The sequence below is a fragment of the Salvia splendens genome, chromosome 17, assembly GCF_004379255.2.
Source record: "Salvia splendens isolate huo1 chromosome 17, SspV2, whole genome shotgun sequence".
Lineage (NCBI taxonomy): Eukaryota > Viridiplantae > Streptophyta > Magnoliopsida > Lamiales > Lamiaceae > Salvia > Salvia splendens.
In genome coordinates, this window is record NC_056048.1 from 10,252,255 (window position 1) to 10,389,764 (window position 137,510).

At 36.9% G+C, this 137,510-nt stretch overlaps 9 protein-coding genes, 1 long non-coding RNA gene and 2 pseudogenes across 11 annotated transcripts; 3 read left to right on the forward strand and 9 right to left on the reverse strand.

Moving 5' to 3' along the window:
• The first annotated feature begins 1,513 nt into the window (after positions 1-1,513).
• On the forward strand, positions 1,514-7,799 carry LOC121774144 (annotated as a pseudogene).
• A 13,069-nt stretch (positions 7,800-20,868) lies between these two features.
• Positions 20,869-23,966, forward strand: LOC121773449. The gene is made up of 5 exons (XR_006044754.1): positions 20,869-21,177; positions 21,270-21,360; positions 22,839-22,870; positions 23,266-23,561; positions 23,627-23,966. It is a non-coding gene; the product is annotated as an uncharacterized LOC121773449 (long non-coding RNA).
• A 1,243-nt stretch (positions 23,967-25,209) lies between these two features.
• Positions 25,210-29,687, reverse strand: LOC121773448 (type I inositol polyphosphate 5-phosphatase 5-like). Its single transcript, XM_042170307.1, has 9 exons — positions 29,605-29,687; positions 29,430-29,504; positions 28,287-28,377; positions 27,323-27,427; positions 26,770-27,250; positions 26,491-26,684; positions 26,008-26,116; positions 25,637-25,785; positions 25,210-25,505 (listed from the first exon to the last, which is right to left on the reverse strand). The coding sequence occupies exons 3-9, from the start codon at positions 28,316-28,318 to the stop codon at positions 25,280-25,282; spliced, it is 1,296 nt and encodes a 431-aa protein (XP_042026241.1). The 5' UTR covers positions 28,319-28,377; positions 29,430-29,504; positions 29,605-29,687; the 3' UTR covers positions 25,210-25,279.
• A 1,103-nt stretch (positions 29,688-30,790) lies between these two features.
• Positions 30,791-35,179, reverse strand: LOC121773999 (2,3-bisphosphoglycerate-dependent phosphoglycerate mutase 1-like). The gene is made up of 8 exons (XM_042170919.1): positions 35,028-35,179; positions 34,243-34,544; positions 33,924-34,147; positions 33,295-33,416; positions 33,046-33,202; positions 32,863-32,964; positions 32,664-32,783; positions 30,791-31,028 (listed from the first exon to the last, which is right to left on the reverse strand). Exons 1-8 carry the CDS (start codon positions 35,141-35,143, stop codon positions 30,978-30,980), a joined length of 1,194 nt encoding a protein of 397 aa, XP_042026853.1. The 5' UTR covers positions 35,144-35,179; the 3' UTR covers positions 30,791-30,977.
• Positions 35,180-45,355: 10,176 nt separating this feature from the next.
• LOC121775471 (protein DOWNSTREAM OF FLC-like) lies at positions 45,356-46,997 on the reverse strand. Its single transcript, XM_042172550.1, has 2 exons — positions 46,753-46,997; positions 45,356-45,924 (listed from the first exon to the last, which is right to left on the reverse strand). Exons 1-2 carry the CDS (start codon positions 46,904-46,906, stop codon positions 45,593-45,595), a joined length of 486 nt encoding a protein of 161 aa, XP_042028484.1. The 5' UTR covers positions 46,907-46,997; the 3' UTR covers positions 45,356-45,592.
• Positions 46,998-50,297: 3,300 nt separating this feature from the next.
• LOC121773493 (inositol-3-phosphate synthase-like) lies at positions 50,298-52,908 on the reverse strand. The gene is made up of 8 exons (XM_042170364.1): positions 52,637-52,908; positions 52,490-52,558; positions 52,218-52,353; positions 51,505-52,095; positions 51,250-51,426; positions 50,936-51,124; positions 50,794-50,856; positions 50,298-50,643 (listed from the first exon to the last, which is right to left on the reverse strand). The coding sequence occupies exons 1-8, from the start codon at positions 52,822-52,824 to the stop codon at positions 50,524-50,526; spliced, it is 1,533 nt and encodes a 510-aa protein (XP_042026298.1). The 5' UTR covers positions 52,825-52,908; the 3' UTR covers positions 50,298-50,523.
• Positions 52,909-76,686: 23,778 nt separating this feature from the next.
• On the reverse strand, positions 76,687-78,618 carry LOC121773954 (protein NEN4-like). Its single transcript, XM_042170865.1, has 6 exons — positions 78,180-78,618; positions 77,587-77,633; positions 77,430-77,493; positions 77,232-77,315; positions 77,019-77,141; positions 76,687-76,924 (listed from the first exon to the last, which is right to left on the reverse strand). Exons 1-6 carry the CDS (start codon positions 78,615-78,617, stop codon positions 76,856-76,858), a joined length of 825 nt encoding a protein of 274 aa, XP_042026799.1. The 5' UTR covers position 78,618; the 3' UTR covers positions 76,687-76,855.
• A 7,421-nt stretch (positions 78,619-86,039) lies between these two features.
• LOC121774173 (agamous-like MADS-box protein AGL104) lies at positions 86,040-88,074 on the reverse strand. Its single transcript, XM_042171088.1, has 11 exons — positions 87,885-88,074; positions 87,745-87,798; positions 87,648-87,666; positions 87,514-87,569; positions 87,364-87,391; positions 87,224-87,285; positions 87,045-87,144; positions 86,913-86,966; positions 86,675-86,820; positions 86,355-86,532; positions 86,040-86,253 (listed from the first exon to the last, which is right to left on the reverse strand). Exons 1-11 carry the CDS (start codon positions 88,067-88,069, stop codon positions 86,170-86,172), a joined length of 966 nt encoding a protein of 321 aa, XP_042027022.1. The 5' UTR covers positions 88,070-88,074; the 3' UTR covers positions 86,040-86,169.
• Positions 88,075-99,999: 11,925 nt separating this feature from the next.
• On the reverse strand, positions 100,000-100,780 carry LOC121775192 (annotated as a pseudogene).
• A 361-nt stretch (positions 100,781-101,141) lies between these two features.
• Positions 101,142-110,252, reverse strand: LOC121775191 (protein CELLULOSE SYNTHASE INTERACTIVE 1-like). The gene is made up of 8 exons (XM_042172222.1): positions 109,951-110,252; positions 109,330-109,466; positions 108,589-108,662; positions 105,011-108,059; positions 102,350-104,894; positions 101,811-102,265; positions 101,613-101,729; positions 101,142-101,529 (listed from the first exon to the last, which is right to left on the reverse strand). Exons 3-8 carry the CDS (start codon positions 108,603-108,605, stop codon positions 101,353-101,355), a joined length of 6,360 nt encoding a protein of 2,119 aa, XP_042028156.1. The 5' UTR covers positions 108,606-108,662; positions 109,330-109,466; positions 109,951-110,252; the 3' UTR covers positions 101,142-101,352.
• A 3,243-nt stretch (positions 110,253-113,495) lies between these two features.
• LOC121774291 lies at positions 113,496-114,994 on the forward strand. The gene is made up of 2 exons (XM_042171190.1): positions 113,496-114,296; positions 114,467-114,994. The coding sequence occupies exons 1-2, from the start codon at positions 113,496-113,498 to the stop codon at positions 114,992-114,994; spliced, it is 1,329 nt and encodes a 442-aa protein (XP_042027124.1).
• Positions 113,570-116,159, reverse strand: LOC121774055. Of its 2 annotated transcripts, none has more exons than XM_042170973.1 (2): positions 115,419-116,159; positions 113,570-113,649 (listed from the first exon to the last, which is right to left on the reverse strand). In XM_042170973.1, the coding sequence occupies exon 1, from the start codon at positions 116,157-116,159 to the stop codon at positions 115,431-115,433; it is 729 nt and encodes a 242-aa protein (XP_042026907.1). In that variant the 3' UTR covers positions 113,570-113,649; positions 115,419-115,430. The 2 variants fall into 2 exon arrangements, with proteins under 2 accessions (XP_042026907.1, XP_042026906.1); XM_042170972.1 differs by lacking the exon at positions 113,570-113,649 and adding an exon at positions 113,838-113,933.
• Positions 116,160-137,510: the final 21,351 nt, after the last annotated feature.

Sequence of the window (137,510 nt, forward strand, 5' to 3'; positions counted from 1 at the left end):
TTCTTACATTATTATTATTATTATTAGAACATATGCTTATTTTATGATTTTAGTCCTATACTTTATCTTTTGAATTTTTGTAATTTTTTTTGATAAGTAGAGACCAATTTTTTTTTCCAATTTGCGACTCAATAGTTGTATTCAACTTCTCTTTTTGACTAGTATAGTATTTAACCCAATGATACCGAGTGACAACATTGACAGGATAAAGTATGATCAAACTATTTGAATTATTTAGTTTTACGTGTTTATTCATTGATGATAATATAGGAAGAATTGAAATTTTATAACCAAAATTATTCTGTTGATAGAATAATAATCCTACAAATATTCCATAATTCGAGTGCTAAGAGGACAATATCTAATTTTGGTAAGTATAGTAGTATTAGATTTTTTTTTTCATTGTGGATGGAAAGATGACCAATAATCAAGGCATGACTGATAAAGTATCCGTTCCTTGTTAATAGAGACATTTCTTTTCGGTACGGAGTTTAAAAATAGTGTGTTAAATGGATGGTGAATAAAGTAAGAGAGAATAAAGTAAGAGAGATGAAGAGAGAATAAAGTAAAAGAGAGTTGTTTTTTTAACAAAAATAGAAATGACTCAATTAACTTAGAACTTTTTAAAATAGAAAAATAACTCTATTAACATGAGAGTATGTTGCAATTGAATAATAAGAGTACGAATAAAGTTACCAATTGCGAACTCGATCATCAATTCAAAAACAAAATCTATGATTGAATTAATTCAAATTAAATTATTTAAAGATCCAAGGCTTCCCAATCAAACCAAACAAATTCTACGAATTTAATTTCATTTGTGGAAGTCGCTATAACTATGTAGGTGGTATTTTTCTTTGTAATGTTTCTTCCACTTGATTGGCAATTCAGTTTTCCAATGTGATTAAGTTGTCATCACACCATTTAGTCAAAATAATGCAATTAAAATGATAATGATATGCACTTTATTTGAATTATTTCCAAAAGTATGTAGGTTGTAAAAGATGCAAACTCAAGAAAAATGAAAAAGCACCAAATTATATACGTGCTCGAAAGAATAAAAATATACCTAAAGAAATATGATTAGTTATCATTTTCTTGGCACATCAAACATATAGGAATATTGATAAACTAATTAATCTAAGATAATAAAATAATAAGTAGCCATATTTGGTTTTAGTTTTGTCCTTATAGACGATAGTTCGTTTTGTAATTCAAATTTAGTGATTGATTACAGTTAGTATATTATGAGTGATGCTACTTTAAGAACATAATATTTGTATTCAAGTACTTGTACACTCACTTATTTAAGGTGGTGATATGAAAAACCATTCATATGATTTGTTTACATTTGAGGGCGTATTTTTTTGTCAGAAATTCAGCAGTAATAACTTTAATTCTTGGAATTTCTTATCATTCGGTGTGACATAAATCAATTTTATTTATCACTTATTTTTTTTATACAATAAAAAAACTAATATATCAGCTCCAATCTCCAATAACTTAGAATAAAATGGAGTGCTCATATTACCAAATGTTGCTAGTAATTGCAGCTGTAATACTCGCAGTGCAAGGCCACTCTTCCGCTACTACAAAGCGTTTGAACTTCAATGTAAGCTCGATCGCTCTACATGCTGCATATATACTATCATATTAAAACTATATCACGTTTACAGATATACTAGTATATACATTACAGGTGGAGTGGAAGAGCGTAACGAGACTTTGCCATACAAAGCCGGTTCTAACACTGAATCGAAAATATCCGGGCCGGGGCCGACTATTGCTGTGAATGAAGGCGACAACGTTCAAGTTACAGTCACTAACAAGGTTGACACAAATACTACCATACATTGGTAAGTTTTTTTCTTTTCTTTCCTTTCCTTTAGATATTTAAACAATTTTGTACTAGTTCTGATTATTAAAAATTGCAAAAATATAAAATCACACACCAATTTTATAGGAGTGGATTATTAGAAAACATAAATTAACTAATAATTGTTGGATTTAGAGTTAATAACTAAACTCTTTTTGGATGTTGCATGAATGAAAGTGTAATAATGGAGTGCTCATTTCAGTTGGAAGAAGCTCGGCTAGAACGGAGTTCGGTAAGCTCGGCTTACCGAGCTGGAACTAGCCTGGAACTAGCCGAGAAGAAGAAGGCAGAAGTCGGTAAGCTCAGCGGTAAGGAAGCTCGGTAAGGAAGCTCGGTAAGGAAGCTCGGCGTTGAGCTGGAATGAGCCGAGAAGGAAGAGTTCGGTTGTAAGCCGAGCCGAGAAGGAAGAGTTCGGTTGTAAGCCGAGAAGGAGTTCGGTTGTAAGCCGAGAAGGAGTTCGGTTGTAAGCCGAGGAAGGAGTTCGGTCTTGAACCGAGGAAGGAGTTCGGTCTTGAACCGAGAAGGTAGAAGCAACCTAGCCGAACTAGCCGTTGGAGCAGCAGTTAGTTAGCTGAGATGTAGCGGTTATTCTTCTTGCTTTCTTGATTCTTCTTGTAGTTAGTTAGTAGCAGTTGCTACTTGATTATAGAGCTTTAAATAGCTCACCGTGTATGTAGTTTAGAGAAGAGTTTTAATCAATAAAGAGTTTTCCAGTTTTCTCTCCAAGTTTATCATCTTCAATACTCAAAGTGTGAGTGTGTGTGTTTTCTGCATTGTGTGATCTCATACAACAGTGAGTGTGTGTGTGATCTTATTGAGTGTGTGAAAGCCTTGTGTGTGCGAATCCTAACAAGTGGCGCAGTCTGTGGGAAAGGGATATTGAAGCTGATTTGCAGAGGATCAAACGGTTTCAGAGATGGCAGCAAGGCTTGATGCAGAAAAGTTCACAGGCAAGAATGATTATGGCCTGTGGAAGATGAAGATGAAGGCGGTTTTAATTCAACAAGGCTTGGCGGCAGTTCTTGCAAAACCAGAGGAGAGAGGAAAGGCTCCAGTGCTTGATGAAAAAGCTCAGGCAAAGATGGAGGAAATGCAGCTCAAGGCACATTCTGCAGTGATTCTGTGCCTTGGAGATAAGGTCTTGAGGGAAGTTCAAGAAGCCAAGACTGCGGTGGAGATCTTGGACAAGTTAGATGAAGTTTACTTGGCCAAATCCTTGGCTAACCGGCTGTATCTCAAGAAGAGGCTGTATGCCTATAGTTTTTCTGGAGATAGGTCCATCATTGAGCAGCTAGAGGAGTTCAACAAGATCATTGATGACCTGGGATCTGTTGATGTCAAGATCTCAGATGAGGATAAGGCCATTCTCACATTGAATGCCTTGCCTAGCTCGTATGACCAGCTAAGTGATGCAATTATCTATGGAAGAGATAAACCTATCACCTATGCAGAAGTCTATTCAGCCTTGATGGCCAAAGAACTCCAGAAGACAGCCAACAGAGGCTCTGCAAGCTCCAATGTTCAAGCTGCAGAGGCCTTGAATGTGAAGAAGTTCAAGAAGCAGAACTTCAAGAAGAAGTTTGAGGGCCCTAAACCCTCAAGTTCTGATGCTCAGAAGGAAACCAGAGCTTGCTATTGGTGCAAGAAACCTGGACATTTGAAGAAAGATTGTCATGCATGGAAGAGAAAGATGGCCTCTGAGGGACACAATCAATCTGATTGTGTGGAGAGTGCTGATCCCCCTGCTCAACTCATGAATATCAGTGATAGTGGGGTCAGTCATAGGTGGATAATGGACTCGGGGTGCAGCTTCCATATGTGCCCAAATAGAAGCTGGTTTCATGATCTTCAAGAAGCATCGGGTACGGTTGTTCTTGGTAATAATCACATTTGTCAGATCAAAGGAATAGGGAAGGTAAAGCTAAGCCTACAAGATGGCTCTATAAAGATCCTAACTGGGGTGAGGTATATTCCAGAAGTAAAGAGGAACCTCATCTCATTGGGAATGCTGGAACAGAAAGGGTTCACCATATTGATGAGTCAAGGAAAATTGTTTGTGAAATCTGGAGATGCAGTGATGATGGAGGCTGACAGAGAGCATATTCTCTATTATCTGAAGGCTAAGGCTGTTGATGGAGAAAGCAATGCAGTGTCAGATGATTCCATAATGCTATGGCACAAGAGATTGGGCCACCCAGCCGAAGGAAGCTTGAAAGAACTCATCAAGAAGGGTCTGATCTCTGGAGATTTCAACAAGATGGACCCCTGTGAGCAATGTATACTTGGAAAGGCTAAGAAGGCACCCTATCCTACAGGTATTCACTCTTCTACAGCCCCTTTAGACTACATACATAGTGATCTTTGGGGGCCTTCACCGGTGTGTTCAATTGGTGGAGGAAAGTATTATCTAGCTATCATTGATGACTATACAAGAAAGTTGTGGGTATATATTCTTAAAGAAAAATCTGAAACACTCACAAAGTTCAAGATATGGTGTAAGGAGGTTGAGCTAGAGAAGGGTAGAAGTGTTAAATGCTTAAGGACAGACAATGGCCTAGAGTTCTTGTCTGCTGAGTTTGATCTGTTTTGTAAAGAGAAGGGTATGAAGAGGCACCGGACTGTTCCTGGTAATCCTCAGCAAAATGGTGTTGTGGAAAGGATGAATAGGACAATCCTAGAGAGGGTGAGGTGCCTACTTCTTGGGTCTGGTTTGAGCAGCAGATTCTGGGGTGAGGCTGTGTATACAGCAGCCTATCTCATCAATAAATGCCCATCTACTGCCCTGAAATCTGAAACTCCTGATTACATGTGGTATGGAGCTCATAGTGACTACTCAAAATACAAGGTGTTTGGGTGTGTGGCCTATGCTCATGCTAGGCAAAGTAAGCTTGAAGCTAGGGCTCTGAAATGTATCTTGCTGGGGTATCAGAGGGGTGTTAAGGGGTATAGGCTCTGGTGTATTGAGCCCGGTAAGCAGAAGGTCTTGGTGAGTAGGGATGTGGTGTTCTTGGAGGATCAGATGCCATACCTGAAAGATAAGCTGGACTCCAGTGAAGATGAGGGTGATTTCTTCAAGGTGGAGCCTGTGGGGGTTGGCCTAGGAGCAGGTGGAGTTATTGACTCAGGGAGTGAGTCTGATTCAGATAAAGAAGAGGCTCCAACTCAGGGCAACCAGGCTGGTGAGTCTATATCAGACTCTATCAGAGACTATCAGCTTGCAAGGGACAGAGTTAGAAGAGAAACAAGGCCACCAACAAAGTTCTCTGATGTTGTGTATTATGCTCTGTGTGCAGCTGAAGGTATTGATGGTGCAGATCCACTCACATATAAAGAAGCTATGCAGAGTAAAGATAGAGAAAGATGGATTGAAGCCATGAATGAGGAAATAGAGTCTTTACTCAAAAACAAAACATGGATTTTGGTGGACAAATCCAAGCTGAATACAGATGAAAAGGGGAGAGTGAAGGTGATTAAGATTAACACCTTGCACAATCCGGCTGACATGCTAACAAAGTCTCTAGGTAAAGACAAGTTTGATCATTGCAAGAAATTGATCAATGTTTGTGCAAGAACTGAGATGAGCCCTCAGGTGGAGAATTGTAATAATGGAGTGCTCATTTCAGTTGGAAGAAGCTCGGCTAGAACGGAGTTCGGTAAGCTCGGCTTACCGAGCTGGAACTAGCCTGGAACTAGCCGAGAAGAAGAAGGCAGAAGTCGGTAAGCTCAGCGGTAAGGAAGCTCGGTAAGGAAGCTCGGTAAGGAAGCTCGGCGTTGAGCTGGAATGAGCCGAGAAGGAAGAGTTCGGTTGTAAGCCGAGCCGAGAAGGAAGAGTTCGGTTGTAAGCCGAGAAGGAGTTCGGTTGTAAGCCGAGAAGGAGTTCGGTTGTAAGCCGAGGAAGGAGTTCGGTCTTGAACCGAGGAAGGAGTTCGGTCTTGAACCGAGAAGGTAGAAGCAACCTAGCCGAACTAGCCGTTGGAGCAGCAGTTAGTTAGCTGAGATGTAGCGGTTATTCTTCTTGCTTTCTTGATTCTTCTTGTAGTTAGTTAGTAGCAGTTGCTACTTGATTATAGAGCTTTAAATAGCTCACCGTGTATGTAGTTTAGAGAAGAGTTTTAATCAATAAAGAGTTTTCCAGTTTTCTCTCCAAGTTTATCATCTTCAATACTCAAAGTGTGAGTGTGTGTGTTTTCTGCATTGTGTGATCTCATACAACAGTGAGTGTGTGTGTGATCTTATTGAGTGTGTGAAAGCCTTGTGTGTGCGAATCCTAACAGAAAGCATATTTAGGCATGGAGTGAGGCAGCTAAGAACAGGATGGGCAGATGGGCCAGCATACATAACACAATGTCCTATACGCAAAGGCAAAACTTACACATACAACTTCACCGTTTCCGGTCAGAGGGGAACCCTCTGGTGGCACGCTCATTTTTCATGGCAACGTGCTTCTGTTTATGGCGCCTTCGTCATCTACCCTCGCCTCCCCTACCCTTTCCCCTTCGAGCCTTCTCCAGTCGTTGAAGCGCCTCCTATTATCTTCGGTAACAACCTAACCTAACCTATCGAAATTATCTTCATCAAATGTATATTCTCCTAAATTTGAACCAAATCATCTCAGGTGAATGGTGGAACGCCGATGTTGATGCCGTAGAAAGTGAGATGAGTCGATATGGCGGCGGACCTAATTCCTCCGACGCCTACACCATCAATGGCTTGCCTGGTCCCTTGTACCCCTGTTCCATTAAAGGTACTAAAAGTACTATATTCCATAATAATAATAATAATAATAATAATAATAATAATAATAATAATAATAATAATAATAATAATAATGTGTGTGTTGGCCTAGTGGTAAAATGATTAATTGCATACACATTCATCCAGAATGTGGAGCGAGGCAAGACCTACATGCTAAGGATTATAAACGCAGCCCTAAACGACGAAGTGGCCAACCATACCCTAACCGTGGTTGAGATCGACGCAGTCTACACCAAGCCCTTCACAACCTCCGCCATCATGATCACCCCGGGCCAAACAACCACCCTCCTCCTCACCGCAGACAAATCCACCGGCGCCTTCGTCATGGCGGCCCGACCTTACCTCACCTCCGTCTTCCCCTTCAACAACTCCACCACAATCGGATACCTAAAATACACAACCACCCCTAGACTCAAACCACAACTAACCCTCCCACCAAACCTCCCAGCAATGGAAGACACTCTCTTTGCCACCCGCTTCACCGACCGCCTACGCAGCCTCGCCAGCACAGATTACCCCTGCAACGTGCCGAAAACGATCGATAATAGGGTGGTCACCACCATCAGCTTAAACCTCCAAGACTGCCCCCAAAACAAAACCTGCAAAGGCTACTTAAACAAACAATTCTTTGCCTCCATGAACAACCAGTCCTTCTCCCGCCCCTCCACCTCCATTCTCCAATCCCACTACCTCAACATCAACGGCCAATACACAACGAACTTCCCCGATCACCCTCCCCACGTGTACAACTACACTGGCGTCGACTCTGTTTCCGAGAACATGAACACGGAGTTCGGGACGAGGGTGGTGCAGGTGGAGTTCGGGGACGAGGCTGGAAATCGTGTTTCAGGATACCAACTTGTTGAATCCGGAGAACCACCCGATACATGTGCACGGGAATAACTTCTTCATCGTGGGGCGGGGGTTTGGGAACTTTGACGCGGAGAGGGATGTTGTGGGGTATAATGTGGTGGACCTGCCGGAGAGGAACACGGTGGGGGGATGGGCAGCGATCAGGATCAACGCGGATAATCCGGGAGTGTGGTTTATTCATTGCCATCTTGAGGAGCATACGTCGTGGGGGCTGGCTATGGGATTTATTGTGAAGAGTGGGAAAGAGGCTACGCAGTGTTTGCTTCCTCCTCCGAGTGATTTGCCTGTGTGTTGAGTTTTTTAGTGTTGGTAATTTTGTTTCCAACGTCTTCTTGTAGCTTTGCTTGAGAGACAATAGAGTAATGAGAAATGAGATTGAGATACTGCAACACACCTCAAACAAACAATTATATATTTGGGCTAACAAAGGGCCTGTTTGATTCATATCATAGGGCTTTACGATTTATCTTAAAATTAGGGTGGAAATTCAAATATGTTCAATCCATTAGTGTGTTAAAGGTCAAAGCATTCGTTATGGTAAATGTTTCAAACTAGTCTAGATTTTCTTTTCTACTTCTGATAATTAGTATGATTGTTTCTTAAGAAATAATACTCCCTCCGTCCATCGTTTGGAGTGTCATTTCTTAGCGGCACGGATTCTAAGAAATGTTAACAAAATTTGGTGGAAAAAGTTAGTGGAATATGGGTTCCACTTGTATATAATTAGTTTTAAATGAAATGTGAGTGAAATGAATTAGTGGAATGTGAGACTCTATCACCATTTATCGTAAAAATGAAATGAGACTCATATACACGGACGGACTAAAAAAAAAACAGGACTCCTATTCGCCGACAGATGAAGTAAAAATATTAAGACGATTCTATTTCAATAGTTCTTGGCCATGAATATGCAAATAGCAATGACTCATGTACTTTGAGTGTTTTTAAGAAATGAGAGATAATGTGGTGGTAGTGATTCAAAGCCCCAACTTATTAGTTGGAAATGAAGCGTTTTAGTAACTAGGTGGTGCCTTTCCAAAATTTTAGTAGTATTTGAATACCACAAAGCGTGCACAGTGCATTATAGTTATGTTGATTGAATAAGTCAATAGTAAAACTCTGAAGAGTTATACACAGAAATACATGTAAGTATGTTACTCTGAAGAAAATAGTGAAACTGGAGGACGACAATAACCATATATGATGACGATGGGTCAACAAAAAACACGAAAACGCAGGCAGGCAGCAAATTTAGAAATAATTAACTAGCTAGAGTTTCATGAAATGGTCCGCTATATAATACACATAGGTTAATAATATGCAGTGAGTTAATTGTTTGATAATGAAATTACACAATAACACCAACCACCAAAATTCAAAATAATTGTAGTTAAACAATAAAACAAATTAAACGTAATAGTAAAAAGGAGAGGAGTGGGGTAGAGATACCATTCTACTGCATTACAGTGAAATTACTGGGTGCTAATAGTAGTACTACTAATTAAGGATTTTTTAGCTATACCTATACGCATTTTCAGAGGCATCTTAGCTCACAAGTGGTACTACTTGAGACCTATATATAATTATGAGTTATTTCAATTTTTCACTCTGCTTTCATCGTTAATTCATCAATTTCATACATTTATGGAGTACTTTAGAGAATCCACGATAAGAATAGCCCAACCATAGCTCAATCATAGCCTAGCCACAAACTCCTCATACCACATCATCAGCACTAAAAATCCTCCTGCCACATCATCAAAACAAGCAAATAGCCCAGCAATAGCCTAGCCACATCACTCAAAATTATACTCCCTCCGTCCCGCACTACTTGCACTTATTTCCTTTCTGGGCGTCCCAAGTTATTTGCACTCTTTCCATTTTTAGTAACAATTTATACCTACAGCCGTAATTGTTGACTTTGTCTATCATTCATTCCTTAATCTCCGTGCCAAAAGGAAAGGTGCGAGTAGTGCGCGACGGAGGGAGTATAAAACAAATAATTAACAATCACACAAAATGCGAAATTAAATTTACGACACAGATACAGGAAAATTCAATTATATTATTAAAATTTAAAAAGTACATTAATTAAAAAATTACATTAATTTTAAAAAAAATACATTAATTAAAAAAAACCCCGCCTCCGTCTCACTCCTCGTCGCTTCCGTCGCCGTCGCCCCCAACCGTGCCGCGGCGGCATTCAAATCGGCTCGCATGCTCACGAGCATTGCGTGAAGAAAACTCTGCATGCTCACGAGCATTGCGTGAAGAAAACTCTTCTCCTCGGGTCAGTTGCCGTCTTCCTATGGGCTAAATTCTTGGCCATCTGAGCCCGCGTTTGTTGACGCGTGGAGAAGGCGAGATCGGCTGTCGACTGGCCAACAGGGGGGATGCCGACTGGACCTCCTGGGACCCCCCGGCGACACCCCTCGATTCCCGTTGCGCCCTCCTTTGACCAACCGGGCGAGTTCGGCGAGCGAACGATTGAGGGGACGGGACCTCCTGAGCACCCCCGGGGAGGTCGTGGGAACCGCCGCTGTTGCCGCTGTAATCACCGGTATAGTTCAGTCGCTGCTTTTTCGGCCAGCCAGCGTCAACACCTGTCCGGAACATCTCGGAGTCTGTCAGCACCTCATAGCAGTTCCAGTAGGTGAACTCCTTATAGAGCCCGGGCACGGGGAAGGCTTTCTCCGCTATCCTCCTGCAGTCCTCGTAAGTTTGGCCACTGCTCTGTATGCGGAGGGCGTTGGCGTACAAGCCCGAAAATCGGGAGACCCCAGCCCTGATTCGGTCCCACGCCTTCCGGCACTCCTCCCCGTTGCGTGGCCTCCCCTCCGGGCAAAATGCCTTGTAGGCTGCTGCTATTTTGGCCCACAAGTTGACGATCCTCTAATTGTTCGAAGTGAGGGGATCATCGCAAACACTCACCCACGCCTTGGACAGCGCGACGTTGTCCGCATCCGTCCACTTCCTCCGTACCTGGTTGTCGTCATCAACCGGCTGCGACGACTCGCTGAACCTTTTGCCCTTCCCCTTGCCCTTCTTCTTTTGGCCGGCCCGACTCCTCCCGTTTGAACGGGAGTTTCCGGAACCCCGACAAGATCAAACCCCAACTCCTCTAAGGAGAAAGTCTCAAATTGCGTGAACTGCGTCTCCGATGGGGTCGATGTGTGCGAAGAAGCAGTCGAAAAATAAAAAATGGGGCAATAGACGTTGTCCCCCCCGGCGTCCCCTGCGTCACGGGCTGCATCGCCGGTACCCCTCCCCCCGGTATCATTTGCATCCCGGGTGCCCACCCCGACATCATCTACATACCGGGATGCATTCCTGGTACTCCCTGCCATCCCAGCATACTAACCCCGCCTGCCATCCTGGGCATACTACCCCCGGCTGCCATCCTGGGCATCATCTGCTGCCACATGTACATGTTGTAGTACCCAGGCATCAGACCCCATCCACCTCCCACGGGTACCGAGGGAGTTTGAGACCCGCTCGTCACTGGAGTACCTTCGTTGTTGTTATCCATTTCGCGTTGTTGCTCTTGTACAGAAATTAAGATAGAGAGAATACTCGTTAAAACAAGCGGTGCAAATGAAAATGACGTGCAAATCGCGTATATATAGTGTTTCAAAAATTAAAACAAAAATCCGCTCGCCGATCCGGAGCCTGCAATGGCGGCCAGCGGATCGGCGAGCGCATCGGCCAGTGCTCGGAAATCGGCGTGCGCTCGCCGATCCGGAGCCTGCAATGGCGGACCAGCCGGGGATCGGCTAGCCGGTCCGCTAGCCGCCATTGTGGATGCTCTTATTGTAAATTGCAATCATCAATCAGGGTTTATTCCACACAGTATACAGGATATATAGTTATTTTCTAGTTGTATGATTTAATGTTGCTACTATTATTAGTTATTGTAAATCTAAAGTTAGGGCATTTATAGTTTTTAAAATTATTTTTGTTTAAATATAGTAAAAGTTAAATATAACTTATAATTATCATAGATAATTTTATTTTGATAACAGTTACTCCGTACATAGGAGTATTTAAATAATACTCCATATATGGAGTAGTAAGATATCGTGGCACAAAAACATTTGTGGAATACAATAATTAATCTCTCATTCCCCAAATGAGAACCAATTAATCGTTTAAATAACCAGTAAAATTTATTTAAATTTTAATTCGTGGGACTTTGCGAAAATTTTTCTTAAATGTATGGTTCCAAATTCTATCCGAAGTGAATTAGAGCATCCGCAACGGTGGTGGGGAAGAAGGCCGCCGTACGTGCCAGCGGCGAGGACGAGGCTCGCGCTGCTGGCACGTCGAGCAGCGCCGTGCCAGCGAGCAGTCGACGTGGCGGCACACGATTGGGCAACGGCATAGCCGTTGCCTTTGAATAATTTTTTTTTAAATAAATTCGTTAATTAATTTTAAATAATGATAAAAAATAAAAAAAATATTTTCCAAATCCCAAAAATATGGCCATTTTTTTGCCCATTTTTCTGAATTTTTTTGATTTTTTTATTTATTTTTTCAAAATCATCTATAAATACACACATTCATCATCCATTTATCACATCAAATCATCTCTCATTCATCTCTCATTCATAATTCTCATACAAACTATCAACACATTCATCTCTCACTCAAAACCTCAAATGGATTTCACCCATATTATGGCGGAAGCGAAGCGTGAAGAACAAGAATACTACGAACAACATCGTGCCGCTTACGAAGCATATGTCTCAGCGAATACCCCCGCTCCTCCTCCTCAACGAACTAGATCAAATCGCCGCTACATCCATCGTGACCGGGAGGGAGCCAACGAAAGGCTCCTTGCCGACTACTTTGCCGACCAGCCGCGGTTTCCGGCAGATTACTTTAGGCACCGTTTTCGCATGTCAAAGCGCTTGTTCATGCGAATTGTCAACACTTTGTCCGCACGTGTTGAATTCTTCCAAATAGGTCCAGATGCAGCCGGCCGGCAAAGTATCACGCCGTTGCAGAAGTGTACGTGTGCCATCCGAAAACTCGCTACTGGGCAAACGACCGACATCTTCGACGAGTATTTGCATATCGGTGAGTCCACTGGAATCCTTTGTCTAAAGAATTTTTGCGAGGGCGTTCCTTCAGCTTTCGGGGATGAATTCCTTCGGGCACCCAGTACCGATGATTGCCAACGGTTGCTTCGTCTTCACGAATCAGTCCATGGCTTTCCCAGAATGCTTGGCAGCATTGACTGCATGCATTGGAGGTGGAAGAATTGCCCGAATGCTTGGAGGGGGCAACACTTAAGCGGTCACAAAGGCGGCGGCCCAACACTTATCCTTGAGGCGGTCGCCGACTACCGCCTATGGATTTGGCATGCATATTTCGGCGTTGCCGGAGCCAACAACGACTTGAACGTGCTCTATTCTTCACCACTCTTTAATGATGTGATGAATGGTGTAACACCGGCGATCGACTTCACCATCAACAGAAATACATACCACATGGATTACTATCTCGCCGATGGTATCTACCCAAGGTGGTCGACGTTCGTGAAGACGCTCCACAACCTGCACGACCCGAGACGGGTTCTTTTTGCGCAGCGTCAAGAGTCCGCGCGGAAAGACGTTGAAAGAGCATTCGGGGTCCTTCAAGCCCGATTCAACATTGTGAAGGCCCCGGCTCGGCTGTGGTACGTGAATAATATCGCCGACATCATGTTCACGTGTATTATCTTACACAACATGATTATAGCCGACGAAGGGCCGAGGGCGGCTAGCTTCTACGACGAGGATAAAGCCGGAAGCTCAACAGCGAGGTCTCCCCCACGCCGAGGTGAGCATACGACGGTTGGCCAGAGGATCGAGACAAGACACACAATGCGCGATACCCGAACTCACATTCAGTTACAAGAAGACCTAATCAACCACATGTGGATGAAATTCGGCAACGAGTAGTGGTTTTTTTAATTTTTAGTATTTTAATTATGTAATTTTTAATTTTTAGGCTTTTAATTATGTCGTTTTTATTTTATTTGTCATTTGTAATTTTATTTAGGTTTTTTTAATGAATTTTATTATTATGGAAATGTTATTGTTTAATTAAATTTTAAATTAATTGTGCTCGTCCTTGCGGAAGAGCACAGCTGTGGGTGTTGTGCTCTTGCCGGAGAGCATGCAGAAAAAGTGGGGCCGGGCCCACAATCGTGCCGCTGGCAAGAGCACGGTTGTGGATGCTCTTAGATTCTATCTTTTGGCGTATGAAAGGGTCAATGACGCGTTTAACAAACGAATAATGCTTTTCTGTATTAATTAATTAACACAAAAAATTATTTGACCGAATTAAGCTGGTTTGAATTTTTCCATTGGTTGTTTAATTACGTAATTTAATTTTAAATAAAAATTTGAAATTTATATACATACATTCTCATTATTTACTTTAAAAGCTTTAATTTCATTTAGAAAGTTACAAGCCATTCATTCGTATTGATCAAAACTCAAAACATGCATATAGATCGAATAAAGTCCGAGGCCAACATAAAGTATAAAATATTAAATCACTTGAGCACATTTATACTTGGTTTCGAATTTCTAAAAGTACATAACTTTACATTTATCAGGAAATGTATCTTGGACAAGTAAGAGGAAGATAACTTAATAGTACATACAACATTTTTAACTCAATTAATACATAGAAATGGAAAAGAGACCTTAAAACACAATGAACGAATTAGTTAAATACACCTTGGTCTAGAAAAAACAATCATGTTATTCCATTTTAGTTCGTTCATCTTATTTCCACTAACAATAATACTTCAATAATTTTTGTTTGTACATCTTTTATTTTATCAATTTAAAATTCATACTGTCTACTACCAAACGAATGTAGCAATATATTGGTATTGGTATACATAAATGTGTACGTATTTCCATATTACATGTAATGACGCTAGTACATATGTATATTAGTTATATAAGTTTAATTATATATTGGTATTCATACAAATATTGATAAATAGTTTCACGAATTCTGTGTGGTTGCATATCAATTTCACAAATAAATGTTCAAATGATTTCGAAATCCTCAATACTATGGCTAAAATATTTTGGCACGACACGAACCCGCACGAAATTAATGAGTATGTATCAAAGCTTATTGGGTCCGTGTGCTTATCGTGTCGACACGATACGGACACGAAAACTTCGTGTCGTGTTACACGTTAAGAAATAATATTAATAATTATAATATTATTATGTTTTTATTTATTTTAAAATTTTAAAATTAAAATTTAAAATTTAATATTAGAAATAATATTAATGTATTATAATATTATTATATAGTGTCGTTATTGTGTCGTGTCATATATGTGTTGTTATCGTGTCGTGTAGACCCGAAGTGGTTCGTGTCGTTAATGAGTTCGTGTCGTTATTTCAAAAGAGAGTTGGTACGTACGTGTGCAGTGTGCTATCCTTGCTTTTCAAAAAGAACCTCATTTTAAGCTTTTCATATCTTTTCTTTTATCAAATAAGATCTTTATCTAGAACATAGTAGTATAAATTAGTGTGACATGATATCATCTCATGGTCAAGATTGTTAAACAATATTTATATACTACAGATTCAACTTTTTAATTTGCTAGTAAAATTCTAACGCTTGACCCACGCATAAAAAATCACATAAGATTAACCATTCATATATCAGTGATTTAATTAATTAATTTTTTAAAAAAACTATACGCTCCAGCATAAATGTTTTATAGTGGAGTACGACATTATTTTGAAAATAAGTTGTTGAAAGTAATGCTTGTTGATTGAGATATTAGCCTTTGCATATATTGTAATTATGAGTTGTTTTCTATAAGTAATATTCTCTTTAAAAAATTTTGGGGGCTTTCAATTATCTAAAAGATTTTACAATCAAACTCCTATGATTTATCAGAGTTGGTGGATGAGATTGACAGATAACAACAAATTACGTGTATTGTTCATTTGCTTATGTTTTTTAAGTTTGTCCATTATTTTTCTGCTACACTATTTTGGATAAAGTGTTGATTTTATATATGTGCTAATTTATTTATTTTTTCTGTTTTGAACTGCGTCTATTCTCCTCCTCTGTTGCTCATGACCATTTCCATGGCTCAAGCATTTGTACGACATCAGAAAACTACTACTTTCTACTGATTTTTAAGTTGTAAAATTGACTAAAATATGATTAAATAAAATGATTTTTTCAGTCAATTTGCTCTTTTATAACGATAACTTTGTGATTATATTGATAAATTAAAGAGCTTAGGAGTTTTACAAAGTAGTAGTTGATAATGGTTTGGTGAATGGAAATCGAATAGGACATCGAATATGCTTACCACCTTAAAATAAAATAGAAATTTGTCACTTGAAACCCTCGTTCAAGTTGTATATCGCTTGATAATATGTATCTAGGGCCAACATGCATGGATTCTTATAATAACAAAGTACAAAAATTATACTCGTAATACATATTTTCTACTCATGTAATTTCAATTTTTATCCATATTCCTATACAATACAAAGAATCCTCCAGTTTTTCGGGCTGATGTGCAACCCGCCCGCTCAGGTCAACCCATATAGCCTTCCACCTGCTCGGGTTAGCTCAAATAATCCATTTACGATTTTGGATTATAAAAAGTCGATCATACCCTCTAATTTTTCGTTTTATTCGGGCTAACCACATCACATTGTGTATTCCCTGTTTTCATTTCAATACATTTTAGTTAGTCTCAACCCCCATAAAGCGTGGTAGCAAACTAACCCTTTCAAAATGTCATCGCAAATATACACGTCTTCTCCATCTTCGTGGGATCGATCCTTACTCCCCTCAATGGCGAATCCAGGATTTTCGGTTAGGGGGTACGAGAAAGAATTAGTGTGATTTGATGTTTTTCAAAATCTGACCTATTTTTTTTTCTTTCTTTAATTTGTTCTTGCAATAAAAGTTTTTATCCTTACTTTTTTTAAATTAAGATTATTCGTTTGATTATTTTTATTTTATTGTTACTATTTAATAACTTTCATTATTTAAAATAATGGTTTTTGGATTTATATTATAGCTATATAATTTAAGCATTTATAGAGTGTGTTATCTTTATTAATAAATAATTTTTTAGTTTATTTGAGAAAATTATAATTTTTAAAAATAGAAAATATAAAAATAAAATGCATTAGAAAAGAATTAAATTGTACCATAATAATTTATAAGAGAAGCAATTGTTCTAGAAATAAAATGCATAAAATCTATAAGAAGAATATAAAATAGAAGCACACAATAAAACTCAATGCAAGCGAAGAAAATAAAAATACATTTAAAAAAGAATTAAAATACTAAGAGGATATATTATTTTTAACATAAATGTACAAAATGGTACATAAAAAGAGTTACTCCATAAAATAAATCCAAATAGACAAACTGGAAGACTCTAAAACGCTATAAACGAAAACATGTCTCCTTGAAATACTAAAACAGAAAATAGAATAAATAATTTATTGGATTCTTCAGGAGTCAAACTCGGATTGCTAACTTTACCGCTAGGCTAGGGTAAGAGTTACATTTTTATGGCGAATGCATAGTATTATTATTTCATTTTGGGGTACAGCTGTGCCCCTTGTTCCTTAGTGGATTCGCCACTGACTCTCCTATACTAGCTATGTTAGTATGCCGTGAATCCGTATAGTTTGCCGTTAGCCGGACGGGGGTCTCGGTCCGACGCATGTGTGCCTATTTATATAGAAGTAGGGCGCATAACTTTGTACTCTGAAAAACAATCTGATTACAATATGTTCCCCGTTTTCGCCCGTGGACGTAGCCAAAGCACATTGGTGAACCACGTAAATTCTGTGTCTCTTTACGTTTCTGTTTTACTCGATTACACAATTGCTCTATTATGTCACAACAAACTAGTATCTAGAGCCTGGTTTTCGAACTAGGGTTTTGAATTCCGCATCTGTTAGGGTTTCTGTGTTAATCGATCTCCGCTCTGAACGTGAAGGTCGACAAATTTACTGGGAAAAATAGTTTCGGTCTATGGCAGATCAAGATGCGATCTTTGCTGAAGCAACAAGGGTTGTGGGCGCCGCTAACTGCAAAAGGAAAGGTGAAAAAGACAGACGAGAAGGATGACGAGTGGGTAACCCTAGATGAAAAGGCTCACTCGACAATCATGTTGTGCCTGTCTGACGATGTTATCATCGAAGTCGCTGATCAGGAAACTGCGGCTGCCCTCTGGACGAAGTTGGAGAGTCTATACATGACGAAGTCTCTAACCAATAAGTTGCTCCTGAAGCAATGTCTGTTCTGATTACACATGCAGGAAGGTACGCCCCTTCGGGACCATCTGAAAAATCTGAATAAAATTTTGTTGGATTTGCATAATGTTGAAGTTAAAGTAGAAGATGAGGATGCTGCTTTAATTCTACTAGTTTCTTTGCATGAGTCGTATGAGAATTTCGTTGATTCTTTTATGACTGAGAAAGAAACTCTGTCTCTGGAAGATGTGCGATCTGCTTTCCACATCAGAGAAGATCGGCAACACGAAACTAGTTCAGCCACATAAAGTCAGGCGTCGGGATTATCTGCTACAGGTACGGGTCATAAGAAATCTGGAAAGAAGAAGTCGAAATCAAAAAGGGGATCGAAAGGTTTCCAGCCCGGCACATCTGCAGATATTGTAAAGAACCAAGGCACTGGAAGTATGATTGTCCGAAGAAGAAAAAGAAAGAGGGCAAGAAAGGGGATGCCAATGGTTCAACAACTGTGGCAGAAGCTGATGACTCAGACTCTGAAGTAAGCCTGACGCTGGTTGCAGATGACCAGCCATACGGCAACGATGTGTGGATTTTTGACTCAGGAGCATCGTTCCATCTGTGTCCGCACAAGGAGTATTTCACCACTTACGAGCAGATAGATGGAGGCAATATTACCATGGCCAACAGTGTTGTCTGCAAGGTGGTTGCCATTGGCTCTATCAAAATAAGGACGCATGATGGGGTGTTCGGCACCTTGAACGATGTCAGACATGTTCCACAGATGACGAAAAATCTGATATCTCTGAGTACCTTTGATAGTAAGGGATTCAACTTCAAAGGTGAAGGTGGAGTAATGCATATTATGAAAGGTTCGAAGGTGGTTCTGACAACCTTGAAACGGGGTAACTTATATATTTTAAAAGGTTCCATCGTGACAGGCTCTGCTAATACTGCATCATCCGAGATTCCGACTGAGTATATGACAAAGCTATGGCATATGAGGCTTGTTCATATGAGAGAACGAGGGATGCAAATTTTGTCTAAGCGTGATTTTCTCTCTGCCATAAAGTGAAGAATCTGGATTTCTGCGAACACTGTGTTTTGGGGAAGCTTCATCACAACAAGTTCCCAAAGAAGGTTGTTCATCGGACCAAGGGGACGCTCGACTACATTCATGTGGATTGTTGAGGTCCATCACGTGCTGAATCTATTGGAGGTCACAAGTATTTTGTGTCAATGATTGATGACTACTCGAGGATGACTTGGGTGTTCATGATGAAGCATAAAGGTGACGCTTTCAAGAAGTTCAAACAATGGAAAATCTTGGTGGAAAATCAGACAGAGAAGAAGATCAAGCGATTGAGAACTGATAATGGTTTGGAATTCTGTTCGTCTGAGTTTAATGAGTTCTATAAGAACTAGGGGATTGTTCGCCACCACAGCAATGAGTTCAATGAATTCTATTAGACATACACCGCAGCAAAATGGTGTGGCAGAACGCATGAATCAGACACTGCTGAAAAGAGCACGCTGTATTCTTTTTCAGACTGGGTTGACTAGGAAGTTTTGGGCAGAAGCAGTAAACACGACGTATTACCGGATCAACTGTGGACCTCACACTGGCATTGATTGCAAGACACATGATTCACTTGGATTTTACATGGTTTAAGAGGGTAGTTTTACTTGGTTTTAATCATATATTGTGTACTTTGAGACATGGTTATAGCTACTTCTCTATGATATTGATATTTTGACCATTTTGTGAAGAATGTGTAGAAAAATGTACAAAATATGTGGATGTGCTGAAGCTTTGGTTTGAGACAGTTTTTTCTAGAGATTTTGAAGTCCAATCAATCCATATTACATACCATTCTCTTCGTCTTCGAAATAGCTTCACGTGGATATCTTAAACGTCTCAATCGGTGTTCGGTAGAAAAAGTTATAACTGTTTTACAAAGACTGCGCGGAGTAGTGACATAGCTGGCGACCCGCCGGGTTCGCATGCAAACGAACCTAGCGACCCGCCAGTAAAACACGGGAAAAACGTCGTAGGCAGCTGGCAACTCGCCAGCTTCGACGCACAACGAACTTGACGACCCGCCAGCTTCGACCGACAGCTTATTTCGCGCCCAAAGTCTACCCTAGGTATATATATAAGAAACGCCTCCCAAACCATTCTGCACGCCTCCTACACAAAAATACCAGTTTTTAACCTAGAAAGAAGAGAAGAACGAGTAGAGGACGGGTATTCATCGCACGATTGAAGACGAGGCCTCCAATCCGCCCAATCCAATTCTAGGAGTTCATATTATAGTTTTATTTTTGTTCAAACAATGTTTTTGAATATTTCTTTGACTTTTGTGATGAACATGAGTAGCTAAATCCTCCGTAGAGTTCTACGTGGGAGATACAATGATTCTTATGTTTAATTGGTTTTCTTTTTCTATACCTTGGCTCATGTGGTTATTTTGACTTCTCTCGTGCTTATACATTTATTTGACTAATCACCTTATAAATGCATGTGGATTTTACTACAATACACGGGAGATGAGTAGTTTAATTTGAAAGAAGAGAAGTTGGCGTCTTTGCCAATATAATCGGGAGATTTGAGCCTTTGAATGAAGCTAAGTATCTTAGGAGCTTTCAGAAGCTGAGAAAAACTTGGATTTGTGAAAAATTGCTTCATTCGGTGAGAACGTGCGTTGCTGATTGATACTAGTTTTCTCACTGTCCCTTCGTTCTTCTCAGGTTTGAATGCAGGTGGAGAAAAAAATTGTGAAATTGTCTGGAAGATGATGACCTACATAGTCTGAATATGTTGCTAATTTGGTGGAACTGATCATAATTTTTTGTTCCTATTTTATAGGTCACTACAAAAAAAAATGCCTATTTTCAAGCACCAATTTGCAAGCACATGTAGTGCTTACAAATTCTAGAAGAATTGCAAGCAAAATCGCGAGCAAAATGCAAAATATTGGTTGAAAAATATATTTCGAGTACATTTGCGAGCAATTATTCTTGTACTCGCAATATAGCAAGCAAACAGTGCTTGCAAACGCGTGCTTTCTTTTTTCATAGAAATTTGCGATATAATTTGCAAACACCTATGAGTTGAGCTCGTAGATATTTTAAATCCCCGGCCAATTATTTGGGCTGACATCCTAAGTCTCTGCATTTCAAACCCTTATTATTTTGCCTCAAATTCTTTTTCCCATTTCTCCGATTTCCAAATTCTCTCTTCGCATTTCTCCATTTCTCAAATTCCCAAATTCTCGTTCCGTGCCGCCGATGTCCTGCTCTGCCACCGGTCGCCCTTGCTCTACCGCCGGACTATTGCTTTGCCACCGGTCGCCCTTGCTCCGCCGCTGGTTTCCTGCTTCGCCAGCAACAGCTTTCAGCTTTCCTTCGGTGAGGTCTCTCTCTTGCTGAATTATTTAGTTGCTTATCGCTCTAATTTATATTGATTCTTTACGTTTCTTCAAATTCAATTCCAATTTCAGTAGCAAGGTTTGCTGGATTTTCTCCAATTCGTCCGATCACATTTCTCTGATTTTCTCTAGATTTTCTTCGAATTCATAAACACACGCTGAGGTAATTGAGCTGCACGAAGAAGTGCATTCATAAACTGCTTTCAATGTGTTTTATTTGATTGATATTCAGCAAACTGCTTGTAACCTCGCCAATGCCAGCATCACTGGATGACCTAGTAAGCTGTAATCGCAAAAAAACTTACATTCTTTGGTCACATAGTTGTTTCCGGTGTTGGCTGTAAATTTCAATTCATTTCACTTCATTGCCATTATGTATGTATGTGTGTTCTAATGTAGTGAGAATTCATAAACACACGCTGAGGTAATTGAGCTGCACGAAGAAGTGCATTCATAAACTGCTTTCAATGTGTTTTATTTGATTGATATTCAGCAAACTGCTTGTAACCTCGCCAATGCCAGCATCACTGGATGACCTAGTAAGCTGTAATCGCAAAAAAACTTAATTCTTTGGTCACATAGTTGTTTCCGGTGTTGACTGTAAATTTCAATTCATTTCACTTTATTGCCATTATGTATGTATGTGTGTTCTAATGTAGTGAGTGTGTATGTATTTTCTTTTTCTTTTTTTTTGTCTTTCGGATACTGTATTACTGAGTAGAAAATTATGCTTATGCGATATGTGTTTTCTAGGTGTTTGCTGCTGGTGTTCTAGATCTTTGATATTTTTAGTTTTTAAGCATTTTAGAGTTTATTTTGTTGCTATGCTTGGCAAGCTAAGTAAATGAGTTGAATTTTTCTTAAGATAATAGTAGATTTTTTCTCTGCAACAGAAGGTGGATGAAATTAGAGCAAGAAGGCTTAATTGGATAAAGAAAGTTTAAGTCAGCACTATTTCTATTGTTAAAAAATGTTAAGTAGATCAGCCTTTAATAAACCATAGGTTTATAATTGAGACAACAAGTGTGTGTTTGGTGCTCTCCTTTTTCTTTCTTGATTCGATTATACTAATACGACATGAATGAAAAGTGAAAAAAAGGAGAATAAGGGAACAATAAGTTGCTATTTTGGTATATTGTGCAACATGAAAGTAGTTTTGTGCTATGTTATTGGTTTTATCTCGCTGTAGTTATATTGAAATACAAAAATATAGAGCACATTCCTGTTGTTATTTTGGTATATCGCAAATGTTTCTCATTAAACATAGTGCTAGAATTAGTTTTCCAAACATTAGTAGAGAAAAAGAAATTGAAAATGAAGGAAGGGCCAGATATAGTAATAGAATATATGTTACTGGTATGAATAATTCCTATTATTCACCACTTTATTGTAGATTTACGTTCATGATGATTGTTCTTCTCCATATTGCCTTAAAAGGACAGACACCAAATAAAATTATTCTCGTATAGTTTTACCACATGTCTTGATTTGAACATTTGACTGCATATGAACTGTTGTAGTATGGATCCTTGGTTATGCCTTTTCTGTTGTAATATCACTTGTTGATGTTGGCTTTGAGGTTTTGCTTCCATTATTTCATGTTTTATAGTTGCTAAGCGTTTGATCTTCTTTGTTTTGCAGCTTACTTTTTGGAGCCATTTTTCGCACTGCAGGTAAACATAGAAATCTTTTTAGTATTTATGCTTTAACATCCTTGGTTCATGGAAACACATGTTATTTTGGATTCTATATTTTGTTTATGGCTAAATTAGTTGAGACCTATACCTGATATTTATGTTTGATGCAATATTGATCTCTATAGATGTATAGCAAATGATGTTTTCTCCTTTAACTCTGTCCACATACTATCTAACTAGTGATATTTATGTTTGATGCAATATTGATCTCTATAGTTGTATAGCAAATGTATTCATTTGAATGTTATTATAATCTTGTAGTTACAATGACCTTTGCTACTTGTTTATACATAGTTCAATTAAAATGTCATTTTCTTTATAGATCTTGTTAGCTCTGTCTGACTCCTCTTTTATCCTCCACTTGTCTTCAGCTGTTGTTATTTCAGTTGGCTATGTAGTAAAAAAATTGCAAAAGTGCGGACAAGCTAGAGTTAGACGGTACATAATTCATATATCAGAACACTTTACTCTTCTACACAATCTTTTAATTCTACATTGGATATTTCATTACTCAAATGTTCCTACTTGTATCTGAGGTCATGCTAATTTTTATGCAATTGTTAAGCTGCTGATACTTGGATAAATAGATTGTGTGTATGACTCGTTCCATAATATACACACGCTCAAGGATGGGTGGTATACGTATAAGAGAACTGCAAACGTTGATGTAAGCAAGTTATATTGCATCAACTCATGTATTTGTTTGTTGATGTAAATATTTTCTTATCACAGGAAATACGAGAGGAGTTGCGCTTAGAATAACGACAAGAAATACATCAATGCGCATCTGAAGTATTTTCTTGATCCTAAACTTAGGATATGTTAATACAGCAGGAAATCAAAGAATTGCGGGAGCTGGTAAAGGTCCTTAGTCAAAAAGTTCAATAGATGAGAAGAAGTGAATAGATTTAGCTTGCGTTAGGTTTTGACATTTATATTTTCTATTCTAGCTTCACGGTTTCTAAGTTGTGAAACCGTGGCTAGATAGTTATCATTTTGGAAGATTCAAATCATTTGTTTGGTTGTAAAAAAATAGTTATTTTTTATTTTATGTAAAATTTGAATTTTTTTATTCTTTTGATTAATTTCATATAATTTAAAAAAAATAAACACTAATATTAATTTGAAAAAAATAATATAGATAAATAAAAAAATTATAGAATTTTCTGAAAAAAGATCAATTTGCGAGCACAACTGTGCTTGCAAATAAGCCATAATTTGGGTTTATTTTCGAGCGCATTGCGAGCACAAGAGAGGTTCTAGGATATTTGCGAGCAAAAAAGGTGCATGCAAAGTAATAATTCAACCACCAGATTTTGAAAGCCATTTTGCGAGCACCGGTCAATGTGCTCGCAAGTTTTCAGCATGTGCTTGCTAAAGTACTTGCAATTTTTGCAACGAGCCGAATGGGTAGCACCCTTTGTGCTCGCAAAGTGCTTGCAAACATATTTGGTTATTTTTAAGCATTTTGGTGCTTGCAAAACACCTTTTTTTTGTGGTGGGTGTGCATAATATGCCAGATTTTGTGGGACGTTTTAGTGAGTACGCTGGATTACCGAGTCTTCAACAAATTTGAAAGAAAAATGAGCTTATTTGGGCCTCTCCAATAGTGTTTTCAAATAAAAGGATTTGGGCAAGAAAATAGCTGATAGGCCCAATATATTAGATTCTTAGGCTTTTATTTTATTTTGGCTAAAGAAGATATATTGATTTCCTTAAAATAACATCCACCGACTTTTGCAGAAAAATAATTTAAATCAAGAGAGTTATGTAAATTTTAAAATTTAAGATGATTTTGAGGAGAGAGAAAGTAGTCGTATGAAATAACATCCACCAATTTTTGTGAAAAATTAATTTAAATCAAGAGAGTTATGTAAATTTTAGATCATTTTGAGGAGATAGAAAGTAGTCGTATGAAAAAACATCCACCAACTTTTGCGAAAAAATAATTTAAATCAAGAGTGTTCTCTCTATGTAAATTTTAAAATTTAAGATCATTTTCAGGATAGAGAAAGTAGTCGGTTTTTAACACGTACACATATATAAGACTTTGCTGATGTATATGGAATAAATTCCATATCCTTTTTTGCACTTTCGTTGTAGTCACAAATTTAAACTGAATTTGAGACTAGTGGTGTCGTGACATGGTGGATTGATAGATGATTTAGTGTGTGTTTTGTGTGATTTTTCATTTTGCAACGAAAAGATATAGATAATAGATTTACTTTGATATCGTATGTTATGGTTTTGTACATCTATGTTATCGAGTGAGAGGAGAAAAAGTAGTCTTAGAGAGAGTGTGAACTTAGGATTAAGTAGTTAATGATATGTACTGTATGAGATTTAAAAGATGAATTACATGTGCACTTAAGTTGTAGAGATGATCTATGGGTTAAACTCGCAAAAATTAGGGGTTTGAGGTAAGCATTCTTCCAATTCGAACTTGGTGGCTGCACATGAATATCCCTTTCTAAATTTGGGGTTTCTGTTGATGAGCTCCACCTCTACTGCAAACAGGCCGAAAACCGGCCTATGATCGGAAAATCTCGACTCTCCTCTCAAGTAGGATAGTTGGTCGATGCCATCGCCGTGCCATAATATTCTATCGCACCTACAATTAAACACATATAATCAGATACCGTGGCCAATCCATCTCTTGATTATGATTACTTTTATCACTAGTTGACATGACTCGAGTTTTAATAAATGTACTAAAAAGTGAGTGGAAAAAGGGCTCCATACCATGCAGGCGTCCTTCGTTTTCTTTTCGACTTGCTATTCTCTCCTGCATATGAATCGGAATTTTGCAAATATTTGTATGTTGGCGCAAATAAAATCTTGCCTTCATTCCATCCACCAAATACTCTTCCAGCTTCTCTTTCAGTATTCAGCTGTTGTTAATTAAGAAATATAAGACAAGACATGATATATACTTATTTGTGACATAATTTAATATGATAAGGCGATGAAACTTCCACGTATTATTGCCTTATCAACTAACTTACATTTGAATAAATTAGAGGATCATGTAGCTTTTGAGGTGAATTAGATGAGCTTTGACCATTTAATTTTTATAAAGATGTCAACGTAATTTAATGAGAGAGCCAACGAACCTGATCTTTTTCCAATAGTGACTCCCAATTACTATTCTCTAGTAGAATTATTGCCTCCTCATAGCTTAATCCGATTCGATAATTTAGATCACCTAGCCAGATCACACGGCTGAAATTGTTTTGGTTTGCAAGGTTAGAAAGTAGACATATATATTACTCCCTCCGTCCCTAATAATTCGTCACCATTTGACCCGGCACGGGTTTTAAGAAATGTAATAGAAAGTGAGTTGAAAAAGTTGATAGCATGTGGGTCCTACTTTTATATATTAGTTTTATAATAAAATGTGAGTGTAAAAGAGTTAGTGAAATGTAGGGTCCACTACCAAAAATGGTAAAAGTGAAATGTGATAAATTTTTATAGACTGACAAAAAAAGAAAATCAGTGACAAATTTTCAGGGACAGAGGGAGTAGTACTTAGAAAGAAATGAAGAATTTTGGACTGTATTGATCAAGTGAAACATGAGTGACCCGACTCAACTTACTCATGATCGGCAATCATTTCGGGGATCCGACGGCTCGGATTCTTGCAAACCCTAGGAAAAGTTATTCCCTTGAGGATTTCGACTACATCAGAGTTTCTCCGAAGCTCGTCCCCCTCTTTCTCCCCGGATGCCAAGTGGCTGCAAACAAAGCATAGGCTCGTTTGGTGCACCGTCATGCTTATTGATATGCATCCCTGCGAATGAATTGAACAAGTCAAGTCTTATTTTTCACATTATTCAACTAAATATTAAGGCTCGGGATACTGATACACTACATACCTTATTACCTAGATAGCCCATAATCCCCCTTCCTAGGCAGGAAACCCTAAGGTGACCGATATTTCTAACAAGATCCCATCTTGCCCAAATTGACAAAAATAACCCTACCATCTGCTTGCTTGCAATTAGTTGGTAACCAATGCGTGTGGGCAACGAAATCTCAGCCGTTGAAATGCAGTCATCTGAGCTCGAATCACAATAGTTCAAGGGGTCGGCACAAGGGTCTCGAAGCTTAGTCCTTCTTCTCGAATCAGACGAGCAATTGCAGGCTTTGAAGAGATCACAATCTCCTCTTAGATTCTTGTTTAGGGCTTTTAAACAATTCTTGCGGAATAAGTTGCTATTGTTACCACACTTTGATTCCTTTTCATGGTAGGGTTTGTTGAGTGCGTTGCTTATTAGGGCTAGCCATTTGGATGCTGGCTCATTGTCTTCAATAACCAGCACATTTCCAGCATTTAGTGGCACAATTTCTTGAAACCTAATCACACACAATTACACGTCAACTATATGTATAAAAACACACTTTTTTTCTGGAGTTACTTGAATTTACCCTAGTACATATAAGTCTGCAGATCCCTCCACTTGTAAGAAATCTTCAAGGTTCATGCCATGATTAGGAGTGTTTCCTCCCACATTCCACGTTCCCACAAAAGCCCTAATTTGTTTTAAATTAAAATATATATATATATATATATATATATATATATATATATATATATATATATATATATATATAGGATTGTGATCAAGATAGAACCATTCTTAAACGTAGAACTATTCTTAAACGTAGAACAAATGCCAAACGGAGGTCGTTAGATCTTTTAATCCAATGGTGTTGATTTGCACAACAACTTCCCATTACAACCAAAACTATTATTAATGGGTGAATGCAGAGAAGTGAAAAAATAAATCATGCATGGACTCTTCTTCGTTTCATTCATTCTTCCATCAACATGTGAGTTTTTTCACATGTTGAGTCCGGAATGTCGTGAAAACATAGTCTAATAAGTATGATTTTTAATCTTGACCGTCATTTTTTCCTCATCCAATGAATAAAATATGTAGAGTTCTAGGTTCTACACTTAAGAATGGTTCTATCTTTAACGCAACCCTATATATATATATATATATATATAAAATGCATTTAAATCCAGAAATGCAGCCCAAATCTTGGCCCCAGGATTAGATGATCTAATGGTCAATAATTAACTAAAAATACGGAATGTCATAATTAAGCAATTTTAGATCATATTATAATATTTGGATTTAATGTCATGCTAAGATCATTTTAGGTCATGCTTTGTTAGCATGACCTAAAAATTAACTAACTATGACCTAAAAGTGCCCTACGTATAATATTGTTTTGCGTTTCTGTATTTAAATCTAGTTTTGCATAGATCAAAACCATATATATATAGATAGATAGATATATAGATATATATATCTTAAAGCTTTTATGTATAGACATAAACAATAAACCTTAAAATCTAACAACCTATTACCTTAGTTCATACCTTATATTTTGCACTAAAGCATGTGGTGCCATTGATGATTGGTTGAGGCTCGGAAGGGTTAGGGTTTCGACTTCGGCCACGCTGTGCCTCTCTGAGAGAGAAGCTCAAGAATTACCATAACCATTTATTCTTATGTTCTTCAACCTCCCATGATAAAAATATATAAATAAAACGTGACGAATATCAATTTCATGACCATGAAGGGGTCAATTTCGACATCCTCCTAATCAAAACTACAAGCATGATTTTTGTGCTTTGTTTATCAAAATGCAATGAATATATCTCTGCAAAAATCACACTGTATATGCAAATTAGTCTTCTGGTAGGTAAGCTACCAAAATACGTAGATTTATGATCTTTGTTTACTTTATACGTGGCGTGCAAAGATTTGGTTATGTAGTAACAAGATCAGACTAGCTGTTGAGATACTACATCATTGGATTTCGAGGATACTCTTCAAAATTATAGGAGATACGAGAATCCATTAGTATCACAACAATAAGTAGGGCTAACAATTTTGGTCGCGACATGTAAATCTAGTACAAACATGTACGGAATTAATGGGTTTTGGTCAAAGTATATTGGGTTCATCATTGGGTTGCCTATTAGGAGTATTATTTATCCATTTTTATTATATTTTCTTATAAAATTGAACTTTAATATTATTCTCTAGTTTCATGTAAATTAGATTTAAGTCACATGAGTTTTTATCATGTAAATTAGACTAAAAATCAGGTTTAATCAGGTGTGTATCATTATCGTGTGTCATGTCAACACGTATTATATTGCATTGTTTACAGGTTCATATCAAACTCGAGTCGGATTCAGATTAGGTTTTGTTGGATTGAGTCATTATCAGGTTGACCCGATAACGATTCATCCTGCCCAATTTGCCAACCTAACAATAAGTAAGTGGAGTAAAAAATTAAATTAATTAATTAGCACCGGGTGTTTGCTTACGAAATTTTAAATATAATTAATGGTGCCCAACAAGATTGATGTCACGGATAATGTAGGATAATACGAGGGAAAATTTTAGATATTGTATTAAAAAGATTTGGTATTTCTGCACATGAATCATTCGTATGAAGTATGAAACAAATGCATGAATCATTGGAGACAAAATATTATAATGATTCTTACCTGAAAAACCTCTTTGGATGAAGTTTGACTCCTCCAGAAAAGCTTTAGTTCTTGACGTAACATTATTATCTGCTTCTGTCTCCAATCCAACAACATAAAAAATAAATCATCTCAATTTTATAACAGAAAATTACATTTTTTATATTAAGAACGAAATCGAAATAAATAAACGCACCAATTTCATTACTATTTCCATCTGATTGAAGGCCTTGTACTTCTGAAAAACTATCTCTGCTATTCGATCTCTTCGAACTAAAAATCCTTGGAATAATGGACTATAATCCCATTCAAATATTATAAATAAACGTATAGTTTAATACCAAAAACAGTTGAGACTATAATTATCAATTCAAGAAATCATCGTTAAATAATGAGAAAAAAATACCTTTAGCGATTTCTTTTCACATCTGACGGAATTCTCAGATGCGGAGGTGGTGGCGGCGGTGGTCGTCATGGCACCGTCAGCACCGCCGTGCCGGCGATCGGAAAACTCGTTCATATAAAAAGTCTTTGAAAAATTAATAAAAGTTGAAGACTCTCAATGTTAATGTACATTTTTATTGTTGGATTTCCAAAATCTAATTTTGGTGCATCAAATCAAGAAGGAAATTTAAGGATTGTGAATGAACATGGGATTCTGCGTATTGACTTTTTGTTTTTTTCCTAGTTGTTACTAGATTTTCCTTCCTTGCTATTTTTCGATGTTTTTTTATAATTAATTTTATTTAGTGTTATTTTGTATAGTTTTGGTTTGAGATAATTTCTGTTGAATGATCAGCTTATGTCGCCTTGTCTTTCGGATTATAGTGGAGGTAAGTGGTTAATACAAAATTGCGGATTGGACTTTGGAAATCCAACACAAACTGAATGAATTATGTTTCTTTTTTGAAATATTACGTTAATTAGATTCCCAAAATGTTTTGACAAAAAAAGTAAATATGAATTACAGAAATTCCATTTTCTCCGCATGGATTTCAATATATTCAAAAATGGAGTAGGAGAGAGCTATAAGTTGGGATGTAGAATTATACGTTTTCCAAATTAAACTATGTTTAACTTTATCTGTTAATTATGTCATGTTTTGAATGATTGAATAATCTATGATGGTTAGACTATGTTTTTCTGGAGCACATAATTTCTTTCTTTCTTTCTTTATCGTTTTGGGAAGAATAATGTCTCTATCACATCTCCCCTTCTTTTTTTTATTACTCCTACTTGTCTCCTATATCCTATTGTAGTATTTTGATTCCATGAAAGATCCTTAATTATTTTATTCAATGCATTTGAAAATCTTTTTTTGCATTAATATTGCAATTGGTCAATGGCGCCACAGATTTTGAAGTAATAATATTCAAATGCAGTGAACAAACTATATATATTTACTTATATGAGAACACATTAATTCATCCAAGAATGCCAATCAGTATCTTCCTAACTTACAAGCGGCCTTGAAATAAGCATAAACCTTCATAAATTACAGGTAAATAATCTAATAAAAATTGACAAAAAAAAGGACTCTGTGTAACACAATATTACGCAGATATCTCCTCATGATTCATTGGGCGTTTCGACTAAGTTTTGTCGATACACGGCCAAGCTCTGCAAGAATGAAGCAAACAATTTCATGAGATGATCTGATCACAAATACACAATGCCAATGTTGTCAAATAGCGGCTATAGCGGGGATATTGCGCTATAGCTTATCAGTTTTTAATGAAAACGCTATCGCCACACCGATACGTAGCATTTTTCTGTGGCGGCAGCCATACCCGTGGCGGTCGTGGCGCCATAGCGCTACCATATCCCGCAATAGCGGTGTTTTAGCCCAATTTTGACTTTTTGGTGCTAATTTTGACTTTTATTGGGCTTTTTATTTTTTAATTTAATTTTGCATAGGCCCAATCAGCCCACCCCAATAATTCTAACCCCAATAATTCTAAACCCTAATTCCTCAACCCCAATCTGCCGCTTTTCATCTCTACTCCTTCAGTCCTTCCACAATCTGCCACCCACCGTCGCGCCGCCGCCGCCGCCGCCTGTTGCAGCCTAGCCAGCACCCGCCAGCACCCTCCAGCCCCACTCAGTGACTCAGCCACCGCCCAGCCATACAGCCCCTCCTATTCACAATCTGCACCCTACAACCCCTCCTATTCACAATCATCCCCACTCAGTGACTCAGCCACCGCCCAGCCACTTGACGCCGCCACCCCCGCGCCGCCGCCGCCGCCGCCACCTACAGCAGCCGAGCACCTTCCAGCAACAGTCCAGCGACCAGCAGTGGCTCGAGCATAAGAGGATGCAAGATTTGGTTTATGTGAAATATAACCAAAAATTGCATGATAGGAACAAGCTTAGTGCAACCGATGAATTTGATCCTATTATTCTCGATGATATTGATGAGTGCAATGAGTGGCTAGTTGGGGAGTTGGATGATGATGATGATGATATTGATGGTGGTAATCATTTGGTTCATGATGACGATGATACACTTGATTGGAACATGGTGTATAAGGCTTCGGGTGTTGGAGAGCCTAGGACATATACTAGGTCAAAGAAGAGGAAAGAATCTTCTACATCTAGTTCAAGTTGTCTTAGAGTTTCTAAGAAAAAAGAACCTATCATACCTAGAAAAGGGAAAGGGAAAAGGAAAAGGCTTGCGCTTGTAGATGAAGAATCGGAAGAGGAAGAATTTGAAGATAGTGTAAGTGGAGATCAAGAGGATGAAGCAATGGAGGATGAAGATGAAATGGATGCCGATGATAGTGATGATGATGAGCTAGAAGACTATGTTGAGCTTGATGATTGATGTCTATTGAGCTTATCATGGTTTTATGTTTTGTTGAACACTTGAACTAAAGACTTTAATTGCTAGACTTTATATAATTGTTTTCTATTTTATGCTTTATTACATGTTTTTAGAGTTATTAATGTTATATTTTTATTATTTTCTAATTTTTTGAATTATATATGAATATATAAATATTATTTTATATATTTAATTAATGATCGCTATATCCCGCCATACCGATACGCTATATCCCTGTGGCATTTTTCGGGCGAACCGCCATGAACCGCTATACTGCTTTGACAACATTGCACAATGCAAAACTTCAATATTGTATAACTGTATAAGCCTTCTTTTAATGTGATATACGATAAATAGAGATATGATTACTATTCAAACACTATTCACAATTGAAAAACAAACAATTACGATAAATAAGGAAAGGTTACCTCTGTATAAGCATAGGCTCCAGCTTCAGAAGATCCATGAGGACTTCCTCTCCTTATGAAGTGTCCCTCTTTATATATGTAGAGCATAGGTACACCAGTTGAGAGCTCTAAATTTATAACCTTTTGACAAGACATAGTATATAAGTAAAAGTGTAAAACGTAGCATTATGTGTGTAGACGGAAAAATGTGAACCCTTACCTCTTCTGAAGTCAGCTTATCAAGATACATAATTATAGACCTCAGTGAATTTGCATGAGCTACGACCATCACATGTCTACCCCTCAAAAGCTGAGGCTCAATCTGTAAGAATATAATTCGTCTAAGCATATAAATCCCTCCCACGGAATGCCTAGAGATCAAAACTATAGGCATATTGCTTACATGATCTTTGAAGAAGGCAACAGCTCTCCCTAAGCACATTTCTAGGCTCTCCCCGTTTGGTGGCTGAACATGATAACTTCTGCGCCAGTTGTAGACTTGCTCTTTCCCATACAATTCAGCTGTCTCCTGCTTATTGAACCCTTGTAGGTCCCCATACCTGTGAGGAAAAAATGACATTGTCAGTTAATGGCAAGAAATGTGAGTACAGTAGATAACGTGATAACGGATAAGGATTAGGTACAGAGTTACATTCTCTCATTCAGTTGCCATGCTTTGATGACGGGAATAGATTGCTTCTTAGTGTCTTCACTATAAATTTGGGTCCATGTCCTTGCTTGTTCAGTCTCGTCATGATGCATAATTATAGGAACCTGATAAATCTGAGTAGGTCAACTTCCAAAGCATGCATATCTCTTTCCATCACGGAATTTGGTTGATTAGCTTGTTAAGTACTCCACTACGTAAGGGGAATAGGCTAAATCTTGAAAATAAGAACTATCAAGGATCTACAATGACCTTTTACAGTTTTACTAGTTCTTGTGTTTGTTTAGGGCCCTCCGTTCAGTTTGAAAGATTATATCTCATGAATGAATATGTAATATGTTTATTTCATATGATTGAATCTCACAACTTAATCCTAGTTGGATAATGATATGATAATGAGTCATAGTAACCAAACGGCACCTTAGTTTCAAAGCTGACAGAAGAAATCTATATTCTTATATTACAACCAAAACCAACAACACCAACTCTGCAGACGATTCAAATTTCAAAGTCAATAGATCATATCTGAACTGTGAAGGTCTTTCATTATAAGAAAACCATGCTAGCAAACATTCAAGTTTGAAAGATATCTACAAGTTTACAACCCAAAATACCTTCATGCAGTGGTGCTGTGTGAGGGCAAGCATAGTTGTCATTTGAGCACGGATCAATGCTGATGTGTAGATTATGTCCAAAGGAAAGTTGCTAATTCTCTTCCCAGCTTCGATTGCTTCTTCCACTCCTCTATTCGTCAAGGGGACATCAACACAGCCAGTGAAAAGATTCTTCTCGTTCCACATCGACTCTCCATGCCGCATCAATATCAAAACAGACTCATCTGCAAAAACATCGAAGGATTCCCCAAGCATCATGCAAAAACAAAAAGAAGACTGCAGAAACATCAACAAACTGTTCCAAATGCAATTTACTCACTCTCTGCAGTCCGAGAACTATATGAATGATTAGAGGAAACGGACGAAACAGGATGCAGCCGTGTTGCCTGGCATTTTGATGATGAACGGGAAAAGTGCAATCTAGCTAGTCTATAGCCATTCCTTTCTCCTACATAGCCCTTGTGATCTCCCCGAAAACCATCTGGAGGTGATATAATGGATATTTCTTGACATCTCTTGCAAGAATGAGAATGGAAACCATCTCTAACTATCAATTTTGAGCTGAAAGAATGATAAAGAGCACTAGTAGCCACAGCAGTCATTCCTCGAAATCTAAAGCCCCTAAACAATCCAACATAAACAGTTTAACATTGAAATCAAGACAAATCATAATAAAATAAATTTGAAAAATAAAAAGGGAAAAAGAAAAACACAACATTGAAATCAATGGATCACAAACAAATAGTTTGAACAAGTTCAACCCCAAATACCAAGCAACACGACAAACTACTGAATATCATCAATTTGAATCCAAATTACGCCTTCACGAGACATAATCAGAGCCTATTCACGCGATCTTTCAGTTTACACACACAAAATGTAGCTAAAATTTGAACTACACAATGAGAGGGAAAACATGAGGTTAGTACCATGAAATTATGATTGCTTCATCCAAAACTACTTAGATTTCAGATTGAATACTACGAGTTCCATTCCAACAACCAAATTTTAGGAAATTCTATTAAGATTCTGCGTCTGAAGATAGAGAAGATCGGATCGAAAACCAAGAAATGTGAGCTAAGAAACGGGCGAAAGAGGCTTTACCAAGCTGAAATGAAAATCGTCGGAGCTTCGGCGGCAGCGGCGGCGGCCGGTGGTAGTTGGAGTAGTAGTCTAATTTCAGTTTTGGTGGGTTGAAATGTGGGCTTCGTTTGTTTCATGAAAGTTCAACCCACTTACTAAGCCCAGTTGCTCAAGTTTAATTTTAGTCGAGCCAATTAGAATTTTATTGACTTAAAGTCTTAAACATTGTCCAACTCTACGTGCTAGTATATTTGGTCAATCATGCTAAAATTTAATAATAAAAATTAAGAAAAAAATATCATACTCCTTCCGTTATACTATTCAATATGAAACGTTTGCATTTTAACATATAATTTTATTTAATTTTTTTTACAAGTTAATAAAGAGAGATAAAAAAGTGGAAATGATGTTGTAGCTATTTAGGAAATATTTCATTTCTTGATGGACAACGAGAAAAACATTTCAATTTTAATGAAATAGAAGGACTAAAATTTAAAGTCCAAAACTTTTTTTAAAAGTTCAAAGATAATACATAATCTCTCTAATGTATAATGAGGAAAATTTATTATATTTATATATTGTAGAAAATTTAACTGGCAGAATTTCAAAATATGTAATCAAATTCAAATATTGTTGGGTTGCAAACCCATCTTACATCGTAGAATGATAGAAGTTGGAAACAATATATAAATATTATCAAACTCCAATTAATTTGAGGTATTTTGGAGTGACTAAAAAATAAATCTACAGACTTATCCCAAGGTGAACAATATCAAAATAATTTACAATCGACGATCATAACAAGTGGTATCACAGCCAATGGGCTTTGAGTCAGGTCTGGATGAGCCCCGATTAGGGTCGGGCCTTGAACGACTCGCTTAGAGTCAGGCCCATGATGACCTAAAGGCCAGGGCCGGAATGACCATGTTCGAGGCAGGCAGTGGCGGACGCAGGAATTTGATACTGGGGGTCCAAACTAATGTTGGCAATTGTTGCATATTTCTATAAGTTTTAGTGTTATTGACGCTAGAAACAGTCACGCGCATGAACAGTACGAAGCTAAAAAATATAAATTAGATTACTAATGACGACAGTGTAAACGTTGAAATAATTGAAGAATAGATTTTTTTAAAATAAAAAGCATAACTTTACTGTGAAGGCAAACAATATCTCATATTGGAGAATGAACAAGAGTTGCAAGCATATAAATGGGCTACCCCAACTCCATTAGTATGAGGCCTTTTGGGGAGTATCCCAATAGCAAAACCGTGAGGGCTTTTCCCAAAGCAGACAATATCATACTAATGTGAAGTTCGAGTGTGCACCATCGATCCCCAACAGTGGTATCAGAGCCCTGGTTCAGGGCAAGGCCTGTGTGGCTCGGGGTTCGGTGGATTGCGCTTGCTACTCCAATGTCTCTGTGTGAGCTCGATCAAGACCTGTGGTGACCTGGTGACCTATAACATGGGGTGGACATGCGGTCTAGGTCTAGTGGTCTTGGTTTGAGGGGAGGATTGTGAGGGCAAACAATATCTCACATTGAGAATGAACAAGAGTTGCAAGCATATAAATTGGCTACCCCAACTCCATTAGTATAAGGCCTTTTGGGGAGTACCCAAAGAGCAAAAACCGTGAGGGTTTGCCAAAAACCGTAAGCGTACAATATCATACTAATGTGAAGTTCGAGTCTGTACCACCGATCCCCAACATTTACAATTAAATTTACGAGTAAAGGCCAAAATTGGTCCTAAACATATGACCATTTTACGATTTTGATATTAGACATTACGTTTTGAATTGTTACATCCTACACATTTCAACTCGGGTCAGACTCAGTCTAAAATGGATGGAGTCGTCAAATAGTAACGGTCAACGTGTATTAACCCGATTTTGACCCAATAAATAATTTTGATTATACATTTTTTTATTATTTCGAAAGTACTAATGATTCATTTTTAATTAATCATTGTTCATCACTCCTCGGCAACCCTAAATCCATAATTTTGGCCCTAATTCCTAAACCTGCGCCCATGATTGGAACGAGCCTTCCATCTTCTTGATTCTTCTTCTTTCTTGGTTCTACTTTAAAGAAGCCTAGTTCTTGCAGCAACCCAAAATTACATTTGCCCTCGTTCGTCAAACCTCCCCCATCATCAAACCGTCACCATTTCTACCACTGCAACTGCCTTCTGCCGGAGCAATCCTGAGAGGCAGTCGCTTATCATTTGTTGGCCCACCAAGAACCGTTAGCGAAAATTTGGAGAACAACCGATAGCAAGAATTTGGGATTCCCCATCTTGACAAATGAATTCATTTTTACTTCTAATTGAGGCGAAAGGTGCATTCTTGAGGAAGGTTCTGGAAAATGTGAGCCAATCGGAGGACGAGGCGGAGGTCGGATGAGGAGTCCCACAAGGAATGAAGAGAGCTGGAGACGAGGCGGTGTTCACTGGAGGAGGAATGGATGGCATAATCAGCGACGGAGCAGCTGAGGGAACAGTAGAGAGAAGTTGGGACATAGTGGAAATTATCGCCGAAAGGGGATAAGGGATGTCGAGGAAGGGAGGAGAAGCAGGCGGAGCAATGGGAGCTGAGGATGGAGTTGTGGAGGACGGCAGGCAGAGTTGCGAGATAAACATGCCCAAAACTCCCTCTTCCGATCATCGATGACCTAACCCATGCAATTCCATCTCCGTATGGATTCATTGCCTATTCCTTTCCTAACATTGCCAACAAATTAGCTTGAAGAAGCAATGGTATTCACTAATAATCAAACTTAAGAGTTTGATTGGGTCAAAATCGGGTTAACACACGTTGGTTATTACTATTTGACGGCTCCAACCATTTTGGACTGAGTCTGGCCCGAGTTGAAATGTGTAGGATACAATAATTCAAAACGTAATGTCTATGACAAAAATCGTAAAATGGCCATAATGTTTAGGACCAATTTTGACATTTACTCTAAACTTACTAATATTATATAATATATAAGCATATTTATGGAGTATAAAATTTATAGTGTGAAAAATATTTACGAATTAATTACTAGATAATAAATTAATTATAAGAATCACATGAATTAATTACTAGACACATGAATTAATCTAGCTATAAGAAAATCTACTATTATAAAAAAATCATAAATAAATTAAGGGACAAATGAACTTATTTAACTATGAGAAAATCCTACTAAATTAAGGGACAAAATGAACTTATTTGGCTATGAGAAAATAAAAAACAACAACAAAGTGACACAAAAATAAAAAATAATATGTGCCAGGGTTTGAACCCGCTACCTAGAAGAACTTGTTATTTGTTGAAAATATGTGGGGGTTCCCATGACCTCATGTGGGTCCGCCTCTAGAGACCGGCCCAGGATACTCAGGTTGGAGTCATGTCTGAAATGACTTGAGGTGCTGACTGCTTTCCGATGTGGGATTGCAAACTTATACCACAACGGTGAATAACGGGAAGTTGAAAGTAGTATATAAGTGATGTCCAACCACAATTAGTACGACCCTTTTGGGAGTGACTCATAAATAAATCCGTGCGTGATTGACCGAAACAAAAAATATTAAACTAATATGCAGTCGACAATCCTAACAAACAACATTAAATACTATTACAAGTGTAAATATTGTTTTTTAAAAAAAACTCCAAACTCTAAATAAAAATTATATTGTTTGATAAATCTTAAATTGTTGAATGGATATTATTAATCTAGATTCTAGACATGTTAAAAATTGCTCCGTATTTTTTAAGATTTATAAAAGAGTAAGGGCAAAAAATGGTCCTAAACATATAGTAATTTTACGATTTTGATCCAGAACATTACGTTTTGAATTATTCGTCCAACACATTTGAAAACGGGCTGGAATCAGTCCATTTTGGACGGCGCCTGGTAAAACTAACGGTCAACGATATATTGTTTAGCCGATGTTGACCGAATTAAACATTTAAATTAGAATTTTTAATTATCTTAAAAATAATACTTAAATACCCAAAATAAAAATAACACTTGTTGATGTCCTCTTTCTTATCGACTTTTCTTGAAGATTACTGCCTGCCACTGTTTTGGATTTAACTTTTTTAATAAGGAAAATTAATTATATGTCGGCGATCGGTAAAATACAGACGGAAGCGAGGGTAGGAGTGGTGGTGGAGGAAAGGGGGCCTGAATGTGACGACGTCGTCGTCGGTGGTGGTTGAGCCGTCGCGCCAGAGGCAAATTGGCACCGCCCCGCAGCTCCTCGCCGGAGCCGTCAACGAGACTTGCATCGCTCCTCTCGCCCGCCTCACCATTCTCTTTCAGGTTTGTACTTATTTATGAATCGCTCAGCATCGTAATCCCTTTTTTAATAGAAGAATAGTACTCACAGTAATAAGCGTTGTTGAATTGAATTGGATTGAATTGTTGCTTTTTATGGTGAATTGAATCAATTGATTGCCTTGCTTTTATAGGGTTTATGTTTACCCTTTTCTTTGTTACATAATTGAGTTGAATTGAAGGATATAATCAGTTTTGCAGCTTCAGGGAATGCACTCCGATGCGTCTAGGTTAGAGTAGGGCTGGCTATAGAGGTGCTTAAACAGTTCTCCTGTTCTCAATTAACCGGAATCGGAATCAGAACCGAGAACCGGAAAAATGGTTCCAGTTCTAACCGTAAACCGAATTACAATTCAATTTTATTTTTATAATTTAATATACTAATAAATCTAACTTAATTGAATTAATATTGAATTGAAATAAAATAAAATAATTTGAAACATCGTTTGATTTTAAGATTTAAACAGGGTTAAATTTGCAAGCTCTGTTTTCTGAAGTATTTAAAATATTTAAAATGTGAATTATTTCCCAAATCTATTTTTTATGAACTAATTACTATGATTAGAACATCATAAGTTTGTTTTTAATTTTCAAAAGAAACAAATACAATATCATTTCATATGATAGAAATTTAATTTTATAACAAATTTATGTAGTAATTCATTTAATATATAATTTTAACCTGTTTGTAAATGATTTATTAACTGTTTCGTATTAAATCAAAAAGTCACAACAAGATCAATTAGTAATGGAAATTCCATTGAATAATTATTTAGAAAAAAAAAGGAAAATGAAACTCTATTTTAGAACTCCTTTTAAAAAAATGCTAAATTTTAGAACTCCTTTTTTTTATAAAAGAATTGCCAACATAAACTAGTCTGATCTACTACACTTGGCATAACTCTTACCCATATATGAATATTATTGTATTGTTGGTTTGTATTTTTTGTGTATTTATTTAAATTTGTAGGTATTATTTATTATATATCTAGATGTTGGATTATTATTTTATTAGTATTGAATTATTTAAAATTATAAATAAATTCGGATAAAAATTAAACATCGGTTCCGGTTCTAGGATTTATGAAAAATTGAAACCGGTTAACATGTCAACCAGTCCGGTTAGAATCGGAACCGGCTGAATAAGCATGCCTAGCTGGCTAAATATACCAAAATACCGCACCTACTGTACCAAAAATATACCAAATATACCGAATTTGTGGTATACCGCAAGTTGCAGTATGGTATGATACCTTACCGATATATTTCGGTACGGTAAAGGTATAGATTTTCGTATACCGCGGTATGCCGCCGCATATATAGTATTTGCCAAAAACTTGGTATATATATTGATTTTATAAAATATATAAAAATTGTTAAAAAGTTAAAATCTCTAACCCTTCTTTCACATTTTGGTTCCTCTGCCCCAACCCCAAACACACTCACGCAGAGATGTAAATCCAGTCCACTGTAATTTGATTGTGGTTTAGTTTTAATATTTTGAACGTCATTTAAATAGGTGATATTTTATTTTATATATTTGGTTTAGGATTTTTTTGGTATGAAACACATGTAAAACGGTATGTCATACCTTATTTTGGTACACCGTACTCGGTATGCCATACATCATTTCGGTATACCGTAAAAGTGCGGTATACCGAAATACGGTATGATATACCGCATGAACGGTATGGTAACGGTATCGAAAATTATCATACCGAATTTTCCGTATACCACATTGCGGTACACCGAAAAATTTGGTAAGGTATAGGTATGACATTTTCTCATACCGCAATTTGTGGTATGGTATGCAGTATTATATTTTCAGTGCGGTATACCGTACCGCGCCACCCCTAGGTTAGAGAAGGCAAGCATATAGCATGAGTTGAGAAGAAAGAGGAAATGAAGGAGTGTTCTTTTTATTTTGGGTTTTTAAAATACTAGTAATTATTTTTTAAAATAATTAAAAATTATAATTTAAATGCTTAATTCGTTCAACATTAACTAAACAACTGTTGACCGCTAGTTTTACATGGCGCCGTCTAAAATGGACTGATTTCGGCCCGTTTTCAAATGTGTTGGACGAAATAATTCAAACGTAATGTTCTGGACCAAAATCATAAAATCGTCATATGTTTAGGACCACTCTCGGCCCTTACTCTTTATAAAATTAAGATGAAACATAAAAGTATTTCGATAAATTTTATGCCATGTTACAAAATTCAAAAAATATCTATGATAAACATGAACTATTCAATTATTTTATCTACTGTTATATTTTCTACGTCGCAACTAAGTTGAGTAGTACTCCCTCCGTCCCATAATATGAGTCACTCTTATTGTGGGCATGAGTTTTAAGAAATGTAAAGAATAGTGGGTTGGAAAAGTTAGTGAAATATGAGATCTACTTTTTTATATTGATTTTATAATAAAATGTGAGTGAAGTGAGTTAGTGGAATGTAAGATCTATTTAACATTTATGGCAAAGTGAGTATTGTGAGACAGGGGGAGTATTACTTTTTTGGATGTCTCAACTAAGTTGAGTTATTTATCTTTTTTTGAAAAAAAAAACGTCTAATCACTCATATTTTATTCTCTCTATTACTTTACTTTTTTTTTTACTTTATTATCTCTTCTATTTTATTTTATCTTCATTGAAATTATTTTATCTTCATTGAAATACCTTTTAATGTATGTATCAAGAGAAATGTCTCTAACTTAGTTTGAATCATTAACTTTCCTTTATTTTGTATGATTATATTAGTAAAAATTTGTAACATTAACTTTTTTTTATTTTATATGATTATTTATTTTTATTAAAATCATCACTGAAGTGTCAAACAAGACTTGAAGAATAGATAATAACTGCATATCCAAATGCCAATGCACCTGACCAGCTCTACTCAGGTTCGAGTTACTCAGATGCAGATTTTACTGTATTAAATTGAAAATTTGCAACTTTAGTCCTATAAATTTAGCAACTATTGAGATCATGACACATATTTTGGTATTGTATTAATATGCAAGTTGTAGCATGGTTTCTCTTATATTATCATGTACTTAAACAGAAAAATGTTGAGATATTAAACTAGTTTTTCCATAAAAATAATTTTCTGTAAATTATTTCAGATGGTAATAGTTTTATAATAATAATAATAATAATATACTTCCTTCATGCCATAAAAATAGAAAATTTGAGAAATTATTTTAATTTTAATGTCAAATAAATAAAGTATTAAAGATATGAAGGAAAAGAGATTGAGATATAGTAGTTAATAGAAAATGAAGTCCATTATATTAGAAAGAAAAATTTATCAAAAATAGAAGTGAACTAATTTTAAAAATAAAAAGAGTATATGTATATAACTCACTTTTAAGTGTTGACGAAATTATTAATAAATTTAACAAATCTTAGAATAAATTAAATGCTATGCATATTTTTATAATATACCTATAATAACAATTAAAATATACTGGTATATAAATTTTGGAATATGGTAATTAAATTGATTAAAATATTTCTATAAATATTGATATTTTCAATAACAACAATTAGAATCCAATATTTGGGGAAAAGAGAAAAATAGTTTGTCACTATATACGATTAAGGTGACCATTTTTAACCCAACCGAATAGAATTGACACAACTCGTTGAGCAACCTGGCTGACATTCTTAGCCATTTCAAATTGAGCTCGATCATCACTGTTAAGTGATCATTTTCATGTAAGATTAAAATAATTTTATTATAATTTTCGATTCTTAGAGCATCCGCAGCAGGGTGCTCGTGGCATGAGCACCTGTCCTGCCGTCGGCGCGGCGAGTACCATGCTCGCCACTGTGCTCTTGCCAATGAGCGCAGCCATGCCAAAGAGCACACTGACGTGGCGCCCTGCGATTGGCCAACGACATTGCCGCTGGCAATTTCTATTTTTTTTTAATCGAAAATAATCCGAAAAAAAAATTCGGATTCCCAAAAATATAGTCGTTTTTCTACCCTTTTTTTAAAAAAATTTGTCCAAAAATCATCTATAAATACACACGCATTCATCATCCGATTTTTACATCAAATTATCTCTCACTCATACTTCTCTCTAGGCCTGTCAAATCGGGTACCCGCGGATACCCGATCTGAAAATTTCGGGTACCCGATCCTGAATTTCCCTAAATCTAATACCCGATCCGAAAATTATTTCGGATACCCAGATACCCGACTCAGGTATCCAGTCCTGATTTTGGATTTTTATTTTATTTTTTTATTACTATTTTTTTTAAGAAAACTAACTACAAACTTTTAGAAATACAACTTGTAGTTCGAATTTTGATACAAACTTGAAGTAGTTCGAATTTAAGAGAAAAAAAACTACTAAAAATTTTTTGAATTAAAAAAATCATAAGTTATAACATCCATCATTCATCCATAATAAACATCACAATTCATACATTTACCCTAAATGTGACTTAAGAGTGGGAGTACATTTAATTATTTAATTTTTAAAATAATAGAATAAATAAATAATTTATTAAATTTTAAAATAAAATTAAAAAATTGGGTAATTTGGGTATACCCGATCGGGTATCGGGTAACCCAATATCCAATAATTCAAAAATCCTATACCTGAACCCAATCCCGAAACCCGAAAAATCGGATATCGGATATCCAATTACCCGATATTTCGGGTTTGGATATCGGGTATCCAATACCCAATATCCATTTTGACACCCCTACTACTCTCATATTTTTTCATACAACTCTCGTACATCTTCTCTCACTCAAATACTCTCTAGATTCAAAATTGGATCTGAACGCCGCTGCCGATATGGACCGGATCAATGAGGAAGCTGAGCGCGAAGAACAAGAATACTATCAACAATATTGTGCCGCCTATGTCGCCCCCGCCTCCGCCCCTTCTCCTCGACGAACGAGATCAAATCGTTGCTACATCCCTCGTGAGCCCATGAAAGGCTATGACTTTAATTATGGAATTTTAATTTTTTAGTAATTCATAATAATAATTTGGGTATTTTTAATGCATTTTAATATCGTGAAAATATTTTTAGTAATTGAAGTATTTAAATTGAATGATAGAATGGTGGGACCCATGAATAGTGTAAGAGCGTGCTCTTGTGGAAGAGCATGAATGTGAGTGTGTGCTCTTGCGGAAGTGCATGAAATTAAAAATGAATAAATGTGGGTACGGGCCCACATTCATACTCTTTGGCAATAGCATGAATGTGGATGCTCTTGTATAGAAAATAAAAATGAAACTATTAAATGATCTCCTATTTCGGAGATGAGTTTGAATACAAAATTGATAAATTATGATTATTAGCACTATAATGTGTGATGAAGAGGTTTAAAGAAAAGAAAGTGGACTAATTTTGTAAAACGTACCAAAATTGTAAAATAACTCTATTTTTTTTAGATGAGATGGAATAATTTTTTTTTATTTAAAACAAATAAACGTACTCATTGACATGGTAATATATGCAATTGCAAAATAACACTAATTTTTTAGATAAGATGGAATAATTTTTTATATATAAAACAAATAAACGTACTGATTGACATGGTAACATCTTTGCATATATTCGAATGACCCATTGTATTAGAGCATCAACAGCTACTGTGACTAGCAATAGCCTAAGCAAAACTCTTCCTCCCACATTATAATGGACTAGCAACAGCCTAGCCAATGCCTTAAGCAAGCAACAATCTAGCCAATGCCCTAGCCAAGCAACAACCTAGCAATAGCTCAGCCAATGCTCTAGTCATCCCGAGAAAAAAATACCAAAAACAACGAAATGAATTGAAAAAAAACATAGAAAAAAAATGAAATGAGAATAGAAAAAAAAATTTGAAAAATTGGCTAGCCTATTTTGTCCACGCCCTAGCTCTAGGGCATTTTTTTCGTCCTTCCCGTTAGCCGCATGCAATGGTGGACGGGCGGCTAGGGCACGGGGCTAGTCCACTGCTGGGGATGCTTTTAGAGAGTGGATATATGAGAACTGAGAAGTAGTAACTGAAAAATAAACATTTGCACTAAAAGAATCATATTCCAATTTCCAACAACAAAGTGAAACATAGACAAGAAATTAGAGACACGATCCGATCTACACCAATAGCGAGCAACTATTGCACAAAATTACACATAACAGAACACCATCATCGTCTCATAACAGAGCAACAACGAAACTAGAAAGTCTACTTACCCAAACATGATGTAATAAAAGATGTTCCAAGAAGAGAAAAAATCTGTCTCAAATATCCTCCTCTGTTTCTTGGTATTTCTGGAGGATCTGCTGACAGTTGGCCAATGGAATCCTCTTGAGGAATCCCATGTTGTTGGCGTAACGAATGCTGGAAGTCATTCCATTGTTGCGGGTGAGGATCACACGGGCGCGGTCGCGACCGGCGTTAGGAGTGGCACACTCGGGGTTTTTGCTCTTCACTAGGATGGCGTCACATGTGTCGTCGCCGCGGTCGCTCGCCACGTCCACGGACCATCGCCCGTCCTGCCCTGTCACAGCCTCCGTGGTGAAGGTGACCTTGTCGGAGTCCTTGCCGCGGCACTCGATTCTCACGGTGGCGCCTGCACCATGTCCGACCGGTTTTAGTATTTATGCAATACATGCTCAAATCAACTTGATGACACACTTTCCCTTTTAATTCGTCCGAACTAAGACGACCATTTCTATTTTTAGTAATTTTTTGTCTCCAATTATACACTCAACCACCATTTTTCTATCTCCAATTAAATATTCAATTCTTTTTTACTCTCCATTTAATACATACACCCGTTCTACCATCTTTTTCCAATTAATCACATTAATCACCACCTGCTACAATATCGTGTCGGCTAAGAAATGTGTATCTTTGTGACAGAGGGAGTACTATTTATGAAAAAAATGAGAGTTCATTTAATTAAAACGAAATAGTCTTGAAGGTAAAGTGAAAGAAAGAGAGACAAAAATTGGAGTATTAAAATAGTTTTAGTGTTGAAATCAAAATAACTTATCAAAAATGAAATCAAAATGAAAAATAGAAGAATATTCCAGGTTGATTAGATGGATTTTTCAATTTCTTTTCTTAAACTTCCAACACTTGGTCATACTAGCTTACATTCCATTCTAGTAACTCATTCTACTTATTTGATCACTTTCCTTTACGTTTTTTAAAATCGAAGTCCGATCAACAAGTAATGAAATCAATTTAGGGAAACAACAGAAAAAGATGAGCTCAATTCAATTAATCACATCACTGAAACAGACAACAAAAAATGACTCCAAAACCCCCAACTACATAGTAGAAATCAAGCAATTAATGCTCAAGTTAACATAGATCCAAAAAATTAATCCAAATTCAACTCAAATCTGGAAAGCCCCAAACATGTAAGAGAGAAAGAGAGAGGATTACTGACCGGCCATATACTCAGTGGCATCGGTCTCGTAGCCGCAGCGGCAGGTGTCGCAGTAGACAAATCCCTGCAAATGGAACGGCTCGCTCACCAAACGAGCGCTCACGATCGCCGGAACGACGCATACAGCTAAAAGCACCACCAAAAATCTCGCCATTTTCACTCGCAAATTATATGCGCGGCGGTGGAAGAGAGAGAGAGTGAAGATTGGGGGTGTGTATGTATAGTGTGGGGCGGCACACTGCGAGGTCGTCACATGGGCTGTTGTCATTATAAAAAGCACTGTAGCGTCGGTGGAGTTTTTAAATTTCTAATTAATTAAATTTGTTTCAATTTAATCAAATTAGTTCTATAATTGAGGAGGTGTGGCCAGGGTTAGATTTATTAGGGTGTCCACTATGGGAGCGGCTCGGCGGTCGCCGAAGAGGGGTGTGGGGCGAGGCGGGAGGCGCGGCGGTCATAGTGGCTGGGGTGGCCGCCGCGCCTGAGGACGGGGGAGGGGGGCGGAAACGGCTTCGCCGCGTGCGGGGCGAGGACGCGGCTGGTGGGGGTGAGGCGCGCCTATAGGCGCGGCGGTCATAGTGACCGCAGCTTCCGGCGCGGCGGTCGACGCATGCAAAATTTTTTATTTTTAAAATGAAAATTGATTATAAAATTTGGGGGCTATTGGAGGTGTCCACTATAGTGGCGGAAATAGAATTTTGGGGCTATGGACAAAAATCCGGGGCTATGGACAAAAAACTGGGGCGGGGCTATTGGGCGTGTCCACCTTATAGTGGACACCCTTATTATTTGGATAAATTTATGTGATTCCTTTTCCAACTAATTTTAGAATTTGTGATATGCACATTGGTAGTAAGATTAAATTGAGATTGCATTGCATGTGATGGAGGCCAGGCCAGCTAAGCAAGTTTTAAGAGGTAGACCCATGATAAATGATTTTAAGTTGACCCGGTTTATGTGATTAATCATAATTGTCAATCAGTTAGATACACGATTAGATCTTGCATACTAATCGGCGAAACTCATTAAATGCACATGAATTGGTGTAATATGCCCCGGACCCGGCCAATTAAAAATTAGTACATTATGATGAAAAATTAGTTGTAATTTGTAATCTCATACCATAACCCAACCCATTGGATTAAATATAGTACTACTAGTATTTATTAATATCAGGTTCATCTAACTTAAAATAAACATATAGTAATACTTTCATATGATACATACAGCAGTCTTCGATTTCTTTTTTTTTTACGTCTTGATGTTATATTTTTCTTTATGGAATAATTATTTTGCTAATAAATATTAATTTTTAAATTGATAATCTTTTGTTATGAGTAAGTACAAACTATAATAGGGAATTTGTGAGGCCGATAAAGTATATTATACAAATATTACATGTAAATGTCAGAAAAATATAGTACTCCCTCCGCCTCCGTCTCAACTAAGTTCAGTCGTATTCCTTTTTAAGACGTCCCAACAAAATTAAGTCATTTTCCTTTTAAAAAAAACAAAACATCCCATCAATCTTACTTATTTCATCATTTACTTTATTCTTTCTTTATCTCTCCTACTTTTTTCTCTTTCCTATTTTATTTTACTTTCATTGAATCCATTTAACACAATTTGTTGATCTTCATGCCTAAAAGTTTTGTATTAACTTAGTTGAGACGGAAGAAACACTATTATTTAATTACTCCAATAATTAGGAGGGCGGCCCTAAATCTCATGCCTTAGAGCATCCACAACCGTGCTCTTGCCAGCGGCACGGTTGTGGGCCCGGGCGGTACTATTCATGCCTGCTCTCTGGCAAGAGCACAACACCCACAGCTGTGCTCTTCCGCAAGGACGAGCACAATTAATATAAAATTCAATTACACAAAAACATTTCCATAATATTAAAATTCATTTAAAACCCACAATAAATATTACAAATGACAAATAAAATTAAACATTGCATAATTAAAATCCTAAAAATTAAAAATTACATAATTAAAATCCTAAAAATTAAAAATTACATAATTAAAATCCTAAAAATTAAAAATGACACTACTCGTTGCCGAATTTCGCCCACATGTGGTTGATTAGGTCTTCTTGTAGTTGATTGTGGATTCGAGTATCGCGCATTGTGTGTCTTGTCTCGATCCTCTCGCCAACCGTCGTATGCTCGCCTCGGCGTAGGGGAGACCTCGCTGTTGAGCTTCCGGCTTCGTCCTCGTCGTAGAAGCTAGCCGCCCTTCATCCCCAAAAGCAGAACGAACGCCCTCGCAAAAATTCTTTAAACATAGGATTCCAGTGGACTCACCGATATGCAAATACTCGTCGAACATGTCGGCCGTTTGCCCAGTAGCGAGTATTCAACACGTGCGGACAATGTGTTGACAATTCGCATGAACAAGCGCTTTGACATGCGAAAACGGCGCCTGAAGTAATCTGCCGGAAACCGCGGCTGGTCGGCAAAGTAGTCGGCAACGAGCCTTTCGTGGGCTCCCTCCCGGTCACGATGGATGTACCGTCGATTTGATCTGGTTCGTTGAGGAGGAGGAGCAGGGGTATTCGCCGCGACATATGCTTCGTAAGCGGCACGATGTTGTTCGTAGTATTCTTGTTCTTCGCGTTCCGCTTCCGCCATAATATGGGTGAAATCCATTTGAGATTTTGAGTGGGGGATGAATGTGTTGATAGTTTGTATGAGAATTATGAATGAGAGATGAATGAGAGATGATTTGATGTGATAAATGGATGATGAATGTGTGTATTTATAGATGATTTTGGGGAAAAAAAAAATAAAAAAAATCAAAAAAATTCAGAAAAAACGGGAAAAAAACGGCCATATTTTTGGGATTTGGAAAATATTTTTTTTTTATTTTTTAGCATTATTTATAATTAAATACCGATTTTTAAAAAAAAAATAAAAAAAAGTTTAAACACAACGGCTATGCCGTTGACGAATGGGAGCGCGCCACGTGTGCGTCCGCTGGCACGGACGTGCTCGATACATCGAGCAGCGCCGTGCCAGCGGCGCGGCTGCAGCGGCGGCGGTCCTGCGCCTTGCCAACGGCGCGGACGGCGGTGGCGTCTTTCGCCACCGCTGCGGATGCTCTTATTCCGTGAGATAAATGGGCCAGGCTATCCTAAATCTTAAATCAGCCAATTTTTAAACTAGTAGTACTAATGATATGATGATGGCAAAGAATAAATCCAAAAACAAACTGTATTCAGCTGGATTCGAGAGGATTTTTCGCATCATTCTAAGCCAATTTACTTTTATATAATTATTGCAGTTTAGTATCAGTAGTATATGTTTAAATAAAAATAAAAATAAAAATAAAAATAAAAATAAAAATAAAAATAAAAATAATAATATACACCGAATATATTTAGCCTGGTCGCCACTTTATAACTTTTACAATCATAAGTTCCAAGCCACGATTTCATTTTACTTTCAGTTAATTTGTATAATGATTGTTCATCTACTTTTTAATGAGGAAGCCATCTCCAATGTATGAATGTATACAGAAAATGACGTACTAATACAAAGGCCATTTAATAACACTTTTCTCTGAATTGAACAGATTAACTTGGAAATAAGAGCAATAGTTACATACAGACGAGATGGATAGGCTCAGAAAGAGCTACAGCAAATAAAATACACTTGCAATAGCTAGGAAAAAAATAGACTAATAGGAAAGAAAATTAAAGGGAAAAGGCAGTCTTATAATAAGAGTAACAGATAAGAAAAGGATGATAAATTTGTTGAAGCTACCATGTTCACTTGTATTCCAAAATCATGTTGTTTTCGGGAGCCAATCCAACGCAAGCCCTAAATATGTTCTCCAGCATGGCCCGCTGCTTCGACAAGGCGTTCACCACCGGTGTCCCGGGAGGCACCTATCCATACACATCAATTAAGAGTATATATCATCAACTTGTTTGAACATGGACCACATTTTTCTTTTCTTATCTACACGTAACGCAATATAGTCGCAAGCCGTCTTAGTCATGATTACGGAGAAAAGAGAGTTTTTGTAGTGTACTTACAAGAGGGGCCTTGGTCAGATAGCTCAGGATGGTGGCCACAGGGTGGAAAGAGTGGAATTTTGTCTGCAATAACAAGTTAAAGTGAGTGATTATGAAAAAATATGATTTACTATAAAATTAGTGTTGAGTATTAGTAATTAACCTCGTCTTCGGCTTTAAGCTGAATTCGAGTGCTAAGCTCAGCAAGAAGGACCAAGTCTAGAATGATGGGAGCTGCAAGCAGAGAGTCCTCACAAGTGTTGTGCATTACTATGGTGCTTTTGCCTCCCAAGAAGATCTCCGACGTGTACTCATCCATTGCCCTCTTACTATCTCCCACATACGGCACATACTACAAAATCATATCATACTATTTATAAACCTTCTTTTCAACTATATAAACAATGCACACAAGTATACTACTACTACTACTATAATACGCCAAAAATGGTAAACCGGGGACGGAGGGAGTAGTACCTTAATAACAACAACATGGTCAGGGTGTTCGCCAGGCTCATAGAGGATGCCGTTGCTAGCAACCATGTCATCCACGACGTTGCTCTTTGAGATCTCCTTGGAGCGGAAGGTTTGAGGGGCGGAGAGGTTCATTCCGTCGTTGTTTCCCAAGTGATTGTAACTCACTATTGAGGTTGGCTTCAATACACAAAATGTAACATTAGAAATGAGTGATTTTGAACAAATTGTGGTTCTTGATGATTTAATTATGAATACCTTAATACCAGCCCCAACTAGGAAATCAACTAGAGCAGATTTCATCTTAGTCTGTCCACTCTTGAAATCATCTCCGCCAATCAAAGTGTTCCTACTAATAGCCAGCTCAATCAGCCCCGGGACGAATGTGTTTTGTGGGCTCCCGTTGATAAAAGGCACATTCTCAAGAACACAAGCAATTCCAAACAGGGTGGAGGGGGAGATCTCGGATTCATTCCTCTCCAACGAGGCCATCAAATTCTCAGTCGTGTCGTTGAGGCCGACAACCACGTTGCTGTACCTCTCGGTGTTGGCGGTCCACAGCACCACCACCCTGTCAACCTTGTTCTTCTCCTTAAACTCCCTTATGTCTTTGATGACTTGCTGGACTTGCTCCTTCTTGGTCCCCTTGATCAAGTTGTTGGCACGCGCCCCCTGATTGGCTGCGATGAAATCCGCGTTGTAGATCCCCGGGAGCGGGACCATGTGCTCCATGTAGGGCCGGAGCTGCCTTTGAAGATCAATGTCTAGCACTTTAGCCCTCCCCATTGCATCCCCCAAATTCATGTCGCTTATGTCCCATCCCCCAAAAACGATGTCGTCCGGGTTCACCTATTCCATTCAATTCAATCATTACTCTTTTTTTTGAAACGAACGAATTCCATATGTAAATTCCACATTAGGCAATTAAACAACAAAACAAGGTGATTAAAAGGATAGAGAAATATACATACCATTGGGAGCAAACTTTTGAAGGGAGCATAAATCTCTTCCCCATTGAATGACCCGACCCGAATAGACGAAGCCTGGGTCAGTGACCCGAAATAGTTAGCCTGCTGCACCTTATCCTTCGTCGCCCACGAAATCCCCCTGATTCAACATTCACACATTCCATTTCTCAATTTTCATCACAGATCTTTCAAAAATTCAATCTTTTCCCTGATTCTTCATCAAAATCGAATATTCATGAAATTAAATAGAAAAAAAGAAGAAGAGAGAAACTCACTCGCGATTAGCGATGACGCCAGCAGTCAGAGTTGAGCCGTTGTTCCCTCCCCACCCAACAAGCATAACCCTACAACAAAATTAAATTAAAATTCAATTCCATCATTAAAAAAATCCATTATACAGAAAAAAATAAAATTAAAATTACCCTAATTTAGGGACACGGGCGTCGGTTCTGAACTCGTATTGAACAGTTTTGGGCTTGACGGTCCACTGGTAAGAGCCATTTTTGTTCTCGTGAACGAGCTCGGTGGTGTCGTAGCTGTAGACAGAGTGAATCTCGGTCTCTGTGTAATTCACGTTGGGGCTGTCGACTTTGAAGCTCTCGATAAACATTTTGAATCTCTGATTTGGGGAAAAAGGGGAGAGTAATGGTGGTATTTGCAGAGCGAAACAAGTGTGTGTTTGTTTGAAAGGAAGGGCAGCGAAGCATGCATAAATAGGCAGGAGAGGCGGACACGTGGCGAGGGCTTAGTGGGCGTGGCCCCATTTGGGGAAATTAAAGTGAAGCTTAGCCATGCAATATTTTTTATAATAAAATTTTTGATCGTTTATTATTGTTGGCGATAATTATGCGTGTTACTAATTTATTGAGTTTATATAGGCTTGTTTACTCTCATGTGTAAATCATGATGTGACTTTTTGAATTTACTGAAGTAAAAAGGTGCATGATATCCGGTCCCAATCCAAAATTTTCACCCAAGAACATTGGAGAAAATATGAAAAAGTTCCCTATTTTATTTCAGAATTATAGTATGATAGTACAACGGTTTTATAAATAAACAGGGAGTAGTTAACAATAACATATTCATTCGTCTTTTTTCAAATAATAGTCACATTTTTTTTATTAATTTTTCTCTTTTAGAAAATGGTTCTCAAAATAATACTCTATTCACTTTATTTTTATTTCTTCTATTTTATGCATTTTATATTAAAACTAATCACGAAATGAAAGCACTAGACGATAGAGTAAACTCGTACCGGAGAATAATGGCGAGAAATCGCCAGATAAAGGAGGTCCGTTCGCGGAAGGAATTCCGTCGAGCAACTAATGAACAAAGACGGAAAAGTAAATTGCAGAAAATAAAAGACGATAAAGAGATAAATTGTATTTCTTCAATGATTCCTATTTTATAATACTCCCTAATAACCTAACTTAGTGATCAAGAAATAGGAAAGATACGCTAAATCAATAATATATGAAATAATAGAGATATGGAATATTCCATAGATATACTCGTATCAATGTCCTTAAATTTAGAGCATCCACATCCGTGCAGGCCCGGACCCACTTTTATTAATTTTTTACTCCCTGCTCTTCCCCAAGAGCACAATACCCACATTCATGCTCTTCCGAAAAGACATGCTCAAGGGTCCCACCATTCTATTATTCAATTTAAATAAAAACATTTCCACAATATTAAAATGCATTAAAAATAGCCGAAATACTATTAAAAATTACAAAAAAAATTAAAAATTTCATAATTAAAGTCTTAAAAATTAAAAATTACATAATTTAAATCCTAAAAATTATATAATTAAATTTATAAAATTAAAAAAACTCATTACTTGTGGCCGAATTTCGCCTAAATTGATGATGAATGTGTGTATTTATAGATGATTTTAGGATTAAAATTTTTTAAAATTTTTCAAAAAAAATTTAAAAACCGGTAATAAAACGGCTATATTTTTGGAAATTCGAAAATATTTTTTTTTTTTTGGTATTATTTTCGATTAAAAAAAATGAAAATGCCAACGGCCAATAAAAACGTGTCACGTCGCCCTGCTCAGTGGCACGGACGTGCTCTATGTATCGAGCAGAGCCGTGCCATTGGCAAGAGCACAACAGCGGATAGGGGCGTGTCGTGCCAGCGGCATGGACGCCGTCCTCCGCAGCGAGCACCGCTGCGGATGCTCTTAATATTTTTAAGAGATAAGAGTATAACTTTATGGGTTGTATACAGATTCAATTCCTCCATATTAGTCAAATAAACATATTTATAATTTTGGTTTTCGTAATTTTATAAGGTTTAGGAGATAATTTTATAAAAGTTTCGGTTAATTAGATAGGTATAAGAACTAAATACAAATGGTAAGCTCAATTATGTCTCTAATCCTAACAAAACCATAAGAGCATCCGCAATGGGCGGACGATGGCACGCCTGATGGCGCGCATCGTCCGCGCCATGCATCGTCCGCACCCATTGAGGGTGCGTGCCATAGGGCGCGGACGATAGTCGCGCCCTATACTTCGGTCGCGGAGGATAGCGCGGACGATGGCCATCGTCCGCGCCATCGTCCGCCCCATTGCGGCAGTCGCGGACGATGGCCGCGGACGATGGTCATCGTCCGCGCCATCGTCCGCCCCATTGTGGAGGTCGCGGACAATCGACTCGGACGATGGCACGCGGTTTTGATTTTCTATTTAAATCTCGTTTCTCATTCAGTTGTGCATACGAACATATCGACTATCTCTTTACATATTCTCTCTCTACATCCAACCAAAATGAATCTCGGTGACGACACCAATAGTTCTAGTTCGTCTAAATCCGGTGGTTCGCTTGACGAAGCATTAGATGCAGTCGTTGAAGAGACCATGGCGGCATGCTATGCGCAAATGCAGCGCGAGAAGGAGGCGATGGCTGCGGCGGCGGCAGCGGCGGCTGAGCAAGTCCATTGGCCTATTCGACATAGGTCGTATGTCCGACGCGACCACCAGGAAGCTTACAGACGTCTGGTTGAAGACTATTTTGCCGATCAACTGCGATGGGGCCCGACTGTTTTCCGCCGCCGGTTTAGAATGTCTAGGTACCTATTTCTCAGCATTGTTCATACATTGTCTTCACGTGATGAATACTTCACGTTTCGGGAGGACGGCATCGGGAAACCCGGCCTTACACCATTGCAAAAGTGCACGACTGCTATTCGTCAGTTGGCATACGGCACCACGGCGGACCTTTTTGACGAGTACCTCCACTGTGGGGAGACTACAGGCCGCGAGTGTCTGAAGAGCTTTTGTCGGGGGATAGTAGAGGCCTATGGCGACACATATTTGCGCAAGCCGACAACCACTGATTGCCAGGGTCTGATGCAGATGCACGAGAGGGCGCACGGGTTTCCCGGGATGCTCGGGAGCATCGACTGTATGCACTGGGAGTGGAAGAATTGTCCGACGGCGTGGAGAGGCCAATTCACAAGTGGATACAAGGGCAGCCACCCGACGATGATCCTCGAAGCCGTCGCTGACCATCGGCTCTGGATCTGGCATGCTTACTTCGGCGTAGCCGGGTCGAACAACGACATCAACATCCTCAACTCATCCACCCTCTTCACCGACCAATGTAACGGCAACGGCCCGGCCATCGAGTTCACTGCCAACAGACGCCAATACCATATGGGGTACTACTTGGCCGATGGCATCTACCCACGGTGGCCAGTTTTCCTAAAGACGGTCAGCTGCCCAATTGGTGAGAAGAGGGTTTTATTTGTGCAAAAGCAGGAGGCGGCGCGGAAGGATGTCGAGCGGGCATTTGGGGTGCTCCAATCACGGTGGGCAATTGTGAAAGGGCCGGCTCGTTTCTGGTACAAGGAAGTCATGGCCGATGTCATATATGCGTGCATAATCATGCACAACATGATAGTCGAGAGTGAAGGCGGAAGCATCACCGACTGGAATGAAGACGGCCGTGCATCTAGCTCTTCCGGCACATCGACCGACACACCCGATAGAGGGTTACCGTTAGGCTTCGAAGAGGTTCTATCTAGACAGACCTCAATGCGCAACCAACAGGAGCATGCACAGCTCATGAGTGACATGATTGAAGAAGTGTGGGCTCGTAACCGCCGTCGCTGAGTTTGCGTTTTTTTTAATTCGCATTGTAATGTATTAATTTTTATTAAATGAAATGAAGTTTATGAAATTCGTATTTTAATGTATTATTTTTTTTTAAATTCGTATAGATTTTATAAATATTAAAAAAATGATAACGTGGTGCGCCTTGGGGCGCCCCACTGTAGGTGGGGAGGTACTAATGCCCTAAATTTAGAAACACCTATTCCGGGAGTAGTATCGACCAACAAATACAAATCTATGAACAATATTATGTTGCACTTGCACCAATAAAATAATCACAAATATCGCCCATTTTATGTTGAAAGAACATAAATTTAATAAATAGACATGTGTGGGGTGGCCTTCAACGCGTGTCCACCATGAATGCGACTTCATATATATCGCCCACACCGCTTCCAAAATCTACTCCACACTTTTTCCCATTCCCTTTTCACTTTTTTTTTCCTACTATGATATTTAATCATACTCACCACTTCATTTTAAATATAATTAAATAGATCATCACTCTGTAAAATTAATTTGTGGTCTTGGATAAAAATAAGAGTTTCAAATTTTGAATTAATATACTTTTACAATGAATTCATACATGTTTAACATAAAATTTATGGTTCCTAGTTTCTATTTTAATTTTTTAAAAGGATTATAATTTAACTTTTCCATTTGAGCTCATAAAAATAGAAAATGTGTGGTTGACAATTGCCCAAGGGCCTTAGATTATACATTCTGAATTTAATTTGTAATTCATATTGATAATGATAGTAATAAATGTAAACCATGGTTGTGAAAAACGTGATAATCAGTCACGATACACCTTCACTATTTGCATTAAATATTGTTTTTCCTTTTATACATTAAATATTTTTCTTTCCATTTTTGTCATTTTCTCTAAATGTCTTTCAAAGGTATGAGCTTGACAATGACGTGCTAGTGATAGCAATAATTGACAAGTTGGTTTAATTATTTATTTTCCAAGTGACTGAAAATTAAATATGGAGAATTTTATACTTTAACCGAATTGGCATTTTAAGTGAACGGAGCACACTCGTTTAAGTTTATGTATGCTTTTATTAATCCTACATTTGCAGTCTATATCCTCATATAAATATGATCATTTTACCAATAACTATTTGTCACATAATCTAGTTGGTTGAGTTGGGGCCGTGGGGCATATAATTTGAATTTGAAGGATCATTTCTAAAAGTCTCAAACTTATCTCTTACATTGGGTTTATCGCGTTAGCCATTTGCAATAGGGATAACTGCCTTAAAAGTCATCAACTTTGTCCGAATTCCGGTTTTTCCCACGAGCTTCAAAATTGGCGTATAAAGTCACGAACTTTGCATTTTGTCGCCGATTTCCCATGATTGGTTTTCCGGCGAAATGGTGAGCTGACGTGTCGTTTTTAAATGACGTGGCGTCTCGTGGCCGCTTAGATGGACAACATTTAGTGAATGTGAAAAAATAAAAAAAAATTAAAAAATAAAATTAAAAAACAAATAACAAAATAGTGAATTCGGATCGAGCACCGTCTGCATCCTCTCGCTCGCCGGAAACCGCCTCCGGGCGGCGAACGTCGGCGATAGCGGCTCCATAGTGATCACGTTTACTCTCCTCAATTTTTTCAGGCTCTGGCAATACAAACAGAAATTACTCACAAAGTAATTGTTCCTCTCATACAACTTATCCCCAAAATAACGTCGAAATTTCAACAGAAAAGGAAATCAATAGTTTTGAACCAACTGTAAATCAGTTCAATTCCTGCAATAATTTAGCCTGAATTACAAGTAAGAGGTCGAATTCAAGGGAATTACTTTCAACTGTGGCAAGGGCTTTGCAGTCATCAACCGCGGACTTCTCTTCCGCCGCGGGAGGTGGAATGAGAGGAGCTTCAACCGCCTCTGGCTTTGGCGGTGGGGCCTCGGAGCAGGTCTCCGGCGCAGGTGTGGGGGTTCAACGCGCCTTATCAGCTCGAGGGGAGGTTGAGAGAGGGGCCGGGGCGGCGGAGGAGATGGCGGTGGAGGTCCAGAGCGGCGACGTCGTGGTCGCCGCCACTGACGGGTTGCTCGACAATCTGTTCCCCGAGGACATGGAGGCCGTCGTGGGGCGATGCCTGTCGGAGGGGCTGGAGCCGCAGATGGTTGTGCGTGAAACGACGTCATTTTGGGGCCTTTGAAAAGGGATGAAACGACGTCGTTTTACGATTTTCCGATGCCGGACACGTCAATATTCAGGCATGCCACATAGGATTTTGAGCTGCCGGAAAACACAGGGTCGGGTCGGGTTGGGAAATACTAGACAAAATGCAAAGTTCGTGACTTTATACGCCAATTTTAAAGCTCGTGGGAAAAACCGAAATTCGGGCAAAGTTGATGACTTTTAAGGCAGTTATCCCTTTGCAATATGGTATTTTTGTAGATAATATTCTTTTTGGGATTAGTGTAACAAAAAACCTACAAAAGCGTTAAAATAGGCAAAGTGCTCGCTAAAATAGAATTACCGAGTATTTACGGGTTTATCACTAAGTTATTGAATATTTACAACAAAAATGGAGTATTTTGTTAGTAATTTTTTGTACTCCTTATATTACCGAGCACTGTGGTGATATGTAAATACTACAGTAAGTTTTTTGTAGTGTATGCTAATTGCGAGTGATGTAAATCAAATTGTTAAGTAGTATTTATTTCTCAAAGTTTAATGCTATTTTTAATTATTTAATGTACTCATCGTTTGGTTATTTCACCCATATAGGTAATTATGGTTGTAGGAATTTTAATCCAACTGTAAAAGGGCCTCATATACTCACAATGAAATAACATTTACGTTCAGGAGAGTTTGGTGATAGAAGTTTATGAGATTTCATCATATTATTAATTGGTGATAGGAGGAGAAATATACAAGATTAGGTTTATGAGATTTATATAGTGATTTTAGTTTTTTTTTACATTGATATGAGTTAGTTATATTTTTATTTTTGTTTCACTTGTCAACCCTCTTCCTTGACCTTTAAGGTGAAGAGTGAGACTTTTTTTTTTCTGATTGGTGGGATCAACCCTCTATTTAATTGGTTCAAATTTAAAGTTCAAATATAATTTGGGTTAGATTAGAAAATATGATGGGATAATAGATCCTAGTGGATCATAATAATAAATTAGTAATGGATTTTTATAATGTGGAGTAGGTTTAGATGTGGTAGGATTTGAATCCTATGATGTAAGTATCTAAATTCTCGTTTTCCGATTTGTTTGCACTACTAAAAAGGCGAAGCACATGGCCTTTTGCTCGGCAAGTACTGATGGCGTATGACAAATACTAAGCACGTTGGTGCTCGATAATTCTCGAAATTTTACCCTTTTTAAACTGAATTGCTTTGGCTTTGTGAAGAAAAGTAAATAGAGAAAGTGAGTAGAATGTGAGTCTCATTTAAAATATTAGTTTTATATTAGATTGTAGGTGTAAAAAGATAGTGAGATATAGGATCCGCATACTATAAATGAAATAAAGTAAATGGTTTGGAAAAAACCAAAATGGTAAAAGGGTTCTTTAAATCGTGGACGGAAGGAGTAAATGTGTTCGTTGGGTGACCGGTACTTAATTAGCTAGCAAAGTCTATGCTCATTAAAAGCCCCCTTTTGTTGTATTGAGAAACAAATTACTAAAATTGGCTATAGGCGTGAGTCAATTGAAGAATGCAAAAATGTATGTCTATCATTATTTTTTTCACTTGGTAATATACTCCACCAAATATTTTTCAGCGTATAAGCCGTTATCAATCACTTTCAATAAGTACAATTTTTTACTTATAATTCCAATGTATTTTATTTCAACTTATTATTATTATTATTATCATTACCATTATTATTATTATTATTATTATTATTATTATTATTATTATTATTATTATTATTATTATACAAAAGGGTGTTGGAATTTACATGAAGAATAATGGGTGATGGTGGGGAAATCTAAGTATAATTGGTACTCTTAGCATCTGGACCAAAAACCAAAATAATGGACCTCTAATTCAATTTGAGGTTGATTGTGACTAAAGCTAATTGGATTGATAAATAGGTACCATACAAATAAATTGCTGGTTGTTTTTTCCTTATAATAGAATTGGTGTATAAGTTGCAAAACACTATACATAAAATAAAAAATTGAAGAAAACTTGAGAAGAATCCAAAATGGTTGAGGAATGTGGACATCATTTGAGTAATATTTTGAAAACAATTAAAATGAAAGTTTTCAAATTTTGTGTTACAATTATTGTCCCAGTCAATCACTTATCGCATACCAATGGTGTCCACTACTATTACCAGTTTTAACACCATTTTTATTGGCACTTATTAGAGAAAAACCCTCTTCCACTTATTGGGACTTTTGATGATATATATTATGACAAAAAAAAAAGATTTACGTCAGAAATAATATAAGCAATGTGTTTATTTATTTGTGTGGTCTTTTAGGATGAACTTGTAAAATAGCATGAAAATAATACTCCTTATGTTTCCTAAACTTTTGAAATGGTACAAATTTTAATATAAAATTGATAAAATAAGAGATATAAAATGAAAAAAAAAGTGTGTTAGTAAAAAATAGATCACCTTATTAGAAAGAGAAAATTTTCTAAAATGAAAATTTTCTATTTTTAAGAAACAAGCCAAAAATATCATTTTTAAGATATAAGCAATATGTTCATTTATTTGTGAGGTCTATTAGGACTTAAACTTTTAAAATAGCATGCCTGGTCATAATTGTGATCAAAATAAAAGTCAAGTTATATGTCAAACTGCATAATTAAAAATACGGAAGGTCAATTTTAGACAATACGAATGTCATTTGTTAGAAGATACTTTTAGTTCATTTTATAAAATTCGATTTGAAACATACGCAGACTTTTTTAAATCGTTTAAGGTCATCTCTAGAGGTGCCCAAGGTTTCCGGTTCCGGCGGTTAACCGTGAAATCCTAACAGCCGATTACGGTTTCGAACCCAAACCGTGAGAATTTACTCGAACCGAAACCGTTGATTTTAGAACCGTGGTTCGGTTCAGGTTCAAAAGATTTCGAACCGAAACCATGCCGGAACAGCGAAAAACCGTCGGAAAACTGTGAAATCGAGCCGAAACCGCAAAAACCGCTGAAAATTGGTGGTTCGGAATCGTGAAAAATCGTAAAAAAATCACCGGAAAACCGCCGGTTCGGAACTGAAACCGAAATCGGCGGTTTTGTAACCGCGAAACACTCTCGCGGTTTGATTCCGGTTCGACAATTTCAAAAACCGAAACCGGCGGTTCTGAACCGTAACCGTCGGTTCCGAAACCGTGGACACCTCGAGTCATCTCTGTGTTTTTAAACCCGAATTTTCTAAAATGATAAACATACTCTAAAAATGATCTGTGATATCTGAAAATAACCTTCATTTTTTTATTTTAAATTTTGACATTCAGATCAAATTTTGCATATATATCACAACCCTGAATTCATTTATTACATCATTGAATCTATTATAGATTTTCATGTAAAAAAACTAAAGAAACCAATTTTTTAATAATAATATTCCTAAGTGGGATATAAGAGGTTTTCTTAGTAATATATCCATATTTCAATGTGATAATACTATTATCATACAAACTTAATATTGTACTTATAATTAAAGATGACATTATACATTGTATAATCTTAATATACTATCTCTGTCATTTAAATATAGAAATTTTTGAAATGACACCACTTTTAATACATAATTAGAAAAATACTAGGAGAGATAGATTACAAAATTATTGAATTATTATTAATGACGAATGAGTTTCACTTCATTAAAAATATTAATGTTTTCTAAAATAGAAAGTGTCTAATTTTAAAAATTGGATTAAAATAAAAATAGTTATTATTTTTAAAAGACGAAGGTAATACGCGCCAAATAAATGGTTCTATCAAGAATAGGATGACCGTTTTTAAATTGGCTTGCCTTGGCCTAGGCCTTGGCCTAGGCCTATTGGGGTGTCACATTCACGAATTACTAAAACAAAACGATAGCCAAAATTTTGTAACAAAGAAAACAAAGAATAAAAATTGCTACCACTTAAATTGTCTGTGGCATGTGCTCACTTGCCATGTGTGGGCAAGATTAGTAATCACAGTAACAAAAACAAACTAGTCTACTCTACAAAGTTCCACAATTTCATATAAAAACTAGTCTACTTCGTAAAGTCTAAAGCAGCATTTCTCTCATGAGTTACAAGTGGACCCTGCATTGCCATAGTTGAGGAGTTCCCAAACTGCATAATCATGTGAATGCTTTCTTTACCAAAAACTATTTATATATATATATATATATATATATATATATATATATATATATATATAGGGGAGCGTTATTCTCCTATTCATCCTTTAGATCCTTTATTCTTCTTAATATAGGCCGTTAGATCTCATTCATCAACGGTCCAGATGATCAGCATTATTACACTATAATGGTGCATTATTAGTCGGTGTGCATTATTCAACTGAAAATCTGCATTATTACACAATAATTGTGCATTATTAGCCGGTGTGCATTATTCAACTGAAAATCTGCATTATTAAATGACACGTGGCACCAATCTAACCGTCGGATGACAAAATCGTGAGGCTGAGATTAAAAAGAACAAAAAACAAAAGATACAAAAAGGAAATGAATACATCCCCATATATATATATATGTATATATATAGGGGTGCATTATAATGATAACCCCAATTTATGTAATAACTCTATAACTAAATCTCCACCACACATTTTTAAAATATGTGGTCTAGATTTAATCTAACAAAACTATCATTTTATCAAATAAAACTATCATATTTCGGTTATATAAGGGCAAAATTGTCATTTCGTTATGAAGCTTGACCTCGCTCTCTCAAACACTTCCACTCACAATCTGCCGCGAAATGATGAGAAGAAGTTCAAACTTGATGAATCATTCTCCGATGATGAGAAACGACGCTATCAGTATCAGCCATTTCACAGAGCAAAATTCACCGGTCTTCTTAAGCAGCAAAAGCAGTCGAAATTGGGGGAAATGTGCCCAATGCTTCAACGGCACAATTTCGACAGCGGCGTGGAGAGAGCATAAAAAGCAAGTGCGTGTTAGTGTGTGAGAGAGAAAGCGAGAGAAAGAGGAGGAGGAACCCACCGTTACATGGTGGAGCTAGACTTTATACCGCCATTGTCGTCTCTTTAATTTGTTTCTCTTTTTCTTTTTCTTTTTTTTTCTTTTTAAGGGAATTAACTGAAATTTGTTGACGATGTTTATAATTAGAAAATTATACAGCAATCACAGTTTTAGTCAAACATGTAAATGACTTTATATTTTGGGAGGAATCACATTATGATAGTTTCAGGGGATAAAATGATAGTTTCAGAAGGTAAAATGATAGTTGCACTTGATAAAATGATAGTTTCAGGGGATAAAATGATAGTTTCAGAATGTAAAATGATAGTTGCACTTGATAAAATGATAGTTTCAGGGGATAAAATGATAGTTGCACTTGATAAAATGATAATTTCAGGGGATAAAATGATAGTTTCAGAATGTAAAATGATAGTTGCACTTGATAAAATGATAGTTTCAAGAGATAAATAATAGTTGCACTTGATAAAATGATAGTTGCACTTGATAAAATGATAGTTTCAGGGGATAAAATGATAGTTTCAGTGGATAAAATGATAGTTTCAAATGATAAAATGATAGTTTCAAATGATAAAATGATAGTTTCAAATGATAAAATGATAGTTTCAAATGATAAAATGATAAAATGATAGTTTCAAATGATAGTTTCAGTGGATAAAATGATAGTTTGAAATGATAAAATGATAGTTTCAAATGATAAAATGAAGCATAATACTACTATGAATATAAATAAGCATAATACGACATTACACATATACTACTATTTCGTTAGTTTGTTTACATATATTTTGCTATGCAATTAAAGTCTGGCACGCGAAATTATGGAGGTTTGAATTAGTGAGTCCACACAACTCACCATTTTCAATATCATATTTAATCAATATTTTGAATAATTAAAATGGCACGTGAAATAGTTAATGCTTAAAATTTAATTTTTTAAGTATTAACTATTTCACATGTATACTTATAAAATCAAATTCAGTTGTATATAATAGTACTTTTTTCTGTTTTAAAATCACGTATTTCTCCATAATTTTTGTCCGATTTCAAATTGCATACGACATGGCAGCTGATTCGATTATCAGTTTTGATTTGGATTTTACCTTATGAAACTATCAATTTACTCTGAAACTATCATTTTACTTTCTGAAACTATCATTTTATCCCCTGAAACCATCATTTTATCAAAGTGCAACTATCATTTTACTTTCTGAAACTATCATTTTATCAACTCAGAGTATCATTCTATCAAGCAAAACTATCATTTTATCAACTCAGAGTATCATTCTATCCGGCAAAACTATCATTTTATCAACTCAGAGTATCATTCTATCCGGCAAAAACTATCATTTTATCAACTCAGAGTATCATTCTATCTAACCAAAACTATCATTTTATCAACTCAGAGTATCATTCTATCCGGCAAAATTATCATTTTATCACCAATAAGGAAATATTTATCTTCTTCGAACAAACACGAAATGCATTGAGTTGATGAGCAAAAAAGAGCTCTTCTGGTTTCCTTTTTCTTTTTTTTTTGTTTTGTCACTGTAAACTACTATCATGCAAATTCTCTTTCGTTGTCAAATAGGGTCACCTCGCTTGCGTGTCTAGTTTGTGGGGGATTTTTAACAACTTTTATGAACAAAACCATTAGGCCAAACTCGTGCAGATATGTGTCTTCACGTAACTGTATGTGAGATGATATCATGTTTTCTCTATTTTGTAACCCTTACAATTATGGCGGATCAATTTTTCAGCTAGCTAGAAGGTTTTATTAGGACCCTTTTTCGCAATTATTGTAGCTCGTGTACAGGGGCGGACACAGTAAAGGAGAGGGTATGGCAAAATGAGAGAAATGACATATTTACCCCCTGCGCCTTTTTTATGAAGTAAATCTAAGTTTGAATCTCAGCCACAAGATTAGAAAATATGTGTAGTCCAGATTTGGTTATAGGGTTATCACACAAATTAGGGGTTATCATATGATCACAACTCTATATATATATATATATATATATATATATATATATATATATATTAGAGCATCCGCATCGGTGATCGTTGGGACGGGCGGCGTCCGTGTCGCTGGCGTGGCAACGCGCTGTCCGACGCTGCGCTCTTGCCGCTGGCGCGGCGCTGCTCGATGCATCGAGCACGTCCGTGCCGCTGAGCAGGCTCACGTGGCGCGACGGGATTGGCCAACGGCATAGCCGTCGACATTTTCAAATTTTTTTTTAAATTCGAATTTAAGTTGAAAATTTGTTTTTTAATTAAAAAAAATATATTTTCCCACTTCCCAATAAATTATATCCGTTTTCTCTCCACTTTTAATTTATTTTTCAATTCTTTTCCCCAAAATTCACATTTTCATCTATAAATACCCTCATTTCCACACAAATAATTTCTCACCACACTACACAATTCTCATCTAAATTCTCTCATCAATTCTCAATCTTTCACTCTTACAAAAAAATTATTTGGCTCTGGCGATCACCCCTCCGATTCCTGCGGTTGGAACCACGAATGGTTCGGCTCACAACCATTCCCTAGTCCGAAAACGCAATTCTCAACCCCTCCTCAAACCCAAGGTTCTCAAATTTCGGGTGGCTACCGGCCTTACCCGGTGGACGACCAAGATTCCCCCGATGGCCGATATGGGTGGGCACCCGAACTCAGATCGGGAGGGAGCGGCGACACTCAAACTCCTCCTATTCCTACTCCTACCCCTACTCCTCATGGTGTTCGTGTTCAGGGTCGTGGCGGTGACACTCACGTCCGCACCCCATACACTTCGGGGGAGATGGATCAGTTATGCAAATCCTATCTGGTAATCTCCGAAGATCCGGAGGTTGGCACGAACCAAAGTGGGGATAGGTTTTGGTGGCGCGTCTCTCACCAGTACAATGCAAACCGCCCGGATGGAACCATCAAGCGCAATGAGAGTATGGTGCGCAATGCCATCTTCAGAGCCAACGAAGAAATCCAAAAGTTTCAAGGGTATTACCTCCAGGAAGAGCGGTCGGCGGGGAGTGGCAGGAGCGAGCTCGACATCATCAGTACCGCCTTGGCGACCTACCAATCCCAACATTACAAACCATTCAAGTACCTCAACGCTTGGCAGGAGGTGCGTGTGCATCCGAAGTATAAAGGAGGCGTATCATCCTCCTCCAGCTCCTCTAGCAAACGATCGAGGTCGGTATCCCTATCTGACGCCGGCAAGGATGAGGTGGGTAACCAGCTTGCCGGAGCTAACTTGGGTGTCCCCGACGCCGGCCCGAGCAGTTCCCAATGCCGACCACAAGGAAGGAAATAGGCGACGGCCAACCGCCGTCGTGCCGCTCCCGCTCCTGCTCATGCTGGCGCCCCCTTTGTGCCACCCCAACCCCCCACCAACTCGTTGTGGACTCTCTTGGCTCAACTCAATATGACCGAGACGTCTCACATGTCTCCCGAGCAACTTGAAGCCCATCGGGCAATGATACGAGGTCTCCGACAAACATTGGGGATAGGGCCTGAAAACTAGTCTTCCACAGGGGTATTTTTTTAGCCTTTAATTATGTAATTTTTAATTTGTAGGATTTTAATTATGTATTTTTTATTTTTTAGGATTTTAATTATGTAATTTCTATTTTTTAGGATTTTAAGTTTGTAATTTTTAATTTTTAAGATTTTAAGTTTGTAATTTTTATTTTTTAGGATTTAATTATGTAATTTTTATATTTTTTAAATTTGTAATAGTAGTTCGAGTATTTTTAATGTATTTTTATATTGTAGAAATGTTTTAAGTAATTGAAGTATTTAAATTAAATAATGGAATGGTGGGACCCTTGAGCATGTCCTTGCGGAAGAGCATGGATGTGGGTGTTGTGCTCTTGGAGAAGAGTAGGAAATAAAAAATAATAAAAATGGGTCCGGGCTCACATCCATGCTCTTTGGCAAGAGCATGGATGGAGATGCTCTTATGTTTATGCATATATTGATTTATAGTACTCCTAAATTAATGATATCTAAATGCGTGATCACATCGTCGTTTTAGAGACCCCACACATATAGTTTTGGATACTTAAGAGCATTAACAGTGGTGCGGATGTCCCGGTGGACATCCCCGCAGACATCCCAAAACAACTTATGCCACGTCATACGGACATCCCACTGCGGATGCCACGTCATACGGACATCCCACTGCACAGTGGCGGACATCCCGACGGACTTCTCACAAAAAAAATTCACAAATTAAACAATTTACGTAATTAAAATTTCGACACAAATACAGTGAAAATGAAACCACTTTATTTAAAAAACATACTTAATTAAAAAAATACATAATTATTAAAAAAATTACATTGTTAAAAAAAACCGCCTTCTCACTCCTCGGATTCCCCGCCGCCATTCCCCTCGTCGTCCCCGCCGCTGCCACCCACCTCGTCGTCACTCTCCGACATGTCTCCGAACCCCAAATCGCGCCGCATACTGTTGATGATATCCTTAAGCGACCGCTTGTAATGGCGGTAGGTCGATTGGCGCCATTCAACCATTGCACGTAACAAGGTTTCATGTGCCGCGATGCGGGCGAATGAGGGGTTCTCGGGATCGTTTAGGGTGGGTGCTGCTGATTGGGCCTCGCCGGATCCGCTGGCGCTTCCCCTCGCCATCCGCGCCGTTGACTTTTGCCCAAACCAGCGACGGCGGCGGCCCGACGATGTGGGCGTCGGGAACTCTGCCTCGGCGGGGGGAGTTCGTGGGAACCAACACTGCTACTGTACTCCCCGGAGGCGCTGATCATCGTCCGCTTCGGCCAGCCAGATTCAACACCCGCAGTGAACTTGGCCGAAGTCTGAACCACAGGATAGACCTCCCAATATTTGAATTCCCTGAACCCTTGTGCAGTGTCGATGAACTGATGATGAGACAGGAGCTTCACATCCTCGACAGACATGCCGCTGGTTGCCGAGCGGAGGTTGTTTGTGTAAATGTCGGCAAATCGGCTGAGCTGCCTCCTCAGCCGCTCCCACTATTTCCGGCATTGCTCTCCGTTGTGAGGCTTTCCCCCTAGCGGTTTGAACTGGAGGTAGCTTTGGCTAATGAGCCACCACATCCTGTCGATGTGCTGGTTAGCCCCGACGTACGGATCCTCCACCACATTGATCCACGCCTTCGCCAGCGCGATGCACTCCTCCATGCTCCAGATGGTCCTCTTCTTCCCGCTGGACCCCTTCCCCACCTTAGTGGCCCCGGCCTCACCACTGTACATTGGGACGAGCAAGGTAATGCCCCCGTCCCCTGCCCCTCCCTCTCCCTGGCCTCCCCCTCCTCCCTGTCGCCGTTGGTGCGTCGGTGGGAGAATCCCGGATCGGAGATAGCTCCAACTCCTCAAGCGAGAACATCTCGATGCCAGTGAACTGAGTATTGAGAGGAGTACTCGGCGGGTTGTCTAGCGCTAGTAAATCCATATAGTGCTGATAGACGTTGTCCACCGGCGATTGGGGGACCCCCTGCCTACTCCCCCCGCAGCGCCAGGCGATCCCTGCATCATACCTGACATCATCATCCCGGGCATCTAGGGCATCATCCCCGGCATTCCGGGCATCATCCCCGGTATTTGGGGCATTCCTGGACTCGCCCCGGGCATCTGAGACATTTGGGGCATCATCCCATACCACTGCGGGTACATGTTGTAGTACCCGGGCATCATCCCCGCCGCCGTTTGGGATTGGGGTATCATCCCTGGCATTTGGGGCATCGCGGCGGACATCGGCGTACTACCGCCGATAGGAAAATAAGGCGCCTATGACTCGCTCGTGGCGGGGGAATCGCTATCGTGGTACTCCATTGTTCTTCGAAAGAAAAGTATTTTAGAGAGAGAGAGATACTCATTAATACAAGTGGTGTGAATGAAATGAAGTTCAACAATACGTATTTATAGAATTATTAAAAAAAGAAATTAATGCAATAATCGGGACGTCCGCGCGGACGTCCGTGGGAGTCAACACAATGGCTGACGTCCGCACGGATGTCGCGACGGATATCCGCGGAACGCCGCGGAACTCCGGCACGCCGGTCGGAATTCCGCCGGGACGGGCACCATTGCTAATGCTCTAAGGATATTGATATGATTTACTATACATAGGAAGTTGCCACGTGCATTTTGGAGACATAAGTTGTTTTCAGTTTAGTATAACCAACAATTATCTTAAAATTAAATGATTGAGTAATTTCCAATGTATATATTTATTACAATAAAGCTATGCAGCCACATTATGGACAAGTATAAACCGGTTTAATCAATAAAAAATTATTTTTTATATAAATGCTGGTTCAATAACAATTAAAAATACTTTCATATTCTTTACTAATATTACACCTTTTTTTCCCTCCCTCAACAAATGGCGCCTGTTTTTCCCACTACCATTTCCTTATCGGTAAATGGCGCCTGTTTTTCCCTCTCCCATTTCCTTTTTTCTTAATTTTTGGTATAGAAGATAAGTAATGGCAATGACCCACATTTATTAATTATTTCTTATATTATAGGATTCAGTTTATTCTCCAATAAAAGGATATCTATTGATGTGTTGTGCACAATATATATTTAAATAAATGCCCAAATTAATCCAATATCCGCTGCTAGCTTATCTAATCGTCTTTCATAGACTGTAGCATAGCGAGTATATGCGCTTAAATACTTATAAACAAACGAATTATCAAACTTTAGAACTTAAAATTTGAAGAAAAACAACTTTTAAGCAGTATAAATTATAATATAGCATAAAACATACTCCCTCCGTCCCGGGCTACTCGCTCCTTTCCTTTTCGGCACGGAGATTAAGGAATGAGTGTATAGGAAAGTCAAAAATGACGGCTGTAGGTTAAATTTTTTACTAAAAATGGAAAGAGTGCAAGTAACTTGGGACGCCCAAAAAGGAAATAAGTGCGAGTAGTGCGGGACGGAGGGAGTATTAAGGTATAAACTTGCGCCAATACATTTGCACACTTACTTAATCCAAACAAATCAATGTTCATAAACTCCAAATATAATTAATTTAATTAAGTGCATTAAGCATAAGAAATAATGAATCAAATATTTCCCACTGATCAATTGTATACAAGATTTAGTTGAATCAATAAATTAAAATCCCCAAATTGAATCTAGTATCAAAGATTAATCAGAATCTTCAAATTGTATCAAATTAAGCTAATATTGAGTTGTTTAATCTATACATATATAAAAGTTGAGTTTTGGGAGCATTTTGGGAATTTAAAATTTTGGTTTGGGATTATAATATGCCATTATAAATATTTAAATGAAATTATAATGTGTACGGTTTTTATTGTTGTTATAATAAATTAATAATTTCAGGGAGTGGAAGTGGAAAAGTTATAGATAACGTTAAAATTTTCAAGAGACATGACAGTTATGATCAATTATTTTATAATTAGGTAAATAATTTGTTGATCCAAAACTAATTAACAGTAATAATAAAACGTATGCCAAAAAAATGTCATTGTGGAATATAAGGAGTTTGTGGGGTATTTAGGAAATACCAAATACTGTAGCATTACAACACTTGAATTTAAGTATTTATAAATTTTAGGTAAGATTTGTAATAAATCAAAATATTGGTCACCAAACTAATTCAGGCGTTTTACGGAGTAACGCATATATACATTGAAGAATTTCAATCATTATAAATTAAATACACAAAAGTCATATAAAAAGTTTGTTGGATGCGTTAGTTTCATTTTATTTTATTTTGTACATTAATTTGTTTGACATCAAAAAGAAATTAAAGAGGAGTGTGGAGAATTTGATGAGGCCGTTACGGGTTTTTCTCATCCAAATATCGATGCCATTTATTATTTGCTAAAAATTTGATGTTATATTTCAATTGATTTAACAAAGGATTGCAACTTTCTCACATTATGCACGTTTTGCCTTCATTAATGTAGACAAATTAAGCGCAACAATAATATGATCCAAAATCTTTCATTAAATACAAAGTTGTATTCACTCTTATTAGTAACGTATATATTTATATATAATAAAAATAATTGAATTTCTTTAGTATAAATTATACACAAATGCCTATCATAGCCAACTTATTTTCTCTCTATAAATATTCTTTCACCCAGCAAATTTATTCAATCAAAATATCAGATTTGTGGTAGAGGGTGACGGTGTCGAGAGTGAGGTAGATGCCTTTAATTGAGTGTAGCAGGGTGAGTGGCAGAGGATATGAGAAGAATGAAGACCAGAGAGTGAGCCGTCTCCTCTTCTTCTTCCCACATGTTTATGCCATTAATTTTCTATACTTCTTTCAACTTCTTTTCACCTATAAATTCTGGTATAGCTGATGATAATGGATATGGATGACCGCTTGCAATTTGCAAAATCTCTTATAATCTGCCGAGAAAGGATTGCTATGCGAGCGGAAGAATGGATTTAGTATTGTGATCAGTGACGTTAACATACTAGACATGGACGGTTTCAAGCTTCGAGAGCGTGTCAGCCTGGAGATGGATCTTGTAATCTGGCGAAGGAGGAGAACTATTTTCTGTTGCAATGTAAATCTAATTTCGAATTATTTAATTTTCTTTTTTCTGTGATTTGTTTCCTACTTTGACATATTCTTGACTAAAAAATCGCTGTCAAATATCACAATGATCAACAAATCATCATTTCGCTTAATTATGCATGTCATTTTACGAGATGATGGAAGAGGGGAGCAAACCTCTAGGATAAATAATTTGAAAATAATATTTTACCTACTTTAGAAAAAACAAGAAGATGAAGACTCCTGAATGGTGCACATTATAAAATAAAATGAGCAACTATGGTCAAATACTTGAATGTATATATATAGAGTATTAATTTATTTACCGTATGTTGTATTGGGTGGAATATTTATATGATAAATTGAGAGAAAAACAGTGATAATAACATATTTAATAGATTAATTTAGGTAAATTAATTATATATAGATGATAATATAATTAAAAGATTTTACTAAAACTGTACAATTTATTAATTAAATTGTATACAATTTTACCATACTTTTTTCTTTCATCTATCCTTATTTTTGCATGTTCTTTATTTATTTTTTTGTGTATTTTAAACAAAATAAGAATCTATTACTATATAATTAAAAACTATTTATAAACTTGAATGTGTTTACAAGTTCAAGAATGATTGAAAAAAATTAAAAATAATAAAATGTAATACAAAGTTTATTAAATAAGCAATCTTTGAAATAATATTTCACTCAAATAAAAATAAACTAACGGGTACTGATAAATATTTGTTGTAAAGAGCAATAATTTTTGGAACACTTTTTAAAAGTCTTGGTTGAGTTTTTAACAACACTACATAGTTTTTATATTTTTATTTATTCATGAATTAATTAAAACTAAATCAATTTTGTTAGTATTGGCCTGTGATAGCTAAATGTTTTCTTCAAAAATATAATTATTTCATACTCCAATTTTTATAATTTCCTTTTCTATTTTGCTTTTTTCTAAGTATTATAATACTTCTATTGTTTTTTTAATAAATGTACTCTATAATCAATAGTGTACAATAAGTTAATACTTCTATGGTTGAATATTTATGAATTTTGGGTATCATTGCAATTACTTAAATTTAAAATAATAATTTTAGATATAAATTTAGAATCTTATACGACAGTTTCATATGTAGTATAAATGTAATCCTCCATAATTGAACAGTTACGTTGACTAAAATATTGATTTTATAACAAGAAGAGGCAATGTGAGGTAAAAGCAATATTAAATGTTTGTCGGTTAGAAATATAATTTTACTCAACTAGGACGGAGGGAGAATTTTATTGATATTTGACTCATTTGTTGGTCATGATGAGTATATTTTAAAGTTAAGGGTTTATGATTTAGGTTTCAAGGTTTGAGTTTTAGTATATAGGGTCACTATATTGCAATGAAATGAAACTCGACTAGGAAGTGTCTCACCAGTGCAATCTTAAATTATTGCAATGTAAACTTGCTCCTGCAGTTATAACTCAACGGTTAATTCATATTTTCACAGAATTAAAAAACATTTTTTAATTTTAAGTCTGATATTTAAATGTCAAGACAAATAAGTGTTGAAATTTTAATGTAATCGTATTGACATTTTAAAGAAAAGTTAGCATTTAAACGCACTCTTGTGGCCATGTGGGGGTTATTGTGATTGAAAAAGTATAATCCAACGTAAGAATATGTCGAATATTCTTTTGTTTATCATTTCACAAATTTTATTTCGCATAATGAAATAAATATGAAGAAATTAAAATGATCCGTGCATCGCACGGGTTTGATACTAGTTCAGTATAATGTAAGAGAAAATAACGTCTACATAAATTAAATACACACAATACCCTTTAATTTAGCTATATTTTTAGGATATAATAAATGACTAATTTGTCTCAGCATATATTTTTAACACTACCATGGTAGGAATTTTTTTAATTTAGATTATGAATAGTATTAATTACAAAATTACATAATTTAATAACTAAATAATTTTAAATAATTTTACTACTATATATTTTTTCAAATACTTTTTTATTTAATCATTTTATAGCTTAATATATGGAGTACATTTTTTTGCCTTTTGTGTTATTCTCACATAACTTGTTTTCTTGTTTTATTAAATATCCAAAAAAATATATTATGTAAATATTTATATTTGTATTTATTTTTAGAAATTAGTATTTTTCCATTTAAGAAATATTGACCATTATCTCTACCTTAATTAAAATGGAGGGTGTTTAAAAAATCAATTAAAATAGATAAATTCTGATAATTGCTGAATGAAATTATGAAAAACCTAATGCTTAATTGGATCTAAAATTTAATTAAGTTATTCAAGTAGACCTAACATTCAATTGACTAGTTTAACTGAATGAAAATTTTCAGTTAAATTGTTCAGTTAACTCTAATATAAAGCTCTATTGTTCAAGTCAATATAAGTTCAATTGAAATGTTTAATAAAATCGCATATTCAATTGAATAGTTCAATCAAATAAAATATCAAACTATTTCCATTTTCCAATCGTCCAAATATTTGCATTTAACTATTAATTTGATTAATACAAAAATCTGTTGAGATCTGTTATTGATTAAATAGTAATTTGAACATAGTTAGTTTGAAATCACAAAATAGATGGATGAATTATTAAATTATTCTAATTCAACTATTTAATTAGTAAAAAATTATAATGAGAGTAGCATTTGGTTTATAAATCGTACTCTCTCAGTTCCACAATAATAGAATCATTTCATTTTTTACCGTCGTTTTAAAAAAAATAATTATATATAATTAAAGTAGAGAAAGAGTAAAGTAAAAGAGAGAATACTATAGAAAAAACTAGTCTTATCTACACTATTCTCTCTTTTACTTTACTCTTTCTTTCCTTTAACTATTTATAATTATTTTTTTAAAATAAATTTTTACTTTACTCTTTCTTCATTTTAACTATTTATAATTATTATTTTAAAATTAAGTTTTGAAATGACTCTACTATTTTGAAATCGGGGGAGAATTTAAAGGTGACTAAGCTCTAATATTACAAAGCAATTAGATTAAGCACATTAGTCTCTAGAGATTGATTACGTATCCATATTTTATCTCGATAATTTTCCGATCAAGTTTCCTGCAATAATAAGTATTAAGTTATGAGTTTATGATAAAAATTACAATAAATCATAGTACTATATAAAATTATATGGAGTTGTCAGGTATAGACAAATGTAAATTCTTTCGTAACTAAAGTTACTAGTACTTTTTATTATAAGTAATAGTAGTAATATTTTTTGTATTTAGAATTTGTATAGTTTATCACCGATCGATTTTCTTTAGTTGGAGTTTATGATTAAAAAAATCTTTCTTAAATAGAGCCATACAATTACGCAATGAAGTCAAGTTAATGATCATTAATCAGTTGAATAATAGTACTATGAAATTATGAAATTAAGCATAATGTGTGACTTTATTAGAAATGTAAATTATACATGTACATACTACTCCTAAATTTTAAAATTAATTGAATTAAACTAGAAATTGGTTTTGATATCTGATATATTATTCTATTTCAATAAAAAAGAAAAGATTCAAAAAATATATGACTAATTTCCACGTGCTTTCGAGCTTGAATCAAAATAATTATACAATATTTAATAAATCATAAATATACAAGTATTTAAATTAAAATTTTAATATTTTTCTAAATAGTTGCGCAATTATTAATTTGTTTTAAGTTAGTTAAATTTAAAAAGATTTTTATTGTTGTTAAGATAGATCAATTGACGTATATATAATCCAAATTAATGCACTCATCACTCATGTACTAAGTTCCTCCATTAAAAGCAAAAGCAATAGTACTATTATTGTTAGATTTAAGATTTGTGCATTAAAGTTTTATTGGAACTATAAAATGTACAATTAATACATAATTTCAATTCAAATTTGAAAAAGCAAGAAAGAGGGTTAAGAAACGAAAATTGAGTAAAGGTTAATAAAGTCCTTTCAATCTATGCACTAACTATTATTAATATTTTAATATATAATTAATATTTCAATTTTACTAATATATCCTTGTCTGGCGGAACATATTGTAGTCATTTAACATCACTCTATTCATTAATATAAATTTTTTATAGTTCATCTTTGAGAATTTTTATTATATTCCTTGTTCTAATTATATCTAAGTTGTACTTTGAAATGATGACTTCGGATTATGGTTTCCGAATTTGTGATTAACAAACTGTATTTCAAGTCCAATAAACTTTCTTTTTTTAGTATTTTCAGAGTTATGTTATAAATTTATATAACAGGTTTTTAGTTATGTTAATTTATTCCCTACAAAAATATACTATACTCTTTTTTATTGTGAAGGCCTAAAGTGTATGGGCTTTACAATTAAATAACTTAACCAAGCTTATGCCTAAAACAAATGGGTTCAGAATATCTATTATTTGGGCATTTTATTCGCATTAATTAAGATATTAAGCCGAGTCCAAAACCTTTTCAAATTTAATGGAGTAGTAATAGGAGATGTCTAATTTACGCTCTGCCTTTCTTTAGTGGAAAATTTAAATAAATAAATTTCATAATAAAGGAGTAGCATTTATAGTTTTATATATAGTGGGGCATTTGCCCCTTCTAGGATCCACCTAAATTAATCATTGCAATAACCAATATGTTTGAGATTTTACATATGTACAGAATATTACAAAAGAATCAATGAATCATGGGAGATGAAGTCGCCAGTAATCAACCCTAATATCTTTCTAAATCTAATAAAAAAAAAACTAAAGAATTTTTGTTCTTGATCACCTAATCAATGATTGCGAATGCTTCAATAGATTACTGCATATTACATTTTTCACTCTAGCAGTCATCTGTCACATACATGTAAATCAAAATGTCAAAAATGTGACAAATTTGGACAATAATAATAGTAATAATAATAAATTAAAAAATAATTTCACAAACCTTTCCAAGACTTTCTGTAGCATAAGGTACAGCCCTCTGATATCCTGCAGAAGTTGATGGAGGCGATTTTCTACTCGTCTTTTCTGAACCCTTTATATTCAAACTAGTTGGGCTAGACGATTGCTGCAAAATTTTATGTTTTCAGTCAATAATTATGTCGCATTTTATGTGTTATATTGATAAAATAAAATAAGAGAGAAGTTTGTAACCTACCAATAAGGATTTACTTCTTGTTGTGACATTGGGGCTATTTGTCTGCCATTGCCAATTCAATGCATTTGGAGGAAGACTCGATTCCTAAAACCAAATTCACATTAAATTACATGTCACAACTTAATTAATTATCTAGTACCTACACTTGATCCTCTTTAATTAAAAAAAATTCTCCTAGCTATATTCCAAAATAAATACCAGAAATAACACGGTGGCACAATGCTTCAACACCTCCAAATTCATTCTCACATCATCCAAGCTCCTAAAATGCCAAAGCCAAGACAATAAGCATTTCTCTTTCCATAAAAATAAAATAATAGTAGTAGTAATATTATGAATTACTAATATTGAATACCTGTGCTTCTGCTCGCCAAGACCGAAATAATCAGCCAAGGTCGCCATCTTTCAAACAAACATAAAACCAATATCACAATACGCACAAAAAATAAAATACAAATTGAAGGTTACAAAAAATAAAAATAAAAAAATATTGGGATATTATTGGTCTTAAATATCATTAATTTTGGACAAACTCGGTATTTTCTACAAATTTGAAGATTGGTGGTAATCTTCAAACCCGACAATTCTACCCGGCATTTTTAATCCTATTACACACATTTTATTCAACGTCAAATCCAAGAATTAAGCCTCGATTACGTCGTTTCATATATAATTTAGACCAAGCCACGTAGATTTCACGGCTAGGCACATAGAATCAAAATGAAAAGATTCTATTTGGGCCGGGTCAGGAAAATTGCTCACTTGCAAAATTTGGTGGTTTTTAAGACCATTTTCAAATTTCATAGAAATTATCAGAATTCGTCCAAATTTATTATTTTAAAAACCAATATCCTAAAATATTTCTTAAATGTACCAAAATAATGAGCCATACCATTAAAATCATTGTACAAATATTTTTATATCTATGTTATAATTATAAAAACCAACCTTCATATTCCCAGCTCTTCTCCCAAACTTCTCCCTCAAAACTCCCAAAGAATCAATGATTCCAGCAGGTGACGGCGCAGGTTTATCAATATCACCAAACATTTCTTTGATCCTAACACAATCGAATCTCTGAATATTATGCCCCGCCCAGATTCTCCCATCTAGAATCTTGAATATCTCGTCGGCCACCTCGGCAAAGGGTGGCGCCGCTGCGGCCTCTTTCCGTGTGATCCCATCGGGCCGGGCAGGGCGGGCCCCCACGCCCGACAGATCGCCCGGCCTGATGAGGGTGCAGTAGCTCTCGAGCTCCACGAGCTTGCGAGGGCAGACGACGATGGCGCCGAACTCCTTCACCCAGAACCTCTGGCCGGATTTCTGCGGCACCGTCGTCTCTAAGTCGAAGAAAACGATCTCTGTGGTTGTCTTTGGAGCTGCCATTTTTTTTTGGAGTTTGTATTGTTTTATTTTGGAGGGAGAGAGGGGTTTTTAAATGAGGGGTTTTGAGTTTTGCATGAAGGAATATTCTTTGAGGTTGATTGTCTTGTAATTCAAGTTAGTTTTGGTTAAGGTTTTTGGAGAAAGTTGTCCTTAGCTTCTTGTTGAGGACCTAAGTTTCCTGTTTCCAAGGAACACAATTGCTAATATTAATTATTCATGTAAAATCCTAAATTTTAAGTTTGGGTTTTGCATACCTATTTTATAATCCGTCTATAAAAAAATTTATTCTAATTTTGCAACCAATCAAGATTTTAATTCTAATATGTCTTGATATTAATCATAGACAATAAATAAAAGTCTTTGATTTAGTATAAAATATGATGTTGTTTAGTGCCTAAAACATGGCATAGTTTTGGTTGACATCTGATAGTGCCACGTAAGTAAGTTATCAAGATATGTTAAGGTCGAAACCCTGATTGGTGGTTGCAAAACGAGAAAAAAAAATCAATATTTCGATTGCAAAATCAGAACAAATTAATATTTTTATAATTAATAGGCGATGTGCAACATCAGAATTTAATGAAAATTTTAGAATTTTCAGAAATTACTTATAAATAGGGTAAATGGCATTTGGATATACTCAGGGAATGGTAAGGAAAAAAAACTTGGAAAAGGTTAGTTAAAATCTTGATTCACTATATTCCATGTTGAGTAGGCTAAACGAAAATGTACACGGAATACTATTGCTTTCGAGGTGGGGCTCTGCGTGCAGACGTGGCATTCAAGTACACGTTAACTCTTCTTTGACTTGTCAAATTGGGTAACCTTTATTTTAATTTGTAAATATCTAATATTCAAACTCTACATAAACCTAGCAATAATTAATTCAAATTACTAAGGATTGTTTTCATACACACTTTATAATTGTCAATTGTAAATTTGCGATTGTTATATTTACACATTCTAGGACATTTCTTTTACTTCTCTTGTGAGTTCTTATACTTTGCGCTATTAATCATTTCATAGTAATTTACTTAAAAATAGTACTCGTAGTATACAGTATGATGAATAATTCAAAATTCAATAAATAACTGAAATGTTTATTTCTCAATAATCCAATATCAAAAGATATAATTTAATGCACCTACAAATTAATTAATTTCTGTAAAAAGAAATTGAACAGCTAAAAAGTTACAACAAAATTTAAAAATTTCATCTCCTCCAACAAATTTCGTCTCCAAAAGCATCCCCGGGAACAAGGGCAACCTACAACGAAGAACAAAGTTGTTTACTGCCCTAGTTTAACTATAATTAATGTTGATTTTTTTTTCTTTGATAAACCATGACTCAGGCAAGAAACGATTCACCCTCATGCAAGTTTTTATGGTAAAAATATGAAAATTCAAGCTAGTGTTTTTGAAAGATAAGGATGCACCTCATCTCCAGGGGAACACACTGCAACAACTGATTAAAGAATGCTCTGTTTTTGCAACGTTGCTCACCAAAATTTGGTCGGGCGTGTAGGATAACTCATTCTCCTCTGTTGTCATTAAGAGTTAAGCTAGGCTCGAATAAAGTCTAAGCCCCAAGCTCAACAACTAAGCCAAAAGAACAATTCAAAGACCAAGAACTTAGCTTGCTTTTATTTTACTACTTAAGCAACATATGTGTACGGGGCTAAAGCAACAATGACATGACAAGTAAGAGTATCGTATCCTACATAGACTAAGTGTATCAACTTAAATTCTAAATTTTGATCCAAAAGAATTAAGCTAGGCCCGAATAAAGTCCAAGCCTCAAACTCAACAATCAAGCCTAAAAGAACAGTTCAAAAACCACCCAAGACCAAGGGCCCACGGATTTAGCTCCGGCATGCGACCACGATGAAGACGGGCAGGCGGCAGCGCCCGTGTGGGCTTTAGAGCATCCACAACGGCGGCGAGCGGACCAGCTAGCCGATATCCGGCGCTCGCCGAACCATTGTAACCGGCCAGCGCCATTTCGGCGAAAAAATCGGCGAGCGCTGGGCGATGTGCTCGCCGGTCCGCTCGCCGCCATTGCAGGCTCCGGACCGACGAGCAATCGGCTAGCGAATTTTTTTAATTTTTGAAACACTATATATACGCGCTTTGCACGTCATTTTCATTCGCACCACTTTTTAACGAGTACTCTCTCTTTCTTAACTTCTGTACAAGATCAACAACGTAAAATGGAGAACAACAACGAAGGTACTCCAATGACGAGCGGGTCTCAAACTCCCCCGGTACCCATGGGAGGTGGATGGGGTCCGATGCCTGGGTACTACAACATGTACCCGTTGCAGCAGATGATGCCCGGGATGGCAGCCGGGGGGAGTATGGCGGAGGAGAGTATGCCGGGGTGGGCACCCGGGATGCAGATGATGCCGGGAGGCGGACCGGCGACGCAGAGGACGCCGCGGAGGGTACCGGCGATGCAGGGGACGCCGGGGAGGGGGGGAAACGTGTCACTACCGCCCTTCTAGGGTATAATAAATGCGGCGATCGCGACTTAACAGGACTTAAATGCAATCGAAGAAAAGGGGCTTGGGTTTTATAAAAAGGGGTTTGACCAAGGAAATAAATGAACAATAAATCAAGAGAAAAGGGTAACGCTTTGACAGATAGATCAAAAGGAGAAAACAATTATCATCATTGGTATTCAAAATAATACGGGTTCAACGTACTTCAAAACGTATCCTGTCTTTAGATTCTAAAACAGAACTCAAAATAGTGTCAAGATCAAATAATAAGTAAAACAGGTTTCAGCGGAAGCATCCAAGAGAAGAGTGAAGTTATGTGTGAAGACACAACGACACTCACAGATCAAAGATAAACAATTCATTCTTCAATTAACTTGCTCAACACCACCATACTCTCGCCGCCGCTCAACCTGCACATAGGGAAAACACATGCACGGCTGAGTACTATAAAGATACTCAGTGGACTTATGCCGAAAATATTTTCATAAAAATTATTATTTATCATGCCATACATACGTAACCATCGGGGTTTAGCTTTAGAAAGGCACGAGGCACTCAAAATCATATCCCATTGTAAAAGTCGACTGATTAGTCATTTTCCCATAGACGTTAACCATATCTGCCAATACATGACTTGGAATGTGGCCACAAACCAAGTCACTAGACCGGCCAGCCCGTATGCTAGCACACAGTCTACCATAGGTGTACACTAATCCAAGTAGGGTTTGCGGCCCTACGAGGACCCGAATTCGATTTAAATAATAGTGGCGAAGCCACATCAGATAGGCACGTTAAAATCAAAACACGGCATGATAAACATAGTTGCATTTCCATCGATAAAATCTTTAGGACATTGTCCTTATTTAAAAGAAAGCCCACCTCGACTGCTTAGATTTCAAGTATTTCCTTCCCCTTGCTGTCACGCTGAGAGCGCGAGTTATCACCTTTAAATTATGTGTATCACAATCAGTCTCAAATACCGACCCAAAATCATGCATGTCCCCAACGTTCCCCTTTTTCCCATCAATTCATTTTATCAACACGAGGAAACATCATAGCATATATCAACGTACAACACATCACTACATCGTAGAATAGGTTCCTTAACACATATGCATCATGAATATCATTCAAAACTTAATCATCAAGATCATTTGAACGTAGTAGAAATCTGGTAGCACAGCGCAATCGTTTTGTAAAAATCATTAAAAATTCATCCGACCTCCGTTTGGGCTAAAATTTTACCACAATACAGTAGACACATCAAAGATCATCCAGTTAAATTTTCACATCAAAATCTCATCTTTAGGTCGGTCAAATAAAAAACGGGACCCATTGGTCGAGAAAAACAATTTCGGGCAGAACTGTGCAGTCAACTTCAAAAATTCACTAAAATTTCATCTTTCGTCCAAATAGGTTGAAATTTACACACAACATAGAAAACACCTTAAAGTTTACTCTGAAAAATAATAGAACAAAAAGGAGTTCGTTTGGTCAGTCAAACACGCATCAGAATCTACTGTCCGAACACTACAGATTTCATGCTTCACAATTCCGAATTAGGGTTTTATCCTCATTCATCCAAACACAACCTTTTTATGCTTCCAACACACAACCATGCTTAAAAAGGTTCTCACAATCATGTTTTCATATAATCACACATCATTCGCCCATGATTCATTTAGACTTCACACAAATTCATTCAAAACGCATATTCACAAATTTGTTCTCTTTCAAACACGAATTCCCACCGATTAACTTCCTAGATTTGAAATCCCTACACTCACTATATGCATGAGGGAGTCAAAACAATTTTTGAATGGAGTGGATGAAGAAAATAAGTTCAATTATACTTTTCTTGATTGAAACGATCGGTAGAACAAGGTAAAATCTTGATTCTTCAACGATTTCTTGGCAAGGGATGAAGAGATTTTGAGTGAAAGAGAAGAACAAGTGGTAGAGGAGTGGAGAAGAGAGGAGGCGTGTAGGAGGGAGAGAGGAGGCGTATAGTGGCTAGGTTTAGGGTTTTCTCTCCTCTCTTATTTATAGAGTTAGAAATAAAATATCCCACAATTAAATAAAGATTTGGGAGAATATGAGGGAATGGAGAAAATAGGCGTGAATGTGGGGGAGAATATTTCGAAATCTTGGCTATTTACTTAGCGTATGATTTAATTTGGTATTGTCACGGAGTAGAATAAGATAATACGGAGCAGAATAAAATAATAAAATCATACTATTAAAATAGTGAGTAGGCGATTTTTATGTTCCTCCCGCAAGGAATCAATTTCAAAATTTTAATTGAATAAGGTAAGGTAAGATTTTCTTAGATATGCTAGGATATTCATTATTTATTCATGGAAGGAAATAAATAGGGGATCAATTAGTATGATAAATAATTCCTCATCTCCAAGATTAGGAGATTTTCGAAATCTCCATGGGCAAGCATGGGGGTCGATTTTTCTCATGGAGAGAATAAGGAATACTCGGACTTTGGATTTAATTTGGATAATTATCCCAAGCAAATAATTAAATCCAAGAAAATAGAATTCCTCTCCAATAATTAATAGTGGTCGAAAATTCCAAATAAAATGGGCAAGATAATTATTGATGATCCTATTTAATCTCACTCACCCTTAGGAAAATAATTCACCGCAATATATATATTTCACCCCACATCAATTATTCAAATAGCCATGTCATAAATTCAACCATTTTCACTTCCACCACATATTCTCAACACTTTGACTTTTCAATGGCCTTGTCATATGTTCCACATCTTTGACTATTCAACAGCCACGTCATATGCTCAACGGATTTGACTAATAAAATCAAATCTCAATTCCAAAACGCAATTAGGTCACACAGAAAACATGCAATTAATTCACTCGTCAATTAATCCACATACTTCACGGCATTAAAACATTTAATGCAAAATTTTAGGGTTTGAAAATTAGGGTTCAAAAAGTGGGGCATTACAAAACGTCTATTGCCCCAGTTTTGATTTTTTGACTGCTTCTTCGCACACATCGACCCCAGCGGAGGCGCAGTTCACGCAATATGAGACTTTCTCCTTAGAGGAGTTGGGGTTTGATCTTCTCGGTGTTCTGAAAACTCCCGTTCAAACGGGGGGAGTAGGGCGGGGTCGGGGCCCCCCAAAGAAGAAGGGCAAGGGGAAGGGCAAGAGGGTCGGCGAGTCGTCGCAGCCGGTTGAGGACGACTGCTCGGTACGGAGGAAGTGGACGGATGCGGAGAACGTCGCGCTGTCCAAGGCGTGGGTGAGTGTTTGCGATGATCCCCTCACTTCAAACAATCAGAGGATCGTCAACATGTGAGCCAAAATAGCAGCAGCCTACAAGGCATTTTGCCCGGAGGGGAGGCCGCGCAACGGGGAGGAGTGCCGGAAAGGGTGGGACCGAATCAGGGCTGCGGTCTCCCGATTTGCGGGCTTTTACGCCAACGCCCTCCGTACGCAGAGCAGTGGCCAAACGGAGGATGACTGTAGGAGGATAGCGGAGAAAGCCTTCCCCCAGCCCGGGTTGTATAAGGAGTTCACCTACTGGAACTGCTATGAGGTGCTGAACGACTCCGAGAAGTTCCGGGCAGGTGTCGACGCTGGCTAGCCAAATAAGCAACGACTGAACTATACCGGTGATTACAGCGGCAGCAGCGGCGGTTCCCACGACCTCCCCGAGGGTGCGCAGGAGCTCCCGTCCCCTCCATCGTTCACTCGCCAAACTCACCCGGTTGGTCAAAGGCGGGCGCAACGGAAGGCGAGGCGGGGCTCCGGGGGGTCCCAGGAGGTCCAGTCGGCATCCCCCCTTGGCCAGTCGACAGAGGATCTCAAATTCTTCGCGCGTCAACAAACGCGAGCTCAGATGGTCAAGACGTTAGCCGAATGGCGGGCGGCGACGAACCCCGAGGAGAAGAGTTTTCTTCACGCATTGCTCGTAAGCATGCATGACGATTAGAAGACCGGGGGGCACCGGGGGGTTCCGTCGGAGACGGTGACGGGGGCGACGGAGACGAGAAATGAGGCGGAGGTCGGTTTTTTTTTTAAATAATGTAATTTTTATTAAATTAATGTATTTTTTAATGTAATTTTTTTAAAATTAATGTATTTTTTTAATGTACTTTTTTTAAATTTAAATAATATTATTGAATTTTCCCGTATCTGTGTCGTAAATTTAATTCCGTATTTTGTGTGATTGTCAATTATTTGTTTTATATAATTAGGAGTGATGTGACTAGGCTATTGATGGGCTATTTGCTTGTCCTGATGATGTGGCAGGAGGATTTTTAGTGCTGATGATGTGGCAGGAGGAGTTTGTGGCTGGGCGAAAGCCATTGTGGATGCCCTTATAGCTCATCATTTGGGTACATAATTAGTACAAGTAATAATTTAGCCTCTTATATACAAGATTAATGAATGTTATTTTTTCAATATGGGATCAATTAACATACACATTAGTTAATCTTAAAACTCAGTATTATAGTACATTAATTAGTTTATAAAATTAAATATAGTAGAAATTGATTTTGATTTAGAAATTATACACGATATAATCTGTATCATAAATTAGAATAGATTAATATTTGGGTTATGTTGTCAAAATGATGTATGGAGTAGTATAAATAAAACATACACTTTCAGGAGAGTTACACAATATGGTTTTGAGCTCAGAATTCCTCAAGAAAAGCTTGAACTTGACGTAGAGATTCGGTTTGGGCCCTTGACTTTGAATTTTGAGCCCAAAAGTAGTGACTTCAGCTATATTTCAATTTAAGACCTTTATTATAGTGCTATGTCTTCAAGAATGTAATTAATTCCAAAACACTTGAACAGTAATATGCCCTTGATTTATGTAAGGTTAAAGAAAACTAGGGTGAGCCGAAATGGAGAACAGCATCTTATTAAAACAATGTACAAACACTCTGAAAATCTTGATTTAACAAGGGAAAACATATGGTTTCACAAAAATGATAGTTTTAATCATGTGGGTATGTAGATTGATAATTTCTCTATTTTGGTTATTGATCTTGATTATAAACTTATAGATGAAGTTCACTTGATGGTAAGAACATCCTATGTTCATCTAGTCCGGCTAGGGTTTCGTTCGAACCTTCTAGTACATCCTGCAATTCGCAACATCAAAATGTAGTCCATTAGCCATTCTCGTGACAAAAATATGTCAAACATACACATATTGATAAGAAACTGAAAAAAAAGTGAGAACCTTGAAATGAGTGGAGTTCTCTGGCTGCAGTAAAGAAGTGTAGTGGTTCTTCGACGAATGGAACTGTTGAAAAGCATCATTGCTCACAACATTGTCCGAACATCCTTCGACGGTTTGGGCATTCTCATTTCCACTTGTTTGAGAAACGGACTCATACATCGTTGGCGATGATTGCTTCCTAAATTTATGATCAAACCATTATTTAATTAGTACGGTTTGGATTTTGATTATTATGTTACATTTACTTCAGTACATGTCATGTTTCACTTCATCGATACACATAATAAACGTGCATTAGGGATTATGAAAAATGCGTATACCTTAGAGTGGCGGAACATGCATCTAACCCGAAATTAATGTGCTCAATATTGGTAAGCTCCATTCCTTGATCGTCGTCGTTCTCCAGCAAGGGCTTCGCTCCATTTGTATGTGCTTCGGTTATATATTGTACAACTGTATTTATTTGCTTTTGCAAACAAATTTTCATAAAATTACTTCTTAGGGTTACTATTTTGTTGAATAAAACTTGCTACAAAATAAAGAGTATTAAACTTGCACCTGTATGGTGTCTTGGTAACTTGATTGCTGGCCTACTTTGTTCATGAGATTCCTCTGTGATAACATTATTAATTAAGGGTAGAATTTTATACTCAATTTTTTTTTGAAGAAATGAGATGAGATAACACTTGCCTTTCTTTGCATGACACGGCGTAGGGCTTCCTTGAGCCTCACTTCGCAGAGTTCGAAGTCTCCTACACTCGTAAACATGTCCAAATCTGGCTCGAACACTCTGTCAATCAACACACAACCACATTACTATACAAATCAAACCACCAAAACATTTACTATCAATTTATTTTTAGGACCACCTAAGTTCTTTCTGAGTTTCCGCAACTTCTCTTTGCAAATTTTGAATCTCTTTTTGTATTTCCTGAAATTTCAAAAGAGACATTATTTTTTAGTATTTCAAATAAATCATGTAGTATCTTTTAGGTTAAATTTTGCATACCTCAGTATCAGAGCCAGGAGTTGCGGCACTGGAAAATATTAACAACAAATATCACTATCACTACAAAATTATAAACATACTTCCATTGGATGATAAAATACTTTTCCAATAAAGATGAAATTTCCATAATTTTTTTAAAAAAAAAAGTACCTTTGCATAGCTAGATCCTTTTCAGTTTTTATTTTCGTTAGTGTATTCACTATTTGCTGCATCAATGGGAAAAATAGAGTTATTAATTCCAAACATATAAAACCATTATTGGAATACTATTTGATTTTATATACCTCTCTATTTGCAATAATCCTGCACTTTCCAAAAAACACATTGTTATGTTGCAATAAATCAGAATTAATGAAAGAAAATATAGTCTAAGATGCTCACCCTCCTCTATCACGATCGGAGAGATTAATGTAACGATATATCACATCCTCAACTCTATGATAAAAAATGCAGCAATGATCATTAATATTGAATAATAGTAGAAAATATATAGGAATATTAATCTGATCAACGGTAATTACCTTTTCCTACCGGAAAAATGGCTGAGTCGGCCGGAAGGGGAGAGCATGATTAAAGTGAGATCAATATCACATAAAACAGCAATTTCGTAGGCCTTTTTAATGAGGCCGTATCGACGTTTGGAGAATGTGACTTGGAGATTGGTGGTATTCTCTATTTTCTTGATGGGGAGCTTGCTTCGTCCCATTTTCACTTTTTTTTGCAATAATCTTTGCGAATTGGAAATTGTGAATATTTAGTTTAGTAGGAAAAAATGAGAGGTTGATGGTGATTATTTGTTGGTCAAACCATCTCTTAACCGCAGCTTATAGAGTGGAGAGGTTGGTATATTATTTGTGAGAGATTCACTCTAAGCTTACCATCTAATCATATTAGATCATATGCTACGACCATATATATAAGTGTGATTAATAATATACAATTTGGATCTTAGGTTATATTTGTTAAATGGGGCTGGGCCGTCCCAACTTGGGGCCTAGGCAAAGTGGGCTGGACTGCAACCGGTTTCTTTCTGTAATATATTAATTATAAATTAATTTGGTAATTAAATTTATAATTTTAATTTTTATAATTAATAGTAGTTAAGAATTTAATGGTAATATTTCTTTTAATTTTTTATTTTCTAAAAGTTTAAGAAAAAAAAGGAAAAGATGATTTGACATATAGTGATTGAAAAGTGAAGTGAAAAATATCATTCCATGCACTCAAACTATAAGAAAATATCATACCCAATACTAGAGAGAGATAGAAAAAATATCATATCCAGTACCTACATATCCCATTTTTATGAAAAGTCCAAAAATGCGTTCCATACTTTGGGGGCATTTTTTATGCAAAATTGTACTCCCTCCGTCCCATTAAAGATGACTCACTTTCCTTTTTAGTTTGTCACAACCAAGATGACCCATTACTAAAATTAGAAATGTCTTTATCTCTACTTTATTCCCTCTTTCTTAATTTACTCTCTCCACTTAACACACAAAATAAAATTGCATAAAATCTCGTGCCACCCAAGGAATGGGACATCTTCCTTGAAACGGATGGAGTAATAAATAGTGAAAAAGTACTACAAATGTGATTACACCTCAGTCCAAAAACTACACATAATATTTTTAAAGTCGATAGACTATTAGCATACAAAAAAGCAAAGTTCAGGGACCATTTGCTTAGATTCACTGATATTTAGGACTATCATAGTAGTACAATTCTTTTGTTCTACTTCAGTTTTAGTTATTCATTAAATCTCATTGTTACAAAATCTAGTTTCAACCTAAATACCATTATATATTTATTTATCTTAAATTTATATTTATACTTATATTTTCATTTTAATGAAATTAAACTAATTACTACGATTAATTTTGAAAATTAATATTCTCCTCATCCCTCATTATGTGTCACAATTTTCCATTTTGGATGTTTCTTATTAATTGTCTCAGTTCACTTTCATTAAGTAATTGCCACATAGATAACTAATTCACCCCACTCACATTTTAGTAAAAAACAAATATATAGAAGTATGACACATATTTTACTAACTTTTTTATCTATTTTTATTTATATTTTTTTAAATCCTTGATGGATTAAAATGAGACCCATAGTATGGATGGATGGAGTAATATATAACTAAAAATTCGATTTCAATAAATCAAAAACAACAACATTGAAAGTTGAAATATGAATAATATGAAACTTAAATTATTTATGTATATTTTTATAAAGAGTAAACTGCATATTTACAAATTATGAAAATAAATTGTACTAGAGGTATTTGTCTCTTGACTAAAATTTTGTATTTAAAGTACTTGAAAGCTGCTACTTCTCAATCTCTCTTTTGTGGTTAGTGTCTCGAATTGCATACGATTGAATTAAGCGAAAATAACGTAGACTGATCAGGAGGATGTCAATCAACTGATCCAGAAAGTACGCCTCAACCTGACCTGCAATTTCTCACAAACGGATTAAGCGGTGAAAGTTCAACTCCTAAAGATCTATCCACATGCTATCGGGTGTGCAATCCTAGAATGAGAAACCTTCAAAGCCTTAACCCACGATACTATGAATTAGTAAGGGGTAGTAAGGGTCGATTCCCATAGAGATGAAGTGTTTAACGTTTGTTGTTGACATTTTGGAGGATGGCTGCTGCCACGCTTTAAAAGTGGGTTAATATTTATCCTACTTGACTGACAAGGGATTAACTAACTGATCAACTTGACTCGACTATGCTAGGAACTGAACTACCCACGTTAACTCCTAACTGATCAACCTAGAAATCAAGACGATATATGCGTTGCGGTAGAAAAGTAACTAGAGCTCGAATCTACGCTAACAACTTGTAATACATACGAGACAATTATACTGAAACTTTTCCAAAATAGCCAAATTAAAGGTAAAAGCAAGGTGGGGACCAAATCCCTTAACTAACGAATTCTGAAAAACTGCCTAAAAGCAAAAGGTGGTTCCAAAAAGCTAACTACTTCATCTTCTTCATGTTGTTGATGAGAAACAAAGCACCAATAGGATTTCAAACACCATAGGAGCAGAGCACCATTTCGCAAACATGTGAACGTGTAGAATAAACTTAAAACTGCGGATCTACTCTAACGGATCAACTGGAATCACGTAAGAAGTAAAATCAAGTCATAATCATGTTGAACAAAATAGAGCTATCCAGATCTACGAAATCGAAATCAAATCCAACACAAATCCACCATCATCACAGCAACATCAGACATCAATACACTAGATCTAAAAATCCTACAACGACCAAATCTAAAATTCATTCACAAGCTGAAATTCTACATCTGCAAACCAAACCTCCCCAGAAAATTGATCGAGAATACTTCTAACATAGATTAAAACAAAATTCAACAATCTAGCTCAAACACCAACACTTCCAACAGATTCGGCTCAAATATAAACAGCAAGACAAATAAGTGAAAACAAAACAGTAGAAAACTTCATAACATCAGGCACGAGTTCAACAACCAATTCAATGTCAGCTTCGCAAACACGAAGTTTAAGAACCAAAGGAATACTTCAAAACGAGAGTGTATCAAACAGAAATTTATAGAAATTGTTTCTTCGCCCACGCAGGACGGTGTTTCACAAATTAAATGAAATCAAACCACCACCATAGCCAGATTAACCCCCCTCCAAGTGTGTACAAAATTCCTGAGAAATGTGAGCTTCGGAGAGTTCCGCTCAAAAAGAAGGAGCTGCCTCATTCTTCTATTCTCCTCACTTATATAGGGAGGCTTGAGGCTCTGATCCCTAGGGCAACATGTCTTGGAAATGTCGGTTGTGCCCCTTGCAAAAAGGACCCTAAGAATATGCTCATTTGTCTCCAACTGCTCCGTTCGTGATTCTCCTTGATCAACTCGCCAGAATGTTGTGGTTCGCTCCATTTCTATTTGATTTCGCCATCTGCCCTGTTGCTCGAAGCAACCTTCTTGTCCTGGCAGATTTTTACACACCTGGCTCAAAATTACACGTTAGTTTCCCAGAAAACATATTTACCCTAGAACAAATGCATGAAGCGGGCCTTATCAAACTGCTCACACTTAAACCATACTTGTCATCAAGTATGAAAGACAAGAATAAAGAAACAAGGCAAGTTTCAATGCATGGTTCCCAGTTGACAAACACTACAAAAGCAAAAAACTCGACATGGACTGACTCTTACAAAGAAAAAAAAGACTCAAGATACACAAAAGATAGAAACACATTAGCACATATATGTATCAAACTGGTTTAACTTTTGGCAACCGTCCCCAGAAGCTTAAGATCAATCCAATTGTTTATAGTTTTAAATTCCTTCCCCTCCCTTCTTCTATCTAATCAGTTTATTCGTTTGTCAAGATAGCCTTTATCCTTACCACTTGTTGGATTCACTCGGTCACTCATTCCTCACCAGAAATGTTAGGACCATTCTCTCATTCTTTTGCCACACCACTGATGCCTTGAGTTCTATTGATACAGAGTAGTTCCTTAAGGTCTTTCTCTTGGTTGTAATGTTGCTGGGGGTTATAACGTCTATAGGTAAGAGTCCTAGGGGTCCTAAGTTCAAAAGATTGAGTAAACGTATGAAGGACATGTGAACTTAGGGACAAAATTAGAACAACCTCCCTATTTACAACTCAAAATTCTAAAAACTTGGAGATGTCCCTTGTCCATTTTGGCCTTATTTCTCATGGTTAGGTTTACATTTCTACCTTCCATGCATATATTTTTTCTATCCTCTCTTCTTTTTTATTTTTATTTTTCTGGGCCAGGTTACATTTTACTCCTGCCCTATTTTTTTTTACAAAATTTATGTTTTCTTTTCTTTTCCTTGCTAAGACTTGTACATATATTTTCTTTTTGCTTTGTTTGGCTATTTTTTTCTATTCTATCCCCTATACCCATATTGGTGAGTTGATCCACTTTGTCCCCTTACTCACATGGCATGAAGGCTCACGGTTCCAAAGATTAGAGACTTTCAGAGTGGGCTCAAGTTAGGCTACTAGGGGGTGCCCTTATAATGAGGCAGATTCAGCAGATTCGAAAGAATTAAGCTCAAGTGATTATTCCTATTGCCGTTAGTCCTCACTATTCTATGTCATTTTCCTCTTAGCATCAAGTGGTAGCCTCTCTCTATTTTCTTAAGTAGAAAGTGTTCTACCCTAGCTTCTAACTCACTCTTTAGAGGTCTACGCAGTTGGTTTAAATTAAGGTTTTTTCCATCATTATCACTTCCTCCAAACTGATTTTAATTTGTTAAAGGAGAGAGTCTCACAAATCAACATGTATCCTACCTTCAATCACTAGTACTAAGGGAATCATGCCTTTTATTCTATCAGTTTACACCAGAAACACAAAAATCCTAAAAAAACTAGCATTCGACATATAACTGACTCAATGGGCTAACACTTATTAACACTAACTACACTAACCGTTCCCCCCTCCCACTACATTTTAGCTTGCCCTCAAGCTAACTTGATGAAGTGGAAAACATGGTACTTAGTGTTCAAACAGATAAACATAAACTTCTCACACTTAGACCAAACAATAGGCTAAGTGGGAGAAGACAGAATATACACATACAAAACAAATACTAACAGACATATGCACAAACAAACTTCCCAAGCATTGGGCTAAGTGGGAGAACATCCACCAAACAATTACAGGTAAAGAGACACATGCTATACACATAAAACTTCTCATACTTAGACCAAGGAGTGTGCTAAGTGGGAGAAGAACACATATGATAAAGACATAAAGTAAACACACATGCATATACAAGAACTACCTAAGGCAAGACCTATGATTACATAAAATTTATCTTGTGCGCTCTACCTTGACTTTTTTCAGAGCCGATGGGGTTGACTCTTCTGTCTTCTTCCTAGGTGGCTGGTTGGTGGTGGAAGTGGTAATCTCTTTTATCTTTCTTAGGGTACTCACTAGCTTACTCATTTCTGGCTGGACAATGGTGGTTTCTGGGGTAGGCGGCAGAGGTTTCTCAATCGCTGGCAGTTGGCTCCCTCCGGACCCGGAGGCTGAGTACTGGTGAGATGGTTTAGCATTCTCCTCCATCCAAGAGACCACTCTCTCCATAAGATTGATGACCTTGATCATCTGCTCCGTCTGATTTTCCAGCAACTTCTGCTGTGCCGGATTTGTGGCATCCAGCTTGCTCACCATTGCTTCCATCTGACTCTTCCACTAGTCGGGTACGTCCGCTTCCTCTTCTTCTTCCTCAATCTTTATCACTGCCACTCCTGGCTGCCCCGCCTCATAAAATTCAAATCTTGACCCCTTTGGTTTGATGAGCCTGGTATTGACGAAAAAGGTTAAATCAAAGAACCCTAGGGCATCACACATAACCAGGGGCAGCCTCGGCCTCGGAAGCTCCATCACTATGTTTCTCTACAGATAAGCTCCAAAAAGATGACATGCATACAGGTGGTGGACTGGGTGGGTAGCGGTTGTATTGCAGGCGTGGGCAATCCAGTAACCCAAATGAACTTTAATTCCTTTAAGCATACACCACATGAAGTATACTTCCGATGTGGTGATTGTGGGGTTCGCCTGCCCGAGAAGATTGTAGGCTAGGAACACTTGTGCAAGTCTGAGGACTGGGTCGATAATCGAGTCTCCCTTGGAGAAGCTGGTTCTGAATTGGTCTGCTTCATCTCGTGGTCGAATACTCTGAAGCGTATTGCTATCGGGTACAAGTCAGTGGCGGTATTGAATTGGAAGGAAGTGAAAAATTCCTTCGCTAGGTCCACCGGGACCTCCTCCGTGCTATGCTCCAGAAGCCATTCAAAGTCAATCGCTCTTATATATGCGAGGAATTTCTCCTCGGACTCCATTTTTCATAGAGATGGGATATGTAGCCTCTTTTCGGACTTGACTTTCTTCCCCTTTGTCACTTGGCCTGCACAGTCCCTCGCTTTGTTTGGGTCCTTGAACTGGACCATAGACTCAAACAGCTTCTTGTTAACTCTCACAACCAATTTTTCATGTACTGACTCAATCTCTCGGCTATTTTCCCCCATTGTCTCCTCTTCCTCCTTAGATTCGTCGTAGGGTTCTTAGGTCGGGTTCTCCTGGGGTTCCTGAATGACCACACTCGTAAAGGCCTGCCTTGGCTTCTTCTTCCTCCGGGTCGTGATTGATTTCCCTGTTCTTTTCCTTTCGGCTGCTTGCATCTCATGAACTACTTCAGATGCGACCTCCTCAAGTGTGTACCCAGTTCCTTCTATCTCCAGTCTTTGGGCTGTCCTCAAATTCCTTCTTGTCGCCCTCTCGTCAAAAGTCTCCTCATCATCACTTGACTCTTCCTCATCCAACAGCACAATGTCCTTTGCTTCCTCACCATTGACAGGTTTCCTCTATTTCTTAACCGATTTGTCCTCGCTTTCTCTTCTTTCCTCCGTCTCATCACCCTCTGCTTCATCTTCATCACTTTCTTCGGTCTGCATATCCTCTATTCCTCCACTCTCGTCAGGCTTATCTTTCTCCACCTTTTCATCCCCCCCTGATAGGCCTCCTCTTCCTCCGCCTCTGCTTCCCCTTTCTCTATTACTTCCTCCTCATCTTCTTCGTTTTCTTCTTCCTCAACAGGCTCGTTTGCGAGTGAGGAGGCATGAGAGGTGGTCTGGGTATCGGTTAGGGTTGTGGTTTCGATAGGAATCGCACTCATTTTCCCTTCCGTGCTGAACCGCCCCATCATGTCCTTAATAATCTGTAGGTATGGCTCATTCGCGAACTCCTCAGGTGGTTGAGGCGCAGAGGTGGTTGGAGGTGGTTTTGTCACCTGTGATGACGGCGGAGTTGCGACCTCTGGTCGCGGAGTGGCTGGTATCTTTCTGGTCCTGACTCGCGTCGACCGCAGTTGTGGGTTGCTTTTCTGAGGTGGTTTTCCTGGTGGTGTTTTGCCCATGGTCTGTTGATGAGTGATGGACGGCGGTGGAATGCGGCTATGCTGGAAACTGAGAGAAAGAAAATTATGAATTTTGAAAACTTAGGATAGAAAGTAGTGGTGTAGTGGGAAATGTGGAGATGGAAATGAAAAAAGGAGAAATAAAAGGTGAGAGAGAAGGAGGTGAACGATTGCAATGTGGTAAGCAACTGTTCACTTCCTGCGCAAATTTTGAAATTCAAATTTAAAAAATTTCCCTCCTTTTTTTACCTCTTTAAGTTAAAAGCAAAATTTCCCTCCACACGGTGTATTTATTTTCCTTTTTTAGACATTTCCCTATATAGCTACTTGGTAAATACTTTGAAAATAATTTTTTTTGCTCAGATTTTTTTCCCAGGGTTAATCAAATTAATATGTACACTTATTCGCAGAGTTCGTAAATATTCTGGGGATTCACTTGACCCATTTCGTTGATCAACATATTAACGTCCCACTGATCAAATAGATTTCCCGGAATATTTATCAAACTGATCCACTAGAAAGGCAACAAAGTATGCGCAATGGTGTTTCTCCCACTGTGCATACCCCCTGAATCGTTCACATTCAACTTAACCCGATGATTATTCCCTAGAAAAGAATTATAAATCAGATCACTTCCATGAAGTTCCTCGGCTCCATTAGTATGGCTGGCACAACAGTGTGTGGACCAATCCATTCTGACTTGAGCACACCTGACATCGGCTTCAATCTGGACCGGAAGAGTAGTACTTCCATCTGTATTGGTACCCCTTGAATCTTAAGTTCATGAAGTTGCAGTTTCCTTTCCTCTTCACCGATCTCAGCCACAATGTCCACTGGAGATAGTGGATTTAAATATCTCGCCCAACTGATCAATTTAGGAGATTCTTTAACAAAATATGATCGTTCTCCAGGGGAAAGATCCGATATAACTTCTTCTTCTCCAGTTCATTCTTTCCATGTGTTCTCTTATTGGTACATCATGCATGGTGTCACTCTTCTTTTCTTATGATTCTTGAAAGTTCCTTTAATTTTCCTCTTTTCCATGGGACGCATGCTATGTTTAGAGGAGTCCCTGCTCTTGATCTGCCCAGGCCATCGTTCTCGCCTCCTGAAGGTAATGGCCGTCAAGACTTCCTTGATTGCTTCTTTGATAATATGGTTAGTACGTCCCTTTCTACCTGTCAGATCACACCATCCTGGGTCATTCGTTTTGTCTAATAGCTCCTTCTAGATCATGACTGAAATGCTGCCCTTCGGTATTGCCTTTTCCTTTTCCCCTGCCCTTCCAACTGTATACTCCTCTATATCTTCACTGAGTGGAAGTACTGTTGCAGTTGGGAGACAAGGTATATTCACCTTAAATTTCCTAAATAGCAATGAGAGCAATACAACATGTCATCATACTGCCAAGTCCAAAGAATGGACAAAAGACTGAGATATTCCAAATTTCCCAACAACGGAGTAGAAACAAAGAGTGATTGGAACATGAGCTCATAGAGGCTGGAAGGCAGCCATAGAAACAGCCGCAATGTTTACACCAAAATAGGCATAGATGCCCTACTTACAAGCTCGAAAGAGAGCTAAGATACAACCCAAATTAGAAGCTCAACTTCCCAAGATTTCAGGCACAAAATGCCAAGGCTTGAGGCCTATATAAGCAGCACCCATCTCTCTTCTCCCCACAATTCGATACCACAAACTCACATAAAATCAAGGAATATCGAAAGGAGAGGAGGAGGAGCAAGGAGAAGTTTTGAGGCAGGACATCAGTCCACAACCAAGAGGAATCATCAAAGCTAGGCAAACCCCACAACACCACCTCTGCATCATGTAGATCAAGTAGATAGAACTTAGAACCATAGTTGCTCAAGAACCAAGTTCGAACAATAGCAATATCGACTGCTAGAAACAACACAATAGGCTACTGCCCAAGCACATAAAGCTTTAAAAGGCCAAGCTTTGGAAGGAGGACTTAGCTTGAGAATGAGGGGTTGTCCGGTGACGAGCGAGTGCCGATGTAGCGGAGGCGGGGCGGTCAGCAGCTTCACTCGCCGAGGCTGGCGGCGTGAGCGTGGCGGCACCCTGGAGCTTCCCCATGCAGCACCTGAAACGGCTAGCTCACGGAAGAAAGGCGATGCCTTTTGTTCTTTCCCCGAATCGACAGCTCCGCAGAGTGATGAACCTGACGGAGAGCTCGATGGAGAGAGATCTCGACGGAGAGAGCTTGAAGGAGAGAGCTCAACAGAGGGATCTGGCGGTGCTCTGGCGACGCAAGTGAGACGGCGGTTTTCACAGAGAGGGGGAAAAGTGAGAGAAGTGGTGGAGGCAAACAAACTCAGAGCTACTCTAACGGATCAACTGGAATCACGTAAGAATTAAAATCAAGTCATAATCATGCAGAACATAACAGAGCTATCTAGATCTACGAAATCGAAATCAAATCCAACACAAATCCACCATCATCAAGTGCAAACAAACTCAGATCAGCAACATCAGACATCAATAACTAGATCTAAAAATCCTACAACGACCACATCTAAAATTCATTCACAAGCTAAAATTCTACATCTGTAAACCAAACCTCCCCAGAAAATTGATCGAGAATACTTCTAACATAGATTAAAACAAAATTCAACAATCTAGCTCAAACACCAACACTTCCAACAGATTCAGCTCAAATATAAACAGCAAGACAAATAAGTGAAAACAAAACAGTAGAAAACTTCATAACATTAGGCACGAGTTCAACAATCGATTCAATGTCAGCTTCGCAAACACGAAGTTTAAGAACCAGAGGAATACTTCAAAACGAGAGTGTATCAAACAGAAATTTAAAGAAATTGTTTCTTCGCCCACGCAGGACGGTGTTTCACAACTTAAATGAAATCAAACCACCACCATAGCCAGATGAACCCCCCTCCAAGTGTGTAGAAAATTCCTGAGAACTGTGAGCTGCCCCATTCTTCTATTCTCCTCCCTTATATAGGATGACTTGAGGCTCTCATCCCTAGGGCAACCTATCTTGAAAATGTCGGTTGTGCCCCTTGCAAAAAGGACCCTAAGAATATGCTCCTTTGTCTCCAACTGCTCCGTTTGTGGTTCTATTTGATCAACTCGGCAGAATGTTGTGGTTCGCTCCATTTCTCTTTGATTTCGCCATCTGCCTGGTTGCTCCATGCAACCTTCTGGTCCTGGAAGATTTTTACACACCTGCCTCAAAATTACTTAGTTTCCCGAAAAAAACAGAATTTTATCCCAGAAAAAATGCATGAAATGAGCCTTATTAGTACTTTTTCACTTCTAATTTTCTCATTTTATTTTTTTTTCTAGTTTAACGACAAATTTTATCATTTCTATTTATTTCTCTCTCACCTTATCTTCTTATTTTCTTTATTAATTAATACTCCACGTAATTAATAAAGTGATATATTTATATCTTTGAAATGGTATGATATGATTAAGAAAGTCGTGCTTCAAAGTTTACAACAGCAGCCGGTTTCAATTAGTGCTCTGCCTATCAAGATGATGTCCAAATGCACTGAAAATAGCACCAATGTCTTCATTTTCAAAAGAGCTTCACGTGAGTATCTTAAATACCTCAATCTGAGTTCGGTGGAGGGAGTTATGGCCATTTTTTGAAATCCGCGCATTGCAGAAAAGTACCATGCGGCCGGGTGAATTTCAAGGCGGATAAGTCACCCGGCCGGGTGTCATTTTTGGACTCCATTCTGCTTCAGCGGGTCACCCAAGCTAGAGATGCTCAAGGTTTTCGGTTTGGGCGATTAACCGCGGAACCGTAACCGGCTGTTCCGGTTCTGAACCGGAACTGTGAGATTTAAATCGAACCGAAACCGTCACTTTTGGAACCGTGGTTCGGTTCAGGTTCCAAAATTTCGGAACCGAAACCGTGCCGGAATCGCCGGTTCCGGGCGGTTCAAGACGGAACCGTGAAAAACCACCGGAAAACCGTGAAACCGTGCCGAAACCGCCAAAAACCACTGGAAACCGGCGGTTTCGAACCGTGAAAAAACGTAAAAAACCGCCGGAAAACCGGTGGTTCTGAACCATAACCGTAACTGCGAAACACCCTCTCGGTTCGGTTCCGGTTCAACAATTTCCAAAACCGGAACAGGCTGTTCCGAACTGTAACCGCCGGTTCCGGAACCGTGGGCAGCTCTAACCCAAGCTATAAATAGTATTTTTCCTCATTTTTCCAAGTTAGTTGATGATTGAATTAGAAGCTTGAGAGATTTGCTTCCCCTTTAAGGGTTTGTATCCAATTCCTAGTTTTCTAGGTTGCTTTTCTCATCAATTGCTAGTTCAAGTATGAAATTTCCATCAATTGCTAGTTCAGGCATGGATCAAGTAGAGGTATACTTTGAGGCTTGTGGATTTCTTGAAGGTTTAGCCATGGATGTTTGTTAGCATGGTGTAAGTGCCTTAGTTTATTCCATTAATGACATTTATCCCTCTTTCTACATTATCCATTGCTTGATTTTCTTTCTTTTTGGTTTAGATTCATTATATTTTTGTTGGATCTACTTTGTATCTTTTGTTTGTTTGGGAAATTGAAAATCACCACAAAAAATTAGTAAGATCAAACATCAATGTGGGTTTTCCTTGAGAAATGGATCTCACAATATTTGGATCCTTATCATGGTACCAAGAGATCCACTAATGACAATCGGCATTATTGATGTCAAACATTAGGATTAACAATACTACTATATACAAACATGTCCAAAACACGTCAAGATCACCCAAACCCTAAATAATTTAATTACAATAAAAACAGCGTACATGATCGATCTATCAAATTATTAAGTACTACAACCCAAACACATTATTAATTTATTTGATCCAAAACTACATGAGGGAGCATGCATTTGGATTGTCGTCGCTAAACATAGCCATGTAGGGATCGTCCAACTTCACGGCTTCCGCCGAGTACTCGACTTTTCTAACAAAGCCCGGGGGCGCCTTCTTGTCGTAAGCTTGGGGCGCATAGGGCTGTGCCACCAGATTATAGGGCACGTACGGCCAAAATGCTGCCTTCTTTCCCGTCGATTTCGCCTTCTTGAGCACCTTGCCTTGCTCTACGTACCCCGTCACCGTCACCTTCTGTTGCTTCATATTTATCTCCATAGACTTCACTCCTTCAACCACCACGGACCTAATTAAATTTCTACACAAAATTACATTTTTTATAGCCAAATGAATATAAATTTAAGGATTCCTACATCAACCACCACAGACCTAATTAAATTTCTATGCAAAATTACCTTTTTTATAGGCAAATAAATATAAATTTAAAGGTCAAGATACCAGAGAGAGAAGACAGGGCATTCTTGACTTTGAGCTCACAGCCATCACAGTCCATTCTAACCTTGAGGTTTACAGCTTCTTCCTTTTGTGTTTGTTGCTGCTGCTCATCATTTCTGAAATGTATTCTAATGTTCTTGATGCACCCATTTTTTTTTCAAGTAAAAACCCATCAAATTCTACAATGGACCAAAAGATATTTTAAAATGGACCTTTCTCTAACCATTATTTTTTATAAAAGACTTAATCTTATTCCTTTCCAATCAAATATTTTATGTCACGAATTGTCTTCTCTCGAATGTAATGTTCTTTCCCTCAATTTCAAACATCAATTCTTGAAGGAGTATTAAATTTTCCAATACAATGTAGTGGTGAAAGGACTATTTTGACAAATTTCTCTATTTTTAAAGTTTTTTCTGTATTCTTTAGTAGTAGTATGTATGTATGTATCAATTCGACTCATTTCTTTTTATGCCCAACAAGATCACAATTACATTTTCTTGCCTCAAAATTTCAATGAAAGAAAAACGTTACTAAAACCTAAAAATCAAATTTCTCGTACAATAAAACGACGACTCAAATTACAAACAAACAGCCGTTTGGCACAAAATGAATTGCTAGAAAAGATTTACCAAAAACTATATACACTAACACCATAAATTATCACAAACCAAAAAAATAAATTAAAGAGCAAATCTGTATCTTTTTGTGCATCAAATTTGCTAGTTTACCTCAGCTTGGCCTTCTTGGTCCTCTTGGGGCTTGTTAGACCATTGGAATTCTATTTCCAGATTCCTGGACGGGCCACTTTTGCTCTCCGGCAGCAGCGTGTACTCGCCCGCAACTGCACCTAGCATCACCACCCGATCGATCTGGATGGTTACCTTCCCGAACGAGCTCTGCAGGTAAAGAAACAGACCCAGTTAACACGGTGGAAACGACTGAACGCAATGTGTAAATCATGTCACTAGATCTCATTTACCTTTCCCATCTTGCTCTTGTTCTTGCATGAAATGTGAAGCTTCTGGCCTTTGGGAGGACTCTCAAAGGACCACGCAAAGCTCTCGTCCCACTCAGGGTTAGGACCGGTTGATACAACCTAGACCATAGGACAGTTGAAGTAAAACAGAGGGCGCTTGAAACGAATTTGTTTGGTAACGAGTGGCTGTAAAATACATACCTTAGTTTGGCGAGGTGGTGTGTTTCCGAGGGTTAGCTTACAGTAAACACTAGCATTCCCGACAGATTGCCTCATGTTGCTTCCTCGCTTAATAATGACCACTAGTGTGCCGGGCAAACACTGCAGCAGAAACTCAGCTTTCTCCTGAAACCGAGGCGGCCCTGATTGAATCAAGTACTGTAGAAGGGGTATTGCATCTGCAGCAGCAATGGATTGCGCTCGAGAAACTTCAGCTGGGCATGCTGACCATGCTTGCCTAAGAAGGAATAGCGCATCCAACGCAGCCTCTTGAGTTGCCTCTGAGTTAGTCTTAAGAGACGCGACCAGATGAGGAATGCTTAGTGTTGCTGGCTCCGTTGCTCTAAGGCGGGGGAAGTTGCCAAAAAGTGCATTCAGAGCCTTCATATACTCTTCATTTACCGTGCCAGTAGCCCACAAGTCTTTCTCAATTGCAGCTGGAGGAACAGTGAAAAAATTAGGTCTTTCGTTATCAAGAAATTAAAACTCAAGCTAGCTCCAAATGAGGGAGGTAGATATACCTGTTATAGCTCTCACAGTTTCGCTTGAAGCGTATTCTTGAATGGTGTTGTTAGAGAAAAGAAGTTTGACAAACATAGCTGCCTGGATTGACGTTTCAGGGTCGCTAGAGCTGATCAGATCAAGCACGACCTGAACGCCACCAGCTTCTGCAACAGCCCTCTTATTTGATCGGCTGTACATAACCAGGTTCTGCAAAGCACATATAGCTACTACTTTCATTTCCTCTGTAGGTTGATCTTCGAGGAGATTCACCAATGCACGACATGCTGAAATAGCATCTGCTGTTCGGGCAAGAGCCTCGTTCTGGAATAGATCACCTAGGGCGAGGGTGGCTAGTAACCTCGCCTGCTGACCTTGCGTTTGAGGATCCAAAAGGTATTGGGATAACGGCAAGATCGCAGCTTTGGTAACTTTAGATTCCCTGATCTTCACGTTGTTCAGTAACACCTCGAGTAATCTGGCAGCTGTTTCCTCGCACTGATGACTTCTGAGAAGGTCCAGAAGCGCTTCGATTGCCCCACTTTCAGCCATTGCTTCAGCACTTGTAGAGTCGTCGCTCTCCAACACGAGAAGAGCACTCAGAGCACCAACAAAAGTGCTCTCTGTTCCTGAACGCAGCAACCTGACCAGCACTGCAACGGGTACTTCCAAATAGAACTCGGAACTAAATTGCAGGATGCTAGATAACACAGAAGCGGCACACTCCCACAAAGCATGAGGGAGAAGAGGATCTGAATGAAGTATGACACTCGATAGCTGGGCTACACCACCCTCTTTTGCAATTTCATTTGGCCATATCGTTGCGACATTCACGAGAGCACGAACAGCTCTCTGTTGCAAAATAGGAATGCCGGAACCAAGAAACCGTACCAGTGGAGGGATCACCTGCTGTGTCAGAGGATCTTTCTGAAGATGCTCCTCCAACAGCAAATGGGAAAGAAGCTCTGCTGCTAACTGTTGTACTGCTGAAGCAGGAGAGTCGAGCAAAGGTAGAAGGGGTTCAATGGCTTGTTGTGACGTAAGGGTATAATCTTCACGGCACTGTGGATGCTCCAAAATATTCACAAGAACCTGCAGCGCGCTATGTTGTCCATCAGGTCCAAACTCTGATCTTGTCAGCAACTGGAAGAGAGGCTCAACCACTTTTGCTGCGGAAGGACCTTTTGCAATGCTTGCATTGTTTGTGAGTATTCTAAGCAATTCAGAAAATGCAGCGCAGAGAAAATCAGGAGCTTCATGAAGGATATCAAGCACACACTCTATTACTCCAGCTTTCACCATTTCCATCTTACAGGCTGGCCTATCTTTACCCAACTTAACCAGAGCTCTTGATATAGCTTCATGAAGCAAATAGTTCCGACCGTATAGGAGGCCTACAAGTGGGATGACAGCACCATGGGCAGCAACGAGTTCTGCCAGCTGGTCGTCGTCAAGAAGCTTATCTAATGCACGAACAACAGAATTGTGAGCTGGGCTATACTCAGAAACAAGCAGAGAAACCAACGGTTCAACACAGCGGGCTGCTGCTAAAGTGGATCGCATTCTTGTGTTGCCAAAAAGCACACAGCACAATTCAGCAGCATCTCCCTTAAGCTCCATAGAGTAATTCGACGAAAGGATCCTGCACAGCACGTCAACTGCATTCATCTCAACATCAGCAACTGCAAGGGCCTTCGCTGGGTTTTCATTCAGCAGTCTGATCAAGGCAGCTATAGCAGCATGCTGCTCTTTCTCCAAACCAGTACTCAGAATTTCCACCAGAGGCTGAACCGCTTGCCTGGCAGACTCGGCATTCCTTACATGATCAGCAGAAAATAAGTTTTCCAATGCTTTAGCAGCACTATATCTTGCTGCTCTTCCACCCAAGCGCAAAACTGCTACAAGTTGACTGACAGCTCCAAATGCCGATTCGTGTCTCCTTATCTCAGCTGTGCTGAACATAATGCCCAGTAAATCCGTAGCGGCTTCTTCATATGCATCTTGGGGGCCAAGAGACAGATACTTCGTCAAGCCTTCCAAGGCCCCTGAATCTACCATAGCAATTTGATTTGTAGGGCAATCTGTAGCCAGCTGGTTTAGAAGTCCCAGAGCAAGAAAAGGTGCTCCAGGGCGTTCTGGAATTGGTTTAAGCAAATCCACTAGCGCTGGTATAGCTTTCCGAGAAGTAGCGCCAAGCCTGATGTCATCAACCCTGAACAATCTCTCAAGGGCCACTTGATCAGGATAATGAACCAGAGCAAACTCATCTGCCAATTCCAAAAGGTCACGTATATCAACGTCAGCACAACCAAGCAAGGAAATAAGTCCCGCCGGTGCCCCTGAATTTGCAACCGAGAGAAGAGTCCCCCTGCTCCCATTACAAACGAGACTTGCTACAGCATGTGCAGCAAAATATCTGTTTGCCCCCTCTTCTGTCCTCAACAAACTAGCCAGTACCGGAATCACTTTCATAGTTGCATGAGCACGTATGATATCTCTATCTTGGAACAATATTGCTAACAATAGTGCACAAATCCATATGCTACCATCCTCCTTATAATCAGCCTGAAGAAACAAAAGAAGAAAAATCAGTGCCAGTTTTTTCTAGACTGTGCCAGCAAGGATGTGCATCAGAATTCAAGCCATGTAGTGCACTTAAATCAATAAAATAAACCACATACCAGAGAGTTATGCGAAAAGGATTCAGAAATTTTGTCGGTGAGAACTTCAATTGCACCAGCCTCCATGATCTCAACTTTGCTTCGGTCATCGCGACTAGCAAGGATAGAAAGAAACCAAGTTGCGATATGCACACTACTGATGACCGATGTACTTTTCTCAAAGTCATCTTCACTTTCTTTTTCGGTCATCCTGGAGATAGTTACGATATCCTTGCAAGCTTGATCGGCAGCAAGGCAAGATTCTGAAGAAGCTAACATTCCAACAAGGGAATGAATGAGTGATCTACTCATATTAGGTCCATTCAAATCTTCAACTACTCGTTGATAATTGACTTTGGCAGTGCATACGAGCAGTGCAGCTCCTCCAATTTTGATCCTTGTATCTGAGGAACTGATCACCCTTCTTGTAATAGATGAAATGCATCCAGGGGCACAGGCAATAGTATTTCCAAGAATTAGTGGCTGAGCCTGGGCGAGCCGAGATAATATTTCAATAGCCTTATCCTGCAACGATGGTGCGGCATCAGCAATACATGAAACTATTGGGGTGATGCCAGTGGGATATTCAGCAAGAACAGCCCAAGCAGGCTTTACTTTCTCACCATCTCCTATGGATCTGGAGAGAAAAGCAAGTGCCTCTAGTGCCTCTGATGTAGCAACTGATCCACTGTCTGCAGTTTCAAGGAAAGAAACTATAGCAAGTACTGTTCCATTACGATTCACACATTCAGTTAAAGAAGAATCAATCTGTCGAGAACGAAGAAGGCGGGCAATTGCTGCTGCTGCATGGATCTTGCTAGTATTTGAGCCTTCACGCAACACTGTAGTAGCAGGTAAAATTATTTCTTCTGAGATAGCTTTTTCTGAAGATTCATTGTCTAAAAGGAGATTGGCCAAAGCACAAACTGCTTGCTCTGCCACCTGCAGTACAGAAGAGTTAGCAAGCACCACTAACGTAGGCAAAGCACCTCTAGCAAGAGCAGCAACATCACGGTTCTCTTTAACTGAGAGAAATATAGCAGCAAGGCACCGAGATACTTCCGCTAAGATGGTTACAGATTCAGAACTCAAAAGTTTCATGACTGATCCAAGAGTCTTAGCAGCAATGTTAGTTTCACGCAAGTCTTTTCTGACATTAAAAATTCCAGCAAGAGCCAATGCAGACCTTGCCTGAGTCTCTTCTTTGAGAGAGCTCAATATTTTAATCATTGTTTCAATTGCATCATTTTCTGCACTGCCTTCACGCACCATATCACTTAGAGGGGCCACACAGAGCAAGCTTTTTAATGCATCTAACACATAAATTTTGGACTCAGGCAAGTCGCTGACTAATAATGCAGTGAGTTGGCTGATCGTTGCTGTATCTGACTTGTGAATCAAATGATTTAAAGTCTTAGCAGCAATCTCCTTCCCATTGGGTCTTCCATTCTTTAATAGCCAGAGTAGAGCAGGTACAGCGTCAGCACTTTCAACACAAGCACGTATATCCTCACTATGATTACAGAGGTTACCAAGGATTGTTGCAGAATCTTCTTTGGCTTTAGCAGACCCAGTTTCCAGAATTTGAACAAGTGGAGGAATACCACCAGCAGCAGTAATAGCCCATTTGCTATCATCATTTTCATGGGACAGAAGGCAGAGTAATGCAACAGCACACTCTTGTTGTTGCTCCGATGATAGACTAAGAAGAGATATTAAAAGTTGAATCCCTTCACGACCTTGAAGGGCCTGCCACAATGCACCCTCATTATTGCAAAGAATAAGTAAAGATCTTATCAACTCTTCTTGAACTTCATCTGTTGCCATTGTAATCAAACCTACAAGCAGCCTCTTTGCATCAGAATTTGCAAGTCTGCTTGCTAGTATTCCATTACCGTACAAACTGGCAAGGGCTTCTATTGTACGCTCCTGGATCAAAAAGGGCATCTGAGTTTTGAGCTGCTGTAACAATGTCTTCTCTACCTGTTCTGGGTCTGATGCTCTAGCATATTCAGCTTTGCTATCATATATCATCAGAGCAGAAGCTAATGCACCTAATGTGTCAGCTACTTGTGCAGGAGATGAACATGATTCGAGGCTTTGACCAAGACTTAAGATGACATAAGACAAGCCACCAGATATATTTGCAAGAGCACACATTGCATTCTCTTGCAAAGCTTGGGCAAACTCGCCCTGCATGAATTCTTTAGAAGGAGCTATTGTAGCATTTATTAGAACAGGAATACCATTGGCATTAGTGATCTCCCGCCTGGCTTCTTTGCATTGTGCAGAAAGAGATTTAAGAGCAGAAGCAGCTTCAGCTCTGAGTGGAGCTTCATTATCCGGCCCTAGTAGCTTGAGGAGCAGTTTAGTAGCTTCTGCAGCCAATATTTTAGAACAAATAGATGCATCTTCCATCATCATGGATGCAAGAAGAAAGCATACATTTGCTTGAGTACTTGATTGCCCTGTTGTAAGCAGTTTAACCAGTACATCAACCCCTCCAGCTTGAACTGTTGCTGGCCAAAATCCCTCGGTGCTGCTACAAAGATTCCGTAAAGCTCCTGTTAGTAAGTGATCAACCTCATTTCCTGCCTTGAGTCCCTTATCCAATTGTTGCCACAAGGCAGGGACAACTCCTTCTGTTGAAAATATTTTTGATCCGACGTGATCCTTTGCACCACCTTGCGACACAGCATATATGGTCTTTGCTGCTGCAATTTGGCCTTCTCTCGAGTTTGACTTGAGAAGACCAAGCAAAGGGGGAATACATCCTCCAAGTAATACTTTCACCCGTAGTTCATTCTCTTTGCACATAGAACCCAACACTACAGCAGACTGTATCTTAATCGCAAGTGATGCAGACCGAAGGAGAGATACGAGAACTGGAACCGCTTGAGAATGTGATCCAACTGCACCTAAAGCATTTTCCCTTGCGTTGATTAACTCAAGTAATTGCCTCAAGCATTTCTCTTTTTCCTGTGATGATGAGGAACTCTGCCGCAGTTGCTCAATACATTGTGCAACACTTGCTAATGTTCCATCTGGGTCCTCCATGTTATCTCGATCTCTGCAGGTAAATAAATCTCATTAATCGTGACCATTAGCATAATTAACCTAAACATTAACTAAAATGAAATTGAGCAGTAAATTCAGAGTTGATATCAAACTTTTTTCACTACATTAGTATGCAATATAACGATTTCCTAACCAATAGAATCATAAAGCTACAGTTGTTACATATGAGAAACATTTTTAAGTTGGTTGTACCATGAAAATTAGTTAACATTGAAGGCAAAAGAAAGCTCCAATAATGAAATGCTACACCATATCTAGCATTTACAAAAAGTTAATCACCACAGATAAATTAGGGAGCTATTAGAGACTAGAGTTCAGATTAATTGTGAAATATTTGATAGGCTAAGGCAATACACGGAGGGTCAGAACGTTTATGTCTAGATATTAGGAACGAGTTCCAGCATTAAGTAACAGCTTTCAGTTCAAGCTTCAAAGCACATATGACTTATCAACCTTGAAGAACAAAATAGAAGATAAGAAACTCAATTCTGTGCATGGGTCAAAATAAAGAAACTACTAACCTTGAACCCATTTTCATGAGTGAGTAGGGGGTTGGAGGTTCTGAGTCATGAGGTCTACCTTCCCCATATCTCTCCTACAACACAATATATAAAAATCTCAAACTAACATTAACAAAGAACCCTGAAAATGGACACTTTAGGAAATGGAACAGGAGCACACAACCAATCAAATTTAAGTGATAATAGCATATATGTGCAGCCTAACAAACAATATATTGCAGGTCTCTTGGTAGAAAGCAACATCAGGAATGGTAAATATAGAAGCTACAGAAAGCATATACATTTCAGAAGCCAGTCATGAACTTCTACCTATCACTTTCAAGGAACTATGAGTTCCTAACTCAGAGTAGATAATGCATGATATGCAACATAGTATAGTAGAAATAAGCAATTTTAAGAATTTGTCTCAAAGCTAAAAAGTAAGAAACTAATAATCTCCGTCATAAATTAAAATTATAAAAAAAGAAATGAAAGATGTAACTACTTAAGGAATCTGTTTAATAAAATTTTCCAATATGAAATATGAATAACATGCAGAGAAGAAATAATAAAACAAGTGATTGTCGAACAGGAACAAACAAACTATGAGCAGTGCATCTGATCTGTACACTAGAAACATAATCAGAAAATTTTCATTTGGATCCAGATTTCCAGGCAGATCAGCAGATTTTAAGGTTAAACCATAGAGCCAGTCATAACTCGCAAGACAAATAAAAGACTAGCTGAATCAAGAATGCTTACCGCGTCATTGGAGGGAATGCTACCATTAGGTGCAGCGACCCTCCATGCTATTGTAGCCGCCAGCTTGCTGCGATTCTGAGATCTTCCCTTCAGATCCAAATTTCCCCTTCTCACAGGCAAAAGCTAGCAGCCGCGTCCTGTTGAAATTACAAGTCAGCCTCAGCACATCAAGAGTTGATCAGAGACCAAATCAAACACCTAACTATTATCTCTCAATGAAGTTCGTTTGATAGCACGAACAAAATTACAAATACAGAGAAATGCCAGCAATCTCAATATCAAAATCCAACTGAAACGCCCCTCACTAAAAAGGGAACACCTTGCCTATTTAGAAATCAAATTGGAGTAGGGATCAAGTATTAATTTAACAGAAGGTTGCAATCCAATTGAAATTGATTGACTAAAACAGTATCACAGTGACTTGTGGAGAGAAAGCGAGAGCTTCCAATCAAATCAATAAATAGGAAATAAGCAAAACCTATTGAATTGCCACTAAAATGGTTCGAAAAATCATCAGATCAAACACATCCACGCAAAAACAGTATATCCGGATGAAATACTGCGCGGCAACGGGAAATGTGAGAAACAATAAGATCAAGCAGATGTGGGGAAAGCTCTTACTAGATTCAGCGGAAGCGCAGGAAGATTTCCTTCTCCGACAATGATGGCGAGCTGGTATAAATGTAGAGCGAGAATGGCGATATGGAATCAGCTCTATCCCCCTCTGTTAGCAACTCTCGTCCTCGCTCTCTCTCTCTCTCTGTAAAATGAAATCAATTCGAGAGTTTCGTAGGTGACAAGCGAGGAAGATAGATTGCTTAGAGAGAGCGTGTGTGTATATGTGAGAGAAGAAGAGTGACAGTGTGTGTGGAAGATGAAGATAGAGACAGAGAGAGCTTTGCTGGGATGGGTGGCGCACCACCGACAGCATTCATTAATTTCGGCTCGGCTCGGCTCGGCTCGGCTCCGTTTAGCTGACTTCTATAGTTAATTAATTTACTAGGTAAATAAATATTAATTACTTCAAATTCTAGACCAATTAAATCATAGGTTAGACTACCTTAAGGACCCGTTAGTTTTATAGCACGGATATAGTAGGTTTAGGACTTTAATCCTATATATCATTCGTTTTATAGACCGGATAAAAACTTTCAAAGCCCGTCGGGCTTTAGAAAGCCTATCCAGGCCCGCGTCCACATCAGCATTTTGCACCTTTACTATTATCCATAAAAAATGTGTGGGTTATACACTGTTTGAAATAGATTTCCATCTTCTACCCCTTTCATTCACTCTCTCTTTATCAATTGAAGTCGCCTCTGTCGGTATGATGCTTTGGCCGGCGACGGCTGTGCAAAGGTTTAGTGGTCGCCGGTGCACGACCGCTCTCTCCACTCGGCCGCCGACACCCTCCATCAATCTCTATCTCTCTCTCTATCGATTGAAGTCGATGTGTTTCTCTTCTTTCCGCCCAAAAATGGTCGGCGACTGTAGCGCAGGTGTCTGGTGGTAGTGGTTGCTGGGCATAGCTGCCGACACACCTACCTTCGTCGTCTTCTTCAATTTTGGCAGATCTGAGACGGTGATGAGGTTGGATTATTGATGTTCCAAATCTGAGCTTCGATTTTCTGTAAATTGCTTCAATAAATTTGTTCAATCGTCATTTAGGCCACCGATGTTGATAGATGATTTGTTCTGGATTGAGCTTCGTGTTCTATGAATTCGTTGTTGCTGCTAGAAGTTTTACTCAAATTGTGGCAGTGATGATTTCTTCTAAGATCTTGAGCCTCCTGTTGATTTCTACGCTAATCTGAGAGCTGCGAAAGTGGTGTCCGTTTGAAAATTTGTGAAGCATCACTTTGCCTTCTCTAATGTGTAAAAACCGAGCTTATTTTCCCTTCTACTCCATAAAATCATAAATTAATCATTGATTATTCTGAATTTTTTTCGATTCTTCTCCATTGCTAAGATGGAATATGCTCGCTAATTTAGAAAACACAAAAAATATTAAATCATTATGACTATAAGTATTTTCTCATGTAGTTGACATTTCAGCTATAAAACTATTTTATTATTTTAATTTATTTTTTTCATTTGTTGAATTATTGCATTGTAACTATATTGATGATTTATATCGCATGACAATTTGGAATGAAATATTAACAAAAAAAAACCAAACAAGTTATGAAAAAATAATATGAATGACAAAAAAAACTAGATACTAAACTATAAAATGATCAAATATAAATTTCTTTTAAAAAATAAATAGTACAGTACGTTATTAAATTATATACTAGTATTTATTTTATAATTAAAAATAGTAATTTAATTATGTAGTGTGTTAGTCAATATTACTATAAATAGTTAAAACCTAAATCAATGATATTTTCCTAAACTAGTACAGTTAGAAATATCCAATATAAATTACTAAGAGTAAATTAGTCATAAAATTATATCCCCAAAATAGAAGTAAATTAAAGGGTATTTTGTATATACAATTGTTGTTAATTTATCTTTTCTCAACTTTAAATTTATTAATTCATTTGCCCATTTCATTCAACAAGTAACATTATCTCATGTTCTTGACCCATCTTAATTATGTACGTACATAACTTTTACAGTACTATATAGAGGATTGTTTTATTAATTTATTTGAAATTATAGAGAAAACAAGTAAATGGAGTTTTGAATTTTATGATATTAAAATTTTCTATAGCATTTAATGTATTAGAATCATACTTCACTATGTATATTCTATATTTTAAATGGTCGATTAGATTATCAAAAACTCTAGAAGTTAATTAAGGTGTTTGTGAAACACATTATTTTCTGTAGAAATATAATATACCAATTAAATTATTTTATCATCTTAACTTCGAGCTCTCAAACCCATAACAAATCTACAACTCTCTCACACACATAGACATAGTGACATACAATTATTAAGGATTGTGTAGCTTAATTAATAAATTAATCAATTTCAGTGTGACAGACCATGTGTTCCATTTATTTTGTTAATTATAAGTAATCTTGATTCTTGAATCCCACATGCAGTAGGAAGTCGATGTCCAGACCAACATGCCAATCATCTTACAAATATTATAGAGTAATAGACTTTTAATATTATTACTGTATTACATATACATCTTATACTGACATTTTGCCTGATGGGAATAAATAATTTCCATATTATTAACAACAATCAAATGGAAACGTGAGAAAAATCTTTAAATTTAAAACTATCTTTATACTTCTTGTCTTCATGAATAATACTTCATCTGTCCCACTATAACTGAGGTGTTTTTTTTCAACCGTGGTTTTGCGAAGATGTTAATAAATAGTTAAAGTGAAGAGAAAATAAAGTTAAGAGAAAATAATATAAAAGATGGTCGTATCTACATTATTCTCTTACTTTACTTTCTCTCCACTCTAACTATTTATTATAATTTTTACAAAACAAAGACAAAAAAGAAACGCATAAACTTATAATGGGACGAAAGGAGTATATACCAAGCTCATAATAAATAAATACAACTCCGTATCATTTACTGTCATAATATATCAACTTCATTTATAAATAAATAAAATGGAGTTGATATAATCAAAATCTTTAAATTTAGAATGGTACTCCCTCCGTTCCATAGTAATAGAATTATTTTTTCATTTTGGCATTCTATAATAGTAGAGTTATTTCTATTTTTTAATAAAAAGTACTCCCTCCGTCCCATAAAAGTTGAGTCATAACTTTTGGGCACGGAGGTTAAGAAAGGAGAGATTAGTGTTTTAAGTGGGTTGCTAATAAAGTGGATAGTGGATGAAGTGATTTGACAAGTAGTAATATTTTAATACATATTCTGGAGTAATTTTATTTCTATATGAAATTCAAATCTGACTTCATTTTTACTTTTAATTAATTTGTGAATTGAATTTCACTTTATAATTTAAATTACTAATTCAATCTACTGTAACAGTAAACACACTTTTTAAATAAACAAACATTTCATTGAATAGACTGCCGTCGAATACATTTATCAATCCATTCAAAAATTTTAGACTGCCGCCAATGGAAAACACAAAAATATTCAGAAATGGCGCCTACAAGTTTTCCACAGACTTCTATATATATCTTCACAACTTCATTTCTGCAATTTCATTACAGCATTTGCAGAATGGGTCACACGGAGTATTCCACAGAAAAGAAGAACTTGGTAGTCCAATTCATCCTCGGAAAGTGCGTGAACGGAAAACCCCCTCGTGGCACCATCAAGGAAGCTCATCAAAAGTTTGGTATGTCAAGACAAACTATCTCAAGATATTGGAATGCTGCAAAACAACAACAAAACACAGGTAATGCAATACAATTAGTGAATAGGAAGAAGGTCAAACATGCAAAAAGAATTCAGTTTGATGTCACCTTATTGAAAAGTCTGCATTTTTCGAAAAGATCCAACATTAGAAGTTTAGCGATTGGTTTAGGATGCAGTAAATCGACAGTAGGGAGGTGGGTGAGAGCTGGGCTGATTAGGTCACATACTTCAGCAATACGGCCTGACTTAACAGCCCCCAACAAGCTTTTACGATTGACATTTACACTAGAAGCCATAGAACTTGACAGAATGTTAAACAAGATCTTGTTTAGGAACATGCACAATACTGTCCACATAGACGAGAAGTGGTTCTACATCACTAAAGGATCCCAACGATACTATTTGGCACCGGAAGAGAATGAACCACATCGCACTTGTAAAAACAAAAATTACATCTCGAAGATCATGTTTATGTGCGCTGTTACCAGACCACTGTTTTCAGACAATGGAGAGGTTCTATTTGATGGGAAAATAGGCATTTTCCCATTCACGGAACAAGTTCCAGCAAAAAGAAACAGCAAAAACAGATACGCAGGTACTTTAGAGACTAAGCCTATTGCAAGCATCACCAAAGAGGTCACTAAGCAATGCATAATAAATAAGGTAATGTATGCATTCTATATATGCACAATCTGTTGCATTTCAATGCATCAATTATTTGATGATACACTGAAAATCTTTGCATATTTGTGCAATAAAGACAGACATATATGCATTCCATATAATTGTGGAATAAATGTTTTGATGCATGCTTTTGTTGTTTATGGATTCAGATCATCCCAGCTATAATGGAGAAATGGCCTGAAGGCAGAAGTAAGTTTATCACTATTCAACAAGACAATGCAAAACCACACATTGCAAATCATGACCCAGATTTTAGGGCTGCTGCCACTCAAAATGGTTTCAATATACAAATAGTGCAGCAACCCCCAAACTCACCCGATACTAATGTGAATGATTTGGGTTGGTTTAGAGCAATACAGTCATTGCAGTTGCAGACTACATGCAACACCCTAGATGATTTAGTTAAGGCAGTGGATATGTCTTTCCATGACTTATGCCCTGTGACTCTAGATAATGTATTCCTATCATTGCAAAGTTGTATGCTAGAGATAATGAAGGTGAAGGGCCAGAATTGCTACAAAATTCCACACATGGGGAAAGCATCATTAAGGAGAAGTGCACAACTTCCTGAGAATTTACAAGTTCCACTAGAGTTGGTCAATGAATGCATTTCTTATCTCCGAGCAGAGGGTAGCGCTGAAGGATTGGATACAATTATCAGGGCTATAGGTATGTGAAGACAAAGGTTGCTGACTGTGAATATTAGTGCATCTATGTTTTGGTATAAATGGATTTTGTAATGCATAAGATACTGCAAAAGCTTATGTAGAATGTGTTTTTGTAAATGGATTTTCTAATGCATAGGATAATGCATAATCAGTTTTTGTCAATGATTTTATAGGTCAGCAGTTGATGCATGATGTGTTTTTATAAATGAATTCATTGTTGCACACACACACCATATAAACCAATGCACACACGAGCCAAATAACCACAACAAACACCAACGAATTAATCTATGTAGCCCCAACAACCACAACATAATAATTCATCCAACACACCACAACAGCAGCAACAAATTAATCTATGCAGCTCCAACAACATATTAATTCTTCAACACACCACAACAACACCAACAAATTAATGAAAAATCCAACTCACCAAGGAAGATTGTCAAGGCTCGTTAGATGGTGGATTTCCTGGATAGTATCTTGTATAGTCACTTCCAAACAGAGCTGCACAGTGTCTCTCAGCCTCTGCTACTGCCCTATCCCAACTTTCACCTTCCATAGGCCATGGGTGAGGAGGGAGTTCTGAGAAGTAAGAATCATATATGCTCTCTGATCCGTGCTCTTCCTCTTCGTTGACTGAATCATTGTAAATTCCCAAATCCATCTTACATTTGTCGATCCAGCCACCAAAAAGCTCAGATTCAAGTGGGGGTGGCATCACTGTGAGGGGGCAGCGAGGTTGAACCCAACTATCATCATTTCGATTGTTCTCGATCACAGTACAAAGAGGATCGAGTGAAATCGAGGCAATTGGAGACGATGGGCGTTGCACCGTGAGGGGGCGGCGAGGATTCACCCAACCCTCTGCATTTGGGTTACAATTGTCTGTGGTGCAGAGAGGATCGAGAGAAACTGAGGCTGGAGACGATGGGCCAACGTTTCCAGTGAGCTCACCGCGCCAAGGGTGCTGCACCGTGAGGGGACGGCGAGGATTCACCCAACCCTCTGCATTTGGGTTACAATCGCCTGTGGTGCAGAGAGGATCGAGAGAAATTGAGACTGGAGGAGATGGGCCAACGTTTCTAGTGAGCTCGCCGCGCCAAGGGTGCTGCACCGTGAGGGGACGGCGAGGATTCACCCAACCCTCTGCATTTGGGTTACAATCGTCCATGGTACAATTGAAATCGAGAGAGATAGGGCGGGTAGAGATGAGGGCTAACGCCGCCAACGTTCCCACAACAGCGACGAGGCAATTAAGGGGATGAAGAGAAAGCTTTAGGGGAAGAGAATAAAGAATCGATGAAGAGATGATGTTATCTGTGAATATAGGGTTTTCCAAAATGGAGAGAGAGTTGTTGAGATGAGAGAGAGGGGGGGGACGGATGAAATGAATGTGGTGGTTGGGGTGGGTGATTTTTTTTTTCTTAAAATTGTTAATCACTGATTAGATTTTAATTGTAATAAGGGCATCATTAATTAATGTGTTTAAAATCCCTAATTTTTACCCAAAATGGAAATGTATCAACTTTGTTGGGACAATCCAAAGAGGAAAGTGACTCAACTTTTATGGGACGGAGGGAGTAACACATTTTTCTCACTCTTACTTTTTACTCTCTTACTTTATTCTTTATACTTTTCTCTCTCTTCTAAGTATTTTATTATCTTTTTATTTAATGCATTGCATACTTTTTTTCTTAATTTTTGTGTCGAAAAAAATGTCTTCACTACTATGGAACAGATGAAGTAATATATATCAAGCCCATGATTAATAAATACTAATAATTTATATCATATATCAACTTCATTTATAAATTAATAAAATGAAATTGATATAATTATATTATATCAATTTCATTTTTATTACTATCATTTAGATAGTAAATACTAGAGCTATAAAATAACGGTTCGACTATAACCCCAAAATGTGTGACCGGCTCCCATCATCATCTTAGGGGGTGTTCGGTTTACAAGATTGTATCCCACAATTCAATCCCACAAAGATACGAACCAAGTACTTGTACCTAAATTATATAATAAACAAAAAAAAACTATACTACTACTACTTTAACGAAAGGGCAGGGAAAAAGCCATAACGCCATGATGAGGAATCGAACTCGGCTAAAACCTGTGCAGAAGTGCTTCAGCAACCACTAGAGCACTTAACATTTTTGAAATTGTAATATAAATATTACAATAAGAACACATTATTTTGGGTACAATTGTACCCCTTGTTCTTAGCTGCATACGCCACTGATAAGCATCGTGTTGGTTTTATATTCCCCGCAATTTATCATTGTATGAAGAATTATATCAGGTTTTGTTTGGTTTGATGGATAAAATAATAGTGAGATTTAATATGGCATAAACAAAGATGGGCTTTATCTTTAGACTAAATTAGTATTGAATGTATATTGTTGTTTGGTTGCCAAGATTAGATAATTTTAGTTAGATGTTTAGTTAGTAAAATTAATAACAAAATTAGGAATATTAATTGAGATTAATTTGATATAATAAATTATGAATTAATTTCAATTATTAATTAACTAATTGAAGTATATAATGATTATTTATATAATAAAATCAAATAGTAAGAAAAAAATTATAAATTATGAATCAGTATTAATTAACTAATTAAAGAAATAAAACGTATTAATTAATTATCTAGATAAATCATACTAGTATAATAGTACTTCCTTCGTCCCATAATAGATGTCACACGTTCTTTTTTAGTTTGTCCCACAAAAGATGTCACATTTCCATTTTTGGAAAAAGTTCTCTCTCACATTAATATAAAACTATATTTTCTTTCTCTATTTAACACATAAAACAAAAGCTCCTAAAATCTCATACCGTCCGACAAGTGTAATATTTTTTATGGGACAGAGGGAGGGAGTCTATTATTAAATCTTATACAACCGTCATCTACTAATAAACAATTCTCAAATTCACAAAATAAAGAAGCAATCAACACTTGGAAACTATTAATTCTACTATCTATAAATAATAAAAATAAATTATAAATCAAAAGCCCAAAATTACCAACAACAACACCACCACCACCACCACCACCACCACCACCACCACCACCACCACCACCATCATCATCATCATCATCATCATCATCATCATCATCATCTCTTCCCAAAAGAAAGTAGAAAAAATCCAATCTTGATCATTTTTCCATCGACAAGAGAAATAGAAAAGATGGAGAGAGGGGGAGCAGAGAGAGAATAGAGAGGGCAAGCGTTGTGAGACTAGTCGTTGGTAGGGGTGGGTCGGTACGGCATACCGTACTGACCGTGCCATACTGCATACCGTACCGACCGTGCCATACCGCATACCGTACCGAAAATTACGGTATGTCAAAATTTCATACCGATACCGTACCGAATTTCCGGTATACCGTAATACCGTAATTTTCGGTACCGTTACCATATCGTAATAACGGTATGCGGTATGGTAACGGTATACCGAAAAAAAACCTATTGTATCCAAAATATTTATAAATGTAATATATATATATATATATATATATATATATATATATATATATATATATATATATATATATATATAGGGGTGCATTATAATGATAACCACAATTTCCGTAATAACCCTATAACTAAATCTGGACCACATATTTTTAAAATCACGTGGTCTAGATTCAAACTTAGATTTACTTCATAAAAAAAAAGCGCGGGGATAAATATGTCATTTCGCTCATGATAAAATTTACGTATCCAAATTTCGCTCATTTAATTTCTGAATTTCGCTCATATTATCATTTTATCAGTCAGTCAAAAGTATCATTTTATCAACTCAGATTACCATTCTATCCGACAAAACTATCATTCTATGCAATAAACCTAACATATATCATTTTATCATTTTATCAGTCAATCAAAAGTATCATTTTATCAACTCAGAGTATCATTCTATCAGGCAAAACTATCATTCTATGCAATAAACCTATCATTTTATCATTTTATCAGTCAGTCAAAAGTATCATTTTATCAACTCAGAGTATCATTTTATCAGGCAAAACTATCATTTTATGCAATAAACCTAACATATATCATTTTATCAGTCAGTCAAAAGTATCATTTTATCTACTCAGAGTATCATTCTATCCGGCAAAACTATCATTCTATGCAATAAACCTAATATAATCGGCACAATACATAATATACAAACCTACAAAGCAGTAAACGTATCATTTTATCAACTCAGAGTATCATTTTTATAAGGTTACTGTCCTTTTATCCGCTTAGATTATCATTTTATCAGGTAAAAGTATCATTTTATTAAACAAAAATGTCATTTTATACACAAAAAATACCTATCATTCTATCAGCTGAAAGTATCATTCTACCCGGCAAAACTATCATTCTATCGGCTGAAAGTATCAATCTGTCTGGCAAAACTATCATTTTATGCAGTAAACCTAACATTTATAAGCTAAAAGTATCATTTTATCAACTCAGTGTATCATTCTATCCGGAAAAACTATCATTTTTATAAGGTTTCTGTAATTTTATCCACTTAGATTATCATTTTATCACGTAAAAGTATCATTTTATTAAACAAAAATGTCATTTTATACACCAAAAATACCTATCATTCTATCGGCTGAAAGTATCATTCTACCCGGCAAAACTATCATTCTATCGGCTGAAAGTATCATTCTATCCGGTAAAACTATCATTTTATGTAGTAAACCTAACATTTATAAGCTAAAAGTATCATTTTATCAACTCAGAGTATCATTCTATCCGGCAAAACTATCATTCTATGCAATAAACCTATCATTTTATCATTTTATCATTTTATCAGTCAGTCAAAAGCATCATTTTATCAACTCAGTGTATCATTCTATCCGGCAAAACTATCATTTTATGCAATAAACCTATCATTTTATCATTTTATCAGTCAGTCAAAAGTATCATTTTATCAACTCAGAGTATCATTCTATCCGGCAAAACTATCATTCTATGCAATAAACCTATCATTTTATCATTTTATCAGTCAGTCAAAAGTATCATTTTATCAACTCAGAGTATCATTCTATCCGGCAAAACTATCATTCTATGCAATGAACCTATCATTTTATCATTTTACGTGATATTTGGCGAAATTCAGAAATTAAATGAGGGAAATGACAGTTTTACCCCCGCACTTTTTTTATGAAGTAAATCTAAGTTTGAATTTCAAAACTATCATTCTATGCAATAAACCTATCATTTTATCATTTTACGTGATATTTGGCAAAATTCAGAAATTAAATGAGAGAAATGACAGTTTTACCCCCGCGTTTTTTTTATGAAGTAAATCTAAGTTTGAATCTCAACCGCATGATTACAAATATGTGTGGTCCAGATTTGGTTATGGGGTTATTACGATATTTAGGTGTTATCATATGATCACGACTCTATATATATGTAATATATATATATATAGGATAGTGATCAAGATATAACTAATCTTAAGTGTATAACTAGAGAACAAATCTCAGCCACATATCTTAATGGAACAAATATTATTTATTTTAATAATACAAAATAGACCAAGGGTATTTTTGGAAATTACATTATGAAATTTAAATATGAAATTACAATATGAAATTACGCTGCCGTCGTTGATCGTGATGAGCTCCTTGATCTCCTCGATGCTGCTGTAGTAATCCTGCGGATTATCGTTGAAGCGGGCGTAATTCGAGGAGGAATTGGAGGTGCCGGCGTCGTTGAAGAAGAGGTTTTGGTGGTGATCGTCAATTCCTTGGAAGGAGAAGCTCTGGTGGCTGATATGGCTGCCATCGGAGGAGCTGCAGCTGCCTTGATCAAGCGCCAACACATTATTGGGGTTGGTGTAGGCATCACACAGTGGGGGTGTTTGTGCGTGGATTCTCCGATATCTTCTCCTCCGCGTCATTCTCCGATATCTTCTCCTCCACCACCTTCTTCAGCCCCGCCGTCACGTCGGCGATGGAAAAGTACTTTTGCATCTGAAGAATCGGAATCCAATTCAACCTCCGGTGGTGAATAGCCGCGAAAGCCTATTCGTGCGCCGCCCCGTCCTCCAGCTGCGTCAGGTGGCCGCAGAGCGCGTCAATAATCGTGTTCGCTGCAGCAATTAACGTTCACAAATTCTAATCACATTTTATGACATTTTAGGATGGATATCCTGGGTGGTCAGTCCTCTACGAATGTTGAGCTCCGTTCTTTAAAAAGCTAATTTAAAAAGTTTAACTAAATCATACCAATGTTATGTCAGGTATATGTATATCCAACTCTACATTAACTAAATAAGTGCACTTGTAACCCCATCCCAAATGCTCCTCTCCTTTTGTAATGGTGTTTCCTACTGATTAACAATCATTTCTAGGTTTTATTTTAGATCTGATTTAGATTTGTATTCTTTGTAGCTTTCGAACGAAGTGTTTTCTGAACAAGAGTGAAGTGTTTTCTGAATAAGAGTGATGTGTTTTGTGAACAAGAGTGAACTGAAATCAGAATAATAGTGATGTGTTTTTGTGAACAAGAGTGAAGTGTTTTCTGAACAAGAGTGAAGTGTTTTCAGAACAAGAGTGATGTGTTTTTGTGAACAAGAATGATGTGTGTTTGTGAACAAGAGTGAAGTATTTTCTGAACAAGAGTGAAGTGTTTTCTGAACAAGAGTGATGTGTTTTGTGAACAAGAGTGAACTGAAATCAGAATAATAGTGATGTGTTTTTGTGAACAAGAGTGAAGTGCTTTCTGAACAAGAGTGAAGTGTTTTCTGAACAAGAGTGATGTGTTTTGTGAATAAGAGTGAACTGAAATCAGAATAATAGTGATGTGTTTTTGTGAATAAGAGTGAAGTCTTTTCTGAACAAGAGTGATGTGTTTTTGTGAACAAGAATGATGTGTTTTTGTGAACAAGAGTGGAGTGTTTTCTGAACAAGAGTGAAGTGTTTTCTGAACAAGAGTGATGTGTTTTGTGAACAAGAGTGAACTGGAATCAGAATAATAGTGATGTGTTTTTGTGAACAAGAGTGAAGTGTTTTCTGAACAAGAGTGAAGTGTTTTCTGAACAAGAGTGATGTGTTTTGTGAACAAGAGTGAACTGAAATCAGAATAATAGTGATGTGTTTTTGTGAACAAGAGTGAACTGAAATCAGAGTAAGAATTATGTGTTTTGTGAACAAGAGTGAAGTAAAATCAGAATAAGAGTGATGTGTTTTACTAGTTAGTGTGGTGAAGTTAGAAAAAACGCAGGAAGCAAAATCGTCTGGGACTTCAAAGAAACTGGTTACGTTTCTTTCTTTGATATATACATAGTTTATAGAGATTACTCATCTTTATCTGCATCTCTTCGTTTTGTCTCTTTTAAGTCATATGATTACAGCGATTGATGATAGGTTTTATACTCATCTTATTTTCGGTTTCTTGTTAAGTTAACATGACAAAATATTGTTGTATACTTGTATTGGTCCAAGCGGAGATCCTTGTGAGAACCTTAATTTTTGGTACTGATTCAAAAACTATAAAATAAAAGGATGTCGGTAAAGGCAGTTAAATTGGGGCCCACGACTCCCACCTTCAGAATTCCAGAAAAATCTCTTCTTTATCAGAGAAATAGGGCAATCATCGTCGACGGAGCAGGGAGCATCACCGGAGCTGCGCGAAGTGCAATCACTAGTTGCTTCAACTGGAGCCCTACCATCTCTCCAGAAATCATTTCCTCTTCTCTCCGATCCACAAACTCAATCGATTCCTCTCCCATCTCTGCGGGTATGGCTTCTTATCCGCCGCCTGCTTCCGCTTGCTCGGATTCTCGGAGCTCAACGAAGAATTCGTTCTCAAACAAATTGAATTTGTGAATTTGCCAATGAAATTATTTTGGCTGCAATGACAATTATACCCCCGCCTTGTTATTGTGGAGTAAATTTGTGATGGAGGGAATTAATTTCTCCTTAAATTAGAAAATTACATGTATTAATACTAGCCCTTGATTTTCTTGATCTTGTGGCTATGATTTGTTCTCTAGTTATTTGGTTAAGGGGTGTTTGTCATAGATCATGACCCTATATATTTATAAATATATATATATATATAGGGGAACGTTATTCTCCTTTTCACATCTTAGATCCTTTTTCCTTCTTAATATTACGCGTTAGATCTAAGGCATCAACGGATCAGATTGATTCTATAAAACTGGTTCCGTGTTGCATTATAGAAGGTGGTTGTATGCATTACAGGGTTATTATTGACATTTGACGGAAAAGTAACTGCCACATTTTAGTATCTGCGAATAATGCACCACATGGTCACGAGTAATGCATATAATTGACTATATAATGCACAATATGTGAACTGCAATGCATACGAATAAGATTTACCATGTTATGATGTTTGGACACACGTTTCTTGTTTCCCCTAAGGGTTTAATAAGCTTAGGGGCTAGGGTATAGTACGTAGACACGTATGTAATCTTCACATGGTAACGAGTAATGGATATAATTGACTATATAATGCACAATTTGTGAACTGCAATGCATACGAACAAGATGTGTTGTGTTATGATGTTTGACACACGTTTCTTGTTTCCCCTAAGGGTTTAATAAGCTTAGGGGCTAGGGTATAGTACGTACGCATTAATAACAAATTATAAAACGATACGAATAATTCACCAAATTGTCACGAGTAATGGATGTTATTAACTATATAATGCACAATATGTGAACTGCAATGCATACGAATAAGATGTACCATGTTATGATGTTTGGACACACGTTTCTTGTTTCCCCTAAGGGTTTAATAAGCTTAGGGGCTAGGGTATAGTACGTAGACACGTATATAATCTTCACATGGTAACGAGTAATGAATATAATTGACTATATAATGCACAATTTGTGAACTGCAATGCATACGAACAAGATGTGTTGTGTTATGATGTTTGACACACGTTTCTTGTTTCCCCTAAGGGTTTAATAAGCTTAGGGGCTAGGGTATAGTACGTACGCATTAATAACAAATTATAAAACGATACGAATAATTCACCAAATTGTCACGAGTAATGGATGTTATTAACTATATAATGCACAATATGTGAACTACAATGCATACGAATAAGATGTACCATGTTATGATGTTTGACACACGTTTCTTGTTTTCCCTAAGGGTTTAATAAGTTTAGGGGCTAGGGTATAGTACGTAGACATTACTAACAAATTGTTGTTATTGGAATATACGTCTGTGCATTATCTGGTTTAGGTAGTGCATTATGTAGCTGTTAATTGTCATTATCTCAGTATATTATGCATTATTAGAGGTATTGTGTATATGGGTTAATCAACGGATTGAAGATTACATACGTGCATTTAGTAATGTCTACGTACTATACCCTAGCCCCTAAGCTTATTAAACCCTTAGGGGAAACAAGAAACGTTTGTCAAACATCATAACATGGTACATCTTATTCGTATGCATTGCAGTTCACATATTGTGCATTATATAGTTAATAACATCCATTACTCGAGACAATTTGGTGAATTATTCGTATCGTTTTATAATTTGTTATTAATGCGTACGTACTATACCCTAGCCCCTAAGCTTATTAAACCCTTAGGGGAAACAAGAAACGTGTGTCAAACATCATAACACAACACATCTTGTTCGTATGCATTGCAGTTCACAAATTGTGCATTATATAGTCAATTATATCCATTACTCGTTATCATGTGAAGATTACATACGTGTCTACGTACTATACCCTAGCCCCTAAGCTTATTAAACCCTTAGGGGAAACAAGAAACGTGTGTCCAAACATCATAACATGGTACATCTTATTCGTATGCATTGCAGTTCACATATTGTGCATTATATAGTCAATTATATGCATTACTCGTGACCATGTGGTGCATTATTCGTAGCGGTTTCCAGCCATTATTAGATTACTATTGTACCCTCATAATGCACAAAATAGGACAAATAATGCAACACGGGATTAATTACCCAATGTTGATCTTGACCGTCCATTTCTCTAATCTAATGGCTGATATTAAGAAGGAAAAAGGAGGAAATATAGGAAAAGGAAATGAATACATCCCTATATATATATATATATATATATATATATATATATAGAGAGAGAGAGTAGTGATCTAAGGCAAATGCCCCTTAACCAAATAACTAGAGAACAAATCATAGCCACAAGATCAAAGAAATCAAGGGCTAGTATTAATACATGTAATTTTCGAATTTAAGGAGAAATTAGTTCCCTCAATCACAAATTTACTCCACAATAACAAGGTGGGGGTATAATTGTTACTTCACAGACAAAATTACAAACATGGAGATGGAGGGGAGCACCCTGTTGGGCGTGGTGGAGCTGAACGAAGGCGGATCGGTGTCGGATCTGGAGACGGAAGGGGATTTCCTGGCGGATCGGTGTCGTCATCCAAAGCGTTCCATCTATTGCAGTTGTCGTGGTAGAATTCTTTGAGAAATTCATGCAAAGATATGATCTCTGTGGATGCAAATTCAAGGATTTCTCGACTCGAGGAGGGAATGGGAGTGTGAGAAGAGTTAAGAAGGCGATGCATTGTTTGATTCAGAGAAATCACAGCAGCATATGCCCATTTCTCTCTTGGTAGATGAGTTTGAAAGAAAAAGAAGTGATTGAGAAGTTACGTGTTTAAAATTTCAAAATTTATTAATAATAATTTGAATGTAAACTAATGAAAATAAAATAATAGTAGTAATACTACTACTAATAAACTAACAACGAAATTCTAGTTTTATAGCACTAGCATGTGATTGCCTGACTGTCTTTGAAATGATTCTCAATATAAACAATAGTTAAGTAAAATAATACTAAGAGAGATGTGTTTTGTAAACAAGAGTGAAGTAAAATCAGAATAAGAGTGATGTATTTTGTGAACAAGAGTGAAGTAAAATAAGAATAAGAGTGATGTGTTTTGTAAACAAGAGTGAAGTAAAATCAGAGTAGGAGTGATGTGTTTTGTGAACAAGAGTGAAGTAAAATCAGAGTAAGAGTGATGTGTTTTCTAAACAAGAGTGAAGTAAAATCAGAATAAGAGTGATGTGTTTTGTGAACAAGAGTGAAGTAAAATCAGAGTAAAAGTGATGTGTTTTGTGAACAAGAGTAAAGTAAAATCAGAGTAAGAGTGATGTGTTTTGTGAACAAGAGTGAAGTAAAATCAGAGTAAGAGTGATGCGTTTTGTGAACAAGAGTGAAGTAAAATCAGAGTAAGAGTGATGCGTTTTGTAAACAAGAGTAGAGTAAATCAGAATAAGAGTGATGTATTTTGTGAACAAGAGTGAAGTAAAATCAGAGTAAGAGTGATGTGTTTTGTGAACAAGAGTGAAGTAAAATCAGAGTAAGAGTGATGTGTTTTGTGAACAAGAGTGAAGTAAGATCAGAATAAGAGTGTTGTATTTTGTGAACAAGAGTGAAGTAAGATCAGAATAAGAGTGATGTGTTTTGTGAATAAGAGTGAAGTAAAATCAGAATAAAAGTGATATGTTTTGTGAACAAGAGTGAAGTAAAATCAGAATAAAAGTGATGTGTTTTGTGAACAAGAGTGAAGTAAAATCAGAATAAGAGTGATGCGTTTTGTAAACAAGAGTGAAGTAAAATAAGAGTAAGAGTGATGTGTTCTGTGAACAAGAATGAAGTAAAATCAGAATAAGAGTGATGTATTTTGTGAACAAGAGTGAAGTAAAATCAGAGTAAGAGAGATGTGTTTTGTGAACAAGATTAGAGTAAAATCAGAGTACGAGTGATGTGTTTTGTGAACAAGAGTGAAGTAAGATCAGAATAAGAGTGATGTGTTTTCTAAACAAGAGTGAAGTAAAATCAGAATAAGAGTGATGTGTTTTGTGAACAAGAGTGAAGTAAGATCAGAATAAGAGTGATGTATTTTGTAAACAATAGTGAAGTAAAATCAGAGTAAGAATGATGTGTTTTGTGAACAAGAGTGAAGCTTGGCTTTTCTTTCTTTCTTTTAAATAACAATTCTTTTATATTATATAAATAAATCTGTAGAAATCATTTAATCTAAATTGAAGTAATCACAATTCACATGTAATAATTGATTGCCTTCATTTCATACATAATCAAAACTAATGCAAATAAACCCGAATGCCTCAAACTCAGGGCAATCAAAACTCACTGCCTTTTGTGAATTTTATGAATCAACTTTAAACTAAGCAAAAAAATCATCATCTCCTCATCATCGCCCGCCCTAATTTCCAGCATCTCCGCATCGAGATCGGCCAGCAAATTCGTTACAAATCCACAGAATTCGAACTCCACGCCTATTGTTTAGCTAACTGCGCCAATTTCCACCCTACCGCTGCAAGGCATCGCAGTTATCGGGCACCGGCGAGTGCCACGGCGACCGCGGAACTGGCGACGGCGTTGCTGCTGATGATGCATCAAAATCCGCAACTCCCCCTCCAGGCTGCTCCGGAGCTCCCTCTCTAGCTCCACGTTTCTCTGCTGAAGCGCCTCCGACGCATCACGATGGCGGTCAGAGATCGGCACACGGTGGCGGTCAGATTGTGGAGTAATTTGATCGCAGATTTGCATGTTTTGATCGCAGATTTAAATTAAGAAAGCAATTTCCAAAATTACCCTCAGCATATTTTCTATAATTAAAATAAATAATATTTATTCCATTAAGATGTGTGGCTGAGATTTGTTCTCTAGTTATACACTTAAGATTAGTTATACATTGATCACTACTCTATTTATATATATATATATATGTAATATACATTTTTTAAAATTTAATATAATATATATCCAAAATATTACATTTAAATTTTTTAAATTTTAGAGAATTCTATTTTTAATTTTTTTAATATAATATATATATATAAAAATGTAATATATATTATAACATATTTAATACTAATAGATATACATATGTCATTTCGCTCATTTAAATTTCTGAATTTCGCTCCATTCTTTCTCTCTTTCTCAGTTCGATTCTTTCCTATTCTCCGCGATTTGGTTTCAGATTTCCATAATCTCCAGATTTCCATAATCTCCAGATTTCCTTCCGATTATTTCCATAGACTCCAGATTTCCTTCCGATTATTTCCATAGACTCCAGATTTCCTTCCGATTATTTCCATAGAGATTTCCTTCCGATTATTTCAATAGACTCCAGATTTCCTTCCGATTTGGTTCATTATTCAATAATCTCCAGATTTTCATTGATTATCTGTTCAATAGCTGTCAGAATTTGCTTCGATGGAGAACGTAGCAAATAACGAAGGTAACAATCATTATCTATTATTTAGCTTATTGATTGTGTTCATATTTTATTTTATTGATTGTTTTGATTCATGTATTGAATTTGATTTTTGATGAATATTAGCTGCCGATTGGTTTATGTTTCTGATGTACTGAAATTCTTATTTAATTAAATTATGTATTGCCGTTTTTGTGTTAAGATGATAGTTTGGGCTTATAAATTTTAGGTTTGCATCATAAAATGATAGTTTTGCCGGATACAATGATATTCTGAGTTGATAGTTTATGGTGTATAAAATGATACTTTCGGTCTATAGAATGATACTTTCAGCCGAGAGAATGATAGTTTTGCCGGGTAGAATGATACTTTCAGCCGATAGAATGATAGGTATTTTTGGTGTATAAAATGACATTTTTGTTTAATAAAATGATACTTTTACCTTATAAAATGATAATCTAAGCGGATAAAATGACAGTTAGCTTATAAAAATGATAGTTTAGCCGAAGAAATTGCATATAAGCTGATAAAATGATACTTTAACGTGACAAAATGACATAAAACTGATAAAATGATAGTTTTGCCGGATAAAATGATACTTTCAGCCGATAGAATGATAGGTATTTTTTGTGTATAAAATGACATTTTTGTTTAATAAAATGATACTTTTACCTTATAAAATGATAATCTAAGCGGATAAAATGACAGTTAGCTTATAAAAATGATAGTTTAGCTGGAGAAATTGCATATAAGCTGATAAAATGATACTTTAACGTGACAAAATGACATAAAACTGATAAAATGATAGTTTTGCCGGATAGAATGATACTTTCAGCCGATAGAATGATAGTTTTGCCGGGTAGAATGATACTTTCAGCCGATAGAATGATAGGTATTTTTGGTGTATAAAATGACATTTTTGTTTAATAAAATGATACTTTTACCTTATAAAATGATAATCTAAGCGGATAAAATGACAGTTAGCTTATAAAAATGATAGTTTAGCTGGAGAAATTGCATATAAGCTGATAAAATGATACTTTAACGTGACAAAATGGCATAAAACTGACAAATTGACATAAAAATGATAAAATGATAGTTTCTGATGATAGATTTTCCTGATAAAATAATACTCTGAGTTGATAAAACGATACTTTTACTGATTTGTAGGTTTGTACATTCCTGTTTGTGATGATACTTTGAAGCCAATGATTGGTATGAAATTTAATACATTAGTAGAAGCATATGGTTTCTATGAACACTATGCCCGTTCAGTTGGTTTTGGCATTCGTAAACTGGGCAACAAATCAGTTCATGGTATTATTAAGTGGCGGTATTTGGCTTGCAGCAGACAAGGCTCTAAGAGTTTTATACCTGGTCATGCATCCAAATCAACTGAAGTGTCTGTTAAGAGGTGTAGGTGTCGGTCGTTTAGGTGTGAATGTCTTGCTAAGCTCAACTTGAGATATTTTTCAGATGGTATTAGCAGCGGGTATGAGGTTTATCAGTTTGTTGAGTATCATAACCACTTAATGGTTGCGGATGAGCATAGGCATTTTATGACGGTCAATCGCAGTCTGGATCCTATCCATCGAAGTTTTATGGAGGATTGTGGCAGGTGTAATATTGGTCCCACTCAAACATTCAAACTTTTGAAGGAGATAATGGGTGAACCTGAAAATGTTGGACGTGATATTATTGATATTAGAAATGGTTATCGTGATATTATGTCCAATATTGATGGTTCAGATGCTCAAATAATTTTTGATTATATGCGTTCTCAAAAGGAATTATCTGATGCCTTCTATTATGAAATTGAGGTAGGATCTCATGGAAAGTTAACAAAACTCTTCTGGGCTGATGCTATTTCAAGACGAAATTATCATATGTTTGGAGATGTAATTTCATTTGATTCAACATACAACACTAACAGGTATATTACTTTTGTTGCTAAAAGACCTAAAATGATACTTTTTGCTGATACAATGATACTTTTTGCTGATACAATTATATTTCAGTGGATACAATGATACTTTTTGCTGATAAAATGATAGTCATAGCTGATAAACTGATACTTTTGTATATGCATGAAAATATAACTCAGTTTTATGTTATGTTTTGAAGGTATTGCATGATTTTTGCTCCATTCACTGGAAAATATAACCATTCCAGAGCAGTTACATTAGGAGCTGGATTGTTATCAAGTGAAGGCAGAGACTCATATTCTTGGTTGTTTGGCTGTTTTGTTCGATGTATGGGGGTTGCACCCAAAATGATTATCACTGATCAAGATTGGGGGATGAAACTTGCTGTTCAACAAGTACTTTTACAAACAAGGCACCGATGGTGCATGTGGCATATTATGGTTAAGGTGTCAGATAAGTTGCCCAAATCATTGCTTGGTAGTGAAGATTTCAAAAAAGAGTTTAATGTATGTGTTTGGTCTGATTTGTTAGAGCCTGATGAGTTTGATATAATATGGAATGATATTATGGAACAGTATGGATTAGAAGACGTCCACTGGTTTGGATCGATGTTTGAAGATAGAGAATTCCGGGTTCCTGCTTATTTTCGAGATTTTCCCATGGGGTCGCTTCTTAGGACTACATCGATGTCTGAATCAGATAATAGCTTTTTTAAAAACTACACAAAGCCTCATGCAAATCTTGCACAGTTCATGAATTTCTTTAACTGTGCTATTGGAGATCAAAGGAATGCCAATTCACGATTAAACTACTTGGATTACTCAACTATTCTTGATTTGTCAACCCAATTGCCTATTGAGAAGCATGCATCTACAATCTACACTGATAATATTTTCAAACATGTACAACAGGAAATAAGTATGGTATGTGAGATTGTTTTGATAACTGTTGAGGATAACATCAAGATGCATAAGGTCAAGGACCAATATGGTAGAACATGGGATGTTAAGTATGATTGTAAGCAAGACACATTCGAGTGTAGTTGTAAGAAGTTTTCCAGAATTGGTTTGTTATGCTGTCATATATTTTGTTTGTTGAAGAATAAGTCTGCTAATCTCATTCCTGAGAAATATTTTGGTCGAAGGTGGTTGAAGAGCTCTTTACTAAAGGCAGCACATGGTCTACCATCTGAGGAGATACAACCATTTGAATGTGTGCTCCATTTTTAACCTTATTGTAAAAACTCTATTTTTTCAGTTAGAGAAATGATAGTATTTATTGTAATAATGTTATCTTTTACCTTGCAGATTTGGATGAAAAGCAGGAAGTTAAGAAAAAGTTGTTCTCCAACTTTTATCGATTAGTCCAAAAGTCTGAGGGAAGTATGGATCATCTGTCTTTGTTATGTGCTGGTCTTGATGATTTGGAAGAGCATATATTTGGAAATTGTGCAATACCTTCAGTCATTGAAAAGAAAAAGATGGTTGAGGAATTTTATGAAATGGCAGTACCTGATGTAATTGATGTACATCCTCCAGATGTTGTTAGAACCAAAGGATCAGCTAGTAACAAAGTATCAAAGAGGGAGAGTGCAATAAGGAAAGCAAATAAGCCTCTACGACGGTGTGGTAAATGTCATGAGATGGGTCGTCATGATTCAAGAAATTGTGGTAGAGTGAATGAGAAGACAGATTGAAGCCATTTGATATAAAATGATACTTTCAGCCGATAAAATGATACTTTCAGCCAATAAAATGATAGATATTTTTGGTGTATAAATGATAGGTTTACTGTATAAAATGATAGTTTTGCCGGATAGAATGATACTCTGAGTTGATAAAATGATAAATGTTACGCGCAGCACATAAAATGATATTTCTAACCTATAAAATGACAAAATTATACTTGCAGCCGATAAAATGATATTTCTGACTGATAGAATGATACTTTGAGTTGATGAAATGATACTTTTGTTTATAAAATGATACATTGGTCATAAAATGACACTTTAACCTGATAAAATGATAATATAAGCTGATAAAATGACAGCAACCTTATAAAAAGATATATAAGTTGAAGAAATGACATATAAGCTGATAAAATGACATAAAAATGATAGTTTTGCCGGATAGAATGATACTTTAAGTTGATAAAGATGATACTTTTGGCTTATAAAAGTTAGGTTTACTATATAAAATTATAGTTTTGCCGGATAGAATGATACTCTGAGTTGATAAAATGATAAATGTTACTCGCAGTAGATAAAATCATATTTCTAACCTATAAAATGACAAAATGATACTTGCAGCAGATAAAATGATATTTCTGATTGATAGAATGATACTTTGAGTTGATTAAATGATACTTTTTGTTTATAAATGTTAGATTTACTGCATAAAATGATAGTTTTGTAAGGGCAAAATTGTCATTTCGTTTTCAAATTGGCGCGTCGATAGAAAAGGTGAACTAGACGCTAAATTTAATTTCTTTGACACTCAAACCCTCCAATTCGCTTCCAAACTTTCCGATCGCATTCAAACCGTAGTTTCTTCAGTTTCGAAGGTAAATCCATCCAAAATTCTGTAATATGACGTCGGAAAACCCTCAAGCATCATCGAAGAAAGGTTGGATGAAGTTTTTTACGTATTTTACTTTTGTTTTTGCTCGATTTTATCATTTTGCCTGTGATTCTCCTTTTTTTTATATTCTATAGTTTTTTATTGTAGATTTAGAGTTACATATGACAGCATGATGAATTTACTTCGAATTTACTTCATACTTGGTTTTGTATCATCAATACATACCTTGTTCCATATACTAACTCAGTGGTTTTTAGATTCTAAATCAGCGGTTTATTCGAAGAAGTTTATCATTATTTAGTATCTCAGTGAATAATTTTGAGCTATATTAAGTGTGTATTCATGAATTTAACCACTTTTTTTGTATATCTTCCAGCCTCAAAGCGTGGGAGCTCACAAACCAACGATGAAGAAAAAATGTTTTCCAGAAAGAAACAGAATAAAGGAAAGAGTGTTATGGAAGTACCTTCGTCTGATGAAATTAAAAGTTCAATTTGGGAGGCTGCAGATGCTATTAGTAAAATGATGAGGTATATAAAGGATGCTCCAGGAAATACCAATAACACCAATTGCTTCAAAGTTGCAGCTATAAATGCACTAAAGATGGTTGGTGTTGAGGTTGATCAAGGGGAGCAAGCTGTGTCTAAGACAATTGAAAACATGACACAAGCTATGGAAGAGGATCAAGAAGATGATCCAGAATGGATTCAGCTTATGGAAAAAATGATGGAAGCCCATGATGAAAAATGCAAATTAGTGAATGAAGGCACATCAATTTTTCTTGATATTAACTTGGGAAAGAAACCAGTAAGTTGAAGATTTGGAAACAATTTATTTACTTTTTTGAGTTTTTATTCTTATGTTATATCACGTTTCACTATTTGCAGGAGACAAATGATTATAATCCTTCAACCGAAATAGTAGTTTACAATCCAGAAAAGGTAAGTGTTAAGCAATGATATATATCATCCATTCACCAACACTTTTAACAAACATGAAGTGAACTATATGTCTTACATAGTGAAGTTTTCATATCATTCTTGCCCTGACAGGCAATTGCTAGGATTGAACAATTGGAGAGGATGGTCCAGGCCAAAACAAAGTTTACCTTGAAGGAGTCACAAATCTTTTTGTGGATTATGACAACATATGAATCAAATGAGTAAGATTTATATTATAGTTGTGATTTAGAAGAAAAATATACAAAAGATGTGCTAACATACACACATATTTGAACAGGGACGCCATAGTGTATGATGATAATGTCATAACGGTAACAAAAAGAGAATTCTGTTCACTATTGCCACGTACTCTAATAGAAGTGGGTGTGATCAATGCATGGGCTTCTTATTTGAATAATATGGAAGGATACAGGGCTCTATCTTCATCAAGGCGCCTCTTTTTCACAACATACCCATCCGTAAGAATAATATAAATTTTGAAAAATAAATTGCATGGTATATGTTCATTATAAAGCATGTCTATATATATGCTTGTCTATCATCTTTATCAGCAGCAGCATCAGGAAGTTTCTCTCCTAATACATAAAAGATTTCAGTGTGTTAAACGATTTATGTCATTATATAAAGTCAAAGTATCATTTTATCCACTGAAACTATCATTTTATCCCCTGAAACCATCATTTTATCAAGTGCAACTATAATTATATCAAGTGCAACTAGTAAGTTTATCATTTTACCCACTAAAATTATCATTTTATTCCCAGAACCTATTATTTTCAATTATTTCCATCCAGATTTGACTTGTCTCATCTTTCAGCTGTATACAATTGTTGACCGGCCTTATGGGGTCGACCTCATGACTCTGATTGATAGATTTTGTGACAATGTACAAACTGAGGTTGAACAAATTCTGTATTTCAAATGGGACGATGTAGATTTGGTAAATACTGAACACAATTGATTCTTTGTTATATTACTAATTGTTTTTGTTCTGAAATTATTATTATTATTATTATTATTATTATTATTATTATTATTATTATTATCTATGTAGGTGTTCTTTCCAATATGTGCTGCAGAACATTACTATACCATATGCTTCAGATTTAGTACTAAAAGTATAGTAGTGATTGACAATTCGAAGAACGCTGACGATGAGGACGTATTAATCAAATATGGTGGCATACCTGAAAACTTGGTAAGTATACATGATATATAGTGAAGTATTTTTGTGATTACAGTGAAGTATAGCACTCTTTATAGTGAACTGCATTTGATATTCATAATGATATATTGCAGATATTGTTTTTTTGTCATTTTTTGACAAAAATGGGGTATCACAACCAAAGCAAATCAATAAAGGATGCGAGCATAGTAAGGCTCAAAATGCCTTGGAGTACAACATCAAATGTAGAAGATTGTGGAGTTTTTTTGATGCAACATTTGGAATGTTATTATGGTGAGCGTGAACAAGATTGGAATTGTGGATTAACTGCAAAAAGCAAGGGTATACTCCAAAGACTAAGAGCAAAGTATTGCAGTGCATTATTATTGTCGGAAAAAAAACCATGAGTCATTGAATAACTTATCACTAGCATCAAAGCATTATGAAGAATATGGGAAAACAAATAATACAGATGTGGAAAAAATGATTGTAAACTTCAAGCGTTCATGAACTATTGTAGAAAACTTCATTTAAATTCAGTAGCAAGTACTTATTGTACATTAATATCTTGTTTACTATTTAATTCACAGTTGTGTTGTATCTATTTACTTCACTGAATAAGGAACTAGTGTTTTGTAAACAAGAGTGAAGTAAAATAGGAATAAGAGTGATGTGTTTTGCTTGATAAAATTATATTTTTAATGATTTGTAGGTATGTATAAAAGCGCAGGGGTAAATATGTAATTTCCCTCATTTAAATTCTGAATTTCGCCAAATAATACTTAAAATGATAAAATGGTATATGTTAGGTTTGTTGCATAGAATGATAGTTTTGCCGGATAGAATGATACTCTGAGTTGATAAAATGATACTTTTGACTGACTGATAAAATGATAAAATGATAGGTTTATTGCATAGAATGATAGTTTTGCCGGATAGAATGATACTCTAAGTTGATAAAATGATACTTTGACTGACTGATAAAATGATATATGTTAGGTTTATTGCATAGAATGATAGTTTTGCCGGATAGAATGATACTCTGAGTTGATAAAATGATACTTTTGACTAACTTATAAAATGATAAAATGATATATGTTAGGTTAATTGCATAGAATGATAGTTTTTCCAGATAAAATGATATTCTGAGTTGATAAAATGATACTTTTAGCTTATAAATGTTAGGTTTACTGCATAAAGTGATAGTTTTGCTGGATAGAATGATACTTTCAGCCGATAGAATGATATGTATTTTTTGTTTATAAAATGACATTTTTGTTTAATAAAATGATATTTTTACCGGATAAAATGATAATCTAAGCGGATAAAATGACAGTTAGCTTATAAAAATGATAGTTTAGCTGAAGAAATTGCATATAAGCTGATAAAATGATACTTTAACGTGACAAAATGACATAAAACTGATAAAATGATAGTTTTGCCGGATAGAATGATACTTTCAGCCGATAGAATGATAGTTTTACCGGGTAGAATGATACTTTCAGCCTATAGAATGAGAGGTATTTTTGTTGTATAAAAAGACATTTTTGTTTAATAAAATGATACTTTTACCTGATAAAATGATAATCTAAGCGGATAAAATGACAGTAACCTTATAAAAATGATAGTTTAGCTGAAGAAATTGCATATAAGCTGATAAAATGATACTTTAACGTGACAAAATGACATAAAACTGATAAAATGATAGTTTTGCCGGATAGAATGATACTTTCAGCCGATAGAATGATAGTTTTGCCGGGTAGAATGATACTTTCAGCCTATAGAATGATAGGTATTTTTTGTGTATAAAATGACATTTTTGTTTAATAAAATGATATTTTTAACTTATAAAATGATAATCTAAGCGGATAAAATGACAATAACCTTATAAAAATGATAGTTTAGCTGAAGAAATTGCATATAAGCTGATAAAATGATACTTTAACGTGACAAAATGACATAAAACTGATAATATGATAGTTTTGCCGGATAGAATGATACTTTCAGCCGATAGAATGATAGTTTTGCCGGGTAGAATGATGCTTTCAGCCGATAGAATGATAGGTATTTTTTGTGTATAAAATGACATTTTTGTTTAATAAAATGATACTTTTACCTGATAAAATGATAATCTAAGCGGATAAAATGACAGTAACCTTATAAAAATGATAGTTTAGCTGAAGAAATTGCGTATAAGCTGATAAAATGATACTTTAACGTGACAAAATGACATAAAACTGATAAAATGAAAGTTTTGCCCGATAGAATGATACTTTCAGCCGATAGAATGATAGTTTTGCCAGGTAGAATGATACTTTCAGCCGATAGAATGAAATGTATTTTTTGTGTATAAAATGACATTTTTGTTTAATTAAATGGTACTTTTACCTTATAAAATGATAATCTAAGCGGATAAAATGACAGTAACCTTATAAAAATGATAGTTTAGCTGAAGAAATTGCATATAAGCTGATAAAATGATACTTTAACGTGACAAAATGACATAAAACTGATAAAATGATAGTTTTGCCGGATAGAATGATACTTTCAGCCGATAGAATGATAGTTTTGCCTGGTAGAATGATACTTTCAGCCGATAGAATGATAGGTATTTTTGGTGTATAAAA

What these genes read in the sequence shown, in the direction of transcription:
- LOC121773448 (XM_042170307.1), bottom strand. Translation starts at nt 28,318, where the DNA reads ATGGCACCACATGCTTTAGTGCAAAATATAAG. An exon ending in GCTTTAGTGCAAAATATAAG is followed by an intron (nt 27,428 to 28,286) that starts GTATGAACTAAG and finishes AAAACAAATTAG; the next exon opens with GGCTTTTGTGGGAACGTGGA. An exon ending in GAAATGATTGCCGATCATGA is followed by an intron (nt 26,117 to 26,490) that starts GTAAGTTGAGTC and finishes AAACAATTTCAG; the next exon opens with CCGTGTGATCTGGCTAGGTG.
- LOC121773493 (XM_042170364.1), bottom strand. Translation starts at nt 52,824, where the DNA reads ATGTTTATCGAGAGCTTCAAAGTCGACAGCCCCAACGTGAATTACACA. An exon ending in TCAAAAGTTTGCTCCCAATG is followed by an intron (nt 52,096 to 52,217) that starts GTATGTATATTT and finishes TGAATGGAATAG; the next exon opens with GTGAACCCGGACGACATCGT. An exon ending in AGCTTAAAGCCGAAGACGAG is followed by an intron (nt 50,857 to 50,935) that starts GTTAATTACTAA and finishes TTGTTATTGCAG; the next exon opens with ACAAAATTCCACTCTTTCCA.
- LOC121774173 (XM_042171088.1), bottom strand. Translation starts at nt 88,069, where the DNA reads ATGGGACGAAGCAAGCTCCCCATCAAGAAAATAGAGAATACCACCAAT. An exon ending in AAGGATCTAGCTATGCAAAG is followed by an intron (nt 87,392 to 87,513) that starts GTACTTTTTTTT and finishes AATATTTTCCAG; the next exon opens with TGCCGCAACTCCTGGCTCTG. An exon ending in AGAACTCCACTCATTTCAAG is followed by an intron (nt 86,254 to 86,354) that starts GTTCTCACTTTT and finishes TGCGAATTGCAG; the next exon opens with GATGTACTAGAAGGTTCGAA.
- LOC121774055 (XM_042170973.1), bottom strand. Translation starts at nt 116,159, where the DNA reads ATGGACGATTGTAACCCAAATGCAGAGGGTTGGGTGAATCCTCGCCGT.
- LOC121773954 (XM_042170865.1), bottom strand. Translation starts at nt 78,617, where the DNA reads ATGGCAGCTCCAAAGACAACCACAGAGATCGTTTTCTTCGACTTAGAG. An exon ending in GTGCCACCGTGTTATTTCTG is followed by an intron (nt 77,316 to 77,429) that starts GTATTTATTTTG and finishes ATTTGGTTTTAG; the next exon opens with GAATCGAGTCTTCCTCCAAA. An exon ending in CTACAGAAAGTCTTGGAAAG is followed by an intron (nt 76,925 to 77,018) that starts GTTTGTGAAATT and finishes TGTATGTGACAG; the next exon opens with ATGACTGCTAGAGTGAAAAA.
- LOC121775191 (XM_042172222.1), bottom strand. An exon ending in AACTGTGAGAGCTATAACAG is followed by an intron (nt 102,266 to 102,349) that starts GTATATCTACCT and finishes CTGTTCCTCCAG; the next exon opens with CTGCAATTGAGAAAGACTTG. An exon ending in ACAAGAGCAAGATGGGAAAG is followed by an intron (nt 101,530 to 101,612) that starts GTAAATGAGATC and finishes CTTTACCTGCAG; the next exon opens with AGCTCGTTCGGGAAGGTAAC.
- LOC121774291 (XM_042171190.1), top strand. Translation starts at nt 113,496, where the DNA reads ATGGGTCACACGGAGTATTCCACAGAAAAGAAGAACTTGGTAGTCCAA. An exon ending in AGCAATGCATAATAAATAAG is followed by an intron (nt 114,297 to 114,466) that starts GTAATGTATGCA and finishes TTATGGATTCAG; the next exon opens with ATCATCCCAGCTATAATGGA.
- LOC121775471 (XM_042172550.1), bottom strand. Translation starts at nt 46,906, where the DNA reads ATGGCGAGATTTTTGGTGGTGCTTTTAGCTGTATGCGTCGTTCCGGCG. An exon ending in TGCCACTGAGTATATGGCCG is followed by an intron (nt 45,925 to 46,752) that starts GTCAGTAATCCT and finishes GACATGGTGCAG; the next exon opens with GCGCCACCGTGAGAATCGAG.
- LOC121773999 (XM_042170919.1), bottom strand. Translation starts at nt 35,143, where the DNA reads ATGAAACAAACGAAGCCCACATTTCAACCCACCAAAACTGAAATTAGA. An exon ending in ACGATTTTCATTTCAGCTTG is followed by an intron (nt 34,545 to 35,027) that starts GTAAAGCCTCTT and finishes TGGATTGTTTAG; the next exon opens with GGGCTTTAGATTTCGAGGAA. An exon ending in GAGCCTATGCTTATACAGAG is followed by an intron (nt 31,029 to 32,663) that starts GTAACCTTTCCT and finishes TCATTCTTGCAG; the next exon opens with AGCTTGGCCGTGTATCGACA.